The sequence below is a fragment of the Ischnura elegans genome, chromosome 3 (genome assembly GCF_921293095.1).
Source record: "Ischnura elegans chromosome 3, ioIscEleg1.1, whole genome shotgun sequence".
Classification (NCBI taxonomy): Eukaryota; Metazoa; Arthropoda; class Insecta; order Odonata; family Coenagrionidae; genus Ischnura; species Ischnura elegans.
In genome coordinates this window covers 135,982,330-136,126,508 of record NC_060248.1, presented here as the reverse complement: position 1 = coordinate 136,126,508, position 144,179 = coordinate 135,982,330, and the positions used below count along the sequence as shown (strand labels likewise).

The following is a 144,179-nucleotide window of genomic DNA, read 5'->3' as shown; positions in this document are numbered from 1 at the left end:
AAGGACATAGTGAAGAACTATCGACCCATTTCAATATTACCAGTTTTATCTATTATCTGTGAACGTATTATCCATAACCGCATACTTCATTTCACTCTCCCTTACATATCGCCGTTGCAGCATGACTTTCTTCCTGGTGGGTCCTGCCTCACTGATCTCTCTATACTGCACCACCATATAATTTCTGCCTTCGAAAAAAAGGTCCCAGCTGGATGCCTGTTACATTGACTTTTCTAAAGTCCGTTAATCATACCCTTCTCATCCACAAACTCCAGTCACGTTATAATATCCATGGCACTCTCTTATGTTTAGTCTCTAATTTCCTGACTTCCCTCAACCATAGATTTCTAATTGAAGGTAGTTCGTCGAACTCCTTTCCTGTTTCTTCTGGCGTACCTCAAGGAAGTGTATTAGGCCCACTTCTGTTTACTCTCTACGTTGAAGACATTATTGATGATATTCTCCTCTCTAGCTGTGGCGTTCTCCTCTATGCCGACGATTGTAAAATATTAAAAAGGGTAACACCGTGGCTGATTCCCTGGTTTTACAAACTGCTCTTCAAGCGGTAGAGCAATGGTGTAATAAATGCCAGTGGTGTGTGAATCCTGGAAAATCCACTGCGAAGTCTTTCTCACCGAAGAATAACACTATCACCTCCACTTATACTTGAAATAATCAACCCATTCCCTCTGTCATTTCCCACTCCGATTTAGGCGACACTTTTGACCAAAAATTGACTTTCTACGATCATATAAAAAAACATTGTTAACAAGGCTATGGCAGTGGTTGGGACCCTATATCGTCTGAACGAGATATCCTAAACGAGTGCTTTAAAATCAGTCTTCATTGGATGTGTGCAACCCATCCTAGAATACTGCTTTCCCATTTGGTCAACTGCTTCTCCCACCACACTAAAACTACTCAACCGTCAGCTCAATTTCTTCTTAGCAATAGTTCGACATCGCATATCTCACCTCAGATTCTCTTCACGTGCCGAAATACTTCACTCGATTGGATTATTACACCCCACCCCCCTCCGATTGACATCAGAAATCAAATTTCTTTGCTGCATCATGGATGGGTCCTTCAGATCCAGTGATCTCCTGACATTCTTTTCACTCCGCGTTCCAGCTGGCAAAACCCGCAGTACTGAAGCTCTCTCTACACCAGCCCAATTCCCGTCATTCCCTGGATAGATCCCTCTTTCACCGCTTACTTTCTATTTTCTATTCAATCTCAAGTAATTATTCTTCCCTTGACCTCTCAGCCTCCCGCACTAATTTTAATACCAATTGAAAAGACTATAATTTTGTCCCCCACAATTTGTATATATTGTGAGTGTTGAAAATGATTGTTATTCATGAGATTATTTTTTACGTGTTTTTAACTATATTTACATAGTTTATTTTGTTTATAAACCCAATTACTTCTATTGAGACATTAGTGCTGTTTAGGTGTTATATAAATAAATAAATCATCACTGGTCAACAATCTTCGGATTGGTTTGACGCAGCTCTTCACCCAACGTTCCTATCAGCTAATCTTTTCACACCTACTTATTTAACCTCTTTCACTTGTTTCTTTGCATGTTCCATACATTTCATTCGAGGTCTTCCTTTCCCGATCTTGCCATCTACCAGTCCCTCGACGATTGTGATCATCAGGCCATCATGTCTCAAGGCATGGCTCTTTTTTCGCTTTCTCGTCATGGTTTACGTGACCCTTTACTCCTACTACTCCGCTTAGGGCATCACTATCTCCCTCTCCGTCGGTCCCTTTCATTCCCATTATTCTTTTGATGTGCCACATTTCGAAAGCCCCTACCTTAGACTCTCTGCTACTGTTATTTTGCATTGCCCCCTTCAGTAGAGAATCAGCGTGTAGAGATTTCCCCTTCTTCGAAACAAAAACTTATATTTTTTTTAAATTCCTGCGATAATAGGTTGGGACATACCAAATGGGAGATGGTGTCGTGTAGATCAGTCGATTAACTATTGAGTCTCTTTGCAATTGATATTGGAGACTTTTTTTCTGGATTAATTCGCAACGTGAATAGAAACTTCGTTATTGAGTTTAACGAATGTAAGTTGTTGGCTACTTCATGACATTCAGCGATCCCAGAGAACTTAACAATGCCTTCCACCTTTTCCGTGTTGCCTGCTCAATCATTCAGATTCTATTTATACCCGTGAAGCACAGGGCATGCAATTTCACATCTTTCAGCTGGTGATGTTTCCCTCGCTCTGATGTTCCGGCATTTTAGAATTGAAATCGCTTTTATTTTTCCAGTTCTTCACGGCTTTGCACGATACATTTTGCATTCCATGTGGGTTTGTGCGTCAGGCTGTGCAATTGCTTTTCTCCTTGAAAACGGGCTTTTTTGACTTATTCACTCCGAATGTGATGGCTGCATTCTTTCCTGGTAATTTAAACGGTTGAGTTAGTCTTATATTATTATAGATAATTTTATTATTTCACGTGACAGTTATGCCTAAATGCGTCTGTTTCGAAAAACGGATATTTACACAAATCTCACGAAGGGATCTATCTACGTATTGAATATTCGGTTTTGAAGGTGTCAAACCGACGTTGACTTCTATTGTGAAGTAAATCTAATCAGTCGTTATTGCGGTTTCTTCATACTTTCACTTTCTCTGCATCAACTATGGTTATCGTCAGTTTTTCCGAAAGATAAATTCATTTTGCCGCCCTGTTATTGGTTTCACCATTTCAAAAGTGTGAAGCAAGCTCGATGCCTATTTGTAGATAGTCATTATTATAAATCTGATAGCATGCTGTTTATGCATTTGTTTTAATGCTATATTTGCTACATATGACTATAAAACCTTAGGTGTTGATTATATAGTAGAAAAATATAAATTAATAAATGAAATATTTCATAATTTTAAGACTTCGCGGACATAGTAGCGCATTTCCGCGTTAAACCTCCTTTAAACTTGAAGTTGGAATTGCTTATTTTCCTATTCACGGATCAAAAATTTTGTACAAATTATTTCCATTCTCACACTCATTTGCGACAGTTATACTTATTTTTCAAAGGTCATCGGAGAAAATGTCACAAGAAGCATGAATACGTAAATCTAGCCGTTCGTGTACAGAAAGCTAAGTATATGATTAGATTAAGTGAAATAAGCCCAACAATATTGATATGATTTAATTATTACCATAGAGTAAGTATACTTACTCTATGTTATTACTTAATTAATTTTTCTCGTATCATAATTTGAATATCATATTTTTTTGACCATGGAGTTATCACGGTTATCGTTCACCTCAGCGTGTTCAACACAAAAGCCTTAGGATAGTAATAAAAGTGAATAATAGGAGCTCCTTGTCAATTCTAGTTATTGTTAAGTTTCCTCTCAATGTAAATTGATGGACCCTTCACTTTTCTCTCCGCCTGTTGTTATAAAAGAGCAATTTTTCTGACGCTAACAAAAAATAATGATTAGCTGGTTTACTACTCCACACTCCTCATTTCTGATTTTTTAAATTAATTTTGGATGTGATATTGACTATCCATCTTTTTTGCAATGCGTAAGAAGAGTAATAATCTTCTATAACCCATTTATGCCGAAGGTTTGAAAAAAGCGAGTTTTACCCTGATTTGTTACGTATTTTAGATAGTAATACGTAGTAAAACAATATCCGAAAGAAAAAACAATGTATCTCTTGCGAATTATTAATTACGAGGTGTTCCAAAAACGGAACACTAGGCAAATCCACTGCCATGAGGTACTCAATAATAACTAGCCAAACATAATATTCAGACATTTATTAACTCACTATTAAGAGTGATATCCAAGTGAACACTTAACATGCAAGGATAAATTGCATTTTTACATTGAAAAGTGGTATTTTTGTGTCATTGGACACAGCGAGTTTGCTTTTCTTGCTTTACAATCGTATGATTCATGCCGTCATGATGTAAGTCAAGTTTACGCTTCATAGTTGCTCTCCCTTTCCCACCACGCTCAGCAGTATTACCATATGTCTCTCTATAGTGACAGGCTACACGGCGACGAAATTCAAGAAGATCCATTGGCTTCACATCGTTTATTTTATGCAATTGCCAAGCATTTTGTAAAGCCAGCTCAAAGCAGAATAACAAAGGGCTCTAGTACCATTTCTCTCCACGGATTGATGCTCGATAATGGTCAATATATTTTCATCAGCTCGGTCCACTCCTCCCATACACTGATTATAGACCTTGATTTAATTTGGCTGAGTAACTTTTATCTTTTTTTCTGCTTTTGAGAATAATGACTGACCTGTTGCAAAGGATTGACACCGACACCAGAAGATGCAAAATTCACAGCACTGTTATCAATACTATTATATCACTGAATACAAGCAATATTGCCTTTTCCATCAATTCGGTATTCAAATGTCCCCCTATCTTTTTTCTTTAGGGTAGCATCAGATAGTAAAAGAGGTTTGTCTACGCGATCTTTTCTCGCTGTGCCTGTTGCTTGATGGCCCATTGAATGAAGTTTATCAAGGAGTGCAATGCTTGTGAAAAAGTTTTCGAGCACGAAATGGTATTTATTCAGTATGCTGCGTTGTGAGTGCCTTAGTAAATTGCAAAACAACTGAAGCACCTTCACCGTACTCTTGGTATTGAGTGTACGGGGTTTTCCTTGAATAGGCTGAAACAAAAAAAATTGCTTAGACGCATACCAGAATTTATAACCAAACCGAATAGGCTTACCCCGAATAAAAAGTTTGCACCCGTGACGACCGAAATATGGAATCATGGCCTCAGCAAAGCTGAAGTATATTTCATTTGGTACAAATTTCATACATCTGTCATTCAGTTGCTTAAGGAGGTCGCAGCTTGGAAAACTTGTCCATGCGGTTCAAGCTAGAATTGTCAGCAACATGCAAATTTGAAAATATTGTTTCAAATCGATCACGTCTCATTGCACCACTAACTAGAGAATTATGCAAATCTGGTTTTTACTCCCAAAACATACGCCGTCTTGGAACAGAGACGTAACCACTCAGGAAAATTATTCCCATTAAACACCGACACTCACTAACAGTCAGTTCAAGGTTTACGCCCTTACAGCATATAAATTGGAACATTTGACAATCATATCAATCGCTTCAATATCTAAAAAGAGTTCTAAAATTTCGGGTTTTCATTTTCGTGATTTGTTCTTCTGAAACTCTACCTCCTACTGGCTGGGCAATCAGTTCGGCTTTCTTCCATTTGAGCACCAGTGGCGCAGCGAGGTGGGTTTTTTGTGGTTAAACCCCCCCCCCCCCCCAAGAACTTAGAGAAATTTTGAACTGCAATCCATGTTAATTAATTAGATAAATGTTACTTCTATAATAGTGCAAGGATTAATAAAATGTGAAAGCCGTAAAACTCACAATTTTGAACCATTTATCATATTTCTTTTCTCGAGGAGGGCAACCGCACCTCCCATATTCCATACCCCCATGAATTAGTTGCGCCTAAATCCCCCTAACCTTAATTCCTAGCTGCGCGCCTGTTGCGCACAACTTTGGCTACCTTTTTTCTTTGAGCAAGAAGATGCTGAGGCTAATCAGAAGCCGATGCACCGTATTTTCAGTAGTATCACCATCCGGTATCAGCAATAGGTCAGCACGGTCAAAGTTCCCGTTATAAGAACCATGAATTAGATAAGCAGGAGCGCGCAGCAATGAACTGGGAAGATCATTTATTGTTCCACATCTAATTGCTAACTTGATTTTAAATTAAAGTGAATATTTCACTTATTTCCTGAATGAACGCATAATAGTAGTGGATTGGCCTACTGTTTCAAAAATGGAACACTGTTAAACAAAAGGTTATAACTAAAACAAAATACATTGTTTATAACTAATCCTCTTAAAGCACTATAGGTTAACAATTATCGAACATGAAGGAAAGGGATTTCCCCATGAAGGGAAAAATTCACAACATTCGGGCGTAATGGTAAACAGTTATTAATATAACGTTTGAGGTCTCAGAAAAACTGCCTTGAAAAAAAAGCCCGATGTTTATTTACGCTGTGGCTGCGATAGGTTGGCAAAACTGACTAATTCTTTGCGTCCTGTAATACAATATATCTTCATAAAGAGGAATAGAAAGAAAACCATGGCATATTGGTGTATAATGAGTCATATTCATTAAGTTAGAAAGGCGCGTCGGGTGTTCTAAAAATGGAACACTAGACATAAATGGGTTAATGTGTATGTTGAAGGAAATAATTACCTAACCTACGCAAAAGGACAGCGGTGAACTTTCTGTAATAAACATATCTAAGCAACTTCGAATTTAAAAGGAACCCATGGGAAATAGTAATGAAACTACGATCACTTAAAGATAATTGTTATTTGTCTTGATTATTGGTAATTTAGCCGGTCGGAGAAGAGGAAATTGATTCTCGGGAATATTAAAAGAGCATTAAGTTTTATATTGCTAACTTTGCAACATGCCGGAGGGAATGAAACCTCATTTGTTGATAAAATATTAACTTAATTTCAATGAAAGTTTAAAGTAAGTACCTTATTTATATGACATATTGTGGGCATTTTTCTATAAATTTCAGGATAAATATAATTTATCTAAATCCGTAAATTTTGCTTTTGATGTATTGTTATTTTTTTAAATCTTCTGAGATGTGAATTATAAGGGTTTGAATGTAATGTGTACATTTTGTAAAGTATAATTTGTGATTTACGAACCAACTTGAAATCTCTTCTCTCTTCTTTACAGAACGAAAGCGTTGGAAAAAGTGTCTACGGAGCAAGGAAGAGTGAAACCGCCAAATGAAGAAATTCAAGTCATCGCATCGGCTGCATAGATGAAGAAGAAAGGGATGAGGCGTCAATGAGGGGGCGTTGGCTTGAATGTTAGGCTGTTCATAGCTACTTGTTTTCGGCAAATGAGTGATACTTTCGTTCGAGCGTCTTTTACACATTTATTTACATTAGCACACAAACGACACATGGTATGAATCAAGGTGCGATGGTACATTAAATCTCCATGAGTGATCAAGTCGTTCGAACGAATACAAATCAAAGAGTCAAAAATGACTCGAAGAGTAAAGAATGTTTAAATGGTTGCAACTAATGAGAGGTTATGATAACTGGTACCAAATCACGTGAACTAAATTCCCAAAGATCCCTAAGTCCCATTGGCCAAGAAAAAGGTTGAAAAAATAATGACAATAGCGCTAGAGGTATGGATCCAAAATGATTAATGAAATGGTATTTATGAACCTAAGTATGGTTTATTTAGATGGTGAGTTCAAAAATAGGCAGGGGTGTGTGAGTGCGTGCTTGTGTACGTGTGAATGGTCCATTTTTGGTGTTTTGCCCTTTGCATTTTGGTTGTGTTTGGGGAGGGTTGGGAGGAAAGTGTTATTTATATTTTTGCATGTGCATACTAATCCTACCTCTCCACAGATTCAAGTCATCGCTGGATTTGAAGAAAAGAAGCCAGAAGACGGGTTCGAAGAGGACCTCACCAAGAAGATGATGAGAGCGTTAGCTTTGATTTGGGCCATCAGGGCCGAATGTTTTGCGTAACCTAAGGCTAGGCAAGGGTTTTATATTTTTGTATTTATGTACTAATCCTACCTCTCCCTAGGCACAAGTCAGCCCTGGATTGGCCAGCAGAAGACAGAAGACGACGGTCAAAGAGGGCATAGAGCATGCTTCTACGTTTCTTGAAGGACATATGTTCATGGCGCCATCACGTTGCAGTAAGATTACATTCCACTCTCAATCACATTCATATGTTATGAGATCTCACTTTGAAATTAACACTTTGACTGCGACTGTTCAGGTGCCCTATGATCCAAAAATGCGGAATTTTTTTTTCTCACCAACAGGTTTGAAATTGGATGTAATGAACATCCAGTATCACCAAACTAAAATTTTCAATTTTTTTTCGGTATAATTGGATAATTTATTTTCCACGTCGATCGACGTGGTCCGCCGTTGACAATGGTCCGTGGTTATGCAACCCGTATTACAGAAGGTTGTAAATTTTCTAATGCATAAATACATCTTCTTTAGTCGCTAAATATCGATTATTAAAACAAGTAGATAGTTAATCCGTATTAATTACTACCCTGGTACCATTAACTGAATATTTGACCTCGGAATCCCACCTGATGCTCTTTTTTAATCGTACATTTTATGCACAAAACATTTTTGGACGTTCACCTTAGATGGGGAGAATATACATTTTGATGTTGATCTTCTGCACATATTTGAGGTAAATACCGGAATTAGGTAATTTTTATGCCTAGCCTCATTATACTTACCTTGGAAACCTATCTTAGACCACTATCTTTTATACTCCCCGCTTGAATGGTTATGTACTCGATGGTTCTCGAAGAGTGATGGAAAAGAGTAGAGGTATATTACAATTCATGCACTCCTCTATGTTGAAAATACACTAATAAATTGGTAAAAGTTTAATTTGCAGGATAATATGTATTTATATCGAATTAAGATTAACAATTTGCATTCTTAGAAAGTAAAATAATAAAAATAGAATGACTTTTACAAATGTTTTATCAGGTTTCATGACCATTAAAAAATAAAACGTCAGTAAATATAGAAGAATATGATAAAAACACTCACATAAACAAACATAACTAAAACATATTCTCCAAACATGATGCACGTAATTTAATCAATCATACCGTGAAACTCTTTGAAGCACTTTTCCAGGCAAAGAGGAGGATTTTCTGCGTAATCAGGGCAGTGGTATATAGTTTGCTGGCGTTTTCCTTTTTTGTACATACACGGCAGTTTTTTTGTTTCCTTCTATCTCCTTTAGCTGTCATGGGGTTGAACTTGGGAAAGTGCATCTCTAGTGGTTGGGTTTGGAAAACGATGACGTTTTCCTGAGTCCGGCCAAAACTGACGAGTTTTCCTATAATACTGAGTCTAAAACTCTGTAGACTCATTTTCTCTCCCTTTGAATACATTTTATACAGTTGAAAGCTGTTTAATAGCATTATTTGCACAATATGGAGAGCAACCTTTTTATACCAACGCAAGATCTCTCTTGAGGTTATGTGGTAGGACAAAAGTTGATCTAACCTATCAACACCACCCATGAATTTATTGTATTCCCTCACAGCTTCAGAACCCCTCCTTTCAATTTTCCTTTTGCTCACGCTATTCACCAACTTTCCCGAGTGCTGTGTGCTAATCATTGTCACCTCCCTTTTGTCCTTCCATTTTAGCACACAAACCCCGTCGTCGGACCACATTTCCACAACTTCTCCTTTTTTTTATTTTTTTCGCAGTAACTTCCGTGGGATTACCTTTTCGATTAGTCCTCAACGTGCCAGTGCACAAAATTTTATTTGCTGCTAAACTTGCAACAAAGTCCACACTGGTGAAGTAGTTGTCCATAAATACACAGTGTCCTACTCCTCCATATGCCTGCAAAAGTTTATGAACAACACAGCCCGCGTGTCCATGTCCTCCCTCGGAGTTTTCCCCGGCTCCTGTATAAACTAAAATTTTTGTGACAAGGCCACTGGGTTCAGCCAGCATGTATAGCTTTACACCAAACTTATGCTTTTTTCCTTTGATGTACTGCCTGAAAGACAGTCGCCCCCTCCATAAAATCATGCACTCGTCAATACTAAATTCTCGGGAAGGGTAATATATTTCATCCATTATGTCATCAAAATAATTTAACAGTGGCCTTATTTTCTGAAGGCGGTCAGATGAACGTGGTTTTTGTGTCCCTTCGGCAGGTGCAAAATGCAATACTCGTAAAATTATTGGAAACCTGTCCCGAGACATGTGATAGGGAGAGAAAGGGATGTTATAAAACTTGTCTTTCCGCCAGTAATCCTGAATCTGAGATATTTGGATCAGTCCCATGTGCAGTAGTAGCCCCATAAACACGAAAAACTCATCCTTTGTGACAGGTTTCCAACATCCTATGCGTGCGCGAGGAGATAGCCTCTCTTTCAAGAAACAGTCCGCGTTATTATTTGTTTCTTGAATAATTTTTTCTACTATTTGGTCTGTGAACACCAGACGAAAAAAATCCCATGGAGTGTCTCCATTTGGTTTCACTTTCAAATTCCTCTGTCTAGTGAAAGTCATTTCTGGCAATGCAGGTGTTTCCATAGACCAAGCGCGGTCAGTGCGACGCGCGTGAATAGACAAACCCGGAGTCACAGTTGAGCCACGGCTTAGGGAACTTGAGGAGCTATCACACGTACCTATGGATGAATCTTCGAAAGCGTCATCATCCTCTGGATATGCGCAGTCTTCGGATTCGGTGCTTCCATCATCCTCCATATCGTCGCTACTTAGAAGAAAGCTGTCATCACTGTCCCCTGAACCGGAAATATCATCTTCCAGGATCACATCAATTTCTTTCTCTGGTAAATTTCTATCTCTGTATCCCGAAATTGCGTTGGGTGAAGGCATTCCTACATTCGTCGATAGAATAAAATAAATTATATAAATAAAAAACACATAGGAGGTGCAAATTTTAACAGGCAGATATTTTGTCATCAATTGAAAAATGTTTGCTTTTCTTACCAAGTATTGATGAAGAGGCATTTGAAGGACCAGCTGGAGACTCTTTGGGTATAGAAACTGGATCCAACGACGAGTCAGAATCTAAAACGTTAATGGAAAGAGTGAAAGAGCTAATAGTTAGTCCGAGTGTGTCCGAGCAATCTCAATTAAACAGATGAAGTAATAAAGCAATAATTACCTGGAGTTGACTGTACTTCAGGAGAAGATGATAATTTGTTTTTGGAAATCCCTATTTTTAAAATTTTTTGTTTCGATGATTCCCCTAAATAGAAAATTCGTTTTTTAGCTTATAGAAAATGAAAACTTGAGAATTAGCACTGTACACAAACTATTAAAATAGGTAAAACCTTACCTAGATATTGGGGAGATATTTCTACTTGGCGTCTTCTTTTCCCCATTATGGATACCACTGACCTAATGTACTGGAGTTAAAATTGCACTGCCCGATGTCAGAACGTCTCTCCTCCACGTTCACGTCTGTTCTGCGTTCTTGAATCTAAAACTTCAGGCTAATTTTCAACCGTGCCGTCACTTTGTAGTACATTGCTTCTGAATTGTTGCTCACCGACTAGTAGGTCAGAAGCACAGCTATTGTAGCAAAATGTTGAATCTGTCGTGTATTTTACTGATTACAACACAGAATGTGACACCAGCAAAAGTTTCCTTTAGGACGTAATGGTATCCTGTTCCAGAAATATCAATTACAGCGAATTTATACAGACGTCCATTCTGCGTATTCTCATCTTACCGTTTCGGGTCTGAAAATATTTTCGGCAGCATTGCTTCTTCATCACGGTAGAATTTTTTCTAACGAAGTTTCCACTTTGTATTCATTGTGTACCAATGGGTTCTGTAATACTCATAACATAGCTGTCTCAACAAAATCTGAGAGAAAACCTCCGCTAACAAAATCGACGAGTATAGCGCGATTCAACCAACAGTTACAATTGTGTGTATATATATACACTCGCACGCTCCGCGCGCTCGTTAAGGGGCTCCGCCCCTTAAAAACCCCGGTTCCGGCTTCGCCGTCTACATTTGTGGTCGTTCGAAATATTTTAGTTCGAATAATCTCACCTCGGCTAGGGGCCGGCTTCGCCGGCCGGGGGGTAGAGAAGCGCAACACTCATTCCTCGGAACGGCTTCGCCGTTCCTCATTGAGAGGCGGCTTCGTCGCCCAGGGGTTTAGTGTGCCCCTCCGGAGCTACCCCGCTTCATACTCGGAACGGCTTCGCCGTTCCTCGTTTTGGGTCGGCATAGCCGCCCAGAGGGCGAGGGCATTTCCGAACTGTTTCACCGTTATACCGTTTAAGGGGCGGCTTCGCCGCCCAGGGGTGGGAGGAGCCCACAGCGGCTGCGCCGCTAGAACATCGGGGCGGCTTCGCCGCCCGAGGGTTACTGAAGGTCCCCCTCGCCTGCGCCAGTTACTCCTCAGAACGTCCTCGCCGTTTCACGATGTGGGGCGGCTATGCCGCCATTGGCTTGAGAAGCCCCCCGCGGCTGCTCCGCTTATACTTCATAAATGGTCTTCTCCACCGAGAGGGGTACCCAGGGCGATTCGGGGGTTCTAATGTGTGGCAGAATTCTGACGATTCTTTTACCCGGAGAGGTGATTTATTAGGAATTTTTTTGGGGAGATTTCACGGGGTTATCGGGGGTTTTAATAAGCAGTAGGGGTTAAACTGTGACGAAAACTACTCGGAGAGGCGACTTAAAGTTTTTTAATTTTTTTCGGCGAGGTTCCAGGAGGTGATCGGGGGTTTTCTGGTATTTTTTCCCGTATACTTTACGGTGGCCCGCCCTCACCAAATTAGGGGGGATTTCAGGGGGATACTGGGGGTTTATATGCTTGTACACCTGGCAGTTACCATCCGTTCACATAAATTTCGTGGCGATGAGTCGTTGGGGGCGGTGATGTAGTCACGAAAAGTACCCAAAAAGTAGACTTATATGCAAACTTTTATTTTTTTGGGGGTATATGTGGGTTTACCGGGGGTTTATAGGTTTTTACTGCCAGGGGTCATCAATCGTCCATATCAATTTCGTAGCGATGTGTCATAAGGCTTGGGGAAGCGGCGGAATTGTGACGAAAAATACCCGAAAAGGCTACTTATATACAAATTTTTACTTTTTAGGGGGTTTCGGGGGGTTTAGAGATGACGAAACTATATGGTCACATTCATTTACTGTCATAACTAAAAGAAGTGTGCCTTATGACATCCATATTTCGAGAGTAATACAATAAAAAGCAAACTAGTCCCTGGAAAAAGTGAGTAGTACCCGCCATTTTTATTTTTTCGCGGTTAAATGCGTTGAATCATTTATTAAAAATTCATGTTTTCTGAAAGACAATGCAAAGTTGTATGTAACTACAAGCTTTGAAAGTAATCGGTAAGGTTAAAGTTGACAAAATCTTGTGTTAATCTTTTGGAAATCGTGATTTTCGGTGATTTTCGAAATATTTTATTTTTTTCTGAGTAACCAAGAACGACGAAAGCAAAATGTTATAAGCATATATAATAATCATTTTCGTTACCCTACACCTTAAATTAACTCGAATGGAGCGGAAGTTATGAAATTTTATTCGAAAAATCAATTTTTGGACGCCATTTTGGCTGCAATTTTCTCAAATGGAAACTAATAAATTTACTTTATTACGTGCCCACGTTTATCAGCTTTCAAAAAAAGCATAAAAGACCCGTGTGTCACGCATAATTCGCGCGCAGTAAAATAAAACCCGAAAGACGGTCCCCGGAAAAAGCGCAATTTCGGCCATTTTGTCTTCCTAGCGACGACACGTGGTGGAAACTTCCGGTTTTCGGATTTTTCCTCCGGATCATTTCGGGTTCCCCGCACGCGTGCCAAATTTCAGCTCTCCAGCACTTCTAGAAGTGGTCGGGAATTTGTATCCATCAGTGAGTCAGTCACCACGAGGGCTGTATATAGATAGGACTCGCTGTAGCTCGCTAGGGGGCTCCGCCCCCTTAGAACCCCCGGATCCGGCTTCGCCGTCTAATTTTGTGTGTGTTTGGTGAATTTTTTTTACGAATAATCTCACCGCGAATGAAGAACGAGAGCCAACCCTCGGCTACGCCACTGCCGGTTTCGGCGTCGCAATCTTCGCAACGGCCTCTTGATTCGTCGAAGTTCTTTCCATTTAGTTCAAAAACCCCTTTTCCGTTCAGGGGGAACGTTAGCTCCCGCTTGAGCCGCCTTCGTAAGGACTCGGTCGGCCGAAAGTACGATATTTGTTTTCCGAATCTTTTATTTATCGAAATTTATGTGATTTTTGGAATTGTTCTACTTACATCTCTGTAGCAAAGGGAGATTAAAACAATCTGTTGCCAACATCCGGTTGAAGATATTGCCAGCATGTATGGTAATCATTTTCATTATTCAACTCACGAAAATAGGTCGAGGGGAATGGAACGTATTCTTTTTTTCCGTAAAAGGTATTCACAAACGGATTATCTGCCGGCTTCGCAGAAACACCACTTGGAAGCTCAGTTCCCAAAATTACCGGGTTAGAGAAGGGCGTGGGTAAGGAAAACGCACCCTCTACAACGCTACGGTCTGCTTCACCGGCAATTTCTTCGGAACGGCTTTGTCATTCCTCGAATTTCTGTGCACAAAGTCCTCGGGGCCGTATTCGCCGTCCAGTGAGGAAGGATAGCGCACACCGACCCACCTTCTCCAGCACACTCCTTGGAACGGATCGCCGTTCCTTGTATCTTGTCCATATAGTTCTAGGTACCGGATCCGCCGGCCATTGGGTAGGGTTAGCACCCGCCACGTCCGTCGTGGCCAGCGAACTCCTAGTAACGGCTTCGCCGTTTCCTGATCCTCCGCTCCCAAATCCCCGCTGATCAGAGCGGAAGGGGGAGGGGCGCGGCTAAGTTGACTTATTCCGAACTGTAATGCATACTTTCATGTAACCTCAAGCTTTGTAAGAGATCGGTCGTACGATAGGCGTCAATTTTTAATATAGAATCCCCTTGTTCGGCTTCGCCGTCTTAGTTGGTGGTTGTCCGAAGAATTTCTATTCGAATAATATGACCAAAAATTGAGAGGCACCGTCTTCGCCGGCCAGGGGGTAGGGAAGCGGACCCTTGGCTGCTTCACCACAGGCATCGTCGGCAAAGTCTTCGGAACGTTATCGCTCATTCTCCTACCGCTGTCCACAAAGTCCTCGAGGGATATAGGGCTCGAACCTGAAGAACCCACTTCGCGGCCAGCTTGGTCGGCCGCCTCCCCGAACGGCTTCACCGTTCCCTGCCACGGTCAGTCGGAGGGAAGAGTCGTTAACCGCGACTGCGTTTCGTAAGGAATCCCCCAAAGCTGCGCTGCCTAGACCTCTAGACGGCTTCGGCATTCCTCATTGTGGGCACCACGCCGCCCGGAGATTAAAGCAGTCTAACCGGGGCTGCCGCGCTCATTCCCCTGAACAGGTTCGCAGTTCCTCACTTAGTGGGGGCTTCGCCACACCCGGGGGTTGAGCGTGCCCCCCCCGGGTGTACCCCGATTAGTCATCGTAACTGTTTCGCCGTTATTCGTTAAGAAGCGGCTTCGCCGCCCAGGGGGGGTAGAAGCCCCCACCGGTGCGCCACTTCTTCTTCCGGATGCCTTCGCAGTTTCTAGTAAAGGGTGGCTTCGCCGCCCGGGGGTTACTGACGCCCCCCGCGCCCACCTCTGTTAGTCCTCGTTACGGCCGTCGCCGTCTAATTTTGTGGGTGTTTGAAGAATTTTCATACGAGTAATGTGACCGAAAAGTGCTTGTGCAGAGGGGAGGGAAGCGGACCCTTGGATGTGCCACGACCGCCATCGACGGTGAACTCCTCGGAACGCCGTTCCTCGTATGTCTATCCACTAAGTCCCAGGGACCAATTTCACCGGCCAGGGGAAAGTAAAGCGCCCGCCGCAGCCAGCTTCGCCAGCACACTCCGAAATGACGTATAGTAGTACGCGGTACAAAATGCGTGAAATGAAATATTTCGTGAATTATAATAATGTCTGGATAGTATTATACTGCGTTACGTTAAATTGTAAGTTATCCAAACAATGATCATAGTGTACATACACGGAATTGCCGTTCTTGGAACGTAAAGTATGGCTTAAGTGTTTGTATTTAAAATGCGGGTTTAACGCAAGATTCCAAATACAAATATACGTAAATAGAAGGTGAGAAGAGTTATTCATTTAATGAAAGCTGTACAGTGATTCCGAAAATGTTGGTGTCCTTTTACCTCAAAAATGCGACTAAACATGGCAATATAGAGAAATACTGCATTTTCTCCCGTTATGTGTACGATTCGAAAGCTTTTCGAAATGACTTACTTAAAAAACGAGTAAAGTAAATTGAAGAGAGCCTGAAAACATTCATTAACTTTCCTAGTAAACTGTAACCACCCGTATAGTATCCCAAGGTCGGGAGTATGAAATTAATAGCATGCGTATTTTCGGAAAATAGTAAAATTCAAAGATGGTTTAATTCTTTTCACTGGAACAAAGGTTGACGGAAAGAAATCGTTATTCATGTTAAGTGGAGAACATTTTAGGAATGCATAAGGTATTACTTTACTTCGTCTTACTGTCACAAGTACGAGGAAGGGAGCACAAAGTATTGTAAAAAGTACAAATTCTGCGTTTGAATGATGCTATGTAAATTAATTTTCTGTCTAATTGCATAATTTTATAGGCCGTAATAACTTCAATTCCATTTCCATGACAGATTAACTTCCACCGATGTATTTGATTATGCAGCCTACTATTTGGCTATAGGAACGCGGAATAAAGTGAAACAGAAATATCACCAGACCTGTAAGTTTAATGTTTTCTAACATCTTTAAAATTAGCAATTCTAAAACTTTTTCTTCTACGTTATGCGAGACATGGCAATAGGAACGCGACTTATCGAGACAAAAAAACTATCACCAGGCATGTAAGTTATTTTCATTAACATTATAAATAAAAATAGGTATTCTAAAATATGTTTTTATTTCTTACGGGATGCATGGCTTCACGAACGCAAATCAGCGTTAGACTTTAGTAACAACCAGTTGCGCAAGGTATTTTCACTATTATTATCCATAAAAATTTAAATTCCAAAACATGTTCATTACTGTTACGCGAGAGAGGGCAACATTAAGGAAAATCAGGGTTAGATGACACCCATAACCACTAACTAAAGATTTTTCACAAACATTTTCCGCATAAATTTACATTCAAAACAACATTCATCACTGCTACGCGAGAGATTGTGCCAGGAAGGTAAAGCAAAGTACATGGGTGCGACAACCTGGAGGGTTATTTTTCTACAATATTAACAATTATAATTTTAATTCAAACCATTTTCATCGCCGCAGCGTGAAATATTGTGGTCGAAATTGGTCGCTTAGGCTTTCTGTTATGTAATAATGCGTGAAATAAATATGCAGTTATTCTGGTTGAAACAAAAGAGTGCATATTGCATTGAAATCAGTGTGTTATTTACCTACTTTAGTTGAATTAAGTTATTTAAACTCACCTCGAAAAGTTACATCGCTACATCAAAGTCGCTTTCACTTCCACTCCATGTTGAAATCGATCGCTTGCCTGAGCGTAGAGGTACCGTCAACAAAGAACAGCATACGTTTCCTGTGGCTCCATTGATAATCGGTTCAGTCTCCGGGATTCCTGTACCCCAAACACTCTTCCCTAACTCCTACGCATGAGTGCACGGAGGGTACCTTTCACCACCGCTTACGCTTTCCAGATTGGTCATTTTGCATTGTTGCTATGAAGTAAGGCGTTGCATAAATAAATAAAAATAAATAAACAGTTATTCGGGACGGAACAACAATAGAGTGCAAATTGCATTGAATTCAGTGTGTTATTCAACTCTTTTATTTTAATTGAGTTATTAAAACTCCCCTAAGATCCCTTAAGTATATATTTTGAGAATGTATTGAAAACAGTACATGCTTGCATTCGTATCATTCCTTGTTTACTATAGCTGTCGATCTGATCTTTCATCTGCCGAGATTCGCCATATTCATTAACCGCATGATTGGTGGCAGGGGCGCAGCTACGAAATAAGGCTAGGAGGGGTTTCAGGCACAACTAATACCGGGGGGTTTTGAGGTATATTGCATTACCTCCAGGGTAAGCGGGAGGTGCGGAGGCCTTCCGCTGGAAAAAAAATTAAGGTAAAAGGCTCAAAATGGTGATTTTTACGGCTTTGTGAGGGATATTTTTATTAATTCTAGCAATATTCCGAAAGTTATATTAACCCAAGTAAGTAAAATATATTTAACTTATTTAGAGCCTTGAACCTATCCCACATAACCTCTCCCCCTCGCTGCGCCACTGGCATTCATAGCAGTACATATTTGCATTCATATCTTTCGCTGTACAGTATAGCTTTTGACCTTATCTTTCTTTTGCCTAGATTCGTCAAAATGGAACCCAGTAAAGAAGAGTTCACTGGTTTCTCATTGACCTTCTTGGGCCTATGAGGCCCTGGAAAGGGTCTGGAGTCGTTTCCATAAGAAATGCAGATAAAGCTACTTTTTAATACCTGCAGACGTTTTTACTTTTGCATATTTCGAAACGAGATTCGGCGAAGCCACGGCGCAACCGCGGGTAGCGACTCTCCCCTACGACCGACCTCGTCAAGTAAAATCTATTAATAATGGTTGAGGGGCGGCTTCGCCTCCTCGGTGGTTAGACGGGTCTCCTCCGACAGGGGCTCCAGAGGAATGTAGGGGTTTTAATGTGTGTTATACGTGCGGATAACAAAAATCCACATTAATTCTGTTGCGATGATTGGAAAGGGTAGGGCAATGTGGCGTAGTGGCGGCGACAAGTACCCATCAAAGAAAAACCTATTTGGAAATTTTAATTTTTAAGGGGAGGTTTCAACAAAATACCGGGGGTTTCATATTTGTGGTCACCCAGTGGTAATAAATCGATCTCATAAACTCCGTGCCGATAGTCGTAGGGATCCGGAACAGTGGCGGAATTCTGGAGATAAATACCCAAATAGGCGACCTTTACTAAAATTATTTTTTGGGAAGTTTAACGGGGTTGTCGGGGGTTTTAATAACTCGTAGGTTTAGGGAACACTGATGAATGGTGAGGAAAACAACCCGTAAAGGCGACCTTAAAAAATTAAAATTTCCTGGGGGGTTCCAGGAGGTCATCGAGGGTTTTCAGGTTTTTTCCCCGTATGGTTTACGGTGGCCCTTTATTGGCAAATATTCCATATCTAGAGCTGTGACGGGACGGGCAGTGCGGCGTAATGTCGGCCAGAAAGTCCCAAAAAGGAGAGTTAATGTCACATTTTACATTTTTGAGAGTTTCAGGGGGATACCTGGGGTTTATATGGGTGTACTGCTTGCGGTCACCAGTATTTCACGTGACCTCCGTAGGGATGATTCGTGGGGGTAGGGATCAGCGGTGAAATTGTGACGAAAAGTACCCAAAAAGTAGACTTCAAAATGAAAAATTCAACTTTTTTCGGGGTGTATTGGGGAAACGGGGTCACCAATCGTCCACATAATTTCCGTGACATGGTAGGGGTTGGAAAATTGGGGTAATTGTAACGAAAAGTACCCGAAAAGGAGACATATATGCATGATTTAATTTTTGTTGGTGTTTCCGGGGTTCGAAGATATATGGTCACATTTATTTACTATCATATGTAAGAGAGGATGCCCATATGGCATTCATATTTTGAGAGTAATACAGTAAAAAGTAAGACATTCCCGGGAAACAAATGAGTAGTGTCCACCATTTTTATTTTTTCGCGGATATATCGATTGAAATATTTCTGAAACGATTGCCTTTCCTAAAATCATATGCATAGTTGTATATTATTGAAGAGTTTTAACTATATAGCCAGGAATAAGTTCAGGAAATCTTGTGTTAATCCTTTGTAAATCGTAATTTTCTGTGATTTTCGGAAAATTTTAATTTTTTCTGAGTAATCAACGACGTTGAAAGAAACTGTTAACTTCATTTCGTAGAACATGTTATGAGGAAATATCATTTTCGTTATCCTTCACCTGATATTACGTAATGGGGATCGGGAGTTATGATTAAGAAGAGTTGATTGGTTTCTTATTGAGCTTCTTGGGCTCATGAGTCCCTGGAATGTGCCATGAGTCATTTCCATAAGAAATACATGTAAATTAAATTTTTAATGCCTGCAGACGTTTTTGTGTTTGCTCATTAAAATTAGTGGAAATGGTCACATTAAGTTAAGCCACATATCATTCGAAAGGAAAAGAATTGCACCTTCTTAATGCTGCAGATCCATTTCGTTTTATACCTGATTTACACTGAATTTAGAAATAAACATCCAAAAAAGGTTCAAGTTTAGCGTGTTTCGCTTACTGTCCCCTTGACGACCGTCAATATTGTTTATGCCGTTTGAAATATCTTTCTATCACACAAAATTATAAATGGCATGTTCCAAGGAAATATATTACTACCACGAATCCCTATTATTCCGACAGATGTGCCAATTGAATACATACGGGTTCAATTTCTAATTAGATTGGCAATCGCAATGACAATAAATAAGACCAAAGTATGTCTGTTTGTGGCTTAGATATTGGAAAACTTTGTTTTTCACGCAGACACAATTTTACGTGGCATGTTTTATCGCGTGCGGTATATCATCCAGTTTATTTGTGTTGGCTAGAGATTGAATTACTATAAATATCGTATATTTCATCGCACTAATAGACAAAAATTTCGGTCAGGTACGGTTTATATGGTAGGAGAAAATGTCACCGACTGATATAACTTCATATCGATACATCTTGATAACAGGATGTAGTTCTGCTAAATACTTAATTTGTATGAATACTACCTTGCCTTCAATCATACCATTAAAAGCCTTATCGCAGCAAATACAGTAACAGGTCTGCAAAAGCGATGTATAAAACGCACAATTTTTTCGATTAAAACTTCAACTGTAACTGCTGCATTACTTTTCTTTAACTTTTATCTCGTTTTGTTCCTTATTTTTATCTACCAACTAGAGTTTCAGTCCCTAACCTAAATAAATAAAACATATAAGGGAGAAATACCTGCTGTGTATCTATTAATCTTATTCATAGCCCTGATTATTATTTAAAATAATTCGAAACGTTGGCTATAACTTGGTGACATACCTAGGCTGTTATTCTGGTCGTAACGACAATAGAGTGCACATTTCATTTAAATGAGTGTGTTATTTAACTACTTTATTTGAATTAAGTTAATTAAACTCCCCGCGAAGAGTTATATCGTTGATACAAAGTCACTTTCACTCCCGCTCGATGGTAAAAATCGAACGCTTGGTCAGGAATAGTTTTACGAAATGTTGTGTTAATCCTTTGTAAATCGTAATTTTCTGAGTATCGGAATATTTTAATTTTTTCTGAGTAATCAACGACGCTGTAAGAAACTGTTAACTTCATTTCGTAGAACATGTTATGAGGAAATATCATTTTCGTTATCCTTCACCTGATATTACGTAACGGGGATCGGGAGTTATGATTAAGAAGAGTTGATTGGTTTCTTATTGAGCTTCTTGGGCTCATGAGTCCCTGGAATGTGCCATGAGTCATTTCCATAAGAAATACATGTAAATTTAGTTTTTAATGCCTGCGGACGTTTTTGCTTTTGCATATTTAAATTAGTGATAATGGTCACATTAAGTTTAGAGACATATCATTCGAAAGAAAAAGAATTGCAATTTCTTTTTCCTGCAGTTCCATTTCGTTTTATACCTGATTTACACTGAATTTAGAAATAAACATCCAAAAAAGGTTCAAGTTTAGCGTGTTTCGCTTACTGTCCCCTTGACGACCGTCAATATTATTTATGCCGTTTGAAATATTTTCCCATCACACTAAGATATAAATAGCATGTTCCAAGGAGATGTATTACTGCCACGAATCCCTATTATTCCGACAGATGTGCCAAATGAATACATACGGGTTCAATTTCTAATTAGATTGGCAATCGCAATGACAATAAATAAGACCAAAGTATCTCTGTTCGTGGCTTAAATATGGGAAAACCGTGTTTTTTACAACGAAACAATTTTACGTGACATCTTTTATCGCGTGAGTAAACCATCCAGTTTTGTTTCTGTTGGCTGAAGATGGCCTTAATATAAATACCGTACTAAAAGACGACAATATGGGGTAGGTACGGTTAATATGCTAGGAGAAAATGACACTTATCGATCTAATTTCATATCGACATATCTTGAAAAGGGGATGTACTTCTGCAAAATATTTTTTATGTATGAATCGTAAGTTACCTTCTAGCATACCGTTAAAAGTCTTATCCCAGCAAGTATAGTAAAAGGTCTGCAAAAGGAATCTCTACAGTACACAATTTTATCGAACATAACGTCAACTATAACGACTGCATTAGTTTACTGAAACTTTTATCTTGTTTTGTACCTTTCTTTATCTACCGGTAAGAGTTTAAGTCCCTTTCATAATTAAATAAAAAAATATGTAAGCGACAAATCGAATTCCAGCATTTTAGATTCGATTTTTCTTGTTGGAAAACGGGTAGAGCGGGATGTTCATCATTGCTAAATGTGACCTCTATGGTAAGGATCATGTCCTTATATTTTTATTAATCTCGCAAAAGAGGAAACTTGTATAAAACGATATCGATATATCCCCATTTACTTAGCATTGAAAATATATTTCGCCATAAAGTTAAAACTATGGTTTCCCACGGAGACCAAAAGATAACAGAAATCTTATATCACCAATCACGTACTATCCTAATAAATCTTTTTCTAACTTGAACGGTTGCCAAGTTATTCAAGATCGTGTGCTTGTGAGGATATTTGTATAAAACGATTTTGATATATCCCCATTTACTTTACATTGAAAATATATTTCGGCATAAAGTTGAAACTATGGTTGCCATGGAGACCAAAATATCACATAAATCTTATATCACCAATCACGTACTATCCTAAACATTTCAGACATCTACATTCAATAACAAAGGAGAAAATGAGGCATATCGATATTATTTCACTTCGATATATCTTCATTATGAATCATTACTCATCAAAATATGTTACATGTACGTATAGTACGTTGCTGTCTAAGCAAATAATTAAAAATTTTATCCCCGTAACTATGTAAACAAGTCTGAAAAAGACATGTATCGAATGCACCCTTGGATCGATTATAACTTCGCTTCTAATTATTCGATCCGCCTGATTTAACTTTTGCCAGATTGAGCACGTCAACTTTGGTATTGCATTTGAATTACGATTTCATATCTTGAATAACAAAATAGTTATTAGCGAAGAAAGCGTATCCAAGGAGATTGGTATCGATATAACTCACACATTAATCTATCGAGAGAATTGGTTATCATTGCAAAAGTTGTCCTTTTTGATATTAGTATTACCCTGAATATTTCGTTTGTCTAACTTGAACGGTTGCCAAGTTATTCAAGATCGTGTGCTTGTGAGGATATTTGTATAAAACGATTTTGATATACCCCCATTTACTTTACATTGAAAATATATTTCGGCATAAAGTTGAAACTATGGTTGCCATGGAGACCAAAATATCACAGAAATCTTATATCACCAATCACGTACTATCCTAAAAATTTCAGACATCTACATTCAATAACAAAGGAGAAAATGAGGCATATCGATATTATTTCATTTCGATATATCTTCATTATGAATCATTACTCATCAAAATATGTTACATGTGCGTGTAGTACGTTGCTGTCCAAGCAAATAATTAAAAAATTTATCCCCGTAACTATGTAAACAAGTCTGAAAAATACATATATCGAATGCACCATTGGAACGATTATCACTTCGCTTCTAATTATTCGATCCGCTTGATTTAACTTTTGGCAGATTAAGCACGTCAACTTTAGTATTACATTTGAATTTCGTATTCATACTTCGAATAACGAGAAAGTTATTAGCGAATAAAGCGTATCCAAGGAGATTGGTATCGATATAACTCTCACATGAATCGATCGAGTGGAATGGTTATCATTTCAAAAGTTGTCTTTTTTGATAATAGTATTACCCTGAAAATTTCATTCCTCTAACTTGAACGGTTGCCAAGTTATTCAAGATCGTGTGCTTCACAAAATAATGGCGACAATGATTTTCTCACGTGCAGGATATTTTTCGGAATTTTATTATGAATTAACCAAGAGGGTTATCGGAAAAACAGGGTAGGGCGTGAGGGTACGGAGTACCCTCTAAGGGTTTTCACGGAGATTCCAAATTTTCATATGCCGAAGTCTCAAAGCCGAAATCCGAAATTTAATATTCGTCTCCTCGACAATGGAAAATCGAAAATCGTTTATTGCTCGGAATTCTTTCGACTTGTGAATATTCCAAGATAGCCAAAAAATCAAGCAAAAAATCTAGTATCTTGCGTTTCAAGGAATTTGTCCTACTTTTATTGCAAATTGGTCAAAAAAAATCCAAAGATAGGCCCGTAAGAAAAGCATAGGAAATTTTCAAAAAATCATAAAAAATACTTTTTATCAAAATATCGCAATGGCAATCACATCAAAAAATTGAACAAAAAATCTAGTTTTCGTCACAGGAATCTCATATTCCTGAAACATTAACAAATACGGAATAATTGGTAAAAGTTTTAGTCCCATAAGGCTCCCATGTTAATTCAAGTCGATATATCTCGAAAACTAATCGACTTTTTCGAGTTTTCGGAATTTTCCTCCCGATGAATATTTTTTCTCCACCCGTGCAACAAATGTCAGCTCTCCAGCTTTTCTGGAAGTGGTCGGGAATTAGTATACATGAGTGAGTGAGTGGTTACACATGCGATGTTATATATAAGGAGAAGATACACACACAGTTGTAACTGTGGTAGATAGGGGGAGGAAATATATTTATATATATATATATATATATATATATATATTTATTTTTTTTTTCATCTACCACAGCACCGTCGTAGAAGTAATCATTTTGAAAGCTGTGATATTAGTCTTCACACGTTAAGAAATATACTAAAGATGGCGAAAAAAGGAGCAATGTGTCGTTGTCTCTAAGATAATCAATATTTATTATGCATGTATTAGCTTACCACGCGGTATGAACTGTTCGTAAATATAAATTAAATTTCATAATATTTCATTTATAAAGTTAATTACGGATTTCTTGACTAATAAATTATGTGAAACACCAATTATCTCACAAAATGATTACATTAAATCTCAAAAGAGAGCATAAGAAAATGATAAAAGTTACTCGAGGTAATGATAAACATAACTTTCAATGTAAGAAAGGCATCTTGAAACGGATCCGAATATATGATGTCTGGGTCATACAAAAGAAAAATAATTAAGCACAAGTTGGTATATATAGAATTAATCCAATCAGAAGCCATTTCATACGCGAGTGTGTTAGCACGTCGATCGACGTGTTCCGCCGCTGGAAGAAGATCGCGACCACGTCGATAGACGTGCTCCGCAGTGAAAGTGTTAAAAACCTTAATCATTGGATAAAATCAGTTATGCCAACGAGTAATTTTCAACTGAAAGTGGTTTTATTTCAAGCAAACGTTTTCTTTTTTACTTTGAATTTCAAGCTTAATTTTAATGGTAAGGGGACGATATGTGAAAAATTTTCACAATTCAAGATCAGCAGACAGTGAGGGATCTCGATAAATTAATCAAATCTGTAAATATATTTGCGTGTTTGAGGAATTGCCTATATCAAGCTATTGCATATATTTATCATTATTTTTTGAATAAACGACCTCATTCATTTGAAGTACTATTAGTTCAGTATTTTCTTGTTTGAAATGCAGAATTTCTGTTAACATTCGTATTTTTCTCTTCGCAGTTTGAATTGCAACTATATTCTCATTCCCGGACTTGATTCGGAAGAAAGCCGACCTGCTCTGGATTATTATTATTATTATTGTTATTTATTAGTTTTCTTCAGTTTTCACTGAGTAGCTTTAGTGTTAAGATCACGGGTTCTCACCAAGGTAACTCTTTACTATTGAATTGCGTTGAGAAATTTTCTCGTGATATGACAGGTTGAAATTATTACAGCCTTTTGCAGTTTGATGTATGTATTTGGATGGAGGTTAAGTATTTTGAAACTATTTCGTATATGTTTTGGGATGATACCGGTAGCTGAGATGACAATTGGAGCTATATAAACCTGTTCCATATTCTTTTTATTTCTATTGCCAATTCTTGGTACTTGTTAATTTTTCCTGTAATTGTCTTTTCGGTGTTATGCGACAGTGGCACGGCAATATCAACTATCAACTATTATTATTATTATATTGTACAAGTTACAAGTTGGCTATTTGCCAGGTGGTAACAGTTTATCCAAAAAGAAAAAGAAAAACAAAAATATTGCAAATGAGAAATACATTACCAAAATGAAACTAGAAAGTGAATATTTAAAATTCAGTGATATTAATTTTCCAATATTAATCCTCTACACCTCTTCTTGAAAATCCTTACGTTGTTAGGGTAGGGCTTAAACAGTTCTGCAGGGAGTCTATTCCGTTCCGTAATCGTCCTGTTGAGGTACGAGAATTTCTTTACGTCAGTCCTTTGCGGCCGGCATTTCATCTTGTATTGGTGATCATGCCTACCAATATAGCTGGGGTATTCATTCTTCTTCCGTAGTTCCCCCCATGCCTTTTCCCCTTTCAGTGTGCGGAAGAGTGCGCAAAGCCTATTTATTTTTCTTCTCCGTTCTAGTGTGTCCCATCCCAGTACTTCCTGCATTTTACCGACACTTTCGGTCTTTTTGTGTTTCCCCATAACGTACCTTGCTGCCTTTCTTTGCACCTTCTCGATGGATTCTGTTTGTCCCTTTTCATACGGGTCCCACACTAGTGATGCGTACTCTAAAATTGGCCAGATTAATGTCTTATACGCCTTCTCCTTTGTAATTCGATCACTTTCCTTAAGATTCCTCATCACCCAATGTAAAATTTTGGACGCCTTTTTTGTTTATTGTTCGACATTTGCCTCCCACCCTAAATCTTTCATTAAATACACCCCTAAGTATTTACATCGGTCACTTTTCGGAATAACCGTCTCTGAATATAAATATTCTCTCCTAGTTCCATTTAGTTTCCTACTAAAAGTTATAAATTTAAACTTTTTTACGTTTATGTCTATTCCATTTTTTGACACCCAAACTGTCATTTTATTTACGTCATTTTGAAGCACTTCTCGATCGCTTTCCCTTTCTATTCTCCTGTAAATAATGCAGTCATCTGCGAAAAGCCTAATATGGGAGTTAATGCTATTTGGGAGGTCATTTATATAAATTAAGAATAAAAGCGGTCCAAGGACGCTACCTTGTGGGACACCCGACGTTACTTGTGCTTCTTCGGAGCACATTTCACCCACTTTAACCTTTTGCGTTCGACCCTTCAGGAAATTTTCGACCAAAAAATACAGTCTACTGTCTGTTTGAGGTGGTAATTTTCTGATTTTTTCTAAAAGCCGATTGTGCTCTACTTTGTCGAATGCTTTTGACAGGTCGACAATTATTACATCCACTTCTATCCCTTCACCCATAGAGTCTGCAATTTCTTGGCAAAAACCCAGTAGTTGCGTTTCGCAGGAGTGCCCCTTTCTATACCCATGTTGAAAATTGAACAACCAGTCGGTGCTCTCCCATAGTTCCCAAAGATAATCAGCAATTATCTTTTCTATTAATTTGCACACTGTTGACGTCAAACTAACCGGTCTGTAGTTTTCAACCAATCCCTTATCTCCTCCTTTAAAGATGGGTGTTACGAATGCTTTTTTCCAATCCTTGGGTAGAACTTTGTTATTTATCGTAGCATTGAATAAATGTTTCACATATTTTGAAATTTCACTGCCTCCCATTTTGAGTAAACGTATTGATATGCCATCTGGCCCAACTGATTTATTCTTCCTCATTTTACCAAATTTTTTATGGATCTCGGAATTCGAAGTTTTAATGCATTTTACATTTGCATTACATACCACGTTTGTTTCTCTCTGAAAGTCTTGGAAGCTGAGTTCCAAGCCCAAAGTGTCTACTTGCTTTTCTGCATCTGTGAAAACATTTGCATACCATTTGTTCAGAGCATTTGCCTTCTCCTTGTCGATAGTGATTAAATTTCCGTCCTCATTTTTCAAAACCGGAATATTTTTTTTGTTGTCCTTTCTTCTTCTAAGATACTTATAAAACCTGTTTCCGTTATCTTTTGAGATAATATTTTGTAAAAAAAACTTCGATTATGAAGACTTCAGAACGGATTCAACGGATACTTTCTTCATGGTAGGAATGGAATTCATTTACTTCCTTTTCAACTTATTCTCCCCTTTTTAGCCTTTAAATGGATGCAAAAATATTACTCCCTTCATAAATATAGCAAAAGTAAACCCATTTCTGGTAAAATTTAATTTTGAATCAGTGTAGGTTATTGCGTTTTGATTAATTGATACTTTGGTAACTGCCTTTCAAATTTGAGCCAGTATCGTAAAATGTTCATTATGAAATTACACACCATTAAAATATTTTCTACAAGTAAGACAGTGGGTTTCACGCTAAGTCAAATACCGTGAGGAGAGATTCTCCGCTTAATCATGTCTGTTTCGGAATAGGTCTATTGTAATTTATTGTAATCATTCATTGAGATTTTATTATGATGATATTCATACTTGTAGAAATCGGCATTAAATTCACATTTACAGTACCTTCATTTCATGCACTATTTACAAATGTTTCAATTTTCTGAATAATTTGTTGACAATTTTTTGGTGTGACATCAATATGAAACTGGCCTAACCCACACAAATGGTTCCCTCAATCATAAAAGCAATGATGTAATGCAAGACAACTGCTTACTCTTGTACTGCTCTGTAATCACACTCTAGATTATCACTGTGCATATTTTTAATGAAGGCCATGTAAAATATTTGAGTTAGATAGATAATTGGGATATAAATTATTAAATTCGTAATTTCTTTTCACTTCAATTAAGAAATAATTAATTCCAGTCACCTTCAAATATATCATTTTGCGTATACTTATTAGTGAATGAATTGATTTGATTGGCTTCATCCAGTCTTCCGTAAGGGATTATAACTTTTAATAATTATACCGAGGACAAACCTCGATGAGATAGTTAATTTCATCGTGAGTACAAATGATGCTATCCATTGCAACAGGTGTTATTGCTGAATGCTACGTTTCCCTGCAGAAGAGGTGAATGGAACTACATCCCAAGAGCCGAAGATTAAAGAAATTGAAGAAGCATAAGGCCTGGAGTGTTGTTTTTTTCATCAGTGGGCTGCGGACTATTTGTGTATGCTATTTTATTGCTTTGTGCTTGATTTTATATATTTATTTATTGTAATGTGTTCTTTTTTACAGCTTTATGGTGCATTTAGGCAGGAGAGTAGGAAAGAATCTATAACGATTCGTAGATCGTCTACATGCGTAGCTTATCTATCAGGAAAATAGTTGGTACCGACTCAGTACTTAGGTCGTCAGCATGCGTAATTTAGTTCAGGTTCGTAGCGTTTTCGCCGTTAGAGGGGCTGCTGCGATGGTTGGGTTCTTTAGATTATCTTGGGGTACACCGTAGGTGTGTGAATGTTGCTTGGTGTGAGTGAGTGAGTGAATTGAGTGCTTGCTTTAGTAGTAGTAGCTGTAGTCATAGTCGTAGTGTCGGTAGTGGTGCTAGCACTAACTGCCCCTTCCTTTACTACCGACCCTTCCCCACCCTCCCTCCCCCTCGAATCCAACCTGCTCCCTCTACGTGGGGAGGGGGAGTAACAGAGGAAAGTCTATGCCATACCATTTGTAATGTGAATGAATTGTTTATTGCTGTTAATATCTTGATTGGTGATAGTGGACTTTCCTCTGGCTAAGCAGTGTGGTATCTCAGTGTCATCCAAAAGTCTATGTAGGTCTATAGTGACATTTTTTGGTCTAATTCTATGCATGTTGAATGCACTTTTTATTTTTTTCTCTTTTAACGTTTCCCTTTTGGGTCGTTTGCCTCGTCTATTATTTTAGTTTTTATGCTTGAAATACGTTTTATTATTAATTCAATTGTTCACTAATGTACTTTTTACCTGACTTTTACAGTTTCTATGTATGGACCAATTTTGGGCATGAAACTTGTTTTTTGTTTTAAAATTATTATTTTACTATTATCAGGCGAATAAAAGTTATCGCTTTTTTTATAGAATTTATCTAATTTGAAATGTATCTACTATATTTATTTTTCACTATCACAGGAATCGTATTCCAATGGAAGTTTTAGTGATATGTTTCTAATTTAACTGCTATCAAAAACGTTCTTCATTCATATGATAATTACATGTGATACTATGTTTAAAATAAAGGGATATTTCCAAATTTGCTTACTAATCGAATACATATTTATTAAACAATACTTAAACCTGATTTTTAGTTGGTTGTGGATTATTTTCATGATTTTTTTGTCTCTGTGCTGTATTATATACATTATGTTTATATTACCTTCCTGTATCCTCCTTTCTATAAGTATATGCAGAATTAGCTTTAAACATTAAAGACATGAGGTACTGCGCTTTTTCCATTTATTTTTTGCTGATGACTTTTCTTCATGCTGTTATTTTTTTTAACCAGTCTGAGCGTGTTTCGAAAGCACTGATCCATCTGAGCCATCCAAGTATCATTGCACCGTTTTTCAATTGTTTTTCCACGATTGCAGTGGCTCCAACTATTCCTTTATGCATTCATGCTGATGGCTTCGGTGGAAAATATCAACATTGTACTATTATTTGAATTGTTTCTATTGGTAAGAAATACATATATTTGTACTGCTGTTGCTATTGAAATCAAACAATTGCACAGCAGAAAGGTAAATTTTTTTTACTCCATAATCTGGGTGTCTAGGTGGAATATTATCAATCGCTTTTTGTTTTGAAAAATTAAGTCAATGATACTGTCCGCATACCAGTATTTTCAGCTTCATAAATATGACGTCATGCGTCGGTCTAATTTCAACGAGGTTTTTCCACACTATCTGAACAACCACCATAAGTAACCAAAGGAGGCCAAAGTTTTGGACGAGGTCTACAGATCCTTCTTGTCACCCAGTCGTCCTCAAACGGCTTGAATGTGGTCATTGGTCACTGAAGTATTAGGTGGAGCACACGGAGAACCAACGTGTCACACTCTTCGTTTGGAACGATGAAAAAGTCAATCTAAATGTCCTCAGATCATCATAGACAGTTATTTTGCTATCGACCATTATATTGCTGAGGATGGTTGAAGTTTTTTTTAAAGTATTCTACCGATTCAGGTAGGCTTACATGAAGTGTTTGTGAGGCATTTTGGCAGTTTCCCTTCCCTAAAAAGTGTTCCCTTTTATAAATACGGCCTACTCCCTTTCACTCATATTGCTCTCTGTCGTTGTTTTCCAATAAGGCAATAATCATGGGAAAATAGGGAATGGGTAAGAGGCCGCTATTCGGTAGCGAGGGGAATATCGCTATAGTTTTTTTTAGAGATGGGTCGATTCCAAAATTTTATCGATTCCGATCCCGATTCTGACATTTCGACTCCGATTCTACCGATACCGATTCCATCGATTCTGATGCCATAGGCTTCTAGATAAATATCACTTAATTGGGCAATAAGAAAACCACTTTTAAAAATATTACTCTGTGAAAGAGTCAGTTGACAAAAGCATCTTTCATATCATCACTATGTAATTAAAATATAATAACTAAATTTCGAAACAGATCATACCTGAAAAGTGGTGTTACATGATAGGTATTACTTTAGAATATTGGCACTCATAATATGTCGACCATATATATGTATCCAAACTACAAGGGAGAGCCCTGAGTACAGAAATTCTCATAGCTGTAATAAAGTTTGCATACTACTGATACTACGTATATAAATCATGTAATATTTGGCCCTTTCAAATTCTCAAGCAGAAAAACCAATTATTCTACATGCTCAGCCAGCAGGTTTTGACGTCTCCATGTTACATTATTACTGTCTGCAGAAAGTTGCCTTTTGCTACACACTTGTGTGACTGGGCAAGTACTTTCCTACCAAAATTGCAAGATTTCGGAGACTTTGGAATTTTTATTAAAAATTATATCAACGATTTTTTAGGATCTTGAATCTTCATGGAATTCAAGAGGATGAAGCGAACGAACTAAGGAACTAAACTTTATTTTGTAGAGCCAAAAAAATTCTATACTTCTCACGTCATTTAATCAACCTTAAAATCTCTTCCTTTTTTCCCTTCAAGAAAGAAACTAAACGCTACAAATGAATATCACATCGGTCGGACGCAATAATAAAAAAAGCGAAAAGAGCCTTGTGCTGTGAAAACTCCCCATTCCGCGCGACTCACCTCGGCGAATGTGGAAAGGGAAAAAGGGTATCGGTTGTTGCCTTTCACGGAAACAGTTTATATTTCTCTCTCTTAAGCATGCTGACTTAATCTCTTCACTTTACTTCAATACCCGAGGCATATTTCTTATGCGTGGGATAGTTCCGAAAAATATCCAATCCTTAGTATTTTCACTCGAGTAATGCGCTAAATGTTCTAATCGATCTATACATAATCCTTTTTAACATCCTCAGTTTAGTGTTTGAAGTCAATTAAGACGATTATCCATGCTTTAAATGATGATTTTCTAGACTAAATTTTTAAAAACCTTGAAAAATCGGCCTCAGTTACCGAGCCTTAGAGTTCCGCGGCGTGTAGCTCAGCGTTGACGCGCGATTGAAAAATCGCTCTTATTTCCTTCGCAACAAACTTTTTTTCCAAGATTTCTAATTAGTAATCTTTATAAATCTCTACTTTATATTGTGGACCAAATTTTCCGAGTTATAGAGCCAAAATCTTCAAAAGTCATTGAAAGTATAGGCAAAGCACCAGATCAAAGGAATATTGCGGTTTTTATTCCATAAAACTCATACCAACGCAACACCACCTGGATAAATTTAAAAAATTTCGAGGATTAACGAGATCGCACATGGTTTTGAAAAGTTGGTCATGTTTGGGCCACTGTATCATCACTAAAGGGACGTATTTATGTAAAATGGCATATAAATCTATATCTGGTAATGATTTTTTGAGTATTTACGCTAAGTTTCAAGTCTCTACTCCCAAAAAGGTCATTTTGGACTTTATACCAGCTTTTTCCAATTTTGGACCTGTGTGCGCCGGGTCAGAAGACGATCGGCCGCAGCGGCTTGCGTAAAGGTATTCGGCGCCCACTTCGACAACTATAGAGTATACAGCAAGCTGAATCTACCAGGCCAAGGAATTAGAATGACTTATCGGCTTTAAAAACTGTATTACTACATGAGTTTCATGATAGCACTTCCTGTCGGCAGATTGCTGGACCTACTAGCCTCGAAAGCTCTGTAACCTTAACTACTCGACTCGACTTTTGTAATGCTACTCGAAACGCTCGAGTCGAGTACCAACTACTCGATTGATTTGAATTTTCGAGTACTCATACATCCCTGGGATATATGTGTTTTGTTATTACGATTACGTGGCGCGAAAATTCAAATGACTGTTGGAAATGCGGTCGTATATTTTGTTGTTTGAAGTACTACTGGAATCGAAATCTATTTTTCACCTTGTCAAGTACTCGTTTTCGATTCCGGTTCTTGGTCGAGAATCGAGGAATCGAAGAATCGAGGAATCGAACCGACCCACCACTAGTTTTTTTCGTTGTTTCAAAATGAAATTACTCCGTAGTTCTAACCCAGTTATTAAACTCGAAGTTTGGTTGGATTGGTGAGGATAGATGTTAAGTCACATGCATGCGAATTTCAAATGAGGGGGTGAGAAGCCAAAGAAGGGCGCAAGTGATTTTTTCTGGCCCACTTCGAAATTGAGGGAGAGAAAACGATAGAGATGGAGTAGACAGTATTTAAAAGTGCATTCTATTTTCCAATCCATGTCCGCGCGATACAGAGGCTCACTCTCACCCGTTGGCCACCAAGGTTTTGTATATTTATTCAACCAATTTCTGGACTCTTTACTCTTTGAAAAATCATTGAGTCCATTGGCTTCACACTTCATATGTTCAGGGTAGAAGAAGCCACTTCTTTTCCTGGGGAATACCCAATGACCTCGGAGATAAAAAACGGGGGTGGGTTTCTATTCTTGAATATAGAACGTATTATAAAATAGGCCGAAAAACGAGTGAATTTCGCTCTTTCAGGGTTTGTGTGGCAATTGTTTTCCATTGGTCACATCGCATTCGTCGGTTTTTTTAGGCGTTGCAAAGGCATCGACTGAGAGCCCATGTGAAGGTGAAGTGGAAGAGGTGACTTATTAGTTACAAGCTCGCCAGATTAAAGACATTATTAATCATTATATATAAGACTATTATCATTAATTCATTGCGTTAAAAATAAATGAATCAAGGTGATTGGACATACTCTACTCCATAGGTAGTACCCAACTACCTTTGGAGAGTTGTGAGGCACTTCACATGACTATCTTAAGAATAATTTTAGGTTTATCACTCATATTTGTCACCGTTAAAACTGTTAAGTATCCGTCATCCTATATTGTACTCTTTAATGATGTAAACACAGTGTTGTTTACAGTTTCCATACAAAAATAAAGGAACAATAGATGATATTTGTAGCCGTAAGGCTGGTTTATGGAAAAATTAGAAAAAATATAAGTGAGGTTGCACGATAAAAATGAGCTTCTCAGCTTTATTGCGTTTTAGCCAAAATCAGCGTTGAATGGACGCCATCTATTATTCTTCCGCAGAACTAAAACACCAAACTCTCGGGCAATTTAATTGCTGGAGTTGGGTTGACCCGCATCGATTTTTTTCCGCAATTTACTCTCAAGCCCGTGCATGTTATTTTTTAATCCGACGTTTCCTGATTCACGATTAGCACGAGCATAACCATGTTGCAACGCATATGAAACAAATAAATGCGACTCTGTGTGTTCCACATTTTCATGCCAATTTCCGTGATAGTAGAAAATCTACCGAAACCCTCTTCAATATTCGCGCTAACTTCACCACGTAATAACCGCACTTAATCTGTCTATGAACGCGGTAATTTCATGGAATTATGGGGACTTGATAAATCTTGTAATTAATTTATTACGCTGTCTCCCTCTCTGAATGGAAGTAATGCTTCCCCTTAGTAGTGGTGTCTATTGCTTGTTGACTGTCTCTCTGTGAACTTCCCCTCCCTTAGCGATGCTCCTATCTGCTCTATCAAGTGCAAACTTCTCCAGGCGCAAATTCTGCATTAGGGGGATTCCGGGTTTCATGCTCTATTCCTCGCTTCACGCTCGACTGCATAGTTTAGTCACAGCAAGTGCACTTATTATACACGTATTATCGAAAGCGCAATAGCCGATCGTGGAAGAGCGCGCTCCGTGTCCATTTGGTTATTTTCTCTTGCATATGTCCCAATCTCATTATAGCAAAAAAAAATCACATTTTATGTTATTCAATTGCAGAAATTTATGTAATAATTAATATTTATTCAGTTATTACAGTGTAATTTGATAAATTATATTGTTATGTACGGAATTCATTTAAAATAATTAAATTAAACTAATTTATGATGTTAAGCTACGAAATAAATTAATTGTTTAAACTTGTTAATTTATTAATAAAACATAAGCATAAATTAATGTCAATAATAAAATGTATAATATATTTAATATGTCTCTGAGTTTTCGTTGTAGTCACCTGCATTTTGCGCTCTCTCTGGATGCATGGCTTGAAATTACGCGACCCTCACGACATAGTCCTTGGCAATACTGGGGATTACTTCCCTTTCGAGTTTTTTTTGACAGTATATTTTCTCCCTGAAATATCGAAACTTATTAACAAAATTATTTCAATGTCTTGGGAGGGGAAATTCCGCAATCCCTCCCTGTTGCGCTATTAGTTTTTAGACGTTCGCTTTGTACTCATCTAGCGTGTGAAGACTCTACCATCTACCAAGGAAACATTCTGACAGTGCGAGGTGAGACAGGGGTGGGAGCTGGACTCCTCGAACCTCAATGTGCGATATTCACGCTCCTGTGGCTTCGTCTGCGGCGAGCTCTGCCCTCACCATGCGAACCAGCTTTTCCGCTGAGTCACTTGGTGAGTGAGCTTGAGAAGAGAAATGGTAGAGTTTTCAGCAAATGAGACGATACAATTTTTCTGTCCACTTTTGGTGACGCATATTTGCATTTTTAATTCAGCATCCCAGATACCTTCATGTTTAGCTGCCATAGTAATCCTTGGAAAAATTTTCCCCGAGCGTCACTATATCGTAGGAATTTATATCAACACTTCTCCTTGCCATAATCATCGTTTGTTTGTTATGTCAACCGCTGCGTGATCCATAGCGTTGAACTCAATCCTTGAAAAGTCTCGGTCATATACTTATACGATCTTTGAGGGTCAAAGTTAGTCAACGTCAAATGTTGTTAGACACGCACTGGGTGTTTTATCCACACTCAAGTCCTATTTAAAGTGAAATCTTCTTTTCGAGGTGATGCAATTATTTATTACACATAATTATCACGATTAATTTGTCATTGTTCTTTTAGTGATTAATTAAGTGGAGGTCGAGGTCGCGCGGTGTGTTTATTGCACTTTAAGCTTTGATTGGTAATAGACGTAACGAAACCATTGCCCCTTCAACACAAGAAATCACACATCATACCATCAAATTAGTTGAATGCTCGACCAATGTAGCCTTTGAGTGTGTAAAGACAGGACAAACTCATTTTTTTGCAGTTTTGATCAAATGTGTACTCGGGATGATTTTTATCGGGGTCACTTATGGGACATAATGAGTGCTTATTATTTTTATCAAAGTTTCTGATTATAATACATATTTTTTCCATAATGCTGGTGATTGCATTCGTCAAACTGATAATTAAGAAGTCCTACACTCGAGGTTACTTTGAAACTTCTTTTAAGAAAATATTTAGAGCTGCGTAGTGAGGTTGTGTCTTGGTTTTTGCTGGACTACACACGGATACATTGTTCTATTGGAATTAAAAATAATAATACGATTATATCAATATTGGTCGCGAAAGAAAATTATCTGAAAAACGTCCAAAACATGCGAGTTGAAGCCTCGTTTTACGGCGCGTAATTGAGGTCAGGAATGAGAAAATTTGGTGAATGGAGAAGGGCAGATGCATGGAACTGCGTGACGTGCGATCCAAACCAATATAATTCTCTTTCCGTAAACGGAGAACTGTATTACGGTGCCGACCCTTCTTAATTTGGATAATTGGTGGTAAGATGCTTGCGTCTAATTATGGCGAAAAGACCCCCAAAAGAACGATGATTGAGATGAATGAAGGATCACGCCATCCGCTCGCCTTATCTACATTATTTCAATAGTTCATTTGAGTTATTCGGGTCACGGAGACCTGAATCACGGGTTTTTCCGAGATCGATTTTTCATGGTGATGTGCGGAAAACGCTCGTCTTTTTGTGTAATGCTTTTTTTCTTTCACAACTTTTCGGAAGCAGGCCAGAGATCTTATTCCGTGAGGTCTTCGCGTGCCTGGTAAATTACGTTTGCGTGAAGTCATTGATTCGCCGAGTCTCGACTTTTGAATGGCAATATTTTGAAAATTTCCGAGTCGTTATTAATATTCCGGAGAGTTATTTTCACTTACTCTGTGACACAATTGTCTTTTTGTGACTTAATTTCTCGGGTTTCACTATCCTTTCGTAAGTTTTCGATAAAGAGGAGATTTAGAGGAGGAACAAGGGATTTAATCGCCGACTCTGGCTTCGAATTCAAATGCGGAAAAATGTCTGGAAAATGTAGGAAACATAATGAAGATACACTTTTGTATGTTCCACAAGAGTTTTTAATACCGACCCACGTTTCGGCAGTACACTATGTCATTATCAAGGTGAATATACAAAAATTTTGCGAGCTTATATATACCTTAGGGAGAGGGGGGGGGGGTTAAGACAGGGAAGAGGTGGTGATGGTGGGAGGGGAAAAGCTAACGAGGAATAGTTTCCTCAAGGTCAGTGGGTTTACTTGCCGAGTCCAGCAGAACTGATAATAAAGGGGAGGAGTGGGAGGGGTACAAAAGTTCGTTTACCACCCGTACATTTTTGTTCCGACATGCTCTTAAAATTTCATCTAAATGCTCAAGAAAGTCCAACTTTTTACCTTTACAAATATTGTGGAGAATCTTGACATCGAAATGACTGATATGGTTGCAGTATAACAAGTGTTTAGCAAAATTAGAGGTTGAATCTCCTCTTACCCAACACTTCATATGTTCATTTGCCCAGGTTTTTATGGCACGTCCGGTCTGACCAATATATGCAGAATTACAATCAGGCATATTGCAATACAATTTCTATGCACCGCTTTGGTTCTTGTCAATACATTTTGGCTTTGAATCAAATAAAAAGTTGCCAACTGTTGTCATATTATTAAATGATAATCTCACTTTATCTTTCGGGAACATACCAGTTGCCCGATAACATAGGGGGCCAAGGAATGGTATTTTCCCCCAAGATGTTACAGGTCTATCACTATGAGGAGATGTTGAGGGCAAGATTGTGACGGTCTTAATTACGTGCTTTTTAAGTTTCCTATTAAGGATTTTGTTAATTGCAATGGATTTATACCCGTTTTGAACAGAGATTAATTTTATGGTGGATAGTTCTTTTTTAAATTTTCATTTGATATGGGAATGGCGACCAAGCGGTGTATTAAGGAGTGAAATTCCGACATTTTATGCGTGTGATGATGGCACGAATCGTTGGGTATGACAACATCACTGTAAGTTGGCTTCCTAAAAATTGAAAATTCATCTGTACCGGAGTTAATATCTATGGTCAAGTCTAAAACATTCAACGTATTGCCCCCAATTTCCATAGAGAAATGAATAGAATCGTGAAGGCTATTCAAGAGGTCTAAAAATCTGTCTAGTTGTCGGAAACTACCTGTCCACAAGCATAAAATGTCGTCAGCATAACGATACCAGTAACTAACATTTTTTATTAACACGTCATTGGATTTAAAAAGATTATCTTCCAGGAAGCCCATCAAAATCTCTGCTAATACAGGTGAAATTGGTGATCCCATTGCCAAACCATGATTTGATTTATAGATTTTGTTGTCAAAAATAAAATAGTTTTGTGAAATACGTAGATTTAAAAGCATGTTCAGTTCAACAGATAGTCTGGTATCACTGGAGCGGGCTTTAACCAAATCCACTGCAATGCGAGTGGCTTCTTTAGCGGGTACAGAGGTAAACAGATTAGAGATATCGAAGGATATCAGTTTGCCATTAGGCGGAACAGTCAAATTAGACTGTCAACAAGTTCCACAAAATATCGCCTTCCATCCTTAAGCTGGAAAATGTAGCTTGGAAAGGAAACGGCAATTCGCTCTCTGTTTGGTCCCATCAATGGGACGCGATGGCGGGAATTTCGGAAATAAACCTTTTTAATGGGAATACGAATCCAATAACGATTCCGATCACGAATATATCGCTACAGTTAGCCAGTAGTTCCCATTCCCCTAAATTTGATTTCGCAACGGATTTTCTCGCCGCTTCACTTTCTTCACCAGCTTCAATTTATAGTCAACGGACCTTTTTAATTGAATTTATCAGGTCCTTGTACAGTTATGGAAAGTAAATACTAGAAAACTTCACTGAAAGGATCCCTGTCATAGGAGCAACTCAATACCTATTAATAGATGCGTTATATTTCTTAGCGTGCCGCGTGGAAGGGGGTGAAATTTACATATTATTGTCATGAAAAACAATTATCCTGTACCGGGAATCGAACCCTGGACCCTGGATCTCCGCCGTTCACGCGGCACGCTTCAAAATATCACATATTACCGCTATTCGCGTCTTTATCGCAAGATTGAGACTCTTAACCAGTTGTGGCTTCATTGAAGTCTTTTCTGCCTCGCGTTGCCATCCTTGATGGACCACGAAGGCCTAACATCTGGTACTATTAGCCTCAGTACAATTAGCCTGAAGATTCAGGTAACTGGATAGCGTAATGGTGTGTCTCATAAAAGTTCCGTGGTTAGATTTGAGTATTGGAAGTTTGAATTTAGAATCGATTGGTAATTACTCGACTTTCAATTTTGTTTCAAAAGTCGACTTTATGAAAATTCGATTTTTTGCTCAAATTAATGGAAATGGTAATCGATATTTTAAATAGTGAAGTAACTGTCTTATGAAATACGGATGTGCTTTTGAAACAAAACGCAAAATACGCAATTACACTGTGGTCAACGCGTATTACACGCTCCACGGCTCTGAAAGGTATTGCACGATTTTTTTCCCGAATTTCAAGGTTGATAGGAAAAACTACTTTCCAGCAGCATGAAACTCGTTTTTCGCAGTTCTTATGAATTCCTGCCTGATAATTCACTTAATCACATAGACCAGGGGTCTCCAATTTACTAGGCCACGAGGGCCACATTCCAAGGTCCGAATCGCCCCGCGGGCCGGTAAGCAAATTTGCCGATGACTGAAGTATTCGATACCAACGTCTACTGAAGTATCCGGTGGCGTATTTATTATTTACGAACAGTTGAAGGCGACTTTGACGTGCAGTACAGCGGTGCAATGCTCCTAGCGGTCACAGAGTTAAACGAGCGAGAACCGCGCGCTACTTGAAACGAGTGCGCGGCCGTATTTTGGAGACCCTTGACATAGACAATCCGCATCATCCCTCTTCATGGTATGCACTACCTAGCCAATAAATAATAAGGTGAATGAGAGAATTAGCGGCAGAAGATGCATGAGAAACAGTCAAGTTAACTTTGATAATAATGAAACTAATAAAGACAATGATGATAATAAATATAATAATAATATTTTTTACGACACATTTTTATTGAAACAAAAAAAAAACATATTGTAATGTAGCATTTCATACGAAACATAATTGCTTTGATATTAACATTGAGAGTGCTGTCTCCGACGTAGCGACGAGGAAATACCGAGCGCCGCAGCGGCGCTGTAAATCCAACGACGTAACTTTTTTCATCAGAGGCCAATAAAATGTAAACTATCAACACTATGCAAACAAAATTTTATATGTAGACGAAGAAAGCAGAAAAAATAGACTACTGAAAATTTCAAAATGATACATTTGAATGGAAAATGTATACACCACTTTTAAAACCACGAGCGCCGCTAAGGCGCAGCGAATCCATATGAGGGTTAATATAAATTGACAAAAATATAATCAATATGAATATAAATTGTAACGTAGCAACTACAAGCAAACTGAACAATTACATAAAACGTACGTCAAATCAATTTTATAACAGTAGTAAATGGATCATGATGATCCAGCTAAGCCATTCATGGCTTAGGTGCCGTTTTTAAATTAATTTAGTGATCGGACGTATGTGAAAGTCTGAAGGAAATTGTTCGTAATAAACAAGGAATGACGGTTATAATATTTATAAGTAAAAATTATGAAGACAACGTTCCAAAGCAAATTTCGATACTAAAGAAATTTGCGATGCAACTTTTTTGATGTTAATGTAGGCTGCATTGTCCGGGTTTCACAGCGTCGTGGTTGCGTTGGTGACAACAGTTTCTCCTGCATTCCAGCAGGCGTCTTCAGGTCGAAGTGATTATGCCGTGTTTTGGCCGCCGTTATATAGGCAGCCCAGTGATGCATGTTCTCCCTGATTGGTCGCCTTGCGGCCAATAGCATAGTGGTATGGGGCGAAGAGTCTCTTCCACGTACTGTGGGGCTATCCTGTCGATTGAAATTATGAGGATGTTTAGATATTTCAATCGCCTTTCGGATGATCCTCGGAAGATATCGGGATTCTCTGGCGATGACTTTTGTTTCTTCTCAGTTGATGTCGTGTCCACGTTCACTCAGAGTATGCTCAGCCACAGCCGACAGATGGCATTGTTTATTTTTCACCGCTCTTCTGTGCTCTTGTATGCGGCACTTCACAGCTCTCCCGGTGGGTCCGATGTATGACATACCGCAACTGCATTCAATTTCATAAACTCCTTCGTACCCAGTAAGGGCCCGCGTGACAAATGAATAACAATTAGTCCTCCGTTGCTTTGGGAAACGGCCAAGACAGCAGCGGGTCAGCGAAGGCAAGGACCAACTAAGTAAATGCACTTCCATAGAAGCTCAACGTGGACGTCGATGCAACTTCATAAGTGGGAAAAAAGAAGAATAGGTTTGTCTGAACAAAACTTAAAAGATGAGATGAAAATTAACTATGCACAATGATTTGAGATAGTTGGTAATAAGGATATGAAGGTACTTCTTTGAAGACAGCCCTGATAGGATAGCGAACCCTGTTGTTGATGCAGCGAAATGATAGGGGTTAATTTGAATTTACTTACGTGCGAATGCCATCCAATTCTGAATTTCGCAGAGATTTTTTAAAAAAGGTTTTCGAATCATGAGGAGTGTTCGAGGGTATTATCAGTAGGTAGCCTCGTTATGAGTCCCTTGAAATTATTTCAATTACATCCACGAAATAAGTGGAGGCTATTCGGAAGAATGGTGTGCAATGATTCCAGCGTCAGATTGGCGCCCATGCGATGCCACTCCACGTGACGTCACAGGGACCTAGTTTCTATACGAGTAGGTAGAAGTTTTACATCGTCTGAGGTTACCAATGCATGCATGAGGCACAGAGCTCAGGGGAACATGTCTTAATAATCACCTATTAAAACTGGCAAATGTCGGAAAGTTTTCTTCGTTTGATAAGGTATTAATAATCCTTATTTAAGCCAAGCGCTACCAGCTAGCAGGGTACTCTGCGTCGTATCAGCGCTCAAAGCCTCGCCTCAAGGTCACCTCACTTGCGGTAGCGGGAACCAGAACGACGTCACACGGAGTTTTCCCAGCATTCATACTTAGCCGTCGCGTTTTCGCGCGCTTGAAATTTTTCACTTTTCATGTAATCGCGAAAAATAGATATCGTCATTAAAAAATCTAAAAGCGTATAATACGTACTCCAGGAGTAATAATCTTTCGATTTAGGCAATAAAAAATAATAAGAAACCACCCTATTGTGCGGGGCGAAGTCAGACTCCGGCGCTCACGACTCCCTCAGCGCACTCTGTACGTGTTGTAGCCGTGAGCGGTGGAAGTCGGACTCCATGCGCACACGACTCCTTCCTCAAGCATTTTCCGTGTGAGGCTCATCAAACGCTTGGCGGGTCCAAGGGCGCACATGGCACTTTCCACTGCTCACCTTTCACGCCGCACAGTGGGCTGAAATCGAAAAAAGCTGAACAAAAGTCCAAAATGACGTTTTTTGAGATAGAGACTTCAAACTTGGCGTAGATACTTATAAATGATTACCAACTATAGATGTATGTGCCATTTTACATCAACACGATCCGTTACTGAGATACAGTGGCCCAAACATGACCAACTTTTTGAAAACACGCGCGGTCTCGTTTTTCTTCAGAAACCTTTGAATTTAAGCAGGTGGTGTTGCGTTGGCATGATTTTTATGGAATAAAAAACGCAATATTACTTTGACTTGATGCTTTACCTATACTTTCGATGAATTTTGAAGATTTTGGTTCTCATTTGACTGGTTTTACGACGCAAAATGGCGGACCCGTTTTTCACGTGAAATTTTACATAAAATAGACATTATCTTTCGTTTGCGAAATATATAACTCAGGAAATTCACATCACGGTGTAAAGTAGAGATTTCTCAAGAATACGAAGCAGAAATCTTGGAAAAAAGTCTGCGACGAAGGAAATGAGAGCGATTTTTCGATCGCGAGTCAAGGCTGAGCTACACGCCGCGGGACCCTGAGGCTCGGTAACCGAGGTCGATGTTTCAAGTTTTTTAAACTTTATTCTTGAAAATCGTCATTTTAAGCACAGAACCTAGTCGTTAATGACCTAAAACACTATACTGATGACATTAGCAAAGATTATGGATCGACCGGAGACGGAATACATTTTCCGTCTCTCATGAAAGATGTAACGTATCGGCAGAAATGGTTCCTCAGTTATATCAACCGTTCAGCATCGTGACTATGCAATACGTGATTGATTTGAAATCAATATTTCAAATTGCGATCTAGGAAATGTTGCATTTTAAATATTCGTTCAGAAAATAAATCTTTCCCCTCTCCCCTTTCTTCCACTCCCCTCTTCCCCCTCCCCTCAACCCAGAAGCGCTTCTTTGCTGAGTCGCACTGTGCGAGCGGCTCTCTGGAGTGAGCTGGGAGCGGTGAGGCAGCTCCACAAAAAGAGTCGTTTATGACATCACTAAACGCTCCTCTTCACTGAATGTCTGAATTTTCTTGAAGCCATATTTCTCGTGAGTGCCACTAGATCACGGCTATGGACCTAAGTGCCAATTTGAGGTGTCTGAAAAATTAGTATTAGAAAAATTAGATAAAAGTCTAATAGAAAGCAAAAAAACTATGTTAAATATCAAGCTGAAATATTTTACTAAAACTTTTCTTTGAAAAATTTATATGATTTTTGACTTTCTTCGTAATGCGTGGACTTGCGAACATCTTGAGAAATAAGGTCCAAATGAATTTTTTTTTGTTCTAGATTTGAAGTTACTATTAATGAATCAGTAAGAATGAATACCACTTCAATCAGCATTTGACTCCAATTTTAAGAGAAAACTTAATTTATTAACTTAGCCGCCTTATAATATTCTCAAAAGTTGACCGCTAGAGTCGTTGATAAGTGAAGAGATACAATCTCCGGAACAGCCAGCTCCTTCTGAAAGGTGCCGTGAATTAATATACTTGATGCACTCACGCGCATTCGCCGTTTAAGGAGTTGCCATGGGAGAGGTGGGAAGGGTGACTTTCTGCCCCTCATTCTGCCGCGTGTCGTGTTGCATCCATATAAGACACGACCTCCGATCGGGAGCAAAAGGCGGGTGCCCATCCCCCCTTTCCTCCCCAAAGGAAAGGGAGGATTGGGTGACCCCCACCTCCCCTCCCTCCTTTCAGGGAAAGAGATTATGATTTTCGGTCGGTTTTCTCTGGATTGATGATTCTCGCGATGCGCCCTTTCTTGGACTATTCCATTCTGGTGGTTTGTGCCTCAACGGATTTGTTCGAAGATTCTCTGTCGCGCGCTCTTTCCCCATGAAAACGAAGGCATCACATCATGAAAGGCATGGAGTTTTCGCGAAAAGCGAATGTTAAGTTTAACAACCGTCCTTTAAATTATTGTAGTACATACTTCGTAAAAAACACGTAGTCCAGTCGTTGAAGCATTACACCTCCGAATTCTTCTTATGACCTGGAAGTTTTCCACAATGCTTGAATTTACTTTTCAACTGAGCACTTATGAATGACAATTTGAGGTAAAGTGAAGGGGTTACAAGAATATTTTTCTAGCCCCGTAAAACATCTAAGGTTTCTTCTCAAAAAGTATCGATTTATTGATAAAGCAACTAATTTTTGGAAGAAATGCTCATCTCTTGCAAACAGAGGGCGGAAACTTTTCTTCAGCAGGGTTGAGGGCGGTGTCATTCTCTATCTACGAACAAAATGTCAACTCACAATCAGTTGGTTTTAATGTCAAAGAATTCAGAGGGTATGCCTGATTATCAGCTTCAATGACTGGACGATCACTCTGTGGACATAGCCTCTATTATCACCACGACTGGAGAATTGGTGAAGTTAAGTGAACTCATTTTTTTCTATTCGCGCAAATTCTTTGAGTAACTGTTTCCAAATACTGCATTACTACACGTCTTCCGCCCGTAGTGCCACTGCCGTGTTTGTCACAGTTTTGTTACATAAACTGTGAAACGTGTTTCTTCGCCAGTTTATCCTTTGCAGTCATTGTGTACCCTGGAGACCTAATTTTTGCACGGCGCTTTTTTGTGGAACAAAGAAAAACGTGCATTTTAACTTCATCATCTGAAATTTTGGGTCAGCTGTTCGCGGATTCATTGTATGCGTTAATCTTGAAAGTAAACTTCTGACCTAACAAAGCCGTACATCTGAGTTCCTCGAAGGCGAAGTCATTCTTTTGAAGTACCATTTTTTTGTTTTAACGCTGTGATAATTCATTTATTTGGTGTTCGAAACTGTTCCCTAAAATATTTTAGGCGGCTATTTCGTTTGCTATGAATACATACCATTCGCTGCGATATATTTTTGTCCAATGATAATACCCATGCATATTCCTTAAATATCATGAGAATTTATGTAGCGTGACATATATACATAACGTAAATTGAGTACATATACAATATATCAGTTGATGCGATTGACGAAGTACTCTTCTTCGTTTAAGCTTCACAATGTTGGAAAACCTCTTCCTGTCGTCTCCTGTAATATTCACTTTTGGTGACCGTGTCAACTCTTCAATTGTCCATAAAGCCAGCTTTTTTCCCTGGTCACACAATTGTAAATAAAATGGATTTGAAATCCACAAAATTATTACCCTCTACGTTCGTACGTTTAGAGAACACATATATAATACCAAGTCACCTCCTGATTCTCATTCTTCATTACATGCATGAATTGTCCACCAGTTCGACCGGATGAATGACATTGTAAGCTCCACATGCACACCACTTGCAACCATTCCATCTGAAAATCCTTTCAGTTAAAATAAATTTACCCGCAGTAATCGCATTATTGAAGGCTAACCGAGCATTTTTTCGTGAGAAATACCTTTCGGAATGCAAAGTCTCCGTTTTCATTCCGTTGCAATGAACTTCCGCAAAGTTGAATCGCCAGCAAAGTTGAATTTATGATAATCTGTTCGATTGATTGAATTTACCGGGGTGGTAATTTTTTGTCTCCGATTCCAGTGTAGTTGTGGTAGTGGCGTTGTACGGCTTCTCTTTCTTGAGACGAAATTGAAAGCGCCCAAGGTCACTCTCATGAGGAGCTTTATTAACCATCGTGGTCGGATGATGAGTGACCGACTGGATTCGTTTCGCCTTTCCCGCTGGAGTGTGACTAAGAGTGTGAGGTGTATGATGTGTTGTGTGCGGTGCTGAAGGGAAGGTGAGCGATGGCAGCGGGCATGAGTTGCGGGGGAGGCCATTTACATGCATGGAGGCTATTGCCACATCGCTCATATTGCCTACATCTCATGGGTGTCGCAACTTTTCCTAGTTTAAATTACTCCTCAGCAGAAATAGAAAACAGCGTATGTCTGGTTTGACCTTTGACTCGGCGACGACTGCTGCCCTCAAATCAGGTGTCCTTAGAATTGGGTCATCGCCAATGAAGATATATTAGATCATATGTCATTCAAATCCGTAGAAAGAAGTAAAAAATTTTAATGGGGAAAATTTTTTTTTAATTGTACAATTAAGTGATCTGTGCATCCAAGCTATGGCAATATACTCATGTGCCTAAGCTGTTCTTTTTTATTGAAAAAACGTTTGAAATAGTTTTTGCGTAAATTAGTATGTGAAATGTAAATTGAATGAAAAAACATTTTCTTTGTTGAGATTGTACGAAGAATTTGCGAAGAAAATTATAGCTTTTTTCTCTTGCTTGTCTTCAAATTGAGAATATTTGACATTCAAGCTCATAAAATTGGCTCCACATTGAAATTGATTAGATTTCGGTTAACATCCATATTAAAGTTGAGACTAAAACTCGAGTAAACTACATCTGTAATTGTATTTGTGATGATTTAGTGAAGAGTAAAAATCAGCTCGTGGTGTTTCGTAGCTCCTCTGCTATTGCTTGCTATAGTATTTTCTTTCATGAAAATCCTTCGAGTAGAATGCAACATATGAAGTATTTTGTCATTTCCCGGTGTATTCAGGTATTGATGTTTTCTTTGCTGTCGGTTCTCTGGTGAAGCGCTCTTTTGCGACAAGTGCATCGCGCTCAAACGCGCCCACGTCATCAGATGACAGATCGGGACTTGGGTTACGATGGACCGCCTCACCTACTTGACAGCTGGAGGAATTTTCAACCAGGACGAAGGTACCTACTGTCTCAGTAAGGGGCGTGGATCGGCTGCTGGGGGAGCAGGAAACCCTGGAAGACACAGTGAAGGGAAGGCTGAAACGAATGATAGTTGAGAAATGGGTCAAACAAGTTTCTCTGCAAACCTAGTGGCGCCACTTATGCTCTTTGACAAAATTTGGCTTCCTCTGTTGGTGTATGCTATTATCACATGAAGCAGGGTATTAAACATTTGGTAGTAACAAACGCATTTTTTAATTAGAAAATACTGTTTCGGCCTTTTCATGTGCAGAGATTCATCTCCCTCGAGTAACGGAAGTTTCGAAAATTTGAATTTTACCTTTTTTTTTGCTATTTCTTATATTCTTTTAAAAATTTTCATAATAGAGACAGCATCCTTAAAGATAGGTACTGCACGTTTTTTCGATATTCAACTCTGCGGCGAATTAAATAACATTCACCATTGGAGAAAGTCAAATTTGGCTTAAAATGGCGTCGTAGTATTTGTTTGGAAACATTTCGAGTCGTAGTGAACATCTGTGGAGGTAGTTGCAGGCATATGAGCAAGGAATCTGTTTCGGAGGGTAAGGGGGAAGAGGATCAGGGGGGGCACGCAGGTTGGGGTTGTCTACACCGAATGCTTTGCTTTACATTCAGCCATTGGACAACCGTTTATTTCACCTATGTATTTCGTCTTGTATAACATTAAAAGTTAAAACGCATCTTTGGCAGAAAGTATTACGTGGAAAAATGAATTGCCCCTGGCCTGGTGGTCTCCTCAGCTGACGTATCGGGCGGTTAAACAAAATTCTGGGCGTCACCCTCTTTTCCTCACTTGGCGCTCGACTGCGTTTCTAAGTATAGTCATAGTATAGCACAGGTGCGCAGACAGGGTGCGTTCCGAAAGTAATGCAATTGCTTTTTTAATAATAAATTTATTGAAAATATTTGCACAAACACTTGTCCTTGGGCTTCTACATATTATTTGCAGCGGCTCAGCTATGACCGGTTACTCTCCCTACGAACGCTTCTTCGGAGACCTCTCACAAGGGCGTCGTCACGGCCGACTGCGTCTCTTCTATGGACGCAAAATGGGTTCATTGCAGGGTTTGCTTAATCCTAGATAACAGGGAGAAGTCTGCCGGGGCAACATTGGGGGTTTGGGCAGCGTTTGATCGTGTCGTTCGTCCAGGAACTCGTGGACTCGTGGTGCGTTCTGACAAGGCGCGTTTTCGAAATGGATTTGATTGGTATCGATGAGGTCTTTTCTCCTCCTGATGACACTTTTTCGGAATCTTCCCAGCACGTACATATAATTGGCAGCTTTAACTGTCTGTCCGTGAGAAACAATTTCCTTATAGACCACTCCTTGGCTGAGCAAGTGAAATGGGAGACAAGTTGTCTCCCGAAACATCGAACCATACGACTGAGTTAATCTCGATTCGACATCACTTTTTTGCTTTCTTAACTGACAAGGAGCACTTTTGATTAGCTCATTCTTGCCATTTTGGGCATCCATATCTTCCTAGTAATCCTTAAAGGCCTTTAACCACCTCAAGATTTGTAAGTAGGACAGAGCAGAGTTCAGATAAACCTCACGAATCATTTGATTGTCTCAAGGGGGCTGCATATAGGCAAGAGGCCCAATTCCATCCCACAGAAGCAAGGCTGATTTCTATTGCCACATCGGTCGCATATCCATCGCTTTTCAAAAATTTCCGTGGCGCGGTGATGCGATCCGATTGTATCCAATATTTTGAAATACAATGTTTGTAATTGCTAGGAATAACATTGAAGACTCATGATTTGTTAATTCACATCATCATGTACATAAATTTCAGTTAATACCCCTAGTTATACCTTATTTCCCCGTGATAATCGTGAAAATCGGATCAGATCGTCCGTCAGCGACGCCAGTGGCGACTTTTGTAAACCCATTTCAATGCGCGGTGGGTGACAACACATTCAGCGGCCGAATTGAGACTGATCCTCTTCCGTGATATTCCTGGTTTGTCTCCTCAAGAGATTTTTTCAGTTCAGCCCAAAACTTAAACTTTGCTCAATTACGTCGATTCCATTTTTTTCGTGACTCGGTCGGCGTGCAGAGGTTTACAATTACTGACGTCCTGTGATTCCATAGCGCCGAGGCTGGTTTCGTGGTGAAGCTTATCGCTGACCCCACCTACTCCAAGTGGTTAGATTCCACTCGAAACAATAGGAGTGGCGCAGTTGTATTACTTCCGGAAGGCACCCTGTATGTATAATAATATTAATAGGTGCAATACATGCAATATAATGTGCAATACCAACTCATAGCTCTTCATAAAAAGAGGTTGGATGAGAAAAGTTTGAATGCACCGCCCAGTGCTAATGCTGCATACATCATATGTCTTTCCGTGCGTACATAATATCGGGGCGGGGGGATCTGTTTTTGCTGATATCGTTACCGAGTTCCAAGTAGATATCGCGTTGAAAATATCGGATACTAAGAATCAGTGGCGTAGCGAGGGAACCCCTGTCCGGAACCCCTCCCACCGAAATCTAAAAACACAATTACTGTGCTTCATAAGAGAAAACAAAATATTGAAGAAATGAATGGCAAAATTTTGAATTCATGAATTTATAAAAGATTTATTTGAGAAATGAAGTTTTTTTAGATTGCGTGAAGTGTTGAAAACTTTGTACAACTAATTCTACTTGTTACCCTGTAAAAAAATACCCTCTGGTTTTGGATCCCCTCTGAACGGAATTCCTGGCTACCCCACTGTTAGGAATGTCAGAGCCAATATTCACATATGAAATATTGGTATTTTTCGATACCGATAAATGGCGATGTTTTAAAAACCGAAACACTTTCCACAATTTATTATTTATTTATCTTATATCGCCACAGAAGTTTACACTTCTCCCGTGTGCCCTTAAGCGCACCCGATTTTTAAAAATCTCTTTCCTAGAATGTATTAATGAATGAATGAGTGAAATGTCGAGTGCGGAATTGGGATTGGTGTGTTACAGCTTGAGCGTGACGCAACTTGAATGTCCGTGATTCCTTTCTAAATCGACCGTGAGATTCACCTCTAATATAAGAGGCTATTCAAAGAAGGAGCTGCGGTCAAAAGCAGCATCGCCATAGCGATAGCGATGGCTTTCTAATCCTCGGGAGTCCTTCGCTTGTCCCTTTTATCGTTTTTGTTTTATCGCTTGTCCTAAATTTAAGTGCTATAGGTCGGCGCCAATCGATGGCTGAGAAATGACCATGGGAGGAGTCGCGTGGAAAAAACATTTTCTTTCGGGGGGAGTATGTCACGTCGAGGAAGAACAAGGTGAATGATCATATTTATGACTCTCCATCGCATCCTTGCATCTGCAAAGCATTACCCTCGCTGATCAGAAGCCCTAAATTGTATAAATTAACACACTTACCGTCAACGGAATCGAATGTGTTAATTTCCCACTCAGGTTGGCGTTGCACTTGCTTAATTATCAGGGAGGCTCCAAGTAACACAAGTTTTTGTGTTGCTGAGATTTTGGCGTTCTGTTTAGTGGTTCACTCAATGGTTCCACCCGAAGTTAGGTTGGTATATCGGAGGGTAGAGCTCACCCCGAGCCAAGCCTTTCGCTGGGTGCTTCTCCTTAGACTTCTTTTTGAAATGTTCGAAGGCTTGACTCGAGATTCGAACCCGCGACCCTTCTTAAAACGGCCCAAGCCATTTGCCTACCAAGCTCCCTCCTATCTCGTGCTTTTCAAAACTCCGTGGTGTGCGCCAACTCGAGGAAACCTGAGACACTTAATCGTGGAATTCCAGTGTTCTGGAAAAACCATGTGTAAACTCAGGGAATTCGACAAGTTTTCTGAAAATATCGATTTTTTGACGAATTCAGGGCATATCAACTTCAAACAACTTTCTATTGCTCGAATTTTCTGTTTGAGTCGTTGCTTACTTGGCATCATTCACGTATTTACAGCTCATATTTAGAAACTGAAGCATGACTGTAGGGATGTTAGTTATAGGTCTATGTTGGTTCTATCTTTCTATCTAGGGTACTTCATGGTGTTAAAGTTATTGTCGTATTTAGTAAATGTAAGGAAGGTAATTACGAAGGAAGAAGTAAAAGAGTTTGATTTGGAAAGATGAGGATATTGTGATCATGACTGTGCTGTTTTCCCCTCATGTATGAACTGAGAATTGATTGAGTTGGTGCTCGGTGATATCTAATAGGAGCAACTTGCATGTGTACATCAACTCAAGTCGATACTCACAGTATTGCAATATTTTGGCAACTGTGACTGTGGTCAGTAATTCGGATCCCATAGCCAATATTTAGCCAAATATTTTAACGTTTAATAATGGATGAAAACTGCGAAGACGCAAAGGATAAGGAAAGGAGCGAGAGACGGCTATGCACTCTCCCCGTCATCTTAAAAATGATTACCACGAGAGAGCCGTCAATGAAATCAAAGAGAAGTCTCCAGGTGCCAATATCCACGGAGAAAGAAAGAGCATACCGCGGTTTGCTGATGACGTAAGTAGTCACATCAGAGACAGAGAATTATTTGAAAAAAGTCTTTAATAAATATGGAATGGGCATCGGTCAGATATGGGCTGAAAAACTACCACAAAGAGGAGACTGAGAGAAAAGAGAAGTATTCTAAAAACGTTAAGGAGAAGACTTAGTTGGCCACAATATAAGACATGGCGGCCAGATGAAGGACAATCGTAGAGGGATAGGTGGAAGGGAAGAAGGGTCAGCGACGTCCTCGAATGAGTCACATAGGAAAGGTTATAAAAGATGTAAAGGAGAAGAAATACGTCGCTATGAAAATGCTAGCGGGTTAGAGAGCTGCGTCAAACCAATCTTAGGATTGTTGACTGGTGATGAAGATGTTTATTTTTATTTTATTTTTATTTTATTCTAAAACCACCGGATACAGCTCTCATTGGCCATTTTACACCGGGGTGTTCAACGTATGTAACAGTAAACGTACACAAACAACCATGCCCTGGACCGGGGAAACCTACCCAGGCGGGACTCGAACCCGCGACCTCTTGTTTGGCAGGCGAAGACGTTACCCCGCCGCCACAGAGACCGGCGACTGGAAAACAAAGCAATGCCCCTGGGAAACCTGGAAATCACTTGAATTTTTTAATTTCTACTCTATGGGCATCCCGAAACTCGAATGTTTTCCTATCGTATCCATTTAGGACCATCGTTTCGTGAAGCCTATTTTTTCATTAGGAAAGGTTGAGATATTTCAACATGTTTTATTCCGTTGATGGAGGATCAGCTAAGTAAGAGGAAGATCCTATATGCGTGCGACTTGCGCCTCTATGGCTGTGGGAGCAGTGATTGCATCATTCGGCCGCTTGGATGCGCTGAAAATCACGCCTTGTGGAATTGAAGTGTGCGCCGAATCCGAAAGTGGTGTCGACAGGAAATGCCCGCGACGAGGGAGACCAATGCTGAGGCGATCGCAACTCAAGAGTGGGTCTCAATCGTTGATTGACGTTCCAAATAAAACCGAAAGATTGAGATTGAGCAAATTCAAAGTGATTCAAGATATTGCTTTGAGCTGATTCGGCGTCGCTTTGGACCAGATTTGAGTCGTGTCGTCAGCGCTCAGTTCTCCGTGGAAAACATCGGGGCTGAAATATTTAGAATTTAAGTCCCACGAGAAATTCTGGTAAACAAATGATGACGGAGAAAGTCAAGATTAGTATAGGACTAGAAACGAAGCATGGAAATAACCATGTTTTAGCAGAGTACGTGGCACAAGTGAGGGTTGCAATGCACGATTTTAAGCCCCCACTACATATCTTTCATTGGGAGAAGTCTAGTGAAACCTAATTATAATGGTTGTAGTCGTGAAAGTTTTTTGGTCAATGGATGTAGATATAAATGTGTGTTTGAGTTATAACCCAATTTAAAATAAGATTGAAACGTTAACGAGCTATCAGAAGATCGTAGTCTTTCTCGGCGAATCATTTATTCAAACCGGCTGCTTGCATTCCGGCCTGCTTCACTCCCATCTTGAACTTGCGACTTCAACGCAAAACAATGATCATTCACTCAGTCTCAATAGATCCTGTTCTCTCCTTCCTCTTTGCCAACACTCTTCCCCTCTGCGCGGCCTTCAACATTCCCCAAAACCTTGCTTCACACTCGCTCAACACAAACCCTCCGCCTTCTCATCTGTATCTCATCTGGAATCTTTCTCTCCCCTCCCACCATGTCCAGCACTTCGCCGTTCATCCTCCTCTCCGTCCACTTCATATTCTCCATTCTTCACACATTTCTTAAGGCCGATTTACACGGCGATTTTTCATTCGTAAGATCATTCGAATGATCTTGCGAACGGAAATTTCCTGCATTCAAACGATCATTCGTATGAAATTTCAATCATGTTCTAATTTGCTTGAATTATATCCGTGAATGATATGAGCGCAGGGGGCCTATCTTGCCATTCGGATCGCCTCGGAATTTTAAGATCATTTGTAAATACTTTGATAGCATAGTAATCCATGTGATAGCTCAAATAATTAATATGTAATTTGAAAGAAAGTAAATTCAAAAACATTAATTTCCTGTGGCCCAATGCCAATAGCATTCAGGATATTTAATGAATAAAAACATCGTTGAACGCATTCCAACCAAAACGATTCGTCACAATTTTGCCTATAAGTCAAGGAGCAAACCCCATAAGCTATCCCATGAATGTCACAGTCCCCTTTTTTCCCCTGTATCGATATTTAAAGAACAAAGAATTCTCTGAGGTGAATAATTTAGGTACTCATAAATCCTTTAACTGTAATTGCGCGCAATATCCCTCAAGGTATCTTGAAGGCATTCGTAGCCTTGCGGTAATGGGGAAGTAGCCAGCAATGAGATAACACTGATCCAACTTAATGGTAAAAAGTATGAGGATGCTGAAGCGCACTCTTTCGAAAATAGAGCAGGTCCCTTACTTTGTTCTCTTCCTGTTACCTTTCTTCTCTCGCACAGGAATGACCTTTGCTCGACTGCACTGTGAAGGCTGTGCACACGACGGTACCCCAAACATAATAACTCATTTTCGCAAGGGCGTACCGAGGATCAAAACTAGGGGGAGGGGGTACAAGCCATGGCTGTTCAAGTTATAGGTAAGATTTATGCGCGGAAAAGGTGAATGAAACCAATATTTTAAGGAAACTGTAACAGCTTTTTATTAGTTTTTAAAATTAATTGCTTGAAAAAATATTATTTTCCTTAAAGATATTGCGATTTTTGTTTCTGGGGGGGGGGCAGCTGCCTCCTCCTGCCCCTCGTTGGGTGCGCCCATGCGTTGTCGACCGGCCTTCACCCTTGAGGAGCCTTTGCTTCAAGCTTTTTTTTAGTTGGAGCTGGGCGCTGCGGCGTCAATACGGGACTCGTCTCCAAAGTTAGGATTTTTCTGAAGGAGAAGCAACGTGCAGTTTTTCCCCAAATAATTTTTTCACTTACTTTATAATTTACTGAATCGGGAGGGAAAAGACCTCGGGTAGCCATTTCAAGAGTAAGTTTTCTTATGATCATGTTCTAGAGCGCACTATCTTGAAGCATAATCATCGTTGCTCTGCAGCGAAAACAACCTATTACTTCGTTACAGGATCACAAAACGCACGATTTACTACAGCGGTATTTCTGCTATCAATTCGTACCATTTTAATCCCCCTCATTACTTAGTACGTCATACTCCACCGAAAGTTAAAAAAATACAAAAATATATTCAGGCGCACATGTAAACGAAGCATTGCGTTGCCTGCGACTTCCAAAAGAAATCATGTGGTCAGAAGCAGTCGGAAATATCGTAAGAATCGTAAATAAAAGAAAATAAGAATTGAAAGTATTTCCTGCGCTGCTGTTCAATAAATATATGGATGAGAGTTCGAGTTCAAATGAAGAGTAAAATAATAATTTATTCAAAGCTATGCAGTCGTTGCGTCGGTGAAAATGGCATTAAAACTCAACCTTTTAATTGTTTTCGAAGTGAACGCAAGAAGACGTTTCCGAACCTTCTCCTCGCTTGAATGAGTTAGGGACTCGCTGTGCGGTAGATATGTAATACCATTTGGCGATCGTATTTTGTCCAACTATGGCACCAACGACTCTGCCAAAGTTTCATCTACATCTACATCTACATAATACCCTGCGAGCCACCTATAGGGTGTTCGGCAGGGGGTGACCGATCACCAACATGCAGCATGCAAGAGGACCGCCACATGCACACCATACAGTCAAAGAAACATTACGCACACTAGAAAAATGTACATGCTTATTCATAAAATTGCTAATGCTAATGGTTAGTAATTCCTAGAGCAAATACATGCAAGTTTAAGCGACGATTTATTGTGAAACAGATGAAAGGTGCGCTGCGATCAATCTCGTGAGTGTTTTGAGGTCACGTGATTGGAGTTCATTGCGACGCGTGGTTGAAGTCTTTGTCTTTGCTCCGGGTCGTCCATCTGCGGACGTGATGTCGTCACTCCTTCCCAACCTCATTTCAGTTTCGCCGTTTGCGAGTGGAGGCGAGTAAAGAGCTCGAGGCGGATTTACTGCATTAAACCACTGCAGGAAAAGAAAAAGAAAATCCATGTAAACATTGTACTCATCGCTTTCTCAATGTAATGCCATGTCAAATATTATTGTTTAGATTATAGTGTAATCGCCAATATTTAGTCTAATTTTAAGTTTCTCTTTCTCGCGAACAAATCACTACACCGACAACGATGCACGCACGCCATTTACTGTTTTCATTTGTTAACTGGCTGGTTAGGGTGAGAAATATCTCACCGGCACAGCTGATAAGTTCGCGCCTACGGCGCGGTCATTCCAATGATTACTGCCGCTACTCGACACTTTGGCACCATCAGAGTCCAGTGGGGTCGGGCCGTGACCACCATTGACGTTAAATTCGAGTGAGTCGTGTGAGCGTTGGAAGAGTTGCAGTGGATCTTCTAGGCTTTGGCATGCGGGAGGGAGCATCGGGAATCACGCACTTTTAATAAAACGTTCGCGGATTAGAGCATGCAAGTAAATTTAATCTTCAAGCAGTTTACGTGTAATTTCGCGAACTTGCGCACAAATCAACAGTCGATTGTGTGTACGACTCATTTGCGGTTTTCATAGTGCCACCAAGTTAGAAATTTTTTTAGCTTAAAAAAAACACTCTTTTTAGTGGCAAGAATAGAGTCGAGTGAATAAGTTTGGATAATTTGGAGGCATTAGTTCGCCCAAATAGTCGACCGTCTTTCGTTTATTACCACTGAAATATTTAAAGCGTTAATTTTAGAAATAATTCCGTGTCAGTTTGTAATAAACTATTACTCCTTCATCGTTATATCTCATCGGGGTTAATCTTTCATCTTTAGGGATGTCGGTGGTGCGTTCTTAAACTGTCGGAATGAGCTCATCACAGACTCCTGCAGGCTGGGAATTCGCTAGGGCCGGATTTCATATGACTGCAGGGTGGAGCTGCTATAAGTGTGTGTCCAGTGAATAAATTCCTTTCCTCTTCTTTGCTTTGAATCGATTATTATCTGCTCGGAATGCCTCCCATTCTTTCGAAAGGCAAATATTTAGTCTAGACATAAAAGCTTTTCACTCGCGAATTATATGAAACTAAATCGATGAGTATGAAATGTTGTAAATACAATGAGAAAGTGCCAAAAAACCCTATCACCACTGCCCAGTCCTTCATATTTTTCAAATTGACTTTAATTCAATAGTCATTTGAAAGGTCAAGTCAAGCACTACTATATGAAATTTCGTGGCTGTATACTACCCAGACGGCACAGAACCCTCCGTATCTAATTCGTATGTACATAGTACCCATTGACTAAGGGGATACTATGCCGCTCCGTCGCTTTTCGTCAATGGATAATTTCCGTTCGCGGCCTGTCGACGAAGCGCGTACGCAGCATGTGAATGTCCGCTACTAAGCACGTACGATTGGATACGAAGCGCGCAGGAACACGGCACTCAGGCTAATCTCAATCGATTAGGTCGAAATTAGATATATCGTAACTCGCACGATCGAAAAATGTATCGAACGCAACACAATCGATAGCTACCGACCGTAGCGAGAACCTTGATACGAATCATTATGAATTGTAAGTTCTCAATAGGTAAATAACACCATATCATCAATTCTAATTACCATGAAAGACTCACGACCGACAAAGTTTTTGTCGGTTGTGAGTTTTTCATGGTATTAGAATTCATGATATAGTATTATTTACCTATTGAGAACTTACAAAACTTACTCGGCCACTTAAATAACTCTGCGAAAAATGAGATTCTCATGGCTAATTCACTCATCCCCAACATGCAGCATTCATAAGTGGATCGTACTTACTTGGAAACCTTGAGATGTTAATGAGAGTAAATTCTTATTAATTTTGACACTAAATAAGACATCACATAGCCCACGAGCATTAAAAAGCTTACCCTAAAGCCTGACGAAATAAAATTTTTAAATAAAAATTGCCGATGAAACAGGATTGCTGACACATCTGCTATTAGTATGATCGAATTCATCAAAATGCAAGCAAAAATTAACGTATAGTTCAGTCTCAGCTACTAAAACTTACCCATATCAGGCGCTAAAGTATTTGAAAAATTATTTGGTATGAGTAAAAGTCCCTAGGTCACTGCAGTAAATGTATCAACCTATTAAAAATATGAAAGTCCTGCCAAATCACCAGCATAAACACTTGTAAAATAAAACATGTTATCTCTTAGATCACACCTCCAATTTTATACTTACTTTGCATGAAGTCACCACCGCAAGAAATTTTAAAGAGGCAGGAAAGAAAAAAACCCACAGAAATACATATTGTCTATTGTCAACCACAATAATATTTCCAATTTTCTCTTCTATCCCACATCTAATTTAGCGAAACAATTACTCTTATTCTCTTTCGAATAGAAAATTATTTAAAAGAGGACTGGTCGATACATAAAAAACTATCGTCAATACTTTCTCCGCTGAACGTCCACTATCACAGCATCAACTTGCACAAATCAAATCCACATCCACAAATATGTCACTTCTGCCACAATGTCTGTATTATGTATTTTCTATTGTCAACCACAATAATATTTCCAATTTTCTCTTCTATCCCACATCTAATTTAGCGAAACAATTACTCTTATTCTCTTTCGAATAAAAAATTATTTAAAAGAGGACTGGTCGATACATAAAAACTATCTTCAATACTTTCTCCGATGAACGTCCACTATCACAGCATCAACTTGCACAAATCAAATCCACATCCACTAATATGTCACTTCTGCCACAATGTCTGTCTTCTTGGCGACAGGTAACAGTGAAGCAATGGTACCTTCCTCCAATCTGGGCACCTTCAATTCAGCAAGAATTTTCTCCTCGTCTTCTCGTCCAAGGCCACAGATTACTTTCTGATATCACAATGGTGCGATGTGAAGCTCACACACCTAAAATTAATAAATAATAAAATACCATGTAACTTATTAGGTCAAATCATTTCCAATTTTTGGTATTTCTGCATGAGAAATCAAATTACTAGGCTCGTAAATATAGTAAATATTTGTATGCCTGATATTTTTATTGTTTTACACTATAGCATAAGATAATTTGAAATGATGAATGCCGACGTGTAATACACAATAGGGCAAGCTAAGAAGCAATATTCGACCCCATAAACTTGGCAGCTTATTCCTAGTTTCTCCTTTAACCACACGTTCACCGAATGAATTAATACAAAAAAGACAACTAAAATGCAAGAATTTTCAAAAGAATTGCTGCTACAATATTTTCAATCACCATTTTTAGTACTGAATAGTACTATAGTACTGAATAGTTCGGGATGTTGATGCATCAACATCCCGAGGCCACTTCTAACTTAAAATTACATCCAAATAATTACAGCGAGAAAGAGTACATACCTCACAGCTTTTCGTAGGGGTGAAATGTTTTCTTCTTATCGCCCAAATGCACTTCTTCTTCAACTCAGGATCTTTTGGAAAGCTAAAACCTTGAACCATGTCCCGGAGTTTCCATTACGTCATCCCGACAATAAACACACGAAAGGCATTTTTAACAAAAATATCTCACAAACACGTTTCTGAAGCCCAGTGAATGAAATTAAAGAATAAGGGAAACTTCACTATTACCAGACACTCTATTTTTCACAAACTTAACCACAAAAATCCCTGAAATGTGGTAAGACGTTACGTAAACGACGCGACCTCCAAGGGCTTGTGCTAGCTTGTGAAGACATGTGATCTTTCTAGGAGGATATGGCACGATGGCACCAGATGGCACCACCCGCGAAAGAAAATAGTCCCAGACCGAATACAGTTTTATCGATGAGATACAATTTTATCGATGCATATGAATTTGCCAGTCCTCTTGCATCTTTTTTCGTCATTATAGGAAATAAAGAAACAAAACCTTTTTAGTAACTTCCTAAGCGCGATTTTTGTATCTTGATGGTCCACCCTCGTATTCAGGTACGAAAACTTCCTGTGCCGTCTGGGTAGAGTATTCATCAAAACAAAATACCTTTTCACTAACATATCTTACTTTATTATCCATTCAAATGAATCCTCGGAACACAGGTCTCTTGGTTGCTATAAGCTCTTACAAGCTACAGTTACACCTTTTTTCACACTAGGAATAAATTTTTTAATTATTCGTGAAAACAGTTAGAAATTCTACTTTACACAAACCGTGAATAACTAAAAAAATACTGATTTATCAAAAACTTAATGCTACAATTTTTAGCTTAAAATTTCGTCGCCTTTGGATTTCCGCCCTCTGGAGAGAGCGAGGAAAAAAACTCCACCCCCGATAAAGGGGGTAAACCACCCCCAGGGTGGAAACGTCAATTGGTTGAGTTTCAAATAATCCGGAGGTCACAGGAGGTGATTTCTAGCTTTGGTCTGAATTCGGGATGAAAACGGCGAAAGTGGATTGGCGACGATCGTTTTGCTGAACAGTACGAGAGTCATTTGGCGTTTTTCCGATCTGGAAATTTGTCTTTTTGCGTCTTGAACTTGATGAGAGTCTCTTCTTTGCCCTTTCATTGCCATTGCCTAGTGTTCGGTGAGGGATTCGCATTTTAGAGGACTGAGAAGTCCTCTTTCTCCCGCTCGGGAAGAACACTGAAAAACCACCGCGTGCTGAGAGCAGGCAGTCTAACTAATCAGTTAATAGGTATTCTCATTATTATTAATTTCCAATTAATTTTCCGAGAAGCATGACTGCATCGTGTTTGAATATTCTCTGGGTCTCACTGCTGTAGAGAATAGAATGTTCCACGGGAGTCCAAATCCCTTTGAGCCACATTAGCTCAGCCAATGCAGTCGCGACAGTTGTAGTGGGGCCCTTTGTGTGCAGCAGCGCTCAAGCGGCGAGCGAATGTAATTACCGTGGAATGCTTTCATTTTGTGTGCTAATTGACTATTCGTACGGGGCAATATGAATCATAAAATGTAAGAACCAATATTTTAAGCAAAGACGACTCTTTCGAAATATCTAGCCTCACGTCAATCAAACATCAATCCTCATGCGACTGTTGAAGAAATAGTGATCCTTTGGAGACCTTCAAAATAAAAATACGACAATTATGTTGTCGTATTTTAATTTTACTTTAAAACCATTACGCCCAAGTCACATGAATTCTACGAGACATAGAAATATCAGCATTATTTAAGCAATAATTATGTATAATTGGAGACTTAATTTTTAAAAAAGTAATGGCATGGCATTTTCTTGCGCTTAATACCATGAGTTTATCCCTATCTTCAAAGGGCATAGATGTATAAGAGGGTGAAAAGTCCTTCCACCGTGATTTTTCACGTACTTAGGGCATACTATTTGGGATCAAAAAGGACTAACCTCCACACACTTCCAGCCCGTTAGAGGCCCACCAGGGCCGGTTAGCTCGAAAATACGATTTTCTCTGTTTTTTTTTAGATACATCGGGCTATAAAGTATATTTTTAATGCGTTTTTCATCAAAATTTGCCCGGCCGCCCCTTTAAAAATGCCTGCCAAAAAAATTATGGCTTGTAATATTTTTTCGAATAGCGTTTAGTGATTATCTAATTGTTGGCAACCAATGATTAATAAATTCAGGAAAATTAAAAATGTAGAGCGATAAATTTTATCCAAATTGGGCGATTTGAAATGGAATGTCCCAATGTCCTATGCAAGTCGTTACGCCTTCGTAGTCATCGAAAAAGGCTACATTCACGAGGCAGCCTGCGGTAGGATCTCTCATCGATCATGCATTGATGGCTTCATTCAAGTTAAGTCAATAAAAGTGTGACCAAGCATGCAAAAAATACAAAAGTATGAAGTGGATAACTAGCCGTGCATGTTTGAATAAAATCAGTTAGATAATGAAAAGGGAAACAAGGACCAACACATCCAAACCAGAAAACGGAAAAAGAAAAGAATACGTGGGTATCGTCGAGCTAGCAAGTGTAGCAATTAATTACGTTGATTGCAAATTTGTTACTTACCTTGATAGTCCTAGGAATAAATCTCTCTTTTCTGATCGTAGAAAGTCTGCTATTAATTGGAAGACGGGAATGGTTTATACTTCTACTGGAATTGAGAGATAATTTTTTCCCTATATTATTGAGTATTGTTGATACAACATACTTGTATTATTTGCTCATTGGTGATAATATCATGTCAAGGTTAATTGCATGTGCTAAGCGTGTATTTTATTACGAAGCGGTGATGAGTAGTATGTCTGTGCCTGTTTTTGGGACTATCGATTAACAAATTAATTAATAACATCGTCATTATTTTTAATTGAGGTTAATCCCTGAATTTTTCTTTCATCGTGTTCGCTCGAAAAGAATGAAATTGCGCTTCTGCTTTCCAATTACGATTGGTGGTCGAGAGGTGCACTTTAATTAATTAGTTAGTCACTTGCAAGTTTCTACCAAAATGGTGTGCCTCCACTTATTTCTAATGGATCATTCGGTTCGAGTGTTAATTTCTTCGTAATTCGATTTCTGAGTCACTCGCTGCATAGACCTCGTCTTTAGAGCGTCCGCTGGGATGCGTGCCGACCATGGAAACATATTTCGAACATCAGCGTCAATTTAATCCTTCGTAATACTACGCACTCAAATTCATTTGGGTTTTCGTTTTCAAAAGAAGCTTTTTCCATGGGGTCTGTCCGATGTTTTTAACAGATAGAATTGCGTTTTTCAATTCTGCATGAATACAATTCCATAACTCTTAAAATATTCACTATGGGTTTGTCCGTTTTTATTAAGAACGTATATTATTTTTCTTCGGGACACCAGTCTCCTTTATGTATCACCTTCCAACAGGGCGAGGTAGGGTTTACATAGGATTGGGGGGTGTGAGTGGAGGGTGAAGTGGGTCCACCAATGAAGCGTTAGCTGAAAATATAGGCGTTGGAGTCAGAAAGCATTTAAGTAGAACTTACGTCAGGGACATGTTTCTTTATTGTAGTGAGGAATGGATGACGATAGCAGCGGAGACAACAAGGTTTGAAGATTTCGTAATGTGGTTTAATAGAAGAATGATGATGATCAAATGAATGGGTGGTGTGAATAATGCCGAAGTTTTAAGAAAAGAAGGAGGGAAGAGAAGTATTTTGAAAACTTGAGCAGAATTAGAGGCAATTGAATTGAATTAAACATCACGAGAGTTAATGAATATGATCGTCGAAGGAGCGCTGGTACGGCAGAAGAAGACCTCGGATGAGATAATGTAAAGCAGATGAAAGCTGTCAATGGGCAATTAGCGATTAGGACAATTGAGAGGAGGGTATGCGTCAAACTAATGTTGATCCAGTCAACTATAGCCTGTGTGCCGTCGGGTGGCGCACGGCCCGCCACCAACCAGAGTCGGTCCTCTACTCCTCCCGGCTCAGGTAATTGGCGGGTGCGCGCTCCACCCGATGGTATACAGACTATAAGAGGCATCGATCCAAGATTTCTCGTTCTCACAAACACTACACCACACTAGCAACAAAACACATACGCCATTTATTGTAATCTCTTTGTAAACTGACTGGTTGGGGTGAGCTTAGGCTCACCGGAACAGTTCCCAAACGCGCCTACGGCGCGGCCACTGAGTGTATTCCGATTGATGATGAATTAGAGAAGACTTTCGTATTCCATCAGATTTTCTACTTTTATAGTTGATATACTACGTGATGTTGACATGAGTCTCATCCATATAACCTGAGAATTTTCAAATCATATTCATCAACGAGTGACTCGTCGCGAACGATGGCAAATAACGGACGCCGATTACGGATCGATGCCTTTCCTCGGTGGGAATTCATATTTTATGCTCTTTGAGCGTTTCACTCGAAATATATGTTTAATAGAGACTTTTCCTTTAAATTAATTCAAAATTTGATGTAATTTAATTCGAATTGTGTGCGTGAAGTTTTTCGGGATTCCCACCGGTTTAAAAAGTTGCATATCGGCAACGCTTCACGATTACGATTCAACGGAGGTTGAATGGTAGCCACCAGGATATTCTGAAGCGCTTTAGACAGCCCGACAAGTTTTCACTGGATTGACATTACATAACCAGGGACCACGGGATGAAGTGGGATAGCGCCAAATTAACCAGCCATTTCAACGACTTGCTTTCTGGGACAGGCTTGCTAAGGATGGTTTCAGATCAGACTTCATAAAAATAATTTTGACCGAGATGAGAGGGGTGTAGACGTAGCAATGAGTGGAATACTATTTTACAGAGAATGAAAAATTATATAATGTCTTCTTTTAATGCGATTTCCCTTTGCGGTCGATCATGAATGACCGGATTGTTGTGACTCAAATTACATCTCAACGGTTTTTCATTCACCCTGATCGCGATTCGTCCATTTAAACGTCGGTGATATGCAACGAACGAAACAGGCAGGAATCGAGAGAAGGCATTGCTAAAATAATGAAATTCCGTTCTTCGTCAGAAGACCTTATTCGGATGAAAAATCTCGGATCGGTTTTGAAATCCACTGCTATTCGCATACCAGCTCTTTCTAAACCCTTGGTGGTCATGCCTGTTACTGTAAGAGACTTTAAGGTCCGTATATGCATGGAACAAGGTCGCATTCCATTTTAGAGCTTGCGCTGGAGCGCTAAAGAGCGTGGGTTTCGTTCGAGAGAGTTCAGGGCGTGCCAAAGTGTGTTTGTTCCTCCTTGTTATCACTCTCCGCGATTCGTCTCGCCTGATTCATTGTGTAAAGAGCTCAAAGGTGTGGCTCTCTCTCTAGAGCGACTTCCCCCCCCCCTCATGATGTATGTATGTATGTGTTTGATGCCCGGCATGGGCTATAGATACTGTCCCGAGTATTTCGCTCGCAAAAAATGCTGAACATGAACTCAGTTTTTTCACATTAAAACTAAAGCGGCTGCACTAGGCCCGAACCTCTTCAACGGGATCAAATCGATGATGCACATTGCAACTTTTTAACATTTCTATTCTTGAGATACAGTTCCACAGAGAAGAGTCTATAACTTTCATTTTTAATAATAATTACGTAATAGAAGAACTTTCCATTCTTCGAAATATAACCTTTCTTTTATAGGAATCAATTTGATCCCCGCTACCGTATATGGTAAAGCCGACATTTCCATGCAAAATAGTAAGAATTGATGGTCTTACATTTAAGGCCACATGTGAACTCCAAAATGATAAAAAATCAGGACATAAATAATGCCACCTTTTTCATATGCATTCATCTCAAATCGAGAAAGGTTCATATTGATCTCCGTGACCATTCTAATGTTAAAAACAAACATGTTGTACCTATCGATGATGCACATTTTACGATATGGAAATGAAAATTACTGGAAATGATGTAATGTGGCGAACTATTATCTATGGTCGCCCTCAGTCATTGATTCTACCCGATTCGAAGATTGGTTTGGATGGGAGCGGGTAGAGCTCACTCAAAAGTAAGGCCAAGGCGTATCATACCTTACGTTCAGAGTGGGGCCAGTTCCCTTACCTGTGACATCTCACGGACATATAGTATTCTTCTCTCAATTTTTCTAATTATTCGACGTTGTTAACCGCATTCAGCGACTTCATACATGTATTGCCTACTCAGACTCATTAAATTGTTTACTGTATTCTTAGTTTCTGGTACCATCAAGAAACTAAATTACTTAATAAAATGTGCATTAATTCTCACATTGAATAGAATACATAACATCAGATCCCTTATTTATTTATTTCTTTACGCCATTGCTTTTCACGTTGTCTTCACTTATTTCCGCTTATGGCTGTGGTCCATTACCACCCACTCCCGGTTTGGCGATGCGTGCACTGACATCGATCGTGTTCAAGACGCGCTCTGATTGGCTCTCCGTTGCCAGATAGGCATAAGGATGAACGATGACCATCTTTCTTACGGCTACTGCCCATTTGCACTTTGACTCCTTGACGGCTCATCTCTCATTGTATATCAACCCTTAAGAGCGATAAAATTTGTCAGAATTCACACTGGAGCAGAGCAAAATGGGGGGAACTCATCCTTATTGTTGATGTAAACAAGTCGGTTTTTAAAACGTCGAAGCTATTGCAGAACATCAACCGGTATGGAGGCCGAAAAACTGTATAGATATGTTTGGGATTAATCTTGGGTTTCTTTTATATTCTTGCTTCATCAGGGCTAATCTAACTACTATATTAACTAAGGGGTGATTTGTGAAATAGAACTTGCTGATATCATTTTATAAATTGTAATTATAGCACTAATAACAGTATTAATATTAAAATTCATGAAGTAAAACTCGCATGTTAATTTCCATGGCAAAATTTGACTTCAATTGCAGCGATTATTTGCCATCAATTGCAAAAGTAATAAGGGGTAATGATCTTTGGTGTTTTATGCACTTTGATTTTGAGGTTAGAACGAACATTATTGAAGTTCATCTTCTGAACTGTATCTTCACCATGGCCTTAGACACAATTTTTCCTAATCTTTGACCAACATCGACATAAGAGCTTGATTATTGATTCTGCGATGTCTAAAAAAAATAGCATTGAAAAGCAATATTAATGGCGCAGTCCGTCGATAGGGGGCAGTCAGAATACAGCAACCGTTCCAGTAAATAAAAAGAAATCACTACGTGTCTTGGAATATCTTTATTTGAATGGGTTTTAAAGCTTTCTTTCAAAATGCATTCGTTTTGCCTTCAAAGGTCTTAATTTGTTATACCTATTTTTATTGCTGCATTTATTGGCTCTGCTTAATTTATTTTTCGGATTCTTTAAACCTCGTGATCCCGAGTTCGTTCCTTGGACTCCTTTGAAGACTCTCCTTTGGTCTCCGACTTCGACGATCGCCGATAATACTAGATCACGTGGCGTAGGAATTGTGGGAGTGGGAGCCATCTTCTCTCTTGAAAGAACTGCCTGTGAGTGCGATGCACTCGCTGCTGTGCACACGAAGTGTTACTGTGTACGGCGACCCCATGCGCCTATTTCCTGCTACAATGTGCAGGGAAAACGTGCTGCTGGCATAAAAGGGCACCTCGCATCCATTTCTTGAGGGTGAACTTTCGGATGAAAGTCTGGAAGATAGCTTTAACATCGCACCATGACTGAGTAATTAAATGCTCGTTTACTTTTCTACGGAAATAAGGCCTGAGCAATGCTAGCAGCGGAGAAGTCAACGGTGGAGGATTTCGAAATGTTGTGCAACAAAAGAATTACATGGATGAAATAGATCGAATGAGGAAGTTGTGAGGATAGAAAAGAAGCCTCGTGATAAGGAGCGAAACGACCCTGATCGTCCTTAATATTTTTGGAAATGATGAGTACAATGCTCGAGGGATAGCAAGAACGGGAAGGGAAGGCCTCGAATGGAAAAGTTAAACAAAGATGTGAAAGAGAAGAAATACATACGTAGGTGTGAAAAAATTCGATACTTACCTCCACTGCACAGACACTCAACTATCGCCCACCGAATTAAATCCGCTCATCCAGTATTATAAGGGCTATTGTTGAGCATTTATGCAATGGAGGTATCGAATAAGCTGATTGCGTAATACCAATCTCACGATTGTTGACGGTGATGATGATGAGTCAAGACGGATATCCGAGAAACGTAGCATATACCCTTCTTATAATAGTTGAATTCTTTCTCGATTCTCACAATTGTATTCCATCGGCTGACCACCAAAAAGATAGCTTTATAATGCTATTTTTTATGGAAATCGCATTTAATAATAACAGGCTCTATTATTGTTGCTGGTCTAAAGGCCTGGTTACACGGTACATGAGAATGTACAAGAAAATGTGAGAATGTCTGAATCTCAGAATGAACGCGAAAATGCACCGTGTAACCACGCAAAATGTAAGAATGTATGAATTTCTGAACGCCTGCTCTAATTTCGTTCAGACAATCATACAATTTGAACTCAGAGTCACCTGGTGGCAGACTACGAACACGACACATTCATTTCATCTGGCTTGTATAGGCGACTTCTTTGTTTACGTACGGCCCCGATAGTTATTTGGATTTGATATGATCTTGCTTGACTTGGATATCTCACTGATTGGATATGGGTAGCGAAAGAATGGAACACAAGAAAAGGGGATGGGTAAAAGGAAGGATCAGATGGATAGGCCATTAATGTATGAACCGCGAGAATTGTCCAAGAATGAGATCCAAATGATCGTTAAAAAGTCATAAGAAAGCATGTGATAGGTAAAGAAATAAGTTTCAAGTACAATTTACGCTGTATTTACTCGAGTTCCTGTTTTTGAATCAAGACCGACTGCAAAACGAGTCGAAATATTAGGTGTTGCGTTGACTTGTAGCGAACGCTATGGGCATCGCAGTAATAAATATTGAATTTACCTTGCCAAAATCCTCATATCTCTAGTATATTCCTGTAGCGTGCGCCGATTCACAGGAGAAGGATGGAGGGAAATAACGACACACTCGCTTTCAAGACTAAAATTCAACTGCCTTTATTATGTCCTGTTTTTTATATTACAAGGCTCGAGGGCACGAGAAAATTTTAAAATGTGCTTTTATTGTGGAACACTACTATCCAACAAAATTTGAACGATATCGGCGAAAGACACTTCGTGAATATTCCTTGTTAGGGGCTCCTTGCGACGAGAGGCCGGCCGCCCTTTACATTCCTTATTTTTCTCCGTGGTTTAATCGTAATCAGTATTTATTCTCGTAAACAGCCACTTTCCTTATAATTTGATCTTACAATGGGTAGAATGATAGGTACATTTATAGAGTTGTTTACAACGTGAAATAAGTAACGTACTTGATAAAATCCTGCGGTAACCATGATTTAAGAGTGTACTTACGATATCCCGTTGACGATATAGATAATGTGTTTGACTCGATTTTGTGAATCATTAACCACTTATTCCTCTTATTTTTGTCCTTTCGAACGCAAGCAAAAAACTTCTCCGGCGAATAAATAGAGGTACTAGACGACGGAGCACTTTATATGGGATACACGATTTATATGGTTTTCACACGTTTTTCTGTTGAAGGTCCATACTGCAATACACTTTGCATGCATTAAGCAAATGATGTAGGTGTGTAACGTAGATCACAATCTGCAATCAACTTATTTGGATTTTATCTTTCCAAAGCTCCCCAAACAATCGCCTTTATTTATTTCAACAACGCCTTGGCAACCCAAAATATTCACAATCCGAAGTTTGACGTTAAAACAGCAATTATATTCGCCAAATATGCGTCTGAGGCCCCACATATACAGTTTTTCTATCCACTTCCTAGGCCTGTCATCAGTGGATACCGTGCCGTGATGTAACGTGCGCACGCTCCGTCACGTGTTTTCAAACAGTCGATGAAGATTATTTTTAATGACTCATATCTCAGCTATAAAACAATGTTCATCTGCGAAATTTTCGGCAAGTACATTTGAGGTAATGGGTATCTTATTAATATCTTATTGTTCTAGTACTTTTAAAAAAGTTTTCATGCTCCCCATTGGTTTATATTTGAAGCTGAAATAATTTGTTGCGCATTTAAAATGTCCGAAAAAATGTACCGTGTAACCACCTACTCGTGGATCTTGTCCATGAGAATGTACAAGAATCTGTTCAGTAAACCATTCAGAAAAATTTACAGAATCTTGTACATTCTAATGTACCGTGTAACCAGACCTTAAGCATAGGGGAAATGTTGATCATTTTGTTTAAGCAGTTGTGGTGAAATACTGCCACAATGTTCGTTTTAAAATAAGGATCGCGGTTAAAAAATAAAATTATGGCTCATCACCGGGATACTGTTTATATTAATGCCAAACAATTACCACCATTGAAGTAGAATCATGTAAGTTAAGTGAAATGGCGCTGCAATCGACAGAAATGACGGAAAAATGCCGCATTAAAAATGTATGCGCCAAATTCTCCTCATTATGCAATTTCTTTTTTTTTAATTCTCTGGATGTCGTCTGCCATTAAAAATCGTATTTTATGAATGACATACACTTGGAGGCCTCTTTTATTCACTTTTTTTAGGAGCGAATCGTAATACCCGGAAAAAGTTGCGTTCTTGGATGGGTATTGCAAATATGATTTTTTACAAATCGGTGAATGTCTTCTTTCATGTATCATCATAAATAAAAATTAATATAACTTAAAGTTGGTTTGATCGAGCACTCTTTTTTCATTGGAGTATAATTTTGGACTGTAATTGATATTTTAGACCAAATACGTCAGCTGTATCGATTTTAATGATCGAGAAAATGACCTTTTATCGTGTCCCAGAAAGCATTTTTTGAAAGCAACACACAATCTCATTTCACTCAATGTTAGCCAATAAAAGGACGCGAAATTGTAATTTTTTTCAGTCAAAAACGTGGAAATCATGTCTGAAAATGTGAAGGGTATTCACTAAGATGGGAGAATGCTCTTCTATGCCATTGCCGACTATATTGACCAAATTTTTGGTAGAAAGATATCACTGAGGATAGAAGCTATCATTCTGGATTACCAACATGACGGTTATATGTCCCTCAATGACAAATCGGTCGGAAAAGGGGTTTATTTGAGGGCAATCAAGCAAATGTGCAGCTCCTCGCTCACCTATCCAGAGAAGCTAGCCAAGCGACCCAGGGCCCACCACGTGGAGGTGGCTGCACCTTGCACCGCTCTGACTCCTCCGCCTCCCCTACCCAACCAAAGCAATCCAGACCAGTTTATTTCATCTGAATCGTCACCGTCCGAAAATATTGTCACAATTGAGATTTCGATTGAAATTCAGGTATAACTTGCCGTGAAATCAAAGTGGATTTGATGACGTCACTGCCGCACACGAGGCTGGCTGCTTCGGCGACTGACTTGACTGTCCATGGCACTGCTGCCGTTTGGCAGAGAGAGACAGTGAATGGACATTCTGGAGACGTATTCTCAGAAAGGGACAGGCTTTCACCGAGTTCTTCATCTGATGTATTCCTCGCAACCGGTGGCACAATAATGAACAAATCGGTGCTTTCTCATTGAATCATATCTTCGTAATCCATGGCTTCAAAATTAAAATGGGGAACAATGTTGTATCCAATTCAATGATACCTATTATCTAATCCGTCTTCTATAGCACTAAGAATTGTTTTGAGCCTACTAACGGACAGTATGTAAATGTTTATTAAAAGGTGCAACAATAACAAGTGCGTGTCATTTTAGTACCTCATTAAATGGCGTTATAATAATATCCGTGTACGTACAAAACACAAAAGAATCTAACCGCATTACTTTCCGTTATTCTAATCTACCTCTAAGTCGACATAACATTGATGACAATCGACACCCATCTACCTAATTTTATCGCTGAATTTCTTTCCAACGTACTTCCACATTTACGAAAACTTTTTTTTAGATGTAAACGGCATATCATTAAGGTCATTACATCACTGAAGACGGTCAAAATTCACATTGAAATGATATAAGAGATGAAAGTGTAAGTGTTCCGATAAACCATTGAATGAATAAAGATGATTATCTGCTTTTGCAAGGAAGGATGGGTTTTACCACTACCTGTATTTTAATTCTTACGATTCATGACCTTAACAATCATCTGTTCTCTCACGGGAACAAACTCGTTTAAACTTTACCTTCATTACCGTTATTTTCACAAAACGACAGGAGATTACATTAAAAGAACTACAAACGGACAATTCTAGAATTATGTTACCCCGCAATAACGTCAAGTATTAGACAATGCATTAATTGGGACTTATGCATGCCGGTATATAGCTTTCGCCTCCATTGTTAAGTGTCAAACCTGGCGGGAAATTATTTTCGCTGCCCACTTGTCTCTTGAACATTGTAACGTTTTACCGTTTCCCGTTTGGGATAACTATTGACGTCATACCAAAAGCGGAACGCTTTCCGTTATTGAGAGTGTAACGCACGGAAGACGAGCGTAGGTTAGGTTTCCGAACGACCCGGAATGAATCCGTTTCCGACGCCGCCAATCATTATCTCCGACACACCTACACACTCATTGTCAGTCTTCTCTCCTCACCCCCTCCGCTCACCTGAAATAAAAAGGCAGCAAAAAACCATATCGCAGCACCATTCCCTTCAAGAAGTGGCCAGCAGTCGATCACGAACCGTCGGGTAAATCTCCACTACGTCACGCGGCATACACCCGTATGTCTCTCTTTAATTGATTCAGAAGGTTCAAAGGAATGTCTCTTAAGGCCTGGTTACACGGACATTAGAATGTACAAGAAAATGTGAGAATGTCTGAATCTCAAAATGAACGCGAAAATGCACCGTGTAACCACGCAAAGATGTACAAATATATGAATTTCTGAACAGAAATTAGAATCTGTTCTAATTTCGTTCAGACAATCGTACAATTTGAACTCCATCCGTGAATTTCCAATCCAATTTGAACGACATCTGTGCAACAACGAAAAAAGCCCTCATTTTACCTACCAATTGAAAGACGACAAAAAGCAACATTATAGGACTCCCAACGGACTCCACCCCAGCAACCATCGCCACCGAACTGAAGGAATTAGGATGCAGCACATTCACCATGTCCGATCCTCTCGTCCTGCCCACGCCGGAAACAAACAACGCAACCAGCCGCGACAAAACGCATAAACACGCACACTATTATTGTAAATGGAAAGTGATATTTTCCACAGCACTGAGGCAAGTCGATTGACTTCTATGAAAAATAGGATTCGTGGGTTGCAAATGCACTTCAGCCAAACCTCTGCACACCCAATTCTCACGCTTATCCCTTCACTTCTCGGATTTCCCAGAAGATGGCCGGAGCATACTGTCATCATCAGGTAACATCAAAAGGTAATCAAAAATAGTAGACCCAGTGTTCCCGCCATGCAGTGCTAGATGATCTCCCTCTGTCAATGGCACACAGCCGTCAATGCAAACATGCTGAGGGATATGATTGCTTCTTATGGTAAGACGAACGACAAATAGCCCCACGGTTGCGTTGAATAACATTATGTCTTCGCTGGAAAAAAAACAATGAGATTCCCCCCTTCTCTTGACGCCTACACTATGAATACATACTAACTTAAGGAGAAATGTGAAAGGGCCACTTCTTAAGACATATAGTGTACTAAGTGCGGCGAGAAAAATAAACCTCGATGTAATAGAGCAATATGAGCTAGGTGAAATCGTTCAGATTCGCAGTGAAAAAATTGCTTCCTTCTGAATGCAGAATATCTTATTTTATACCTAGCTATTTCGTCTTGTGATCCTTGAAGAGGGTCTTCGAATCAGCAGTGTAGGCAGAAGAAATATTGAAAATAGCGTTCTCAGATGCTTGTTTTCCCAGTTGAAGTGGAGCTATTGCTTATTTGTAATCTAGCAAATTGAAAAAAGCCATCTTTTAGTGAGCTAATGGGATACGAAAATTGTAAAAATTGCCAGAGTGGCCATAAAAGACCGCAAGCAAGGAGGGTGGGGGTTACGGGGAGGGGGGGCAGGACAGGGGGGGGGGCTCTCAGCGAGCGAGAGACAGCGAGTCGTACTTTTAAGAAACTCATGCACTCAATCAGTTGTTTTTTACGTTAATTATACCCTTTTATTTTGGCAACCGCGCAGCCACCTGGAGTATTCGGTTTGAATTTATTTTGAGATACTCGTGTTATTATAGCTGCAGCAATTTCCGTTTTCAGTGCTAATATGCTCTGCGATAGTGGGAAGTGAAGGTATATTGCTGGGTACTTAATTTTTTCCGCGGCCTCAACAGAGCGATAAAAGCGAGCGCGACGAGGCGTTCCTCGCCGCCCCAAAGTTATGGGATAATGACATCGGATATCTTTGGCGCGCACGGCAGTTAAAAAATAAAGACAAAAGACTAGCGGCCCACGCATCTCGCACCGCAGCGAGGCTGATAGCACGCTCACAATGAGGCCGTGTGCACTTCATGAATACATCGCGTTCGATAATGCTGGGTTTGCGAGTGTGTTTTTTTTTTTTTTATCTCGGCTATTTTCTTCGCTGCGTGAGTGTAAGGGGGACATTGCGAGGCGATGAATCAGATCTGGGCCGAAGACCTTTCAGGCGACAAGAAACGCGCGATTCGGACGGTAGACAAACAATTGAAGGCGGGACAAAGCGACGAGGGCCTGAGACTGATGCCATCAAAGCATTCACCGCTCATTGAGGCATTTCACCTGCGAATTCTTTGAAAGTAAACCACTTCACTTGCAGCGAAGAGCACACGGTTGAATCAGAGAGCATTAGTTACGTAGCGCCAATGGACGCTTCTGCTCCGAGGGTGGTTTCCAATCCCTCCCGTGGGTGAAAGTTTTCTTTTCAAGGCAATGGTTACAGGAGCAAATTTTGGGCAAAGAATATTTTATCAAGTTCTTCTGGTTATTCACTGCTTTTTTCAAACAAATTTTCACGAATAAATTTAAAACTACAAATATTACGGAAAAAGTGTAATGAACAAAAGTGTAGCTAACATAAAATAAACAATATTTAAAGATAATAGTTTTTTTCGGATTAACCTAATTGTAAGTGGAATACCAAGCGAGACGTGATTGAAGAAAGGAAAGGTTTTTTTTTTTAACCATTTGGTCCTCCATCGATTTCCTATTCCAATCGGGTCATTTTGAGAGGAAAGGGGTGCAAACCACCCTCAAGGTGAAAGCGTAAATAGGCGCAATGTCACTCATATTTATTGATACCTTGTCTAACTATTGACAAAATTTCTTCATAATTAGTTAAATTTAAAGAAGTTTCTAAAGTTGAAGTAAAATTATGACCCTGATGCTATCCCAGTGATTATATTCGAAAAAGGCTATTCGGGCTTCCAGCCGGGTGGTCTCCATCCATTCTGCCGACGTTTCGGACAACGAGTCGGGTTCTATCCTCAGGGCTAATTAGCTCACATTAGCCCTGAGGATGGAACCCGACTCGTGTTCCGAAACGTCGGCAGAATGGTGGGAGGCCACCCGGCTGAAAGCCCGAATAGCCTTTTTCGAAGTTAGGAAGTTACAGCTGATTATCAGCTCCAGTGATTGGCCTATCAGAAGCCGCGTTTAGCTAATTCAGTGAAAAAAATAGTGGAGCTCGCTACGATTGTCTTCTCCTAGATAACTAATATTATACTCGCACCAACCAAACCATTCGCCTGGGCATTTATTTCTATAGGAAGTGCTGATTCATGGATGTTTTCTGTATTCCGTCGGTACAGCACCGATCTATTTCCATTTCGAGTCCACCGAGTGAGTGGACATCATCCCGATCCGACTCCCTACCGACGAGCGACGACACTTTCAGCGATTCTGTGCGGTCGTCGGCATCAAAAGCAGTCGGTACGGTTCCCCCTCCTTCCAAAATTGAGAAAAACCGAATATGCCCGAAGTTGGAAGTCATGTGACAAGGCACCACCAATGAAAGAAATTTAAAAACAAGCGAAGTCTGTAAATGCTCAATTTCCGCAAGTTCCAAGGATGGAAGATGGGTGGAAGAAATCGGTATGTAGTTTGCTGTCGTTGTTTTAAATCTTTTTATTTTTATTTTCTTATTTTATTTTATTCCCAAACCACCGAATACAGCTCATGTTGGCCATTTTACATCGGGGTATTCAACAAATTTAATAATTTAACGCACACGAACAACCATGCCCTGGGCAGGGGAAACCTACCCAGGCGGGACTCGAACCCGCGACCCCTTGTTTGGCAGGCGAGGACGTTACCCCGCCGCCACCGAGGCCGGCAAAGTTGTATTTGCGAAAGTTGTGATTTAGATAAAGATAATCGAACTTGTATAACTTGTTAATACTGCATATATAATGTGTGGTAGTAGTGCTCTGCCTACAGAAGCGAAGGAAACAATATTATAATATCGGAGTATTATGCATGTGATGGAGATTGTTTTTGTTGGAATGAATTACTTCAATTATCATTGAGATCGTATTTTCTTTTCAAAATATTGGATTTTGCTATTTATCCATACCTTTGAAATGTAGTTGTCATTACGTAAGTTCTATCTAAATGTTATCAATGGAATGGTTATGGCATGGCCCTAATGTAGACGAAAATCACATGCCATGGAATATGAACATGAGATTCAAAAGCAAATGTACATGTTATACTTATTAGAAGAACAAGTAAGGAATTGTTATATAAATATGGAGCTTGGAGTAATCAAAAGAAGAGTAATGATAAGGGAGTAAACAAATTGTGATTGGGTGAAATTTAGTTGCCCATTCAAAGTGAGATAAAGTGATAATATTGCGGCAAACTTCGTATTTAATTATCTAATTTTTATGCTAAGGGACTCAACAACTGATGATACAGCGAAATACACTTGCCTATTCAGAGTGAGATAACGTGATTACATTACGGCAACCCTTATATTTCATCAAAAATATCTTATTTATACATCAAGTAAGACAACAAATGATGATAGCGTTGCTTATTGGAAATGAGAGAAAGTCATAACATGGAGGAAAACCTCAAGTTTATTAACAAATATCCCAATTTACTTCAAACATAATATCTACTCGTAAATGAGTGGAAAACAAAATTAAACGCACAATGCGCAAGGGGGAATTCATGAAACCCACTAGTCGGTGGCCGTACCGACACCTTTTTGGTGTCGCTACGACCTCCCGCTTTTCACGTCGGCGCCGCACCGATCGGGTTCGCACAGAATCGCACGACTGGGAGTCGGCGTGATGTCCCATTCGACGAATCGGTGCCGCACCGATCGGTTTGGAGATGCATAAAACTGTACCGTGTCGTTCGCCCGTTCGGGGCGGCCGTCCTGCAGTGCTCAACGGAGAGCGTGAGTAGAAAATAGGAGAAGGAGAGGCATTCGACAGAGCGATTGGAAGCATGAGTGGTGAGCATTCAAACAGGATTCGCCTTTTTTATGATCCCACGATCCTCCGAGCAGGATCAGAATAAACATTAGCTCTTTCTGCAATTCATTGTGCGTATCCAAGATGCACTCCCTCGAGCGCATGTTTTCCACATGATAGTTGGCGAATGTTGTCGGACACATGATCAACGGAGCTTGAGAGGTGCGTAATATTTTCCCTTCAGCTGCATAGTTTCTCCGACGAACACCGTGAATGCATTCTCCTTCCTCTATCCTTTCCGCGGGTTCCATCTGATCATTTTCATTTCTATTAATTCAGTATCTCTCTCTTGGACAACAATTTGCTCTTTTTTTGGAAGCTGCACCAGGGCTGTAAACGGTAAAAAAACAGACCACAATCAGACTAGCGATCAACTCCCAGACATTTTTTGGGACAATCTCTTTCGCTTCTCTTTCGTCATTTTTATGGATATATTTTTCTCAATTTTATGTATATCTTGGTTGCTATTAATCTATTTTATGGTGGAAAATAAACACAATGCATGACGATGGTAATGGAGCAACGTCTACTCCTCTTTGCAATACGATGAAATAGCCTACCGATCAAAATGTCTGAGGATAAATATTTCATAGGTTGCCTTTTGTTCTAGGGCCGGAATATTATTATACTAATCGTATCATTTGCTGCTCACCTGCCTGCCTAATACATTCTGAGGATAAACGACTGCTGGACCATCTATACGTCGCACAGAGGGATGAAATCCAGAATGAGCTGGACAAAACCAAAAAAAGTTTTTTTTTAAGCTTAAAAGTTGGTACCTACTTCGCATGAGCGTTCTCAAAGAAACCGTGCATCACTTCCCCAATTTGTTTTTCCTGCAACCGCACGTTGAAAATATTTTTAAAATGGCAGGTTACAGGTTCCGCCATTTTGTCTGTAAATGTTTAGATTTAAATTAAAGTTTTGAGATACTACCGAGTGGAAGACAAAAATAACGTTATACTAAAATGGTGTGATGGTTTTTCCCCTCAGTAATTCATTAAACTAGACCGAGAGGCTTAAATCTGACTGCTTTCAGAAAAAAAATCGATGTTGGTCGTTTTTCGCAACGATTGTTTAACTTTGACCTCATATATATTGTTAACGTGAGGGATCGAAAAATATTAAAAATAGAAAGTGAGGCAAAATTTATTTGAAAATTTTCATGCGAAGTTTCAACTTCCTTGTTAAAAAATAAAACGTTTCTTTTAGGCTTTGTCCCCTTTTTTTCGATTTCAGCCCACGGTGTGGCACTAATGGACTCCGAGGAAAACCCATCTCACCCCAGCTAAATCGCATTTGATGATAATAGGGTGGTTTCCTATTATTTTTTTATTGCCTAAATCGAAAGATTATTACTCCTGGAGTACGTCTTTCACGCTTTTAGATTTTTAAATGACGATATCTATTTTTCGCGATTAAATGAAAAGTGAAAATTTTCAAGCGCGCGAAAACGCGACGCTTAAGTATGAATGTCGGGAAGTCTCTCCGCGTGACGTATTTCTGGTTCCCCCTCCCGCCCTGCGAAGTGACCTTGAGGCGAGGCTTAGCGGTGATACGACGCAGGCTGCTAGCGGCTAGCCTAGTACCCTGCTGACTGGTAGCGCTTGGCTTAAATAAGGATTATTAATAACTTATCAAACGAGGAAAACTTTCCGACCTTAGCCAGTTTTAATAAGTGATTGTTAAGACATGTTTCCCTGAGCTCTGCGCCTCATGCATGCAATGGTAACCTCAGACGACGTATAACTCCTATCTTCTCGTATAGAAACTAGGTCCCTGTGACGTCACGTGGAGTGGCATCGCATGGGCGCCAATCTGGCCCTTTTCAAATGAGGGTAAAAATGGACCATTGCCATTCGTCTAACCCGGTATTTCTAAAACAAAATAATTTGTATATTATGAATACACTAATGGTGGGTAACGAATCGCAATCAATGCCTTTCGTTTTCTTTGATGAAGGAAACCACCCTATTGTATGGTCTGCAGTGTTGCATTCGAATGACCTGCTAAAATAGACTTGGTTTATATGCGATCGCTGAGGAATGGCATTTCTGGAGCCCAGCCAAAGAGACGGTGGCATTCTATTTCTTTCCGAGCATCATCTGTTTGATTTGTTGTCCTTTTTGGCGTTGCATCGCGAAACACGCGTTGATTTTCAATCGGAACGAAAACGCTCGACCCTTGGATTGGCCCACGCGCAAAAATCCCCCCGAGGGAACTCCCATCCCATGAACTATGAACACTCGTTTTGCCCACTCAAACGTCCGTCACGCGAAATCCGAGATGAAAACTAGCTCACGCAACTCTATAGCGAGAGGCGTGACTTATCTTGCGTGACATTTGAAAGTGCTGATGCAACTGGTCATTGAGCTACTTACTTACATTTTTTCCATTTCCTTCGCCGGCAATAGAGACGCAAACAGAATGTCCGGGGGATGTTATAGGGAGGGGTCTTGTGTAAAACCATAGAGTAAGTATATTACTCTATGGTAAAACGTATATGAAATTCAAGCGTGGGCCGGATTAGAGTGATTTGTTTTCGTCTTTTAAATTCGAATAGAAAGGTGGGTTTTTTAATTATTTTTTGGTGCAATTTATTTTGCAGATATGATTCGGAACCATATTACCCATTTGAGCCATCTAAAATTTATTGTTGGTAAAATTATTTTACTATTATTTGGTCAATATAAATTATTACCAGTATTTAAATAATATAAATAAAAAAGATTTTTAATATATTTGATAAAAATGAAAACTGTAGTTAGTTGAAACTACGGTCGGTTTTTTGAAAAAATAAATGTGGAATTAATAAAGGGAGAAATGGGCAATCGCCCGCTCTCTGGCGGAGTGCTCGGAAATGAGCCTTCTAGTATAGCTCCACTCGCCCGAGATATACTTTCTCACTTTTCCTCGCAACGGTCGTCGGTAGTTTGGGTCGAGGGTTGGGTATGCGTGCAATCGGTCTTATCTCCAGCCGAGGGTGAGTTTGGGAAGTTGCCGCGCTCTAAAGGAAATACGGGTGTTTTTGAACGAAAATAAGCTGATAGGAGAATTTAGTTGAGAGCTAAAAGGTGAAAATATTTCTCAAATTCCTTATAAATTAATTTTTTCCTCAAGTATTTCTAGGCAGGTTCTTCGGGTATTTGCGAAGGAAAAATGCCAGCGCCATTATAAATTGTAAAGTGAAATAGAGGGATCGTGAGTCTAAGTCAAAATCTATAGGCTATTTTTTTTACAGCCCATAATTGCTCGTGCTGTACATCTACATCTACATAATACCCCGCAAGCCGCCTAAAAGGCGTGTGGCAGGGGGTGTTAGGACACCTGCCGTTTACAGCTATTAAAAAAAAAGAAGTGCTCTAACGAGGTTGGGACAAGCGTTTATTAAAGTCCTTTATTGTTTGGGGGAAAAACGAATTCTTATATCTATCCGTTCGGCTAAAAATCTCTCTTAATTTATCGCTTCTGTCGGACCTGGAAATATAGTGTGGCTCTAAGATTACGTTCTCTGTGTCGCTCTTAAAGATATCCATTCTTAATTGTTCAAGCAATCTAAGCCTAGCGCGCAGCCTCCGAGTCTCCAACGGCTCCCAGCCTAATTCGCTTAACATCTGGGTAACACTGTCTGTACGCCCGTAGCGGTTTTTGACGAAACGCGCAGCCTTCCTTTGTATCTTATTCAGTTCGCGGATTAAGTCTTTCTGCACTGGATCCCATACACTCGCTGCATATTCAAGGTGCGGTCGGACGAGAGCGAAATAGCACCTTTCTTTTACTTTCTCATCCAAAACTCTTCCCACAATACGCTCGACGAATCCTAATTTCTTCAGGGCTATGCCGCAAATATTCTTTATATGTGTTCCCCACGTGAGGTTCGAGGTTATCGTAACTCCCAGGTACTTCACTTCGTCTGTTGCCTTTATGTTAATGCCATCCACTGCATAAACATTGTTAGTGTTGGACGAATTCCGCAAAAAATGTACCGCCATGCATTTGCTCAGATTAAGTTCGAGTCCCCACTCTTGACTCCACAAATGAACGTTGTTTAAGTCCGATGATAGATTTCCATAGTCAGAGTGATCACTAATTTCGCGATAGATGACAGCGTCGTCAGCAAATAAACGTATTTTACTGCTAATGCGGGAGCAGAGATCGTTAATGTATATAATGAACAACAGGGGGCCGATTACGCTTCCTTGTGGAACACCTGATGTAACTTTTACATCATCAGAGCTAATTCCGTCAAGATCTACTTTTTGTTTACGATCTCTGAGGAAGTCGCGTATCCAGTTTACAACTGTTTCGTTTAATCCGCACGACTGTAATTTGTATAAAAGTTTGTTGTGAGGTACAGTGTCGAAAGCTTTCTTAAAATCTAGAAATAGTGCGTCAACTTGTCTTTTCGATTCACCAGATTTTATAACGTCGTGAAGAAAGAGCGCGAGCTGTGTTTCGCAGGATCTATTTTTTCGGAATCCGTGCTGACAGTCATGGAGGAAGTTACGTCTGTCCAAGAGAGTCATGATATTACTAACAACGATATGTTCAAGTATCTTGTCTCCAATTGATGTTAGTGAAATTGGACGGTAGTTGCCTGGGTCATTTCTGTTTCCCTTTTTGAAAATGGGTGTAACGCTTGCAATTTTCCAGTCGGGCGGTAACTTCCCTTCGGAGAGTGACTTCTTGAATATGATCTCTAAGTAAGGCGCTATCTGTGGGGATAACTCTTTGAAGACACGCGCGGGTATTCCCTCCGGACCCGGAGATTTACTATTCTTAATCGAGTACCCCGCATATAAGAAATGAATGAAAGAAAATAACCCTAATCGGTTAACTAATTTAAAATCTCTCCAACTCGTTCACGTAAGCTCTGTCACTTCTATTAAATTTAATGCCGACGGCCCATGGATCGCAATTCTTTTTCAACGTCTCCGTCTCCACGTGTTCTCAAAAATTTATCTTATCATTTTCATTTTCTCTTTATTTGATCGCCGTTTCCTTACTGGAGACTGTCCACTAGCCGGCCGTTATTTTTCAGAATACGGAAAATTTGTTTTCCTTGTCTGCCCCCGAAGAGGAGCAATGCGATGCGACGTACGTTGAAACGCCGACCGTAACGGACTCTTATCACCCGAGAGCACTTAATCCACTTGTTTACTCGCTAGAGACAAGCCACAACAGCACTTGAAATGTGCTATCACCTTCCTCCCGTAGCGCTGAATTCGAATCCAAGTTCAAACCACCACAACGTTCAAACTCGAGTGGGGTAGTGAGCGGCAGATTGTTTTAGCGAAATAGTTCTCTTAATCCTGGGATGATGCCGCTTGTAGACAGTCGGTTTCATTTACGTGACCAAATGTATCGCTTGTGTGTGCTTAGTTCAACGAACGACGGAACGTGATTTTTTATTATTTTTCATTTTAACGTAGCGTTTATCTAAATTGTAGGACCGGACCACGTGATTTTAGGCTTTGGGCGCTCACTAAACCAATAATTTTGTCTTGCATTCCTATAATATTACATTATTTGCCTCGAAAATCCGTACCACTAGGTGAATCACAGCTCATTATGTGGTTGAGTGATAGCATATTAGGTGTAGAGAGTGACATTGATGGTTAGAGCCCTGGTGCAAGTGTCCGCATAGAACTCTGGACCCACGGGCGCGGACTCCTGCACCACTTTATACCATTGCTTTTTTTAGGGACACAGAAAAAGCAATGGAATACAATTATGCTAAAAATATCGTATGTACTTTATTGCTAATTGTATTGAAAGAATATGCTAAACTGTATGAGGAACACCGATCGGAAAGCATAACGGCAAGAAATTTTGGAGGTAGCCACATTAAGAAGGAGCAATGGAGAATCATTCATACTTTCTATTGCAGCTATTGTACATTGCGATGCATGCAGTGCAGTTAATGGGTAAAAATGTTTGCGGTTGCGGGGGCATCCCTCTACGGTGCGAACCGATCACGGATGACTGGGAATGGATCTGGGAACTGAGAACTCTACTTAAAACACATTCGCACTGATCTACTTAATGGATCAATGGGGGCACAGTTCTACTTATAACACGTGCGCAACTGCACGACTTGTCCTTATGATTATTCAAAGATAACCTTAGTGTAAGTTTGGTATCACTTGAAAAGAAGTTGTATTTACTAATGGATGTCTTTTGGTGTTTCATGTTCCTCCTCATTTTTCCTCAAGTCTTCGCTCGGTAGCTCGTTCACAGAATGTTAATTAGTGTGATTTTTGACTGTCTAAATTTCGTCTTAATTTTTAACTCACAAAAAAGAATGGTACTTTTCCATTGCCACGTCTATGAAAATAGGAAATGGTGTATAGAAAAAGATATCTAATAAAAAATAAGCTTGCCAGAAAAAAATTCATTACTTTTTTATAACGTTCACTGATGAAGAACACGTTACATTGGCCACGTAATGAGTCAAAAAAGTTACGTGGGAAACGCAGAGGAAGGAAAAATTGATGAGGAAGTCCCAGGAGAGAGAAGAACGAAGGGGATGGATGAAGAAGGATATGGGGGGGGGGGGGGGGATGGATAAGCTGTGAGGGATAGGGAGAAATGCAGGGATGCAGTACGTATACCAGTCTTAAGGTGGCATTGCTGTGCTTGTTCTATGCTTGATCACATGCATCACCTACTTTTACAGCGGCTCTCAATCCTCTTTTTATGCTCCAAATTTCTTCCGTCCCATTCGCCATTCATCGCACGAAGACTTTGATTCGCTCATTCTACCATTCCTAAATCTCCACCAATATTTCAAAAGTGACACTACGATCCTCAGCCTCTTCCCTTGCCATACTCTTTGACACTGAACTCAAAACCCTGGAGAAATGCAGAGATCATTCGTCTTTTGTTTTACACCCGATCTCACAATCGTATCAGCCACCAATGATTTTATATTACATGCTCGGTATATCAATTCTAATGTTGGTATCCGTGGGTTGCCTCCCTGCATGTATCCCTATCCCTCACTTCTTCCTCTTTCTCCCCCCCCCCTATTCCTTCTTCATCTATCCCATTGGTAGGTACTTGTCACTTGGTACTTCTCTCTCCTGGGAATTTTCCATCTATATTCCCTCACATTGTTTCCCATGGAACTGCTTTGACTCATTACGTGGCCAATGCAACTTGCTCTTCTCTGTCAGTGACTAATCAATAGTGTCCTTCCTTCTCCTCTTCTTTCCTCCTCATTTATTGCCCTATCCGTCCTCCTTATCTTCATCCTTCTCCAGCTCCAGCTGCCGAATCGTTCGATGTCTTTCATGTTTTTTGCCGTCTCATATTGTTCCTAAGGTGACGAGAACGGGAGAATGTGGGCAAATCACATGGAAATGAGAAATTTGGGCGGGGAATGGTTAATGAATTTGAAAAAGTAAATAGTGTGAAAATGGCTACATAGCATAACGAAATAAATTTGTCTTTTGAATTTTCCTGGAGATTGAAGTTTTCTCAAAATTTTGGAAACGATATCATTGTGTAAAGGACCCTGCCTAGCTCTCATTTCCAAAAAATCTCATTTGAATAACGGCAAAAGAATGTCGAGGTTGAAACGAGGTTCGCATAAATGGAGGCGATCTATGGCGTCATTTCCCTGACTTCTTGAGCAGTGGATAGAATAGGGACAGCCAAAGCAACGACGAAGGACATGCATGATAAAAATTGGCGAAGAGGTACGCTAGTATGTCGATTTTATTTTGGAAAGCTATATTTTTCACTCCGCGTCCGTGTTGCTGTCAACTGAATATCATCGCTATTGGATAAATATAGACACTATCGTGAAAGGTCATTACGATAGTCTTGTTAGTGTAACTGACCTCTTAGATAAACTCGGATGGGAATCTCTATCAGACCGTAGATTGAAAAATAGACTAAACCTTTCAGATAAATTCAAGAACAGTGTCTACTCTAACGAAGTTAACAATATCCTACGAATACCAGCAAACTACGGAAGATCAGATCAAGTAAATAATTTAAGAGAGGTAGACTGTAGAACACACATTCAGAATGTATTTTTTTCCATGATCAATAAGAGATCATAACGGCAGCGATAGAACTCATGAATAGATTAGATGAATTGCAGTGTAGCCTACTAACTTATGTAAAACTTAATGCATGTTTCTGAATTTAATTTTATTATTATTTCTAACAGCATATGGTAGTATACTTTGCTAGTATGCGTGACGTTTTTCTGGACCGTGTGGTGTGCATGTGGGATTACAATTGCATGCTGCATGCTGGTGATTGATCACCTTAGAGGTTGCTCGCAGGGTATTTCGTAGATGTGGGTGTAGACAGTGTAACTGATACAAAAATACGTGGAAACAACAAAAAGAAAAGGTTCATTTAAAATCAATGGTCTGCGAAAGATTCTATCAATTAGTGAATATGTATCATAAAATTTTCATGAAAATGATCCATTGATAAAATGTTGGGAAATAAAGCTTTTAGGACTTCTTAGGGCCAATTCCATTCTACTGATTACTCCGGCATGGCTTCCGGTGTTAACCGCAGTTCCATCGCACACAATTGCTTGTAGTCCATCGATAATGATCATTTTCTCCGCTAGAAAATTCATGATGGAATCTTAGATGCCAATAGCTTTGCTGACACATGGGGTGACATGCCCTAAGTAGCGTGAACCGGGCTCTTGAACGAGAGTTACACGCTCTTCCACTATTGTTTTTCGCTTTGATTGACTATAAACGAAAGCAGAGTCTTTCATCTCGTTGAAGTAAAGCGCTTGCAGTTTAACAGTTCCCACATTCCTCCGAAGAGACGTGCGCAATCTTTCCCTTTCCCTTCTAACTTCGTTCTTGTCAACAACAACTACATTGACTCCTTGAGTAACCAACCCGATATCTGTTAGATGCGCAGATGCAAGTGCTGCAGAGGCACTGTTTGATATGCAGAATTATTCACAGGCTGAGGCAAATCTTGGTAATTTAAAATTACTTACAAAAACCTTTTTTCCATGAAATCCTCTCCTTCACGTGCATCACATAACTCTTCGTTCAATGTCATTTCATCACCTGAGTCTTCCAAACAGAAGTGTTATGACAAAATAGGGTAGAGCATTCGGGTGTTCCTCTTTTCCTTCTAACCTGCAAAACCTCACTTCCCAGTTTTGGTCTTCTGCACATCGATGGCGCCTATCTTCATTTTCCTACCTCTTCTCTGTCCTTAGGGAATTCCTATTCTAGAATTGGCACTTTCCAAGGAATATCACAAACATAATCAGTCCCACTAAAGCAATTTACATGCCGCAACATCAAAAAGCTGATGTGCGTGACGAAGAAAGTCTTGTTTCAGATCAATGAAAGCATTCATGTCGACTGATCGAAGGATATTGCGATTGTTTCCATGATATTGAATGATTCGTCTAACAATTTGCCTATATCCAACAACTGGGATAGAGGATCTATGATAAATGTCTTCAATGGCATAAGCCACTGTCTCCGCAATTCCCGGCACAGAAGTAATGGTATTTTAACTTTCTTCTTAAATGTACCGAGAGTACAAAAACATTTTCACCATCCCTTTTTAAGTGGGCAAATCATTACCCCTGAACTTTTCGGGTGCACCAAATATCACGCACTCCACTCCAAACCTGGTACGCTTTTCCTCTATTTTAACCATTGCGTCAATCCTCCCGCAATCCTTTGGAAGTTGGGTTGGGGGGACACGGGTGGAACTCAATGGTAGCCTCTTCCTCGTGGTGAGTTCTGGCTAGTTTCTTCACGAAACTAGCAGAGAGCTATTTAGTGAAATGCTTGGTGTTCAGGTTCTGTTCTTTCTCAGCCTTAGCTGAATTTCTTGTTGAGCTCGACGAGTCTCACTGAATGCAAGCTGGATTATGCAATATGGGGGAAAAAGTATCCCAACAGAGTTTGTGCCGCCACCATCGCTTCGCAGGAGAATGGATTCCCTTTCTAACGGTATATAATCCTTGGAATGAGACGAGGGAAATTCAAATACGGTCATTTTTTAGCCACCAAGGTCGTGACGGTGAATTTGCCTGCCTCGAACCGAGGTTCAAACGTATTTCGTACTCCTCTGTAGAATGTTGGCGCATTCGCTATGCTTAGGAATTGTGCCTTCCTTTTACCCGCTATCTCCCTCTAACCCTCCTTTCCGTTCCTTCTTCGCACCGACTCCGGCACTCGTAATAAAATTCCCTGAAAGCCCATCTCCACTGTCTCATTTTATCGTCTCTGAAAATTTACGGGATAAATATTCGCCAGGCGTAATCTGCCAGGCAGCACTGGCGAGGAGCGATTTTGTGCACCAGGAATTACTCTAAATACAATGGTCAACAAAAAACTTTTTTTCTACCCTAGAGATGTTGTTGAGTGATCTTAGAGGTGCTTTTCGTCTTGATTCCTAATCTGGGCTCAGATTTTTTCTATCACGTCGACTTTCTTTAGGACAACCGAACTAAATAAGGGTTCTAGGATATTTAAGCAAATAAATCGTGATTTTTAAAAATGTGAAAAATAGGTAATTTTATAGGATTTTCTCGTATACTTAGCATCTGGTAGTCCCTATTCAGTACCAATCAGTAATGTGCTAACATGTTGCTGAAATTTCCCTGGTGCTATTTTTCCAAATGTAAAATATCTTGGTCGAAACGCTCACTGTGTTCATCTCTAACAGCGCTGAAGTTTGGTGGAAAAAGACAGGGTTTGAGTCGAGAAAATACATTTTTAAATTCATATTGCAACCCATATTTTCGTACGATTTAACACCAGATAATGATAATTTTTAGCCATGATATTTCCTAAAACATGTTCAGATTCATTTCTAAATGCGTTCCACGCGCTTTTCTCCGTTGACCTAACTTACTGTTGAAATTCCGAGTCCTTCAATCCCTAATCTGTGGCCCAATGCATATCCCTTATTTGATCTTTGCCTCTCTTAATTAATGCACTTTTTGTTTCAAATTAGTAAATCCAGCACCATTATTGTCCATTGCTTCAACAAAATTTTAAAAAGTCCCTATTTGATATGCAGAGGTGGAAAAAGAATATTTTTTGGATCGACCAAAGGCTGACAAAGGACACATTTGGATCCGGGGACGAGTTCTTTACGTTCCGGACAAATTTTTTTCTATTAATAAATTTTTCTGTCTCGCATGTCCCATTCGCAGATGAAGCAACAAAATTTCGTATAGCCAAGCTTTAATCCTAGTAATATTGCAATTAATTTAAGTGGCCACAAATTTTCCATTTATATTTTTGGCAGTGATTTTTTTCTAAAAGTTAAAGCATATTCTCGTAAGATTCTTTCACTTCAATGTAATGAGTTAACATTATTGATGGGAGCTCATTTCCATTATGTAAGAGATTAGCCTTTAAAATAACCTAGGAGGAATGAATGAACAAACGCTAATAATCTGTGTTAAATTCAAAATTAAGAGTATATATAACAGAGAGAATATCATTGCAAAAATCAAATCGTTTTTTGGAGAGGAAACCAAATCAAATTCGTCATGGCGAGAGCGGGACATCAAAAGTTTCGAATTTGGATCCAACAATTTTCAACCCTATAATCGTGATCCTAAGATTTTACCCTCCTTTTTGGATAAAATTTTAATCGTGCACTAGATCATTTAAATCCTCTTGCAGTATGGTTGTACAATGAGGTCCAGCAGATTTACTCGGTCCAAAATTTGGGTTCTTCGAGTTTCCGAATCCTTCATTATCACGTTCTTGATTACTTTCTGAATCTTCGCTAAGATTAACATACTCCATTAGTTCCGGCACTTGTAAATTTTCAGAGTGAGGGAACGGTAGTATCGCTGATTCAAAGTTGTCTGGATATTTTACTCTGCGTTTTAACTTCGGCGTAATTCCTTTAATTTTTTCAACAGAAACAACAGTCTGAAAAATGATTTGCCAAATCATGGGGACGGCAAATTCCTTATGACATTTTCCCTTAGTCCAACAATTAAAAAGCCCTACACTGGTGCCACACAACACATGGGGAGCCCATCCTTTATCTTGGCCACCCAACAGGCAGTCAAAATAAAGCTTATAACCCTGTCTGAAAAAGGGAGTAATTTTCCGCCTTTGAGACTTAAAAGTAATTTCACCGTATAAATAACAAAAGTCATCAGGATGGTTTAAGCACTATCTATGCCTGATAAAAGCTAAGTCACTTCTCAGCGATTACATTGTAATAAACTGTAATTTCCAGTGAGCATCAAAATTCTCCATCTTCTACTATCTTCAGGGAAAGCAAACGTCTTCACGCTCCTACAGCTGGTCACATGATGATGTGAAGTGGCAGCTGAGGCAGCCAGGGGTGCAGCCAGGAATTAAGGCTGGGGGGGGGGGGTTAGGTGCAACGAATACCGGTGTGTGTGGGGGTATAGAATACCCACCAGGATAAGCAGTAGGTGTTCATTAATCCTTACACTATTCTATTAGTAATATCAATACAATAAGTAAAATGGATTAAATTCAAATATTTCTCTGAGCTCTGGGGGGGGGGGGTTTCACCCCCAACCCCCCCCCCCCCTCGCTGCGCCACTGGAGGCAGCATTGCTTTGAACAAATCGATAGGATAGTACAATTTTTAACATATTTTGACAGAATAGGAAGGCATGACATCGTAGGACAACATGTTTTGGCAGGAAAGTTTTATTTTCACTTTCTCGTGCTATCACGATACGTAAATGAATTAAATTACTACTTTCGTAAAAGCAAAAACAAATATTTAGCTGTCCTAAAGAAACTAGATGAGACAGAAAGAATCTAATCACAGATTCGGAATCAGCGCAAAAAATACGTCTAAGATCACTCAACAAGGTCTCTAGAACAAAAGCTATGTTGACCAGTGATACCTAAACAAATATCACTTTAAAAGGTTTTAGTGCGTCAATTGCGACTGAAAATTTCCTCAATGATGATTGCTACAAAAATTTAATTGACGACAAACTGTTTTTCGAGGCAAAATACGTAAATCGTAAAACAAAATTAACATTATATTTTTTCTTAGCCAGTTGCAAAAAAAACTTATTTTCTGCAGTTTGATACCTCACTTTTTTAATTTATTTGAAAACAATTTTTTTATTAAAACAATGAATGAATATCTAAATTAATGTAGCAAAAAATGAAGGACAAAAAATAAAGTCCAATGAATTCACACTTCACTTGGGACAATATCTCTCCTTTTATTAAATTCGAAATCTCAGCAGCACTTTGATGTAATATATGTCAGCGTCAACATCTCCGGTTGTACACCTAGGCCAAAATCGGTCACTTCTCAGGTGGAGGTCTCCTCCGATTTTTCAACGCATCATTACCCTCCCTGCTGCGTTTCTCCGATTAGTTCAAGGTACTTCAATTTTTAATCCTTCGCTATGTTTCCGCTACTGTTAAGCCTGCCTCCAACATGCTGACTACTTTTCCCTCTTTCGCCTGCCGACAAAGGTATCTTCAATGAAGGTAGGAAAATATCCTCCTCGATCGAAAGGAAAACGCGTTCTGGCAATGTGCACGGCAGTCCTTCCGGAAAAGCTTAAACTTCTTCAAAACCAACTGAATTCAAATACGTGACCCATCGAATATTCTACTTGACTGTCTTGTTTACCTTAATAGAACGCTTGCTATGGCCCGTAGTGATTTTTGTGGTTTCGTTGAGGTAGGCGAAGGAAAATTCAGAGGAGCGTTCCCAATGTGCTCACATGATGCCGTCGAATGCGCCTCAATTCTACGGAGTCCATCGCGAGTCATGCTCTGGGTTGCGGGAGACTCAGTAGTCGGTCGCGTATTTGGACGACGAGGATAGGAAATGGTTTGCCTTGTTTGAATTTCCGTCGCTTATTAAAGAATAACAACCCACTGGAAAAGAAACCCACGAACCCGCGGAGCGATAGTGGTGGCACAAACTTTGTCGGGATAATTTTTTCCCCCTCCATAGTACATCCACTTTCAAAAGTCGGTCCCCACGGCCAGCGCGATCGACTACCTTTTCCTTTGGGCTCCAACTTCGGATATTTTCTACGCATTCTGTGCCTTGAAAGGGCAAGTTTGACGTACTCTCACCGTCCGTGAAAGTCTTAAAGAGGCATTCTCCTCTAATCCTAATTCTTCGCGAAATCCCCGACTCTCGGTGCCAGAACACAGTGCGAAGCATAAGTTCTCAGTCACGCAATTCTCACCCTGATAGTTTTTCCGAGATAGATTGTTTTAGTAGTCTGGTTTGTACTCAAAAATACCGAGACGTATCTTTGTCGCAACGCGCATAAAAGGAAGAAACGAAAATCGGAATTTACGTCTAAAAGAGTATTCCATGAGTTGCCTACATAATAACCTTCTACATCATGCACTTTACACATAATTACCAATTACCATCAACGCATAATATCTATTTTTAAGTATTCAGACATTATTTAGGGATTTAGATTTAGGCATTCTTTATTCCCCAGCACATTCGTTGGATGTATATTATCCTACAGTTTTCTACGTGCCTCATTACACTAGAAATAGAAAATACTAATGAGCGCAAAATTATTATGTTTACTTCGGTGTGACATTTTGTCTACATAGTCTGGTCTGTAGATATTTTGTCTAGTCGTTACTTACATTTCTCCAAGCAAATATTTCAAAAATGCTTAATATATTGGTAATCAATGCCGGTATCAGTAATTAATTAACCTATGTCTTCATGTTCATCGGAAGTTCGAATGTCATAATAGTTATCATAAATATATATTTTTGGTAATTAAAAAATCATCGGAAGCATTAACTAAATGAATTTGTTGCCTATTTCTAATCATTTTAAGGCACATTTAGTTCATGTTTTATCGTGCCTCTTTCATTGAGTGGTCTTTCCCCTGTTTTGCTTCTTTTTTTCTGATGTAATCAGTCGTAATTGGCGCCCGGTGATACCATGCATGTCATTGTCCTGTACATTGCTATACGTAAGTGGTTTCACATCAATAATAGAACTAACACTCACGTAATGAATACCCTGAGTCAGTCTTACGGGTGAACAAACACTAATTACATTCCTAGTAGCACAAAACTACTCAGTCATAATTTTCATCCGATAAAAATATACCGTGTTGGGTAACTGATGACTATTTCTGCACAATTAATACAAAGTCTTTTTGTTGGGAACCAAATGTACTGCTTGGGATGTAACAATTTACGGTGCGGCCACGTTGACGACGAGGAAAGAAGGACAAAAAAATGAAGGCATCCGAGATGTGAGTATAAAAAAGCACGGGAAAGGTGAGAAAAGAACTGAGGAAGCGCTATCCATAGGTGGAAGATTTGAGGTGAGGAGGGAGGGGAAGGATAAAAGTAAGGATATGGATACCTAGAACGAAATGGCCTAATGCGAATGGGCATTATTATGAATTGAAGAGGTTAGTTCAAGTTGGGAGGGGCGCAGGCGGGGTGATTCGTAGAATATTCAATGAAATTTAACATTATCAGGATACCTTTAATGATAATCATATGTAATCCCGTCTTTATTTCATAGGGGCGGGTAAATCATGTTTTTCCATGACCACCATAAACGGTTGACTAATAATCATGATACCGCGCTGATGTAGCTAGCAATATTTTTCTTAAAAAACACTGAACAATACTATATCAAAGGTATTCTACAGAAAGAAAGGGCAACACTTACTACGACGCATTGTGTTCTTAGAACCTGCCATTTTACCCATTAATTATTTCCCTCCTTCTTTCAGTGAAAAATTATATTTATCTTAAAAGTAATTCTAGGAAATCCGATTATTCATCTAAAAAATTTAATGCAATAATTATCTCCTCTCGCAAAAGAATTTCCTTGCCGGTAGCCAGGTAAAAAAATAAAATACTTCTTCTATTAACAGGATGGGAATAAGTTGTGGTATTCAAAGGCACTACTTGTTCTCCGATTAAACTAAAACTCTCCGAGTAGCTGCTATTTCACTGCTAAGCAATGAAAAATGACTGACAATCCTCCGCCGCCGCCGACACGAGTGAACGCGAGAATGGGTGGTAACCGTGACGCGAGCAACGATATTTACATTGGCGTACAAATTTACGGATATTTCACTAGACGGCGTGGAGAAAAAATATTAGAGTCTCATGTTCGAAATGGTCCGAAAATTTTATTAGTACTATACGTGCAATATAAGTTTACAAAAAGGATAATATGATCCTCTCTCTTCCTCGCGCGATGGGTTACTCACCGTAAAAATCCTTAAAATTTTCTCCGCTTTCTTTGACGGAGGCATTGTTTAGCTGTGGAGGGGCGGGAGGGTTCACGGGGCCTTCCTACCTCTGAAACTGTGTTTGGAGCTATTGGCGAGGGATGAAGTAGTCAATTTCACCAATAGTGCAAACTGATCAACTCAAATCGATTCCCAGTGGACAAGGAACGCGTAATCAATACGCGAAGGCCGACTTCGGAGAATAACGGAGACGATTGTACAGGGATCGACAATAGCAGTCAACATTACCCATGACAAATAATGATAAAAACCTGAAAAGAAAGTGAAAGACATATTTCATCCGGTGAGATTAGATCCCTAGGAAATGGCGTTTTGGTCTTTGAAATAGATTGGGAACAGAAGTAAATATAAAATTGTAAGTTCGCAAATCGTCCTTATTTAACATGGTTAACATGCCCTTGTACAAACCTCTCATTTGATTAGCACCATTCGAGAACAATTGGTAAAGCTGGGATAATGCATTGGAACATTTGGATAACTCAGCACTATTTTAACTCGTTTTTATATTATGGTTGATTGAGCGAGCAATTTTGGTGGCTATGAACGATGATGTGGATGACTTAAAATTGGTAAATCAGGATCAAATAGTTTGTACTCTGCAGCAATTCAAATATATTGACTCCATAACAAACGAAGATAGAGTCACCAACTAGCCATCTGAATTTTTATAGTCCTTAGATGTGAGTGGTTTAGGTACCACGGCACAATTTACAGCTGAAGGTAGCTTCGGTGTCCACGATGCTTCGAAACCCAAACCAATCAAAACTATGCAATGGAACGCGTTTGGTGATTAAAAAACTACAACTAATCAATGTGATTTACGAGACTATACTCAATGGAAAATTCGAAGATGAGGAAGTTCTCATTCCGAGAATTCCCATGATCCCAATCGATATACCCTTTGAATTAATACGAATTCAATTCTCAATTCCTGTTTCATTCGCGATAACGATTATCAAATCACAAGGTGAGTGTTTGTGCTATGAATCCAGAAACACCATGTTTTTTTAATGGTCAAATATATGTTTCATGTTCACGTTTTGGTAAACCATTCGCTTTATTTGCTCTTCTGCCTGACAGCAGAAAAAAGCTGTATTTCAGAAGGTACTTGACTCAAATGAATGAAGCCAAATGAGTAGGGTAGACCGGGGCACGTTTATGCATCGGGCACTGGGGAAGGTTTATGCAGTTTTCTTTTTCGCACCGAGTTTTATCTAGCGTGCCACAAGTCATGGCATATTATTGCTGCTTCTAGGGGCTGTTTTCACGAGCGTCAGTCAATCATCGGTCTAGCGTTGCGTAAACTTACCCCGAGAACGGGGCAAGACTTGGACCTGAAAACTTTTTTTGGGGTTGAAAATGCAAATAGGCCAACAACTGAATGCATAAAATTTTGAAATATAAATATTTTATTACATTATCTTAAAATACAAATATTCTCCTCCTTTGAAATAGTCTCGTCTTTATCAATGAGCTCTCGTGGAGCAAACTCCTTGAGTATTCTCCGGGTTCTTTATTCTCGAAGCTCCGTCTAGTTTCAAAAACGATTTTTTGAAATGAAATTTTTGAAGCTAATGCAGGAGTGAATTTCCGTAAAAACATCAATTAGGTAGAAGGATGAATGCCGAAGTGAGCAGGATCATAAATGCAGTGCGAGAAGGCAACCAGAAATGGATTCAACGATGGTTTGAGCTGAAGTTTTGGGCTGGAAGTGTCTCCTAAGCTCACAATACCCATAATTGGAAACCTAAATAGTAAAAAGTGCATATTTTGTTCATATCCCACAAAAGAAAAATTCTTGGAGCAGTTGCAAGATCTCAGGCCAATATCTCTTTGGCTGAAAAACGTTAAAATAAAACGAACTTAACTTTTCATCTGATGCCCTTATGTAAGTTTGGGTCATATATTTTGCAGAACTTTCGAGGCACTGTGCGTACTTACTTATACTCTACTCATATTTAAAAAATTGCAATTGCTCGTTTGAGGTTGGCAAATAGATGTTGGACCAACGAGGACGGCTATGAGTCATTTTTAAGCGTAGCTGGTCCCATACCATAACCCTCATCAATGTCCAGTTTCTTTCTAATTTCTTCTCCGCGAAATTGAAATCAAGCGGACGCCACAAGGTGCAAGGTGCTTTCGTAAGGAGGTGAATTTAAGTATGAAATGAGTAGATGGTGTGAGCGATTCTCAGAGTCTAGGAAGAGTCGGTAATAAGAGAAGTGTTTTAAAAGCCTTTGAGGGAATAATTTAATCGACCTTTTACGAGGCACAGTGGAATAATGAAAATTATCATTGGACAGATGGGAATTGGGAATTACGGAAGAGGTGGACCATGAATGAGATGAATAGGACTGATGATGAAAGCAGGAGAAGTATGGAGGTTTTGAAACATACGCCGATTGCAGAATTTGGCGAAGACCTGCGTCAAACCGATTTTAGGATTGATGGCAATTGATGATGAATTTTAGAACAAATCGTCACCATTGTTGAAAAAAAAGGCCTCACCATTATAGGGAAGGGGGGGGGGGGAAGCCAGTGTGCATACTTCCACTGAAACCCCAGTGTGTGTACAATCTCTCCAATAAATATCCCACAGTTACCTTTCAGTTACTGCCTCGCTGAAAATTGAGTGTTTGACACATTCATCCATCATTTATGGAATAAAATACGGCCATCATTTTTATGAGAATTCTTAATAATTAGTGGCTAGGAAATAATAAGGTTCTCCTGCATATAAAATTCTAGAACATGGCTAGCTCAATAGCTGCCATCATATTGCTTCCTATGAGCTTAGGGGTCACACAGAGTTGAGGCGTCCAAACGAGCGATCTCCCATATTTATTGGAGGAACACTTCCCAGTGAGGACACTCTAGGAATTCAGCCTGAAGGTGAGGCACAAGTGTTGTTGGGGTTATCCACTGACCCCGGCAATCAGCACTTATTGGATGAGGCAGCTCTAATTATTGGGTCCTTTTGAACGAAGCGCTCGTCCGTTGCCACAACGGCTGCGGGGCGGATGCTGAGGGCAGTTCCGTTTGGCAACGGCATTCACTCCGTGTGGTCCTCTTTTGCTTTTCTCATTGTTTCTCTCTTCTTTTGCAAACAAAAGACTCTCGAAATGAAGTCACATGGTTCCATTTTAGCGCTCCTCTCCAGGGATACTCATTAATATTTCATTAGAATTCTTGTTTTTATTTTCCTTCGTTTGATGAAATGAAATATTTTCCGCTTGATCCTTTGTCTCGAATGACGTGATGGAAGACGAGCGAAAATGATCTAGAATGCCTCAATTCGTTCCGTGTGCCTCCATCATGGAATGTACCACTTCGGTGACACGTTGGAAAATGGTATTCTCCAATTTATTGTGAAGTGAGCTTGCCTCGTTTTATGCAAGCTTGCTGTTTGATCCAAGTCTTGCTGAATCGTAATTTGGAATAAACTGATTGGCGGGTCGATGAGAAAAAATTCATTTTTCAGCGATTAAAGATACCCATTGCGTTTGAGTATGTTTAAGTTTTACTGGAGCTATTGGAACTTTGAGAGTATTTTTCAACCCACTGGATTGGATTTTCTTTTCAAACGGCCCAAGAGCAAAGTTGAAAAGTTAGGAAAAAATTACTGCTTTATGTTAGCCTTTAACTTGGTGAAAGTGGCTAATTAAAGTTAAAAACTACTTTTTTGAAGCTGCTTAAAGTTAATGCGGAAAAATAAATTTTACGTAAAAACTTATTTTTTCACTCAAAAAAATTCATTTCTAAATTTCATAAAATAGATTTTAGAGAAGACAGGTGGGAATTGATTCGCAGGAAGCACGATACTTGTTCCTGGCTATCATTGGAGGGTAACGGCGGAGAAGAATTTTGGGTTTCATTCGGCAGGGAGGGAAAGTGAGTGACGGTGAGCAGCGGTGGGTGTGAGTGGCGACGGGGGAGCGGTTTCTGGCTGGCGAGCGGCCATTGTCGCTTTTAGTGCTTAGCACAACCGCTGTAGTGGGCAGGATGATCACTGCTGCACAGTGCTCATTCAGCGGGCAGTTCTTTAGGTTTGGCACCCTCATTGCTCAGATCTACATCTACGTAATACCCTGCGAGCCACCTCTAGGGTGTTTGGCAGGGGGTTACCAATCACCAACATGCAGCATGCAAGAGGACCGCCACGTGCACACCGCACGGTCATAGAAATGTTACACATTATCGCAAAATATACGTGCAGTTATCATAAAAATCTTTCTAATGGTTAATAATTCCTTGGGTAAATACATGCAAGGTTAGAACTAAGGATAAAAATATATAATGAGCCATCCTAGCGAGCGACGCCATTAATCCTATCAATTGAGACAACGTTGCTATCTTTAATAGTGCGAGGGAAGAATGACATTTTACATATCTCTGTTTTGCAGTCTACTTCTTTTGATCACGTCTACTATAGTACGACGGTAAACGAAGGATATGATTCACGTCGTCTGAGAAAATAGAATTAGAATTTCCTAAGTAAGTTAAGCCCATACTTTGATCTACGCTCCAGTAAAGATTCCCATCCTAACTCGTGTAACATACTGGAAACGCTGCACTTTTTGTCGTAACAACTCATCACAAATCTGGCCGCCCTGCGCTGTACTCGATTGATTTTTTGATGCAGAATTGTACGATGGCTAATGATTGGATCACGTGGTCATTTAAACCAACGGCCCATACAGAGAGCTGGTTGCTGCAACCCTTCAGTTGAAGCAAAGTGGAATGGGTGGCTCCTAAGGGATTTTTTCTTTTTAGATCATCTATTCACGGTTCATGAGATCCAATGTTTTAATGAAGCAATACAACGTTTTCATGCTTTTAATTTCACTTGTATTACAAGTAAGCTATTCGTTTTTGCATCGTATTTTTTTAAATATTATAAAATGTTTTTATTATTATTATTGTTTATAAACACATTACAATACATTAAAAATACATAGCTCAAATATTAAAATACATATAATACATTAAAAACATTCCCTTTACAAATTCTTAACACGCTTTTCACTATATAACCAACACGAGCAAGAAAAGATTAAAGAGAAAAACCCTAATATTACAATATTTTAGAATAAAAAAATATTTTTACAATTAGGAGACCTTCTGAGCCAAAATAGGCTCATCAGCAGGTTCTCCATAATTCATTTGCAAGAAGTTAAAAACATCTAAAAACAATAAAAGAAACGATAAAAAACTTATATAGCCTTAAAATTAAAAATTAAAGTCCTCAAGTAGATAATTTAAAAGTGTACTTTTGACATCCGAATATGTGGTTAAACCATGCATTTCTTTAGGTAATTTGTTAAACAATTTAGGAACGGTAACCACCATTTTTTTTCACCGTATTGATTGAAACATTTGGGGATATTATATTGGTATAGATTCCTCTTTTCCATTTTATGAAAATTGTCTTTCAGTGTTTTATATTTATTGGAAAAATAATTATCTTATACTAAAATATAGGTTAGAAGTTTTTCGAGTGGTAGTATTCTTAGTGTTTTATAGAAATTATTTGTATCGTGAGAGTCTGAGTTCGCTGACAAGTTATTATCATTTTTTTGTAGTAAGTAATCGCTTTGATGATCCGGTTTTGTGTACTGTATAGTTTTATTTTATGTACCCTACTGGTTTTACCCTAAATAGTAACACCATATCTTAATATTGATTCAGCTGTTGCGAAATACAACATCTTTTTAACTTTAATATACAATAAATCTCTCATACGATACATTTGATAACTAACCTTTCGTAATTTACTACATATCTTCTCACAGTGTTCCCTAAATTTGAATGTCTGATCTATTATGATACCGAGATACGTATATTGTGTTACTTGTTCTATATTGTTGCATTTACACACAGACTTGGTTATTTCAGTATGCAGGCATTTATAATCATGTATTGTTATGTAAATCTGTTGAACGTTAGCTGCATTATTGGCTATGGACATAACTTTGGACTTATTCATGTTGATTGAGAGGTCATGGTCATGTGACCATTTTGTTAAATTATTGACATCATTTTGCATGTAGGCAATGGCAGTATTTAAATCTCTATGAGCAGATATCAATAAAACGTCATCAGAATTAAGTAAAATAGTACAGTTTAAAATACATTTAAATATACTATTGATATACACAGTAAACAAGATTGGTCCTAAAATAGAACCTTGAGGTACAAAATATTCTACATTTCCTTGGTTTCCAATACAGTTTTTAAATTTCACCCTGATACTCCTCTGCAGGAGATAGCTTCTAAACCATTTCAGAACATACCCTCAAATTCCTAAATCCTGCAGTATATGCAGCAATGTGGGCAAATTGACAGAGTCAAAAGCTTTTTTATAATCCACATATGTGACTACTACTTTATTATTCTTATCAAGGTTGGTATTTATTCTGTCGGCAAAATTTTCAAGTGCATCTTTAGCTCCTCTACCTTCCACAAATCCATATTGGTAGTCTGAGATTATTTTATGTTTTTTCAAGAAATTTGTTAGTTACTGTGCCACGTATTTCTCCATAATCTTATTGATAGTTGGTAGCAGGGAGATAGGTCTGTAATTTGCAAAATCTTTGTAGGATCCACCTTTATATATGGGTCTAACCAATGCAATTTTTAGCCCCTCAGGCACTATTCCTTGGGTAATGCTTCTTTTTACAAGAGTAGTTATAACAGGAAGAAGTATAGGGTTTGCCTTGATATCTCTGATTCTGATTCTATCTTGACCAGGTCCCTTATTTTTAAGCTCTTTTACAATTTTTTTTATAATATCTTCTGTGGGTTCCGGTAAAAAAAATACTACATAAGTTATGGAAATTAATGTCATCATAAAATTTCTGTCCACAAGTACATTTAGTCTCTTCGCTTCTTATTAAAAATTGTTTCAAAAACTTATTACATATTTCTTGCTCATTAAAAGCATTAACTAAGTGGCTAAATATTGTATCATCATTACATCTGCTAAAATTCCTACCTGTCACTCTATTAATTTCATTCCAAAGTGTCCTGTTATCTTGTATATTTGATACTTTGGTATAAAAGTGATCAATTTTTGCTTTCCTAATATGTTTCACAGTTTTATTTCTTATGGTTTTATAATTTTCTTTGAGAAAATTATTTCTGGGGCTATTTTTCCATTTTTTAAAGGCCTTATCTCTTTCTAATATTAATTTGTAGATAGTTTCATTCATCCATTTATTTTCTTTCCTTCGCCCTATAGGCTTGAAGGTTACCTTTGATTTTTCATAAATGTCATTGAATATCAGACTAAGTTTTGCAAACATAATATTAGGGTTGTTCTCCTCCACTACAGTGCTCCATTTATAATCATTTATCTCTAGGTCCACCTTACTATTGCCAATATATTCTATTTCCCTGTGTCTATAATTTTTACAATCAGCTGACTGACCCGGTCTTGTTTTTTTTTTGGTCTATGAAGGACACACCATTTAAGTAATGATCTGAAAGTCGATGTCTTATCATAAAACTGTTAACTAAGTTAGAATGTCCGTTAAAATGTATATGATATATACATGATTGAACCAGGTGACCGTCTTTGATCTCTTCCCCAGACGGCACAGAACCCTCCGTATCTAATTCGTATGTGCATAGTACCCATTGACTACGGGGATACTATGCCGCCCCGTCGCTTTTCGCCAATGGATAATGTCCATTCACTGCCTGTCGACGAAGCGGGTACGAAGCATGTGAATGTCCGCTACGAAGCACGTACGAAAGGATGCGAAGCGCGCAGGAGCACAGCACTCAGGCTAATCTCCATCGATTAGGTCGTAAATTAGATATATCGTAACTCGCACGATCGATAAATGTATCGAACGCAACGCAATCGATAGCTACCGACCGTAGCGAGAACCTTACGAATCATTATAAAATTGTAAGTTCTCAATAGGTAAATAATACTATATCATGAATTCTAATTACCATGATATAGTACTATTTACCTATTGAGAACTTACAAAACTTACTCGGCCACTTAAATAACTCTGCGAAAAATGAGATTCTCATGGCTAATTCACTCATCCCCAACATGCAGCATTCATAAGTGGATCGTACTCACTTGGAAACCTTGAGATGTTAATAGGAGTAAATTCTTACTAAGTTTGACACTAAATAAGACATCACATGGCCCATGAGCATTGAAAATCTTACCCTAAAGCCTGATGAAATAAGATTTTTTCATTAAAAATTGTCGATGAAACAGGATTGCTGACACGTCTGCTATTATTATGATCGAATTCATCAGAACGCAAGCAAAATTAACATATTGTTCATTCTCAGCTACTAAAACGTACCCATATCAGGCGCTAAAGTATTTGAAAAATTATTTGGGATGAGTAAAAGTCTCTAGGTCACTGCAGTAAATGTATCAACCTATTAAAAATATGAAAGTCCTGCCAAATCACCAGCATAAACATTTGTAAAATATAAAACATGGTATCTCTCATATAACACCTCCGATTTTATACATACTTTGCATGAAGTCATCACCACAAGAAATTTGAAGAGGCAGGAAAGAAAAAACCACAGAAATACAATACAGATGTATTTTCTTTAGTCAATCACAATAATATTTCCAATTTTCTCTTCTAATCCAGATCTAATTTGGCGAAACAATTACTCTTATTCTCTTTCGAATAGAAAATTATTTAAAAAGAGGACTGGCCGATACATAATACCTATCTTCAATACTTTCTCCAATGAACGTCCACTATCACAGCACCCACTTGCACAAAACAAATCCACATCCACTAATATGTCACTTCTGCCACAATGTTTGTCTTCTTGACGACAGGTAACAGTGAAGCAATGGTACCTTCCTCCAATCTGGGAACCTTCAATTCAACAAGAATTTTCTCCTCGTCTTCTCTTCCAATGCCACATATTATTTTCTGATATCATAATGTGCGATGTGAAGTTCACACACCTAAAATTAATAAATAATAAAATACCATGTAACTTACTGGGTTACATCATTTCTAATCTTTGGTATTTCTGAATGAGAAATCATATTACTAGGCTCGTAAATATAGTAAATATTTGTATACCTGAATATTTTTTTTATTTTAAACTATGGCATAAGATAATTTGAAATGATGAAAGCCGACGTGTAATACACAATAGGGCAAGCTAAGAAACAATATTCGATTCTATAAACTTGGCTGCTTATTCCTAGTTTCTCCTTTAACCACACGTTTACCGAATGAATTAATACAAAAAAAGACAACTAAAATGCAAGAATTTTCAAATGAATTGCTGCTACAATATTTTGAATCAACATTTTCAGGACTGAAGTGATGCATCAACATCCCGAAGCCAATTCTAATTTAAAATTACATCCAAATAATTACAGCGAGAAAGAGTACATACCTTACTGTTTTTCGTAGGGGTGAAATGTTTTTTTCTTATCGCCCAAATGCACTTCTTCTTCAACTCAGGATCTTTTGGAAAGCTAAAAACTTGAACCATGTCCCGGAGTTGCCTTTACATCGCGGCAATACACACACGAAAGGCATTTTTAACAAAAATATCTCACAAACACGTTTCTGAAGCCCAGTGAATGAAATTAAAGAATAAGGAAAACTTCACCATTACCAGACACTCTATTTTTCACCAACTTAACCACAAAAATCCCTGAAATGTGGGGAGAAGTTATACGTAAAATACCCGATCTCCAAAGGCTTGTGCAGGCTTGTGATAGGGGATTGGGCCTTCTTCCTAGGAGAATATGACATCACACGCGAAAGAAAATAATCCCAGACCGAATACAGTTTTATCGATGAGATACAATTTTATCGATGCATATGAATTTGCCAGTCCTCTTGTATCTTTTTTCGTCATTAGAGGAAATAAAGAAACAAAACCTTTTTAGTAACTTCCTAAGCGCGATTTTTGTATCTTGATGGTCCACCCTCGTATTCAGGTACGAAAACTTCCTGTGCCGTCTGGATCCCTTGTATATGCATTAATTAATGACAGGTACCCATGTGACAAAAGAAGTTCTTTATATTTTACAGCATTTGCACAGCGCTTATTCTTAAGATTTATGTTTATGTCACCTATGATGATGAACTTCTTGTTTTTGGACATCTTGACAATGTTTTCTAGCTCCTGTAGGAAATGCAAAACATTTTGATCAGGAGGCCTATATATAGCCATTATTTTTATAGTTTTACCTTTTATATTTAGGGTCCGTATAATTGATTCCGAATTTATCATCTTAAAGTTTTCATCAGTGAACTTAAAATCTTGTTTTATGTACAGTAGAATACCTCCACCTCTTCTACCGAAAACGAATGGCGTAAGATATACAATTATGCACGGAGTGCATGAGAATTTTCATGTTCAGCCGCAGGTAAATAACGCGAAAACTCTTTTTATGTTATGGCTGTTACGAATGCTACTCTAAAATTATATTCGCAGTGAAGTAAAACACACTTCGCGAGGTATTTATAAAACTCATCGACCACCGTCCTTCGCTGTTATCGTCATCCAGACTTGAAAGGGAAAATTATCGTTTTGCAGAGAAAATGAATGTTTTGGGAAGAGCATTTCAGTTACCATATTTCCTGTTGTAAGTGTATAGTCCAGTTGGTCACGTGGCCGTGAGCACTCACTTGTGGAATCAATCCCTCCCCTTCCATTCCGTATCCCATCCATTGGTTTACTCACCCTCACAACATTTTATTTTGCACAAGGTCTTGAGCTGACAATGCATTTGAAAATTGGAGAAAACTGTTTGCTTCTTAAAGCGGCGTAACTCAACCTAGAATGCAGCCATTTGTTGAGAAAGTCATCTAGTGAGTATCTAGTGGCAAGTGAGACGTCTATGTGAAGTCATACTTAACGTTAGACGTACGTTACGTAGTAGCGTACGTTACGTAAGTTTAGACAGTCCTTTGTAAACGACTGGTGCGGGACCTGAGCTATGTTTGACGTCAGTTGACGGTTTCTATCTTATTAAGTCTAAACACGAAACGTTAATAAGTCTTAAAAGTTCGAGTCAGCAGTAAAGGTCGCTTTATAGTCATAATTAACTATGAATTATCCGTATATAGAGCATATAGCGCGAGTTTTCATTTCCCCCATTTCAACGGCGGCGTTCGTAAAACAATTACCAAGCGGAATTACCTCGAAGGGAAAAAAGGGATCTATTTTGAGTGAACAGGAAAATTAGCGTGGAACGCGGCGTGCCGTGTTCATTTGTTCGTGCGTTTTATCGCCGTGTTTTGTTCTCTTTATCCTGAATCGAAGAAGAAAACACCGCGGAATGAAAAATACTGTACATATAATTGGAATTGAATATTAAACTCTGGGAGGCTGGAAAACCACGCCACTCAAAGTCAGCACTTACAATTAGTGTGCGGCATTTTGCAGTGTTATAGTTCTGCAGGAGACTGACAGATGGTGTCCAATCCGCGGTAAAGTTCTCCATGAACGCCCGCGCCCGTCCGAAGCTGTGAAGCTAATATTTTCGTTAATCATAACTTATATTTATCGATAGTATTTTCTTCGTATCGGCTTCGACTCGCCATCTTACCGAATGTCCACTTGCCTAGTGTTCGCTTCGTCACCATGTATGGGGAGCATGGTGGTGTGCGGATAGGGGTGGAGGAGGGGGTGAGGCCAAGGGAGAAATCGAGGGCTGTTTGGCGGCGGAAGGACGGGTCTTAAGATGCATTTGTTTTTCCTCCGTCGCTCACCCCCCCCCCCCCCTCGCTTCAAGGGGATGGCTCCGTCGGCGGCGCCCCCAAGGCATGGATGTCTTGGGAGGGGAGAACCCTTTTCGTGCATCGAGAGGGGTTCAAGAAAAGTCACGGACTAAAGCAAAAGATCATGTCAGTAAAAAGTGACCGATGAAAGTTAAAAGGTGAAATAGGAACTGAATCAAAGTTTGGAAAAGGGAACCTTTGCCGCTAAGCTACCAAATCAATAACTTAAAAAATAATTGCATTATAACCTTTAAATTATAGTTTCCGAAATGCGATAAAATAAATGCAAGAACAATTTGTTAAACTTCAACTTAAAAATTCACTGAACTTCAATAAGAATGACTCATTTCAGAATTGGTGTCCTTCATCCGTTAATTGAATCATTAACGTAGAATTTTACGAATAAAACTTAGAACTGTACCTACCATTATGAAAAGCGACGATTGAATAAAATAATTAACTGCGTTTAACAAACGGTTAATGTCAATTGTTGATTTTTTAAGTCGTTAATCCCGACAGTAGAAAGGACAATGAGGTTACCAAACGCTTGGGAATTATGTTTTTCTTTCAGCTGGGAAGGAACAGGAAGATTTATTAATAACTCTTACCGTCTTTAAGTTACATCAATAATCAAGGCTAAGACGATTGCCCAGTGTACGGTTTTCCTTATTTTAGTGATGAGTATGAAAATACCGGCATTGAAACCTTCGCTAATTTATAAAAGTCACTGCTGCGAATGGAGAGGGGGAGTTGGGGGGTGCGGTTGGGGGGCAGGGGGAGTTAGAGGGGGGGGACGGGAATGAGCCTGTTCTAGGAAAGTCACTTGCTAGGGACCATCTGAGAAGCTTACCTTTCCAGTCCCCTTCATCGTGTGAGTTTTTTTTTCAAGAATTCAAAAATTGCTTCAGTTTTAGTCGATGAAGTCAGAATTTTTTTGCGAATCGCTGTCTGTCAAGTTTATACATCTTCAGGTAATGTTTATCACTTTCATTATTCCATTCCATGGATGTATCAGTGGAAATTTTATAGCCATTTGAGTGGATCGAGCAGCTTCTTCATATCTTCATGTTGCGTGGATGAAGAAGGTGATTGGCGAAGAAATATAACGGCAGTGGCAATGAAAATGGCAATTATGGTCATAGGACATGCAGAAATGCAAACTAAAGGGATGCTATTGCTGTGAAGACGCCTTAGCACTTTTTGGATGCGGTCACATGTAGGAATTCGTAATTCTTGGATAAATCGATTAATTAAAGTTACAGTACGATGATCAACAAGCTTAAATAATCTCAGAAATGCGTCATGTTACGACGATCATGATCCAATTTTATACTTCGCGCACATTACTAACCTTGAAATTCTGTGGAGCTGAAGCACTAATCGCGGAAAGTTGATGGTTGCCATTGAGGAACAGGAAGGAGGGTCGCGTGAAAGGAATTGTTGTGAATTGATTATTCATTGTTCTCAAGTAGCTAAAAGCTTTTGCTCGATGTCAGTGAAGCTTTCTGCGGCTAAGGAGCTACTTGCCTCCCAACTCCCCATTCCAATATCAATTATATTATTCCATGGGACAACTATTTCCTTGCTTAATAAGCGTAAATAATGCCAGAAAGAAATGCCATGAGGAGGAGAATCGTGCTAAATAGCAAAGGAGGCGTTCATGAACGGGACGGAGCTTATGAGACGACCGTTACGAAAGAGTTAGCGAAGAGTTTGATCTGGAGTGTAGCTATTTACGGAGCGGAAACGTTTCTTGAAGGAGGACGAAAGAAGACTGGAGGCATTCGAGATGTGGGTGTGGCGAAGGATGGAGAGGGTGAAGTGGACGTAGAGGGGGAGAAACGACGAAGTGTTGGACATGGTGGGTGAGGAGAGGCAGCTTTTAGATGAGATTCGGAGAAGACAGAAGGTATGGATGGAGCGAGTACTTAGCGGGGTGGGGATGTTGAAAACAGTGTTGGAGGGTAGAATGTTGGGTAAACGTGGGAGAGGAAGGAAAATAATAGAATTTTCAGATAGATTTAAAGAAAGTAGAACAGTGAATTGGGCAGTGCTGGAAGGAATGGGAGGCTCTCACAATGCTTCTTTAGTACTCCATGGCCACCTTCCTTTATCAGTAGAATACTATAATCTAATCGTATGTTACGATGCGTAACGATTCGCATGATAAAAAGCGCCAGAATTTCTTGTAACTTCCTCTTTATTCTTGTGAAACTAATCTGTATTTACTCTTTTCTGAAGTACCATGATATCCGGTGCAAAAAAATGCATTGAGACCGTGTAGCGTGAATCACTGTAATTGCTTGCCATTTTTAGACATGGGTGAAATAGGTAACATTGATAATAACATTGACGTCCCATCCTACATAAATATGGGGCGTGTACTGAGGTCTGGCGATTGTGCTCCATCTGAACATTTCGTTCGATGCAGGGGCGATTAAACGTAGGAAAATATCCTGTGTGGTTGATCGATTATGAATTAGCGTAAAATATCTTGGATTTTACGTATTCGTTTGTTTAAGCGCTTTTAATCGTTCTCTTGTTAAATTTGGCTGGATCGCAATAAAAATATGGAAAGGAATATAGGTATAATCAGTTCTGAATACGCAGAAAAACTAGTTGAGCTATTGTGCGGACCGTTTAGTTCTTACTTGATCAATAGATGGCGTACCCTTCGCAAACATTTATTTTTCGTCGCCCCATTCCCGTGAACCTAATTTTTCTTTGAGTATGTTATTTAACTATTCTGTGATTCATTTCCAATTCTTTACCCTTTATGAATACATCCTCTTCTGCCTCAGACACGAACTGACTTGGACGCCATCGTTTGGATTAAATACAAATGGCACCCAGTACAAATGCGTAATTTTAATTACATATATAAAGTTATTTTCCATTCAATATAAGATAATTATTAAGGCATATCCTGCCCTGTGCATAAGGTATCAGATTAGAGATGGGAATTATGGCCATTAATCTGTTCATGGGACTTTACAACTGGCAATAATGCGGTTCATTAAATTCATTAAATCGTTCATAGTGTAAATAATGAACCGATAGAATTTCGAATCAGTGATATCAAAACTTATGACAGATATCTATTAGCAGTGATTGTTTTTATTTGAACGACAGCTTTAATAAATTATTTTCAGATGTATTGTCTTCAATTGGTCAAAATATTATGATATACAAAATTAACCGCAACCCACAATCCATGTACTGTGAAATGTAATTTATGCCGTTTCTTTATAGACAGAAATTCACCGATGTTTCCAGCAGTGCTTGTGTCTTATTCCGCATTATGATAATTCTGGATGTCACAATAAAAATCATTTTTCGTCATTATAAGATACCATTATCCGCAAAACTCCTTCCCTGAATTTCATGTAACTACATCTATTATTTTTAAATCGATTTCCTTTATTTATGTCCTCTGCTTAGCGAATATTTTTGCTGATTGATCATAATAGCGGAATAAAAAGTAAGCAACTCCAATCTGCCAGGACTGGTCTTCTTATTTCTTCTTCTTATATGATAATTGTGACCGCGTTATGATCGACAGTTTTCTGCTCAACAAAAGTAACTAATTAAATCTCCGTAGTCACAAATAGGAAACAATTTTACAGAATAATTAATAGGATTTTTTTTCTTTTTAAACTAAACATAACTACATAAATAATTTTTTGTTTTACAGCACGTATTCCACTATCAGATTCTTTCTTCATTTATTGCGATTATTGCATGGATGCAGAACATGCTTCACCTGCATTCGAATTTTTCTGTTCATGATCGAGAATTAAACTCAAGAATTTTCTTTTTTTGGGAAAATACCATCGCTCAAGCAATTTTGACCAAACGCCTGGTGAAGTCCTTATATCCATGGAATACTTATGGTCATGTCAATTTCTAATTAGCTACATTATTTCTTCCAGGTTAGGTAGACTTAAGAATATCACTTTTTCTGAAAAGACGATCCTCATTGACTTCTGTATAAGCCATTGATTACGTAGTAGGCTTAGTTGGCAAGAATGACTTCCTCTCAAGTAGGTGATTAACAAGTGCCATTTATTGAGAAATATATAATAAATGAAATATGTTTATAGTTATCAGAAAGAAGTTCATAATTATCCAGATCATGAATCCCAAAAGGAGAAGAGGTGAAGTATGGAAATACTACAACAAAATGTCAGCGGAGTCTGCTGAATGCTTGTTTTTTAAGCAGCAGCATTCATTTAAGTCTGGCTGCACATCAAATGTATTCCGCCATGTAAAACTGAAGCCCCCATCAATAAGTGGTGATGGCAATGCTTCATAGAGGACAGCACCGATGAGATGCAAGTGCCATCCGCTTCAGCAGCCCCTACGAGCTCCCTACCACAGCATCCTGATGAAAGCATTTCCTGATGAAAGAATTTCCTCAAGGAAATTCCTCTGGCTCCACCCTGCAAACAATAGTGAAGCAGTATATTCACCTTCCATGAGGCTGGAAGACCAGCCGAAGCATTGATGAAGGGTTGGTGAAGTTAATTGTGTCCCAATCTCTGCAATTTAGTTTAGATGGGCCACCATTCCTCCAGCTGTTGAACCTCAATTACCGTCCACCATTCAGGAAAACTTTGGCCAATAATTGTTTAGAGCTCCAAAACAACAGTCGAATCAAAGGAAAAGCTGAAGAATGTAAATTTCTGTTCAGTCTTAGCAAATGGGTGGCCTTCGGCGAAGGGCAATAAAATATACCCAGTTTTTTAATGATGTGAAAACCTTCTTGCTTTACTGTCACTGTTTTCAGTCGCGCCAGAGTGAATAAAAGAGGCTCTTCGTTTCCTGTAATGGATTGAAACATTGCATAAGTCGGATTCCACGAAGTAGGTACCTCCTGATTCAAAGTGAGGTAGCACCCTACAAGTATTGCTATTTGTGATGGGCATGCCAATGAATCGTTCAATCTGAACGATTGATTCATGAACGACACAGCTCTGATCTGATACAATTTCTCTATTAGTAATAATAACAGTGTACGTATAGCTCGGGCTAATGAAGACGAATAATAAAAATTGATGTGGATTGGTAAAAAATATTTCGCTTATAAGCTAACAGACTTGCCGATATGCCGAAAGTTATAACAGCATTTTTTGTTCAGTCATCGACATATCCTACGGGAATTTTCACGAATCAAGCTGGTAGACATGATGTATTCTTCAGAATTATATTACATATGGAGAAAAAATTAATTTTATTTTTCTGGCAGATTGTTTTTGGTAAAATGACTGACGATTATCACATCGTCTAAATTTTAGAATCGCCGAATTTGAACTAGTTTGATTGGTAAACGCGTGGCAGCGTGATCAGTTTTAGAATAAGTAAGGATAGCGGATTGCGCTGCCTCTTCCATTGGGGGTGAGGGGTTCGGCGAAATGAGGGCCACTAGCAGTCGAACAGTTTATTTGCCCCCTTTGCCCCCCCAGTTGCCCCCCCCTTTGCCCCCCCCTTTGCTCCCCCTTTGAGTGGCGTCGCCCGTCGCGGAAGTGCCCCGTCTCCACATCTTGACAGCAGCTTCCTTCTCGTCTTTCGCCCGCGTCAGTTTTTTGTTTTCTTTTCACTGTTAAGAGAGGGTGGGTTGGGGGCAGTGCGTTCGCAGGGGGAGCAGGAGTCAGGCTGAGGGGCCAAAGGGGGGGGGGGGGGGCGGGGGGGCCGATTGCACCAAATGGGGAGCAAGATTTGATTGACGATTGAGATAAGAGCCAGCCCCATGATCGCATCCATTACGCACCTATTTGGTCCATAGCCACCGTCTCCAGTCCAAATCAGCCCTTGACCTGACCATTCATTTGTTTGCCTGCCTGAATAAAAAGGTCATTTGAGACCAGTGGCGCAGCGAGGGGGGGGGGTCTAAAGTCTCTGTAACGAAGTTTCATTAAGCAAAATATCTTATTAATAGATGATATCATTTTGCAATCCAATTGAAATATTTCATTAGCGTCAACAGGTACTAATGCTGAAGTATTTTCCGGCAAAACTGAAGAATACTTTATGTTGCAAAGCTTCACAATGTTTATATGCCGATTACTAGACAACGGCGAATTTATATGGATATTTACATCCCGTACATCGATTTATAGTCACTTTTTAATATTTTTGCTCATTTTTATGCACATACCTCGGAAAACGTTAAGAATTACCTGAAATGGTCGAAGGACAGGACAATTACAATTCATTGGAAACAATATTACAATTATAAATTAGAAATGTAATACATGGGAAAGAATTCGGGGTGCTGTTCTAATTATTATTTCTGTTGGAACTCTGCGGCTGTTGTAGCGTTTGAAATGTACACAAGGCAATCCTTTAGTTTTGCTGTAAGCGTGTTACGTGGAAGGGAGTTTTGAAGGCGAACAGCTTGCGTCTTAATGAACTCGTGTATTCTTGGTTCTTTGTGAGTGCGTCTGATTTCTTCAATGAGAATGAGTTTACGTTGGTTTGTGATGTAGCGCAGAGTGCGATTTTGGAATCTTTCTAAGCGTTTGCTGTTCGTTAGGGAAGTGCTCCCGAACACTTCCCACCCGCAAAGCGGCCGAGGTCGAATGTAAGACTTGTACAGCGTCACCTTTCCTGTCTCGATATCAGTGATCTAGAGTTTAGCATGCAGCTGAGCGCTACACGCATTGCTGTGGTTATTATATAAATGGCTAATCCTGCGACTGACATTATCTTTCATTTCATTTTATATTGAGGCGCTTTGCTTTGAGGCTCTGTTCCGATAACGATCATGCAGGAAGAGAAATCGCCTCATCTACGCACATTTCCGGAGAGTTTAAGCTCAATTCTTAATTAAAATATATTTTGTTTGTCGAACATTTATAATATTTCTTTATGCAGTTTACAAATCCCTCCAAAATTTTTGTTCTCTTTAATTTTTTCTCTCAATGGCCTTTCTCTTTGCACTTTGCACTTTCTCTTGTACTTACTCGAGTAGTTCAACTACTGTTGTTCGAAGTTCCACACACGTCTCTCTATTAAACCTGTATTAATATATTTTTATGAATTCGGCGTGCTTACAATGTAGCTCAATACAAATGATCATACTCATAAATAATGCATAATGCTCACTTCACCTCCTCTTTGCTAAATTCCGCAAGCATTGGCCAATGATATGGATTTCATCAAATTTCGTTCAAAGATGTCGATCTAACTAAGATAACCAAACAAATAGAATATCGAGGGATTTAGCGCCCTTATGCAAGTCATTCATCTCGGGTGCAGTGGAAGAGTTAACTGTCAATACGCCAATGATGAATAATTGACTGCTAAAACACGTCACAAACTGTCGACTAAGTCGATTCGAGATTTTAAAAAATGCCAAGACAACGTCGGTGCTCCATTAACCACCTGTTTTAGAAGTTGCCTGTAAGGACCATAAAGTATCCATTTCCCTGAATTTTTTTCCCGTCAATGAGAGAGAATTCGTTGATCGTTTCGGCCGGTAGCGCTGTACCATTGAATCTCTTGCCCTTTTGCAAAATATAACACCTTTGTTTAGGAAATATTTGGGCAACAATAAACGTTACTATCGTAGCTAATGGTAGGTGTTCAGAAACAAACAAAGTAAGGGGAAAATAACTAACTTAAGTGATAAGCTATAGTTCCGTTTGCCATATAATAAACAATGAAACATTCTCAGTCCTAAACCGTACAGAAAAAGAGTTGAAATGCAATTTCCAATACGCACGATAACATATGTTGGAGGACCTGCGCCCATGACTTATGTGGCTGATTGTATCTGTTTTTTCCATTGCTATGATTAACCGCGCGACGATTCTCTCCGCAGTGATGAGTAAACTCCTTCCAAATCCTTCGTTGTCCTCAATAAGTCGACGCGAGGCCTTGAATCCGTCCCAAAAGCGACCGAGACCATTTCCCTTTCCATATAAGGCGATCGAAGGGCGACTCTTCCGAAAATACAAATTCCGAGCGTTAGTGACTCGAAAAGGGAGGGCTTTTCGATCTCCGAGTGACCATGGCCAAGAAAAAAAAAACAAATGCGAGGAACGGACCGAATTGGGACCCCCTTTCCTCGGATGTCCATCACGATCATGGGCGTACCCAGCGAGGGGCAGCAGGGGGCAGCTGCCCCCCTAGAACCAAAAGTAAATTTAGTTTAAAACGGAAGGGTTTTCTTAAACCCAAGAAAAGTGATATTAGTACATGTGAACCATTTAATAATGATAAAAATATTTTTTCAAGCAAATAATTTAAAAATGTTGTAAAATAATTTTAATTTAATTGGGATCGCCCGTGCTCACTATATCGAAGGACGCCATTTTTAAGGTCGCCGTCAAATCTCCCGTCTCGTGGTGAACCCTGAACATTTGTGAAATTCACTCGCCCGTGGCTTAGTTGGAGGTGAGCTCCACCCTCGACTATCGAAAGTAAACTTTGGGTCGATTCACTGAGTGAGTATTCTTTTGGGGAGCAGCGTGCCAAATGAAGAGCATCAGGGCATACAACCAACTGGTTTGACTTTATTTTCAATTTTATTTATGACAAAGGTATTTCAATGCATCATTTACTTATAGTATGAAAGTCCCCACTTTCCCTTGGCCCTACGTAGTTGCTCTTCCAAACTTTTATCTCCGTCATTTCGGCACTTTTTATGTTTGCCACTCTCGTCATTGGACATTTATGGATGAATTTCTCTTGCCAATACTTCTACATAATAGCTTCTTGGCAAATAAGTAAATCTGTGTTTTTCAATAATTTTTCCAGTAAGTTATTCACGTTGGTTTCTATGACATTTTCGCTCTTTGTGGACGTTCGCAGGTCCTCACAAAAGTTTTCATAAGTTCGTCCCTCATCTCAATGCTATTTTGGTTGTTAACCAGGAGAATAGTGTTTGATCACATGATTTGGGGGTCATTTGTGTCAAGGTCATTATTCCTTCGAAACTATACGAAATATTTTTGCGTTTTTAGTAGCAGAACTTTTTGGCGTCATTTCATCTTAAGCATTCGTCCCTTTGAGATAGTTCTTCCAACTTCATCACCATGGAATCCAATCTACTACGCAACTCGCTATGCATTTTTTCCTGTATCTCTTGCAATTATGCCGAAGAGAGACCTCGTCAGTTCTCCGCGCAATATAGAAACTGTTTGAATGTTTTTCCGCCGCGGAATGTGAATTATCGCCTGGGGTCGTCCCTCTGCAATAAAGCACTCATTGAGTCACGTCGTCTTCGTCCCTCGCGCGAGTGGGCGTGAGTTCCAGCCACTGCACTGCTCCGACTATTAACGTCAAATCGCACGAAAATTCAGCGCCATTATTCCGAGGAAACCTCGCTTTGGCCGTCGCACAGTGGGCTGAAATCGAAAAGTGGGCAAAACATCAAAAACGATTTTTTTGAGTGCGGAATTTAAAGCGCTTCGCTTCGCACTCGAACTTATTTAGTCAGAGATATAATTTCGATTGACAGGAAATGACTCACGTTACAAAAATGTATTATCTACGTACTTTCTGGAGTGACACGCGTGGCTTAGGTACAGATGACATATCACAATCTCGTGGAAGTGAAGATATTTGCGCTGATTATCAAATCGTTCTCATTATTTCAGACATTTGAAAAGCGTTCTAATAATTTCATTCCTAACCTATTGTAATTAATATAATAAATCATTATTCATTTATTTAGTAGACGAGCAAAACTGCTATATTAAAAATTATATATCTTCTATACAAAATTTACATACCTAAGAATGACTACATTCTGAAATTGAAATCCTAATTGCGAAACGACAAGTGTTAGACAAATCAAAATAAATAATATATTCTCCTAGATAGCAGCAATATAACCTCTATTTTATGTACCTGGACATGCAATGGTAGCTAAGAATAAAAGTAGTGCCAACTTTATTTTAATCAACGTGCTATACTCAGTATATTTGAAATACTTATTTTAGATTCTCCTATTTTACCAATGAGTCTTACATTCTCTGGTGGTGAGTTTCGATACTTATTGACTTAATCTTGAAAATGGTGCATTTAAATGGTCATCAATTTTACAGAAGACTTCCGGTAGCTTCCTTGTATTCCTTAAGCTATTACTTACACGCCTTAATTCACAATAACTTCGAATCTAATAATCAGAAATTGAGCCAATCAAACACTTAAAAACACATATCATAGTACTTTCTAATGTTAATAAAAATATATAAGCCAAATCTATAGCAATGCAGGAGCATAGTATTGATCAATAAAGTTCAAAGGAAGCAGTAAATTCTTTTCTGGTTTTCATCCGGCTAATCTCCTCAATCTCCATTGCTGTGGGCGTTTCCATGGAATTCTTTTCCATCGTCATTAGGGCCGATGATGCCAGACTACGCTACGCTTTTTTTGGCAACTGTTTTTAACTTGTTTACTATCGCGATGTTCAGCCGTTGCTGCTAATCGGTGTTTGGCTTTTAAGTGAAATGTGGCGTTACTGTTGCAAGTGGATATTCTTTGTGTATTTTGGGTAGGAAGTGTAATTTCATTTTTTGATCTATTGTGTTTAGAATGTGGGTTGTCATCGTTACTCCAGAGCGGTTGCAGTAGAGTGTTTCTGTTTTGTTTAATGAATGTTCGAATTATTTCGCAATGTCATTTACGCATCGTGTCAGTGTTTGGATCTTGAGGTTTTTGTGTTCATACGTGTTGCGGACGAACCAACGGGCGCCTGTGATTGTCGTTAGTGTCCTCTTCTGGATGACGATGAGTTTATGTTAATATGTATTCGCTATGGAACCCCAGGGTAACATAGGTTAGAAGTGGCCGGATTATGGCCGTGCACAGGCTTTTCCTTCTATGAAGTCCTAAGCGTGGAGGAGGGGAAAGATGTCTGTAGCTGCACTTTTCGCCTTTGCCGCCTTGGTGTTGGCGATCCATGTGACCTTCTCGTCGAGCGTTACGCCCAGGAATTTGGCTGTGGTACTGCGACTGATCCTGGCATTGGAGTGGACAGGGGGCGTTTGCAGTTCCTGGTTTAGCTTTTGGTAGGCTTCAACTTTCAGGTGTTTCATCTACATAATTACCCGCAGGCCGCATGAAAGGCGCGTGGCAGGAGGTGTTAGGACACCAAACGTTTACAAATAAAAAGGAAGTGCTCTAAGGAAATTACGACTAGCATTTGTTAAAGTCCTTTATGGTTCGGGGAAAAACGGATTCCCATATCTATCCGTTCGGCATAACATCTCTTTTAATTTATCGCATCTTTCGGAAGTGGAAATCATCCATCGATTAGAGTCCATTCTTAATATATGGAATGCACTCAAAGAAAGAAGGCTTTCATTGTACCTCTTGCAGTGTCCCGCTATTCTATAATAAGTGTCATTGGTAGCAATATTTATAAATTTTATTTTCTGGTGATTATTTTCTATCACTCTTACATCTATTATCCAGATATAAAAGTGAATGTGGCCATATCGCTTCCACACGCTTGCCGCGTCGCCGTACTCTCAGCCGCCGCCGGCCAGGGGCCGTATTCTGTATATCGTCGGTACCGCACCGATCGGTTTCCCTTTCAAGCCCACCGACTAGACATCATTCCGTACCGACGACGGCACTTTCAGCGATTCTGTAAGGTCGTCGGTTTCAAACCAGTTGGTACGGTTTCCCCCTCCTTCCCAAACAGGGAAAAACAGAATAAATCCGAAGTCTTAAGTAATGACGTGTCACCACCAATGAAAGAAGGGTAAAAACAAGTGAAGACTCATTGGCACACTTTGTTGTCGTCATTTTAAATCATTTTATTTGCGGAAATTACGAGTTATTGTCAGATTAAGATAATCGATATTGGATTATTTGTAAACAATGCTTATATCATGTGTGGTAGTAATGCTATGCCTACATAATCGAAGGAAACAATATTACAACATCACATTATAGTTTTAATGTGATGGAGGTTGTTGTTGCTGGAATGAATTATTGAAACTATCATTGAGATCGTATTTTCTTTTTTTATATATTGGTTCCGTATATTGCTATTTATTCATGATTTGGTAATATAGTTATCATTAAGTAAGTTCCGTCGAAATGTTATCAACGGAAGGTTATGCCATTGGCACCGTAGCAGACGAAAATCACATACCATGGAACGTGAACGTTGGATTCAAAAACAAATGTAAATGTTATATTAGAGGAACAAGTAATGAAATTGTTATAAACATATGGAGCTGGGTGTAATTAAAAGAAGTGTAATGACGAGGAAGTAAAGAAATTGTGATTGGGTGAAATACATATGTATAAGTAGCGCATTCCAAGTGAGAGAGACTGCTAATATAGCGGCAGACCTCATACTTATTAACAAATATCTTCTTTTATCGTCAAGGGAATCAATGGCTAACGATAAAATGAAATATAGTTGCCTATTACAAATGAAAGAAACTAATACCGTTACGGGAAACTTCATACTTAAATAAAAAGATCTTATTTCTATGTCAAGAGAAACGCCAAATGATGATTGAGTGAAATAATAGTTGCCTATTCAGAGTGAGATAAAGTGATAACATTGCGGCAAAACTCATGTTTTATCAAAATATTCTTTTTTATGTCAAAGGAGCAAATAAGTGATGATAGAGTGGAAGAAATCCTATTAAAAGCGAGGGAAAGTGGTAACATAAATGAGAGAAAGTCATTATATGGTGGCAAACCTCATGTTTATTAACCAATATCTTATATTTCTGTCAAGGTAATCAATATAGATGATGACATAGTGAATTATAGTGGCCTATTCCAAGGGGCATAAAAAGATAACTTTGCAGCAAACCTCATTATTTACTCGGCGATGAGGTAAAAACAAAATAAAACGTACAATGCGCACCGGGTTCATGAAACCCACCAGTCCGTGGCCGTACCGACACCTTTTTGCTGTCGGTACGGCTACCGACGATCTCCCATCCTCACGTCGGTGCCGCACCGATCGGGTTCGAACAGGATCGCACGACTGCTTGCCGGGAGTCGGTGTGACGTCCCACCCGACGAATCGGTGCCGCACCGATCGGTTTGGAGATACAGAATACGGCCCCAGAACCGGAGTCGACCACACGCTGGACAAAAACGATTTAAAATTCGAGGTTGCAAGGTTTTACTTTAGATTCACAATGTAGAAGCTTCGTGAGTGTGGTAGAAGGACGTGGTATCAGTCACTTGGCGAAAGGTGGCGGAAGTATCTACTTTTTCTCTACGTTTATGTAAAAAAGTTGACTGAAAACAACTCCGCCATTTTGTTATATGTCTATGGTTAATGACGAAAGAAAATTTTTAAAAACCCTTCAAATGGAAGAAAAAGAAGTGTTAATTCAGATGGTATAACATTTTTTCAGTAAAAGTATTCGTGAAACCGCCGCAAGAATTTCATAAAAAATTGAGGGTGGTCGTTTTCCGCTAAATTTGTTCAACTTTGACCTCACATATATTGTTAATGTGAAGTCACAGGAAAGAAATAATCTGGTAGTTTATACAAAATTTATTTGAGAATATGTATGCGAAGTTTCAACTTCTTAGCTCAAACAAATCGATTTTGAGGTTTTGGCCAGCTTTTTTCGAATCTAGCCCACTGTGCGACGTCCTCAAATTCGGAGAATCGAAAAGACAAGTTTATGCATTATTTCAAGATTTTAAGAAAGCATTCGACACAGTACCTCACAATAAACTTCTATACAAACAACAGTCATGTGGATTAAACGAAACAGTATTAAACTGGATACTCAACTTTCTTAGAGATCGTCAACACAAAGTAGTTCTTGACGGAATCTGCTCTGATGTAGTTAAAGTTACATCAGGTGTTCCACAAGGAAGCGCAATCGGCCCCCTGTTGTTCATTATATACATTAATGATCTCTGCTCCCGAATTAGCAGAAAAATACGTTTTTTTGCTGACGACGCTGTCATCTATCGCGAAATTCGTGATCACTCTGACTATGAAATTCTATCATCGGATTTAAACAACGTTTATTTGTGGAGCCAAAGGTAGGAATCTGAACTTAATCTGAGCAAATACATGTCGTTACATTTTTTGCAGAGCTTGTCCAATTTTAACTATGCTTCTTCTGTGGATGATGTTAACATAAAGGCATCAGAATTCTTAAATAGTAAATAACGGGTATCTCTAAGTAAGGTGCGATCTGTGGAGCCAGTCAAATATCGAAAATAACGGTAAAAATACAGCAAAAACTGAAATAACGGTACTTGAGGTATAAATCGTCTTTTCCTTGAGATGATACGCAGAAGATTTCTCACTATGCATGCACATAAATATGCACACACATGTACATGTCGCACACATTTCATACCAGGGTATGCTCGAAAACAGGCCTTATACTTTCAATTCGGATGTTCCGGCGTCTGAACCTCGGTGGCTACGAGTTGACGAACTTCGCAACGTGTTCCCTAGCACAAACTGCATTCCTGGCCGCATCCTACATTATTAGCTTCCTTTCACGCGAGAAAATTAATTAACATTGCTCGTTCACTCATTTCAATGCAAAGCTCGACGCGACGTAACACCCGATGCTTTCCCGACATATGCTGCTCGGGGGCTCCTCCACTCCATGGCAGCCGACGTTTCGACATTCATCCCTGACGATGGAGGACGAATCGTAGCTCGAAACGTCAGCAGCCATGAGAGAGATTAACCAATGGAGCAGCCTTCACTATACGCGACCGGACGAACAGCACTATACCATGTGGCATAGCGAGCGTGCTCAGAGTGGGTAGGGTTTGGAGTAAAGGGTGAGTAGCTGGTGTGCACGTCTGACTATCATATGCATCACGTGACGTGGGGTATTTAAACATCAACGAGCACAGAAGGAACCCTTTCAAAATAGAATACGATGCATTAAAATATCATTCACTTAACTCACGAAACTTCCCTTGAATACTTTTCCTTGGCTCCCAAACGCACGGCAATAATTAGTGGCTAATCAAATGCAAGTGACACGAATATATAGGTACCGCGTTGCCATCGAGACGCTCGAGGTATGCTAGGATCAATGTGGTGACGTCACGTACTTTTCCTTACCGTCTGTGCGAATGGCTACTTAGCTAACAATGGGTCCAATAGGGTAGTTTCTTTCATCAAAGAAAACAAAAGGCAATAATTGCGATTCGTTACCCACCATTAGTGTATTCATAATATACAAATTATTTCGTTTTATAAATGCCGGTTTAGAAGAATGGCAATGGTCCATTTTTATCCTCATTTGAAAAGGGCCAGATTGGCGCCCATGCGATGCCACTCCACGTGACGTCACAGGGACCTAGTTTCTATAGGAGAAGATAGGAGTTATACATCGTCTGAGGTTACCAATGCATGCATGAGGCGCAGAGCTCAGGGAAACATGTCTTAATAATCACTTATTAAAACTGGCTAAGGTCGGAAAGTTTTCCTCGTTTGATAAGGTATTAATAATCCTTATTTAAGCCAAGCGCTACCAGGCGGCAGGGCACTAGGCTACCCGCTGGCAGCCTGCGACGTATCAGCGCTAAGCCTCGCCTCAAGGTCACCTCACCGGGCGGAGGGGGAACCAGAAATACGACGTACGGAGAGATTTCCCATCATTCCTACTAACGCGTCGCGTTTTCGCGCGCTTGAAAATTTTCACTTTTCATTTAATTGCGAAAAATAGATATTATCATTTAAAAATCTAAAAGCGTGAAATACGTACTCCAGGAGTAATAATCTTTCGATTAAGGCAATAAAAAAATAATAGGAAACCACCCTATTGGACATGTCGCAAAGCTTAGCGCTAAGCTTCACGCGTATCTGCGTTGCGTCGACGCCACGAGAGCTCCCGCCCCGCAAGCAAATTAGGCCCTTCATAGCTCTGCGTTGCGAAAACAAATGAAAGGCAAAAAGCGTCGGCTCCTAAAAATCAGCCTGGGAGCATATCATGTTATGATTTCGAGCCAAACGCACAATGCATGTTGTTTTGTGCATTTTTACGCAATTTCATTTCTTAAAATATACTTCTTAACTATAAATAGCATTTGAAGTTAATATGGCGACCATAAAGTCGATAATCATGCATGTAGTAATGGCCTTCACCTATGCATTATTATACACTTTAAATTTTATTTCCTAACTCGGAATATTCGAGAAATAGCAAATTACATACACTCAGTGAACATGAGTAACATGGAATGTTATCAGGAATATTTATTAATGATAACTGTTGTTCAAACAGATTGTCCAAGTCATGTTATCTAAATAGCTCTAACTGAATAGATCATGAGGGCACAATTATTAGATATCAATTGGAATTAAAACGACCGTAGTCACCAACAAGGAGCTCTCATGCTGTATTTAGCCTGTGATACCATTGACGGGTATGTATTATGCTAATCTATGCTCCTCAGTGATTGTAACCTAATTTAGGGTTAACATTTGTCTAATGTTTAGGAAACAGGAAATATTTATGCTTGGCACTTCAAAATAATAGTAATTAATGAAATAAACAGCATTTGTCACTCCCATTATTGCATATTTGTATACCTAAGCTTCCCATAAACAAACACCAATTCGAAATCGTCGGCGTACTGCCGCCTTCACGCAGAGAAAATGCGACAGGTTCAGTTTTTCTGCGACGACGCAGCGAGCTGAAGACGTGACGTAATCAATTCTCAAAGACGGGCTCTGATTGGATCGCAAGCCGCGGCGTCAACGTAACGCCGAACTGTGAAGGCACCCTAACACGGTCTTAGAATATGAGAAGGTCTGGACACTCACCGTTCAGGCATGGTCATTTAATGAAGCCGTTTCCCGTTGAGGCCGGTAGGGGCGCCACCTATCCTGAAGGGCAAGTTTCCTACGTATCTGTATACGATACTTCAGTAATTATGAACTAATTTATGGCAAAAATGAATATAAACACATCGACAGTGGTTACTAGTTAACAAATTCATATGCACTTAACATCTTATAGCGAAAAATACCTAGAAATCGTTCTCATACGTGAGTATTAATCAAATGGAAGGCGTTGGATTTCAGCTTCGTCTGCTTCCATACCTTTGTAAAATCAGTTACAGCCATAACGAAAGATTGTCAGCAGTTAAAACCTTATGTAGTGAGGAAAGGTATTTTTAAGAAAATAATTATTTATAGCTCTCTTGTGGTAAACGTTAATATAAGTTGTCATAGAAGCTACGTACGCACCATTGCCTCTGAGCCCATCGGCATGTTTCCACGGCCTTATAAGAATATAGATGTTATTCCTTGCTTTCAAACACTATTAACAAATATAATATCAGAAACGCAAACGGCTTCTTACCAAGGCCGAAGTGAAATACTTCTTATGAAGTGACGTATGTTAATGTTTTTAATCTCCTGAGTCTCGATCAAGTGATAATAATAATGGCAGGGCACAGCAAACCCAAAAAAATGATTCTATCCTAAGGACGTTTTGCGGGTATAGCATAGGCGGATCCAGGGGAGGGGGGCACGGAGGCACCCTTAAAAATATGTTATTTTTAATACGGTCCCACTATCATTTCGTTCGTTTTGTGTAACAAGGTATCCTTGTGCCCCCCCCCCTGAACAAAATCCTGGATACGGCCTTGCTTGTGCCCCTCCCAGAAAGAAATCCTGGATCCACCCCTGGGGTATAGAATAGGCATATTTAATCGTTGAACAGGGTGAATAATTTCAGGAAGTACCATTATTACCGTTAAAGGCTATTTTATAACGATGCTTGCCTACTCACCAAAGGAATAATTTGAGATTTAAGGAAGTAAAATACCATATGAAAGATAAGAACGAAAGAGATTTTGCAAATAATTTCCGAATAAACTTCCACGAAAACAGTGCAATGGATATAATCCGAGGGATTTGCGGATGTCTGATCACTTTCAGGTGCTGGCAAATCTGAAATATTATCCCTCGCCCAAAAATAAGATGAGTAGTACGACAGAAACCACAGGCTAATACTGCTAATACGCGGTAAATGTACTTTTCATGAGAGTTGCAGGCACCATCGATAACAGCTGCATTAAAAGAAATCATCGAAAGAGGTATTAAGAATGAAAACGATACACATTTTTCCAACTTATATAATGTACAAACACATCAAATCTACATTTCCAGAATGATTACACAACGCTATTGAAACTGAGATTATTTATACAATCAATGCAAGGTAATGTCATGAAAAATAAATTTTAAGTACTCACAATTTAACATTTCTATTAATTCTTTCTATTACTAATTTCTATTTCTAATTACTAATCATTCTAAGAGATTCAATTTAGTAGGAGAGAATGATGAATAGTTGATGAGAGCCGTCGCAAATCTTGCATTTTCTCAGTGTTACTTCATTCCTCCACTGTGAATGACATTGACCATTGGAACAGCAGAACATGTAATTTAAAATATGTATAAATTTTGGAGCTTTAGCACACCAAAAAAAGGAATCGTACAGCTATTTCATCGCTTCTCAGGGTCCTTAGGGACTCTAAAAAGCGAAATCCCCGAAGTCTTGTGGCCATAACCAGTGGTGCAACGCGGTACCACACACGTCCACGGCATTTTCCTTTTTTCAGTAAATCCGCGATATATATCCACGAAATATTAATGTAGAACAATAATGAAATAATGCAGAAGACTAACATTCGAAAATAAATGAAAACTAAATCTTAATTAATTACAAAAATGACTATTTCCAATCACCGGTAGTATGCGCTCAACAATACGGAAATTAACTTACCCGCTAATTCTTGCCCTCCAGAATACGTGGCGCCGCCCCGGCAAACGTGCGGCAGGTTGAGGAAACGACTTCAATAAAAGACCGTGGGTTCCCAAAGGGGTGGGATAGGAAGTGTCATGGGGCTGCACCCTAAGCATCCGTAGCCACCGAGAGACAAGGCCTACGCAAGCGAGCAGAGAAGGTCGGTGACGTCAGGACAAGTGGGGTTACAAATGTTGTTAGGGAGTTGTTGATGGAAGGATAGTGGCATTGTCGAAGTGGTAAACAGAAGTCGCTTCAATGAGTGAGACGTGAAAATAAAACTATAATTTGAAGAAATTAAAGAGGTTTTTAGCAGTGGTTCGTTCTACGGTAGCAGTGGATGTTACTGAAGTTCTACTAAAGTGTAAAAGGTTGTGCAATTAGTCTAACTACCGCAGTGTTTCTGACTGCCGAGGAAATTACAAAACGGGGCCCAAGGTGTCTGTTTTCAATTTCCCGAGCGTCCAGAAGTTTGAGAAAAATCCATTCGTGCCATTATGAGAGAAGAACTTGAGCCAACAAAGAACAATAAGGTACGTATCGTATAATTATAGAGGTATTGATGAAAGTGTGTTCAAAATAATTTTTGGTTTTGTTAAAGATGCCTACTTATTATTTCGATGAAATTGCCGAGTTTAAATTTGAAGGGCATGAATCGATGGATACTTTTAACCCGTCAGTTCCCATGCTCAGAATTTTTAGTAAATTAATGTTAATTTGATCATTTTGAGCTAAAATCATCTCCATTAGGTGGTTAAAGTTGTTTTTGAAGCATTTTTTACATTGGTTTTAGAACAGGAGGGGTGTCACCCTCAGGTGACGTTGGGCAATAGCCATCAAATTTTGAATGAATAAAATATAAGAGAGAGGATTTTCAAGATTTATATTAATTTTATTTACACATTTTTAGAACAAGAAATCATGACCGTTACATCATTTTTAACATGTATTCTGTGCTACACACATGAAATGCGTGGATAAAAAATAAAAAAAGGCACTTTTGAACCTAAAAACCAGAAAAGTGTTTTTTCCCTGAGTTTATTTTCTCCCATGGAACTCATACCAGCAATGAATATGAAGGCCAACTTTACACTTTTTGCACATAATCCTTGTCCTCTGGTGACATTTAGCACAGCGACGTTGAGAACAATGCTCTTTGACATGGTCATCTACATCATCAGAAAGCCTAACTTCAAGGGGAATTCTTGCGGCCACGGCTCCTCGCGCTGTACTTTGTGAAGGTGGTTTTCCGTATAGTCCACAATATACCTGCACAATACTTCTTCTGAAGTCACATTATGAAAATTCTTCAGTTGTGTTTTCTTTGAACACTCTCCAAGCATTTTGGCAGGCAGCATCTAGCCCAACGGCAAACAGGGGAAACCACCACTTTTTCCTCTGTAGCTGACTCTTAAGGAGTGTAGGTTCTCATCAAATCTATCCACTCCCCCCATATATTTATTGTATTTTCTAACCGCATTTGGGCAGGATACTTGAATTATTCATCTTTTTCCTTGAACAACGCCAACTCTGTCCGCTGCACTCACTGGACTTGCGCTATGGCAGTTGGATGCAATGGTGACAATGCTATTGTCATGCCACTTTACGACAGAAATATCACACGTGACTTTCAGTGAGAACGAGCCTCTCTTTTTTTTCTTTAGCATAGGAGATGGTTCTAGAGGGCATTTATCTAGCCTATTCTCCCTTATAGTGCCAGTTCCACCTGTGTTGAGCTCTGTTAGCCTGGATATTAGAGGGAAGCTAGAAAAAAAATTATCTAAGTACAAATTGTATGGTCCGAAATCTGAAGGTAATCTACTCTGCATTTCCAGAACTACAGCACCGCTCAACCCAAATTTCGGTTGCAGAGGATGCTGCGCAGCTTTTGCTCCTTGATAGGGTTCAAAGGAAACTAAATACCCCAATCGCGTTGCACAAGACCACAACTTGTAGCCAAACCGCAACGGTTTTCCATGCATATGCTGTTTAGTGCTATGCCGTCCGTAATAAGGCACCATGGTTTCGTCTATAGAAATATGTGAGGATGCAACATATTTGAAATTTTCAATGACATTTTTGTTCAAGAATCTAAAATATTCACGCACTTTTCCGAATTTATCTCCTGATGGCAGGTTCATATTATCACAAAGATGTAAATATTTCTGGATTTCAAAAAACCTGTTACGCCGAATACAATTTGCAATAAGATTATTGTGGGTGTCAGACTTTGTTTCCCAAAACATTCGAATGTACTTCGGTGTTAGATAGCCTGTTAGTAGTAAGACAGCAATGTATACTTTCAATTCCTCTGACGTCAAGTTTAAAGTATGGTTCCTATGCAAGGCGTACAAGTTAGACATTTTAACAATATATGAAATGATTTCGTCACCGTACATGGATGCAAAACACTGAACTGGAGACATATCAAATTTGTGAACTTCATTCACCTGCTGCTCTGAATCTCCTCTACCATTTGGGACAAAGTTTTTCTCCACGCTGGTCCAATTTCTCTGTACTCGTGCGCCTTTAATTTTTTTCTTTGGTGGCTTTCGCTCCACTGTTGTTCCACCAACATCGGATGGTACACTTTCAATTGAAGATTCTCCCGAATCCTGTATTGGTGATATTTAATGAACAACGTAAGCTAAAATATTCATTCATAAAAATTTACTACCGATGTATTTCAGAAGAGTCCCTAGATAAATATAATCTCACATCATTCACAGAAGTATACGAGTGAGTGCCTATTTCGACTTGTGAGCGAAGTATCCTAGGCGGCAAATTATTCATATCTGCCACTGTTTCATCACCACTCTCTTCTTCCGTAACGTCTCCATCTTCCTCAGGAATTAAAATAATATCAGCATCATCCAAATTATCATTGTGGAGATCAGACTGCAATTCTTCTAAAATTTCGTGCAGTTGTAAGCTTAAAAGCAACATGAAATATTATCAATGCAAATAAAAAATTGATTAAAATATTTTTGATTAATACCATATGCACGGTTATAAAATAAAAATTCAGAATATTAAATTATGAAAAATACCATGAACGTCCGTATATTTTACCCACAATTTTAGAATACACTACACACAACAGTAAGCACAGAAATAAAAAAAAATCCGTATATATAAATAGTACCACTAAAAATGTTTGACATGAAAATGTGCCATCAAGTTCATAGTTACAGTAAATAGTTTACAAAACTATTAGCAGGGAATAAATCTGCTTGAATATTTAAGAAGTTCAATCTGATTGAAATGGAGAGTTTGAAAATGTTCCGTGCAGCCTTTCCCATAAATACAGCCTATCAAGATGCTTCACTTCCCAACGTCACCTGTAGGTGACATCAAAAATTCGAAGTACCACATTTGCTATAGGAATGAAAATTTTCAATGCATTTTATTTTATGTAAGAACTTACATATACTTAGTCATCAAAACTAAAATGATAATATCATTTACGTACCTCTTCTGAAGTTTACAGGCCATAACAGTAGGTCTGGTCACTAAAATCCACACACAACCTCACTATCTTCTATTCAAAGGCGTACTGAAGACTCCTCTGTCGCCAAAACAATATGATAATCCAATATGTAGTGCAGAAAGACACAAAGAAACATAACGAAAACATACCGTGCCCCTAAGATTACATTGTTGCATTTTGTGTGTTCACAAAAGTGTGTCACCTGTAGGTGACGTCGGGCGTTGCCGGGTTAAAGTCTCCTGAGTGATTAAACATTTATTAAACGTTCCTGCCTTAGTTATTGGAAGTCTTTTGGTAATGATTGCAGTGGTGGAAAAGTTATTCATTTTTAAATAGGTAATTCGGCATGTTTAATTTAGTCATGAATCCCATTCGGTGGATCGAAGTATATCATTTAATTCAGATTGATAATGCTTTAAGCTATTACTGAAAGGTTCTTAATATGGTAATAAGTAAAGGTAGCACAGTGAAATTACTCAAGTGCATAAAAGATCTTTGTTTTTATGTCACCGTTTGATGTGAATGAAATATTTTCATGATTTAATATAAATATTTACAATTAATCTTGTGGGTTATAATTAAAGAGATGAGGAGTTGAATAGCGCCATCCACTTACTACTTTAAAAAATTAGAATTTCTTTTAATTTAATTGACAGCAGTCCAAGATTTCCTGTACTTGGAAGTGTGTAAATTATTTTAATTTTATTGTTTGGTGGAGTCAAAGAGTGTAAATTTAGTCTTGCTGGCCAAATATTCAAGTACTTACTTAATTAATAATAAATAAAAGAAGCACGGCCGTGGTATAAAAAATCCAACCGGCTAGAGTAGCATTTATTAATAGCTTTTTTCATTGGAAGGCTTATTGTATTGATCGCAGCGATAGAAAAGTTATTGCTTTCTAGTTAAAAATTTGGGCAATTCGTCAAATTTTATTTATTCATGACTCCTATTTGGTGAATCAACTCTTATTAATTCCTGTAAGACATAATTCTCGATTATTCATAGTTAAACAAATCTTGTTGTCGGTGATTGTTTTTCGGGTTCATTCCGCGTGGTCTCATATTTTGAGGACGGCAGTTTCGGGCGTGTACCAGCTCCCGTCTTCGGTTCCAAATGATTGGACATTATCATTGATTATCATTTGTACCCGAAGACGGGAGCTGGAACGCGCCCGAAACTGTCGTCTGCAAAATATGAGTCAATGCTGAATGAACCCGAAAACCAATCACCAAATAACTCACCGCGGAAGCCTCCGTAATAAATATTGTAGTCATTGGTGTCCCTATACATGCCTCAGATTTCTCAAGGTTAAAAATTAAAGGCATGAGGGGTAGAATAGAAAAATAGAGTAGTCTAAAGAATTGAAAATGCTTTAAAATAAATTAATAGTCATACAAAATATCATGTAATGGGAAGTAAGGGATTACTTTTTATATGAGCGTAAATATGTAAAATATTTAATTTGATTGTTGTACTGAGACCTAAATAGTGAATTGCATTACTTTTACAGGTGTGTGAAGAGAATTTTGCTCCTCATCGCATAATTCGTGAATTAGGGAAGTATGATGAGAGGACAGCGAGATTACTTTCCGCACCATTGAAATGGTCACGACTGAGACGCTGTGACATCCTAACTTCCCTATTACCCCATCTACCTGTCTTCTCAGGCAAGCATACGGGAGAGCCCAGGCAAACGAGGAAAGGTGAAGGAATTTTCTGCAATGGAAGAGGCGGTGGAGGAAAGCATTAGGGTGAAGGAGACATACGACCGACAGAATATTATTTCAAGCTTAGTGAATCTTGGAGAAAAGTTCAGTTTCTTGATTTGTGAAATGTTTGGACAGTGGTTCATAAGCATGACTGCATACTTGTTCCGAACACATTATCCTCAACCCCATACCTTGAATTTAGCTCTCTGTTGTGGTAAACTAGGCACGCAATGTTAGTGTTAATTTTGAAAAAGTTCCAATTTTAAAACTAGGGAAGTTTAGCTTACGCAAGAATGTTTATAATGTTGGAATCTTAGGTGAGACTTTCTCCCAAATGTTTTGATCTGCCTCTTGTGGTAGATATAGCAGTGACTCCTTAGTCATTGCCTCTGATTACTGAAAATCTGTCATGCCAGACAGTGATCCCTGTTATTACTTTATTGGCGAACACCTGTCCTTGAAATCTGTTAACAAGCCTGACTATTCCACAGATATGTAGATATTTAGTGATATTCTTCTCTCTCTCTATCTCTCAACTTCCGCTTAAAATTAAAAGTACCAGGGAAATGTGTGCAGCCGCATTTGAGAATGTCCTCTGTGATGTGTACAATTACACTCGAGTTTTGATGATAATAATAAACATGTTAATACGCAACTGTTGACATCCTTATTTATGCATCACCTCCACTCCCCTATGACTTTTATTTTTAAACAGGTCCATGGTATCCAGATAATCAATTTCGGAGAGGAGCACGTCAAGTAAGTGAGATATCTAAAGCTACCGGAGTGATATACTGAGAATTTTGGTTAAAGCCTTTGCCAGCTACTTCATTCCGATCAGATTTTAAAACGTATTAATTAACGTCTCGTGGAATAATTTATCATATATTTGGAGAAAACTAATGAGCTGTTGCTTTTCAAAGGATTCCCCGCAGCAAAAATGTGTTATTGAACAAGAAGTTCGAGCATTGCGTTTGCTTACTTTCGGTGGTTTAGTTTGCAATCGTAAATATATAAGGACGTTAAGAGCTGAATAATTTAAACCTGAAATATTTGTGGTAAATATTTTAACGTAGCAAAGTAAATGCGAAGGAATTCTACTTTCTAATTAGAAAGAATTACGTTCACTCCAGTTGCGATCGTTCAAGCGAACGACGAGTGGCAATAATCTAACCCTTCTCGTCGTGACGTCACGGCTGGTTGCTCAGGCCTTGTCTCTCGGTGGCTACGAAGCATCACGCGTCTCTGCGTTCGCGCGCGTTCGGTATGAGCCGCAACGAACTACGTGAGGTGTAGTAGTAGCGGATAGTAAGTGACACAGTTGGTGTATTTTATTTATGACGTCATCAACTGACTTGGGGATGAGTTTAAGGCCGTCGATTATTAGCCGCATATGGCTAAAAAAGTAGACAGAAAGAAAAACGGGAAGAGAAAAACCTCTCTATTTTTCATAATCCACCACAACATACAATAAAATAGGTGAAGGATTGATGATGAACGAAGCAAGGAGGAAATGGTCAATGGAATAGCTCAGGCAAAGAAGGCAAAAGTGGAATCTCTTCACAGCTGAAAATATAAGCCTTAAAGCCGGATGAGGGCATACATTTGGTCGTTGTGGTGGTTAGACATGGAAGGAGCGGAGAAAGCGACGACGGAAATGCGGTGTCATGGAAGAATGGTGAAGATCAAACGGATGGACCGTGTGAGCAATGCGGATGTTCTAGCAAGAATAGGAGAGAGAGGATAGGTTGGAGAATACGAAGAATAGGTTGGTGGAATAGGAAGCAATTTAATCGACCACATAAGGAGATACGATGGAATAATGAACATTGTCGTTGAAGGGGGTAGTAAGAACGACAGGGATGAGATGTGAGTGCATAGGGAGCTGGTGATGAAGGAGGAGAATGTAATGTCCGACGGGAGAATGGAGTGGAGGGCCATCTCTGGGATGGTGGCTGTTGGCGATGAAGGACTGACTGATGGCTGGACACCCCGCCCATCATTTGTGTCTAAAGATCTCCTCTGCACTCATTGGCTCGCTTTGGCGGTCATCCTCACCATTTTCAGCGGTGGCCGAAAATGGAGACTTTATCGAGTGCTGAGGAGGGTAATGAGCGCCACGCAAGCCAAACCAGATCCCCTGGAACGTGGGTGCACGTGGGCTGAGAAAGCAATTTGGATGATAATGGGGTGGGCGTGGCTTTTTCGCAAGATCGCAAATGGTTGCTCTCGGATCGGAGAGGATAACTAAATGGACATTCGCATTAAAGAGAACAGCCAAACGAAAACATGCACTTAGTAGAGATACGCGGTTGAAATTTAACGGTTGGTGAATACTATTACATCTTTTTAAGTACATATAATAAAAGGTGTAATGTTCTAGATTCGTAGAACTCTCCATCTTTTCAGTTTTCGCCGCGTTGCTTGTCAGAGGTTGGCGACAGTTTCGCCGGAATTCCGCCAGGCGTTTTCAAGACCTTAAGAGTATATAGTTCAAATATAGTCAGTTAATCCTTTAATAACTCTATATTCAAGGCAACATTGGCGTTTTATCTGCATTTATAGATCCCTCGTTTCTTCGCTGCTGCGCTTTGATTGGCTGGTTAATGGAACGCTGTCTTCTGATGCTATACGTCTTCCCGACTTAAGTGTTTTGGTCATCTCAATTTACTCCCATATCAGCCTGGGGCAATACCTCCTTTCCTTGGCCATGATTTTGTCTTCATTAAATTTTATGTCGGGTCCCTCTCGTCATGCTCGGCGACTGCTCATTGGCTGATTGCGCTCTCATTCTGCGTTCCCCAGTTTTGTTTCTGCCGGCGGATCTTCATGGACATTAGTGCAGTGGCGGCTCGTGAGTCAAATGCTGGGGAAGGCGCACTCCACCGGGGGGTTATAATTTTTTAATATTTCGTGTATTTTATTAATTTTTTACTGCAATCTAGGAATAAAATTTTGTGATACCATATGGTCCGTTTTTTTCAACAAAAATACCTCATCATCATCATTATTAGTCAACAATCCTGAGATTGGTTTGACGCAGCTATCCATTTCTCTCTAGGTGCTTGTTGGTGAATAAGGTTGTTTAAATTCCATTTTATATCCAATAATTGTTACCTCATGATCTACTCAGTTAGAGCTATTTAGATAACATGGCTAGGACAATCTGTTTGAACAACAGTTATCACTAATAAATATTCCTGATAACATTCCACGTTACTCATATTCATTGAGTGTATGTAATTAGCTATTTTTCCAATATTCCGAGTTAGGAAATAAAATTTAAAGGTCATAATAATGCATAGGCAAGGGCCATCACTACATGCATTATTATCGACTTTATGGTCGCCATATTAACTTCAAATGCTATTTATAGTTAAGAAGAACATTTTAAGAAATGAAATTGGGTAAACATGCAGAAAACAACATATGTATTGTGCGTTTGGTTCGAAATCATAAGATGATATGTTCACAGGCCGATTTTTAGGAGCCGACGCTTTCTGCCTTTCATTTATTTTCGCAACGCAGATCTGTGAAGGGCTCCAACTTGCTGCGATGAGTTAGCTCCGCGCCCAAGTACGAAACGCCGAGCTATGAAGGCACCCTGAGTTGACATCGCTGCGCCGCCCATGTGGGCGTATAATCTGGCGTCTACTTGGTGCTGCCACAGAAAAGGGACCTACGGAATCAGAATGGTCACTGTAATGGGTGTAGTTAAACGATTTTAATTTTTAATTACTGGTAGGTATTGCTACAGAAAATAAATTATCCCATTATGCTTGCGTTTTCAGGTGTTTGAATTCCGGAACACATAAAATCCAACCAGTTAAAGGCCGTATTGGCGTAAGAAAACTATTCTCGAGTATTTGCCACAGTTCTATTATGATTACGAATTTCAAGAACCTTGGGGAAACTAATATTATAATATTTAGGCCTTAACAATGTATTCATATATTGCCGATGATTAGAAATGCGGAATCTATTTTTCAGATAAATTTATCAAAAGACGTGCAGTATTGGGAAAAATCAGTTAACATTCTCCACTGATTTATAATTTAAGAAATAGGTGCGTGCGTGATAGGGTGAAGAGAGCCATGGAATGGCTTATGGACTAGATTAAACGTGTGCACATGCCATCATCTGCATCTTTTAATTCATTTATTTCTCGGTTGCACTGACGACAAGACTCTCTATCAACTTTTCCACCTTGAACTACGTAATCGTATTTCTTACTCCTCGGTTCTCGCCTTTACGTTCGTTTGCAGATTTATAGTAATATTAACATTAATAGAGGCACTTAAACAGTGATTATCCTTGTTAATATTGCGATATAATTTTTGAAAACTAAGTCACTAATTGTAAGAAACAGTACCTACCCGTACTATTAACTAAAAAACGGAAAATTAATTTTCGATAAAAAGTGATAGTTTGGGTGTTCAAAATGTTTTTAATTTAATGCCAAGCAAAGTGATGGAAATATTTTCAAAATCGAATGTGAAATAAGCTCATTATTACGTATCACAAGTCGGGAAAACTTTTTGGGAATGCACCGCGCGCAGGGATCTCTCTCTTAATGGATAGCCATAACAAGAAACTTGTACCTTGAAAACCTATAAACTTATACTGTGAAATTTTTTAAAATGAACCAATTTTAAAAATGTGCTAACAAATGCTATAAGAAGCATAAACCACATACCTCATAAACCTCAACCAAGCAAATGTATAGCTGACTGACATATCTCTATCGGAGAAATGAAATGCAGCAGCTCTTCTTCACATGTGCGAAGGTGGAGACCATACTGGTCGGTACAGCGACACACATTCCACTACGGGCGTGGTAACATTTAATTTAACGGCTGTAGTACTGCGATGTGGAAGGCAAGGGGAAACCACCACATTATTATCCCGAGGAATCACGGCTACTCCACTCAATTAATATAATGACATGATGGAATTCTCTCGGGTAAAATATTCCGGAGGAAAACTAGTCCCCCATTCGGATCTCCGGGCGGGGACTACTCGAGAGGGTACATCGGTCAAACGAGATAGAATGCTACGGATAGAACATGGAGCGTCAGATCACTTCGTACCTGCGGTAAGCTAGAGAACTTGAAGGCGGAGATGCGAAGAATGAACCTGGATGTATTAGGCATCAGCGAAATGAAGTGGCCCCAGGAAGGAGACTTTTGGAGTGGAAGCAACAGAATGATACACACCGGATCGCTAAATGGTAACGCTGGAGTAGGAATAATGCTTAGAAGAACCCCGGGATGCGTGTCAAAAGCTACTTGCAGTTTAATGAAAGGATATGCATGGTGAAGATAGATATTAAACCTGTAGCTACTGTAGTGGTACAGGATTACATCCCTACGTCAGATTATGAAGATTAGGAAGGAAGTTTAAGGAAGTAGAAGATATCTACCAAGATGTAGCGGAAGTTATCAAGCAGGTAAGAGGGGAATAAAATCTCATTATTTTAGGTGACTGGAATGCCGTCGTCGGCGAAGGTCAAGACGGAATAATAACTTGGAAATATGGGTTAGGTACCCGAAATGAAAGAGGAGAAAGGCTACTTGAATTCTGCACGGAGCACAGGCTAGTGTTTGCCAACACTTTATTCAAAAATCCTCTGCAAAGAAGATACACGTGGAAGATGCCAGGAGACCTTAGAAGATTCCAAATCGACTACATTCTGGTGAAACAAAGATTCAAGAACCAGGTGAAGGACTGCAAAAGCTATCCAGGGGCAGATATCGATAGTGACCATAATTTAGTTATGATGAAATGCCACCTTAAATTTAAAAAGTTGAAGAAAGCCGTGAAAAACATATCGCAGTTTTAAAAATTGAGGGAGGTTCAGCATCAACTGGCCTTTAACACGTTCACTGCGGCGTGCGACACTGTGTCGCGTGGCAAGTTTGTTTCTGCCGGCGGGCGTCGACAGTGCGTCGCTGTTGACTGCTTTACTTCTTTAGTGCCCGTATTGGTTTCGCTTGAAGCGAATTTCTTTCCGATGCATTGTCAGCCCTCAGAAAGGTCGACAGATAGTTCCGGTGGTTTCCGCCGTGAGTTTAGAGTTTTTTGTTGCCGGCCAAGATACTCAATTTGTTAGGTGGGTTCATTGGCTCCTGATTTTTTTTTCGGAATTTGTTACCGCATACATTTTATTTAGATTCATTTCACTTGGTAGAAATTAATTTGTATTTAATTTCATCTTTCTTGCCCGTATCGTGTAACATTTTCGTATCTTATAACGGCTTTACACACAATGTCTACATTTTTTTCGTGGAGGTGTTTTCTGGACATCGATACATAATGTGTCAATGTAGTGTACCCCACCTTCAAAGGCCCGGTTCTTTTTGCCAAGGAGAAAAATTAAGTTCAGTGTTTGCTATGATCCCGTCAAGACCGAAGGATATTACCGGCGGCAGTCGTCTGTTTTTTTCTTTTCTGCTCAGTCCACTTTTTCAACGGTAAGTTCTACTTCTTTTCTTATAAATATTTGGTGTGATTTGATAAACTTTTATAGGATAACATGATATCTTTTTGCAACGAGTAATAATGAAGTATTATTCTGTATATTTGCACTCATTGAATTAAGGATTCATTACATTGGATTATTTTTCAATGATTTTTTTAGACATGGATCATCCAAAAAATGGCGTCAAACGGCATTTATCTAATTCCTTGAACTTTTCTGGCGAGCCATCCCCCGTTGTTAATGGCACTTCCTCTGCACTGACGTCGCCTGGACCCTCATCAAGTGGCCTGCTGTTCGGATCGCCTTCACCTAAGAAAAAAATCCCGTGTGCTGGTCAAAAAGCAGTGGACAGACCAGGAGCTACTCGATGCGTTGCAGAATTCTGACAGGGAGGAGGATCTCAATTCTGATTCGGAATCCAGCCCAGTGGAATGCACCGATGAAGATGAGGAAGGTGATGATGATGAAGAAGAGGCAGGTGATGTTGATTTTTTTCCAAATGCAACTCCATCTATTGCCGTAACAACCGTGATGTCAGCTAGCCCACCAGCCATACCATCTCCCGGGAGTCAAGTGTCCCAAGATCACGGTGCAGCTGTTGTAAATGTACCACCAGCTGCAGCAGGGCAATCATCAATATTGACTTGGTGTCAAAACGCGCATCCTTCCGCACAAATTCCTTTTTCAGGAAATTCTGGGTTGAAAATAATTCCTCAAGGAAATAAACCTCAAGATTATTTTTATTTGTTATTTTCTGATCAAATATTCGATTTAATATTACAGCAGACAAATTTGCAGGCACAAAATTTGTCATCTAAGAATGTTTCACCTAAAGCTCGCATAAATGGATGGAAAGACATCAACCGTGATGATTTTGAGCTTTTCTTGGGTTTGCTTTATCTTTCTGGTCATATTCATGTACCCAGTTTTGCACATTATTGGATGAAAAATTCGGTGTATAACTTTCCCCTTTTCCGAAATGCCATGGGGCGCGACAAATGTTTACTTATTCTTAGAACGCTTCACTTTGCGAGAAATCCTCTTTCTTTAAAAATTTCTTTAAATTTAAAAAGTTGAAGAAAGCCGTGAAAAACATATGGCCGGTTGAAAAATTGAGGGAGGTTCAGCATCAACTGGCTTTTAAAGAGGCTGTAGAAATAAGAATAGGGGAGGATACGACCAATAAGCCAATGGAAGAGAGTTGGAAAACCATTAGAAGTGGTCTGCAGGCAGCAGCTGAGGAAGTTCTTGGTAAAAAAAGAGTCGTCATGAAAAAACCATGGATCACGCAGGAAGTATTAGATCTCATTGAAGAAAGAAGAAAATACAAGGCTGCGAAAACAGAGGAAGGACAGAATTGTTACGAGAGAATCAGGAACGAAATATGTCGTAAAGCGCGGAAGGCTAGAGAAACGTGGATGAAAAGTATTTGTGAAGACGTACAAAACAATCTTAAACATGGAAAAGTAGAGGCCGCCTATAGGATGGTGAGGAACCACTTTAAGGAAAGGGGCGTAAGATGTAATACCCTTAGGGACAAAAACGGAGAACTAATGATTGAAAACGAAGAAAAAGGGAAGAGATGGAAGGAATATCTGGAAGATCTGTACAAAGGAAGCAGCCTCAGAACGAATGCTATCGAAAACGATAGGGAAGTGGATGGCGATGACATGGGAGCCCCAATTTTAAGATCGGAATTTGATGCGGCTGTAAGAGACCTCAGGATAAATAAAGCGTCTGGCATTGATGACATTCCTGCAGAACTAATTGAAAATTCAGGAGAGAAGACGTTGAACCAGCTATACAAAATCATTAGGGAAATGTATTCCACTGGTGAGATACCAATGGACTTCGAGAGGAACATTATAATCCCTATTCCTAAGAAGAAAAGAGCGGAGAAGTGCGAAGACTTTAGGACCATAAGCCTTACTACTCATGCGTCGAAGATACTGACAAGGATTATCTATAGAAGAATAGAACGAAAAGCAGAAGAGTAACTGGATGAGGACCAATTTGGATTCAGAAAAAAACAAAGGCACAAGGGAAGCAATATTGGCCCAATTAACATCGATTATAGGCAAGATACTTTAGCATATCATCGTTAGCAATTTCGTGACTTTCTTGGACAGACGCAACTTCCTCCATGACTGCTAGCATGGATTCTGAAAAGGTAGATCATGCGAAACACAGCTCGCGCTCTTTCTTCACGATGTGAATCGAATATGGTGAATCGAAAAGACAAGTTGATGCATTATTTCTAGATTTTAAGAAAGCTGTCGACACGGCACCACAAAACAAACTTTTGCACATATTACAGTCATGCGGATTAAACGTAACAGTGGTAAACTGGATACTCGACTTTCTCAGAGATAGTAAACAAAAAGTAGTTCTCGAGGGATTTAGCTCTTATGTAGTAAAAGTTATATCAGATGTTCCACAAGGAAGAGTAATCAGCCCCCTGTTGTTCATTATATACATTAATGATCTCTGCTCCCGCATTAGCAGTAAAATACGTTTATTTGCTGACGTCGCTGTCATCTATCGCGATATTAGTGACCATTCTGACTATGAAATTCTATGATCTGACTTGAATAACGTTCATTTATGAAGCCAAGAGCGGGGACTCAAAATTATTTTGAGATAATGCATGATGGTACATTTCTTGCGGAATTCGTCCAACTTTAACAACTATGTTGATGCTGTGGATGGTATTAACATATACGTAACAGACAAAGTGAAGTACCTTGGAGTTACGATAACCTCGAACCTCTCGTGGGGAACACATATAAGGAATATTCTTGGCAGAGCCCTGAGGAAATTAGTATTCGTCAGGAGTATTAAGGGAAAATTTTCGATTGAGACAGTAAAAGAAAGGTGTTATTTCCCACTAGTACGACCGCACCTTGAATATGCTGCGAGCGTATAGAATCCGGTGCAGAAAGACTTAATCCTCGAACTAAACAAAATACAAAGGAAGGCCTCGTGGTTCGTCGAAAACCGTCACGAGTGTACAAACAGCGTTACCCAGATGTTAAGCGAATTATGCTGGGAGCAGCTTGAGACTCGGAGGCTTCGCGCTAGGCCTAGATTGCTTGAACAATTGAGAATGGATATATTTTAGAGCGACACAGAGAACATAATTTTAGAGCCACGCCATATTTCCAGGTTCGATAGAAGCGATACATTAAGAGAGATATTTTGCTGAACGGATAGATATGGGAATTCGTTTTTCTTCCGGAAGGTAAATGACTTTAATAAACGCTAGTCCCAAGTTTGATAGAGCACTTAATTCTTTATGAGTATATGCCTGGTTTCCTAACACCCCACTGCCATACGCCTTTTATGCGGCTACGGGGTATTATGAAGATGTAGATGAAGAGTCAAATATCGAAAGTTTTGTATAAGGGACGTCATTTTTGTCTTTAAAAGGGTATTTCGAAAGCAAGCTTTTAGTGTCGTATGTTATGTCAGAAGGTGTCGTCGTAAATGGTTACGTTTCATTAGATTTTCTTTACGTTTTTCCTTGCGTTCTGAATCTTTCGTGATTTTTGACTGCTCACAGGCCTAATCCTCCCTCCCCACAACGGCTGTCTAGTCCTAATGAACCCCTGCGCTAATCCTCTTGTCGCTGAATACCTCGGCGAACAAAAGCAAACAAAGCATTCAGAAGGAGGGTGATAAGTCGTTCGTCAATGGAAATAGCTCAAGTCAAGTAGGGCAACTTACAGATATACCTTCTTAAAAGTTATTCTCTCCGTGGGTCTACTAGTCTCAAATCTCGAAGATTTTGAATCTGGGACGTCTTTTTTGCCTTAAAAAGGACATTTTGAAAGCAAGTTCAAGTTCAAAAATCGTTTATTCCACGAGAAAAACAATAATAACAAATACATAAACTGTAACAACAAAAACAACATCTCGTGGAGCTGGTTTAGGCTTGCGCCTCTTCAGCATTACTGGGTATTTGTCACTGGTACGGGAGTGGTGTTGGCCCGGCATTCGCCCTAAGGAGGTGGGAAACCCGTAAAACCACCGTCAGACCACCACGGTTCACAATAAAATATATAATAATAAATTCAACAAGATTGTCACCCACGATCCAAGTAGATTACGTTGGTGACATAACAATAAATATACTCTGAATAAATAAAATAAATAAATGGACAACACACAATAAATAAATAAATTAACATATATATCACTGGATTGGGTCTGATACCCTTCACTGGAGATCACTGGCACTTAAACTGGAGTCTGTGCTGTCTTTTAGTTCTATTCTCTATCTGCCGCCCTTAAGGGACGCACTTGGGGACACACGGGGGGGTCACTGGTATCTTCGGTGATTGTTGGCGTCCTCTTCCTTTTCCTTGTCTTCCTCTTCCGCACGAGTGGGAGTCCAGGGGTGATGGTCAGAGTCTCTGGAGCTGGTATGGCCGGTCGATTCGTCGGGGTGTGCGGTATTACGACGTCGCGGTGGTAGAGGTGCATGTGGTCGTTGATGAACCTGGGGGCAGAGTAGAGCTTCTTCCTTTTCCTTTTGATGATGACCCCCTTAGATGTAAGCATGATGTCCTCGAAGAGCCTTGGGTTGTGTACGGAGATCCGCTGGGCCGCGTTGGTCCTTAGTCTGCATAGTCTGTGGAGGAGAGGTTCAGTATTAGTGGATTCGTATACCCTTCGAGCCTTCGTTCGAGGGTGCAACAGGAAAATCTGACGTAAAACTCGTCTTTCAAGTGTGGCGTATTTTCTTAGGGCATTACTAGTCGGAAGGACAGCCAGTGCGGCGTACTCCATGACAGGTCTAGTGAAAGCCTTGTATAGGAGCAGGCCGCACTGTTCTGAGACCCCGCGCCCTCTGGCTCTTACTGCGCGGATTAGGTTACTTCGTATGTTGCACCTCGACCATACGTTGTAGACATGCTTCCTGAAATTAAGGTTTTGGTCGATTAAGGTCCCCAGATACGTTGCGGTGTCGGCCCGATGAATTTCTTGTCCCCAGAGGGTGACACTGTGGTTGTCAAAGTGCTTCTTCGTCGCGGGTTTGATGACTATCAGTTGCGTCTTCTTCGGGTTGGGCCGGATTCTCCAGTCCTTGAACCACCTCTCTAGCCGGAAGAGCATGGTTTGGACTTTCTTCACTGCCTTGTCGGCCTGCGGGGATATACTCCATAGGGCAGTGTCGTCAGCATATTGGATAACTTCCACTCTTGCGGTCCTGCGTTGGCAGTTGTGAGTGGGAATGTCGTGGCAGTACAGCGAGAAGAGTAGGGGGGATAGCACAGTGCCCTGAGGGACACCTGCTCGTAGTGGGAATGCGGAAGAGAGCTGCGATGCGACTCGTACCTTCGCATTTCTGTTTCTCAGGAAACAGTTAATGAGCCTCAGGATGTCCGGCTCCATCCCGGGCAGCTTCTCTAGCTTGTACATGAGTCCGTCGTGCCACACGCTGTCGAATGCCCTCTCTATGTCCAGGAATAGTGCGGCCGTGTATTGGTTCCTGTTGCTGGCTTCTGCGGCGGTGCTGGTCAGGAGTGTCAACGGGTCTGTGGTGCATCTGTGAGGACGGAACCCATACTGGAGCTGTGGTAGTCCTCCATTACTCTCCAGGAGATCCGTCAGTCTCCGGACTACGATCCTCTCGAACCATTTTCCCACGGTGCTGGTCAGACTGATGGGCCGGTAGTTTTCTGCCTTGGCTTTGTCCTTTCCGGGCTTGGGGATCATCACCATCGTCATTTTCTTCCAAGCCCGGGGGTAGTATCCGAGGGCGAGGGAGGCGTTGAAGATTTTGTTCAGGAGTGGAAGGCACGCTGGGGCTTTCTGTAGGTGGAGTGTCCGGATGCCATCGTCGCCCGGTGCTTTGTTCTTCCTGGGCCTAGTGTCTTCCATTTCCTCTTCTGATATGTGCTTGAGTAGTCCTGTGTCCGGCTGGACTGCATCCATCGTCTGCTTGGGTTGCAGGTAACCCCTTTTCCTTACTGCGTGCCTGGTGCAGATCGCAAACTTCTTTTCACTGAAGAGGGGGTCGTGCATCGGTGAGTATACATCCTTAAGTACTCGCCGGAATTCCTCTGCTTTTCCTGCCGCGTCTGCTATTGGTTTGTCATCGGGGCCTTTTAGGGAGACAGGCGTGTTCGTCATTTGGCCTGTGAGTATTTTAAATTTCCGCCAAAATGCCCCTCCGTCCCGGTAGTCCAGTTTCTTGCAGGCGGCGGCCCATGCCTTCTCTTTCGTCTGGATGACGTTCTGCCTGATGATGGCGTTTTGCCGGTTCCACTCCTGTTTCACAGCTGGGTCTTTGGTTTTAATCCATTCCCTGTAGAGCGCCCGTTTTTCTTTTATCCTGCGGACGATATGCGGAGCCAGGGGAGGGCATGCGGTGTCGATCTTCCTCATTGGTATGGCTGCGACTGCTTCGTGGAAGGCTGCTTCCATTGTTGCTATTGCCTCGTCCACTTCTGCAACTGTGTGGATTTCTTCTGCAGGTGTAGTTTTTTGTCGTACCGTCCCGTTGAAGGCTTGCCAGTCCACTTTCTTCCAGTCCGGGGTTTCAAAGACGTAGTTCCCACGATGCTTGACCCACCTGAAAGGGAAAGAAAAAGGGAGGTGATCAGATGTCAAGCAGTCGTCGACGGTGACGTCTCCCACGTAGGGCGAGAGGTCACTCGTTATGAGGGCGTGGTCCGGGTAAGTTGCCCCTCTCCCGATACAGGTAGGAGAGGGGATGTCCATCCGCACTACGGGACTACGGAGGAGGAAGGATAGAAGTTGTCGTCCTTTTGCGGTTGTGGTATGGTCCCTGAAGGCGTGATGGCGGGCGTTGAAGTCTCCAAGGATGATGGTGGGCTTCTTGCTATCCACGATGAAGTCCAGGAGCTTCATCGGGAGCGGCGCTTTCGGTCTGCAGTAGAGGACGCAAATCTGTATATCTCTACGTCCCAGTCGCACGCTGGCCATCACTGCGTCGTTCCCCTCTGGTATGCAATCCTCCGGGATGTCTGTTGATGATGCCGCAAGGTCGCCCTTCTGAACGGATCAGAAGGGCGACCCCGCCGGATCGTGGTCGGGCCCTCGGCACGGAGAATTCCTGGAAGCCAGAGATCTTTACTTTAGCGGAGGGTTTGAGGAAGGTCTCCACCACTCCCATGATGGCGACCTTCCTGCTCCGTAGGTGTTCTCGGAGCAGTGCCCGTTTCTGAGTCACTGCCCCGTTGATGTTGAGGAACGACACTCTTGGTTCGGACTTATCCATTGCGGGTTAAAACGTTGGCGTAGCTCGCGGCGTCGTTGCCCCATCCGAAGACCTCTCTGGCTGCCGTGCGGATGATGGCTGCCAGGGCTCCCCCGTCTCTTGATGGCGACGTCTCCTTGACCACCCTGGTGAAGAACCGTACTACGTCGTTCGTCGTTGCCGGTCTGGACGTGTCGGTTTCTGGAACCTGTAAAAGGTCAAAGAAAGGGTCGGGGAGATTAGGTGTTACTTCACGCTCCGCCGTCGGACGCTGGGGGCACGTCGGCGTCGGGGCGTGTGAAGGGGCGGCCATTGGCGACGGGGGCCGCCGTTGGTCGCGGTAGGGGCGTCTCTCCTCTCCGTTGAACTCCCTGGAGACTGGGCGGGGCGGCTCGCACCGATACCAGCGATTGCCCAGCCAAAGCCCAGTCCTGCACATTTTGTCGCAGACGTCCTGTGCCGGCTGCGTATCTCTGAAGAGGACCCGGACGTATCTGGTCCTCCGGTACCGGTAGTCAGTGATCCTCCATGCCTCTACGAACCGGATGCCCATCCTCTCCAGCTTCCGGCCGATCACTTCCACCCTGGTGGAGAAGGGAACTCCGCACACAACAAAGCATGTGCGGGCAGAATCATTATTAGTCGAATCGGGGTCACGTTGTTTCCTGCTGTCGGGGGGGAAATGCCATCGGAGCGGCTCCCCCAGGCGGTGGTCTAGGAGGCGGTATCCGTGCCTGAGGAATTCCATCTCCTTGGCTGTTACATGTACCACAGCCGTGCCCCTGTCAGTATCTACTACTCCGGAGACTTAGCTGGGTCCCGGCTGAGTCCCGGGAAAACCGCGCGCCAGGCTTGGGAAAACCCGCGCTGACTGCAGTTCCTAGGGAGGCCCGAAATTTGGAGGGGAGAGGTCCGTCGTGGTTGCTGGGTAGGTTGGGGTGAGTTGAGGGTTGGTCTCTCGGGGGGGTAGGTGGTAGCAGGTGGGGGGCGTGCTGGGTCCCCGGATGGAGGCCTTGTTGCATTAAGGCGGACGGTATTGCTCGGGTTTATGGAAGAGGGTTTAGCTGGAGTGGCGCGTACCAGAGTAAGCACCGAGGATGGGGTTGAGGTAGCCGCAGGTTGGATCGGGACAAAGGCGGACTTAGGGGAGGTGAGCAACCTCATGGATGTGTCCTTGAATGGCGAAAGGGAGGACATTGCAGCGCGGGGGGAGTGTTGTCCTGCGCAGAGGGCGAGGCAGCATCATCTAGGGGTGCTTCCCGACTCACTCGTGCTGACGGCACGCTTGAGCCCGGGGAGTCTGGTGAATCCTGCAGTGGCGAGGCAGACGGCTCCGCCACCTTGGAAGCACCTTTGCCATCCGGGGGCACGCTGGGCGACTTAACTGTCGAGAGAAATGGCGGTGGCCCGAGAGATCTTAGGGCGTAACTCCGCAGGGAGCATAGGGAGCTTGGGCGGCGGATGCGGGAGTTTGGGCGCGGGAGCCGGTCCATCCCTAGGCTTGCCCAGGCCCGTTGTCGGTGCCTGGTCCCCGGGAGGCGGGGCAGTCCAAGGAAAGTGGCCGATAGGCGGTTCTTTTGATAGCGGTTGTCGTGACGCGGCTAGT

The 144,179-nt window shown here is 39.9% G+C and overlaps 1 protein-coding gene and 1 pseudogene across 1 annotated transcript; both read right to left on the bottom strand.

Annotated features, from left to right (window-relative positions):
* Positions 1-3,809: 3,809 nt before the first annotated feature.
* Positions 3,810-5,247, bottom strand: LOC124155299 (annotated as a pseudogene).
* A 42,103-nt stretch (positions 5,248-47,350) lies between these two features.
* On the bottom strand, positions 47,351-126,767 carry LOC124155298. The gene is made up of 3 exons (XM_046529016.1): positions 126,384-126,767; positions 126,063-126,280; positions 47,351-47,612 (listed from the first exon to the last, which is right to left on the bottom strand). Exons 1-3 carry the CDS (start codon positions 126,609-126,611, stop codon positions 47,351-47,353), a joined length of 708 nt encoding a protein of 235 aa, XP_046384972.1. The 5' UTR covers positions 126,612-126,767.
* Positions 126,768-144,179: the final 17,412 nt, after the last annotated feature.

Excerpts from the sequence above, each read along its gene's own strand:
- LOC124155298 (XM_046529016.1), bottom strand. The coding sequence starts at position 126,611 with ATGTTGCTTTTAAGCTTACAACTGCACGAAATTTTAGAAGAATTGCAG. Across the intron at positions 126,281-126,383 it reads CGTATACTTCTGTGAATGAT|GATTCGGGAGAATCTTCAAT; the intron begins GTGAGATTATAT and ends TCACCAATACAG. Across the intron at positions 47,613-126,062 it reads GTTCAGTGTTTTGCATCCAT|CCTTCCCTTCACTGTGTCTT; the intron begins GTACGGTGACGA and ends CATTCGTTTCAG.